The sequence below is a fragment of the Pseudochaenichthys georgianus genome, unplaced genomic scaffold (genome assembly GCF_902827115.2).
Source record: "Pseudochaenichthys georgianus unplaced genomic scaffold, fPseGeo1.2 scaffold_440_arrow_ctg1, whole genome shotgun sequence".
Taxonomy (NCBI): domain Eukaryota; kingdom Metazoa; phylum Chordata; class Actinopteri; order Perciformes; family Channichthyidae; genus Pseudochaenichthys; species Pseudochaenichthys georgianus.
The window spans coordinates 1-118,458 of record NW_027263005.1 but is presented as its reverse complement, the minus strand read 5'-3'; the positions used below and the strand labels follow the sequence as shown (position 1 = coordinate 118,458).

Below are 118,458 nucleotides of genomic sequence, written 5' to 3'. Positions count from 1 at the left end.
GCTAGTTCAGAGAGCATCATCCACATGCTGCATAACAGATAGTACCATAACACCTCTATCAGCTGACGCCACAGGCAGGAGCAGGAGAGCACTGAGCCCAGCAGCCAGGGACACAGGTGCGTGCGCTCAGTCAGGACGGTCTGAACGCATAAACTGGGTCAAAGCTCTGGGTCCTGGAAAATATTCCCCAACATGATGACCAGACATAACAAGCTACCACTATACCTCCTGCTGCTGGCTAAGCATACACGCTAAAGAGAAGATGCATATCCCATAAGACAGACTACCAGACGTCCCAAAGGCCAGCAACACACTACACACTGATATACACCTGAGCATCAGCAGGAGAGGACTCTTTAAAGTAGAGACACTACATACTGATATACACCTGAACGTCAGCAGGAGAGGACTCTTTAAAGTAGAGACACTACATACTGATATACACCTGGACATCAGCAGGAGAGGACTCTTTAAAGTAGAGACACTACATACTGATATACACCTGAACATCAGCAGGAGAGGACTCTTTAAAGTAGAGACACTACACACTGATATACACCTGAACATCAGCAGGAGAGGACTCTTTAAAGTAGAGACACTACATACTGATATACACCTGAACATCAGCAGGAGAGGACTCTTTAAAGTAGAGACACTACATACTGATATACACCTGAACATCAGCAGGACGAGGACTCTTTAAAGTAGAGACACTACACACTGATATACACCCTTGAACATCAGCAGGAGAGGACTCTTTAAAGTAGAGACACTACATACTGATATACACCTGAACATCAGCAGGAGAGGACTCTTAAAGTAGAGACACTACATACTGATATACACCAGAACATCAGCAGGAGAGGACTCTTAAAGTAGAGACACTACATACTGATATACACCTGAGCATCAGCAGGAGAGGACTCTTTAAAGTAGAGACACTACATACTGATATACACCTGAACATCAGCAGGAGAGGACTCTTTAAAGTAGAGACACTACATACTGATATACACCAGAACATCAGCAGGAGAGGACTCTTTAAAGTAGAGACACTACATACTGATATACACCTGAACATCAGCAGGAGAGGACTCTTTAAAGTAGAGACACTACATACTGATATACACCAGAACATCAGCAGGAGAGGACTCTTTAAAGTAGAGACACTACATACTGATATACACCTTGAACATCAGCAGGAGAGGACTCTTTAAAGTAGAGACACTACATACTGATATACACCTGAACATCAGCAGGAGAGGACTCTTTAAAGTAGAGACACTGCATACTGATATACACCTGAACATCAGCAGGAGAGGACTCCTTTAAAGTAGAGACACTACATACTGATATACACCTGAACATCAGCAGGAGAGGACTCTTAAAGTAGAGACACTACATACTGATATACACCTGAACATCAGCTGGAGAGGACTCTTTAAAGTAGAGACACTACATACTGATATACACCTGAACATCAGCAGGAGAGGACTCTTTAAAGTAGAGACACTACATACTGATATACACCTGAACATCAGCAAGGAGAGGACTCTTTAAAGTAGAGACACTACATACTGATATACACCTGAACATCAGCAGGAGAGGACTCTTTAAAGTAGAGACACTACATACTGATATACACCTGAACACCAGCAGGTGAGGACCTCTTTAAAGTAGAGACACTACATACTGATATACACCTGAACATCAGCAGGAGAGGACTCTTTAAAGTAGAGACACTACATACTGATATACACCTGAACATCAGCAGGAGAGGACTCTTTAAAGTAGAGACACTACATACTGATATACACCTGAACATCAGCTGGAGAGGACTCTTTAAAGTAGAGACACTACATACTGATATACACCTGAACATCAGCAGGAGAGGACTCTTTAAAGTAGAGACACTACATACTGATATACACCTGAACATCAGCAGGAGAGGACTCTTTAAAGTAGAGACACTACATACTGATATACACCTGAACATCAGCTGGAGAGGACTCTTTAAAGTAGAGACACTACATACTGATATACACCTGAACATCAGCAGGAGAGGACTCTTTAAAGTAGAGACACTACATACTGATATACACCTGAACACCAGCAGGAGAGGACTCTTTAAAGTAGAGACACTACATACTGATATACACCTGAACACCAGCAGGTGAGGACTCTTTAAAGCTTACCCCTTGCTCAGGCAGACCTCCCCTCCATGTTGGCACAGCTCCGCGGTGGTGAATCCTGACGGTTCCTCCACAATGAGCACCGGGGTCAGTGTGGGGGGTGCAGGAGCCTCCGCAGAGCCCTCGGACAGGCTGTTGGCCTCCAGGGCGAAGCCTGGGTTTTCGTTCCCGAGTCCTCAGTTGTCCCGGAAGGACGTGTTTCCGTTTTGCCTTTTGTTAGCACAGCGATGCGGGAATCTCCACGAACGAATCACCTTCTGGAGAGGAATGATCAACGACAGAAGTCAAACCAAAGTTGTGTTTTAATGGAGAGCGACTCAAGATTCAAAGGCTGTCATATGCACAAAGCAGCTGGCTACAGGGTAGACATTCTTCTGACCTGAGCTCCTCCAACAATGCAACATATATACTAACATACACAAATACAAAATACAATAAAAAGTAATGCAAAAAGTCTATATTGAGATAACCTGCATTAACATGTAGAACAACGAATCTGACCGACGTCAAGTATTGTGAGAAGCAGGAAGGGGAGGCACACGGGCACACCCCAGTCTCTTGGACGTTAGAATAATCCAAACCGGCCCAGATGACAGAGACTGAAGCGAGCTACGGAGACAAGTATACAACTAAATGAGACTTAAAACACATGTCCACAGCACCTGTTCCACTCGTCCAGGTCCGCGCCGAGTCCGTCTGCTTTAGCCCGACATGCACTCCCAACTTCCTCCCTCACGTCTCTCTCAATATCCCTCCCTATCTCACCCTCTGCCAGGCTTGGGATTAACGTCTCTTTCGATTACAGAGTAGGGGGGGTGACGTCAGCGGGATAAACAGACCCTCTGATGAGCTGCTCCGCTGAGCACTGTTGGAGGACCCTGTGACCTCAAATGTGCATCGACATATCTCCACTCTCGCTACAGTGCGAACACATGGTGATACCTGCAGGGAAGGGAAGTGGCACGCAGATGTTCACGCAGCTCCCACAGTGAACAAGGAGATAAAATGATTTATAGATATCTTTTTTTTAATATTTTCATTTAAGGAAGCCTTCAGTTAGAGCTGGAATATTATGGTATTCTTTTTATTTAATTGCTATGGTAATCCATTTGAATGTTTATGTATTTTTATTGTCTTTTTTTGTATTTTATTTCATCTCGTCTTCTCATTTTGTACTCTGTTGATTTGTTTGCGTTGCAGCAGCATAAAAAGACAAGGCGTTGTACATTAGACGAATTAAAAGACTAGAAATAAACAATCCGAAATGTAAACATCTCAAATAGAAATTAAAAAAAAGTGTTACTATTTATGTATTTCCACATGTATAATGTGGAAATACATAAATAGTAACACAAACGTTTGTGTGTGTGTGTGTGTGTGTGTGTGTGTGTGTGTGTGTGTGTGTGTGTGTGTGTGTGTGTGTGTGTGTGTGTGTGTGTGTGTGTGTGTGTGTGTGTGTGTGTGTGTGTGTGTGTGTGTGTCCATCAGTGGATTTAGATTTGGACGATTCAGGGAATTAGCCCATGGGATCAAGGGCTCAGGGGTGAGGGTGTGGGGGGGGGTGGGGGTGGGGGAGGGGGAGGGGCATATATAACAGGCTCCAACTCCTGCTAAACAGACAGAGCGCTGCAGCAGGGTAATCCCCTCTGTGGCTAAATCAGGGAGCTATATGGAACGAGGTGGAGACCAGGAAGTGCAGAGATACGAGGGTGGTCCATTCAAATTCAAAGGGTCCTCTCCTGCTGATGTGCAGGTGTATATCAGTATGTAGTGTCTCTACTTTAAAGAGTCTAAGAAGAGTCCTACACAACAGACATGGAGGAAAAGGAGTAATGTGTGGAAATATTTTGACCAGGTTAGTGAGTGCGGTGTAGAGGTCAAACTGCCAAATTAAACTTATATATACCGGTACATGCTATACCTTGCTATACCCGCAACCTCCGTTCCAGCTGAGAGGGTCTTCTCTACAGCTGGCCTGATTGTGAATTACCTCCACACATGAAAGCTGTAGGCCTATAGCTGTCAAACTGTGATGTATGTATTTCTAAAAAAGTATTGAAAAAAAATTGGGTAAAAAAAATATGGAATTTTTTTTCTCCGAATATTCGAATATAAAATTGCTTTCAAATTCCCATCCCTAATATCAGTATGTAGTGTCTCTACTTTAAAGAGTCCTCTCCTGCTGGTGTTCAGGTGTATATCAGTATGTAGTGTCTCTACTTTAAAGAGTCCTCTCCTGCTGATGTTCAGGTGTATTTCAGCATGTAGTGTCTCTACTTTAAAGAGTCCTCTCCTGCTGATGTTCAGGTGTATATCAGTATGTAGTGTCTCTACTTTAAAGAGTGCTCTCCTGCTGATGTTCAGGTGTATATCAGTATGTAGTGTCTCTACTTTAAAGAGTCCTCTCCTGCTGATGTTCAGGTGTATATCAGTATGTAGTGTCTCTACTTTAAAGAGTCCTCTCCTGCTGATGTTCAGGTGTATATCAGTATGTAGTGTCTTTACTTTAAAGAGTCCTCTCCTGCTGATGTTCAGGTGTATTTCAGCATGTAGTGTCTCTACTTTAAAGAGTCCTCTCCTGCTGATGTTCAGGTGTATATCAGTATGTAGTGTCTCTACTTTAAAGAGTGCTCTCCTGCTGATGTTCAGGTGTATATCAGTATGTAGTGTCTCTACTTTAAAGAGTCCTCTCCTGCTGATGTTCAGGTGTATATCAGTATGTAGTGTCTCTACTTTAAAGAGTCCTCTCCTGCTGATGTTCAGGTGTATATCAGTATGTAGTGTCTTTACTTTAAAGAGTCCTCTCCTGCTGATGTTCAGGTGTATATCAGTATGTAGTGTCTCTACTTTAAAGAGTCCTCTCCTGCTGATGTTCAGGTGTATATCAGTATGTAGTGTCTCTACTTTAAAGAGTCCTCTCCTGCTGATGTTCAAGTGTATATCAGTATGTAGTGTCTCTACTTTAAAGAGTCCTCTCCTGCTGATGTTCAGGTGTATATCAGTATGTAGAGTCTCTACTTTAAAGAGTCCTCTCCTGCTGATGTTCAGGTGTATATCAGTATGTAGTTTCTCTACTTTAAAGAGTCCTCTCCTGCTGATGCTCAGGTGTATATCAGTATGTAGTGTCTCTACTTTAAAGAGTCCTCTCCTGCTGATGCTCAGGTGTACATCAGTATGTAGTGTCTCTACTTTAAAGAGTCCTCTCCTGCTGATGTTCAGGTGTATTTCAGCATGTAGTGTCTCTACTTTAAAGAGTCCTCTCCTGCTGATGTTCAGGTGTATATCAGTATGTAGTGTCTCTACTTTAAAGAGTCCTCTCCTGCTGATGTTCAGGTGTATATCAGTATGTAGTGTCTCTACTTTAAAGAGTCCTCTCCTGCTGATGTTCAGGTGTATATCAGTATGTATTGTCTCTACTTTAAAGAGTCCTCTCCTGCTGATGTTCAGGTGTATATCAGTATGTAGTGTATCTACTTTAAAGAGTCCTCTCCTGCTGATGTTCAGGTGTATATCAGTATGTATTGTCTCTACTTTAAAGAGTCCTCTCCTGCTGATGTTCAGGTGTATATCAGTATGTAGTGTCGGTTCGTCTTGGTCGCGCTTCATATCGGTCAGGCCGGGAGGGAAGAGACACGCAGGGTTAACCCCACGCAGCACACCCTCCCGGCCATCAGAGTCGCCAGAGCACCAGCACGAGGCCGGGCCGGCGGAGGCCCTCCGATGGCGGGTCGCGTTTGCCATTCGATCAGTGAGAAATCAGAAAAAAGTCTGAGTTAACTTTTTTGAGATCCATAGAAAAGGGGTGAAAATGAAAAAAAGTATCCGAAAATAGTGCCTCATAATGCGGATAGAGTCCCCTGTCGACTCCCCTCACATTCCTCCAGAGTCAGAAAAAAGTCTGAGTTGACTTTTTCGAGATCCATAGGAAAGGGGTGAAAATGAAAAAAAGTATCCGAAAATAGTGCCTCTTAATGCGGATAGAGCCCCCTCAAACTCCCCTTGCATTCCTCCAGAGACCAGTTCAAAAACTTTTTTTTGGTTTGGTAAGAACCATGCTGGGGGTCACCGGGCAACAAATTCATCCGAGCCAGAGTGCACATGGACCGGATACATTCCTCCATGAAGTGACAAAGCCGTTTTTTTCTGAGTGCCTTCAAAAACTGGGTTTCCGATTTCATGCAGACAGTAGTCTGAAAATGATGAATGCATTTTTTTGACGGAGAAGGGGAGGCTTGGTTTCCCCTCTCCGTTGTAAGTAAGCAACGGGGGAGTGGAAAAGTGTCCGGGGCTTCGGCCCGAAGCGCCGAAGGGTTGAACTTGTTTGAGCCCTTCTCCGTTGGCACTCAGTCGTTTTTTCGAGAATTTTTAAAAACTTCATTTTTGATTATTTTGACCATTTTCTTAACTTTTTTCTTCTTTCCACGGGTGGGGGTGCATGACAGGCCGCCTATGAGCTCCCAAATTCGGCCTGGAACCTCCAGTATTTGTGGGCTAAGCTCCATAAACTGACAAAGTCACCCAAAAATGTCACTTTTATAGCCCAAAAATATATAATACAAATACATTTAAATAGTAAAATGTACAATTGTGCTCCGAATTACCCGCAATTTGATTTATATAGCCCCATGATAGTGAATAAAAATCATTTTCATGGAAAAAAGTGTTAAAACGCCTGATTAAAGCATATGCAGGACCCCAGTGAGCTCCAGACTATGTGCATTGTGTTTGGGAACCATGTTAATGATAAAATAAATCATTTAAATGCAAAAATAATGATTAAAAATCATTTTTAGGGGGACAACTGTGGAGAGGAGCCTGAAAATGACTCTCCGGCACCCCGGAGAAGCAGGCTGTGAGACCCAGAGAGCTCCTTGCCGCACATAGCTCTCCCACCCAGAGGACAGGCTGCTTCACAGCACTTTGTAACCCAGGAAAGCAGCTTGAATCGTGGGCACATGAGTGTTAAAAGTGCATTAAACTGTTTTAATTCAAATGGACATTTGACTGCATAAACAGCCGGTGTTATGGACATATTCATGTCAGTATGGACAGGAACTGTCCATTTCGTACACATTTAAGTCATTACATGTACAAGAAGATTAAAAACAGCAGAGTCACTGCTGTTAGCAGGGTCTCAGACTAAAATAGTGTTGCAAACACGGGTAGATTAATGTTAAAATTCGGGGAAACTGTTTTAATTCAGGACAGACACATATATACAATGTTTACCCGCAAATAGTGTTGGAAACATTGGTAGATTAATGTAAAAAGTAATGTAAAAAGTCGGGGGAAATGTTTAATTTAAATATTTACAGACATCACAGGTCCATCAAACTTGGTATATTTGCAATATGTACCCATTGGAACACATCCAAAAAGTTTGGGGGTTGTGTGCCCTTGTTTACCATATTAACCTATTCATCAGCCATAATATCATTGTTTTCAGACTTAAAAACTGTTTTATAAATTTTCAAAAATGGTGTTGGAGCTCCATCTATTGGAATTTGAACGTATTACACTTGTGTCCAAATGAACACTTTTCTTGTCAATTTTGGTACACTAAACTGAACGGCAATTGGAGTATCATTTCCATTGAGACGCATTAAGCCATTTCGTCATCAGTTTCAATGTTAATTTTTCTACATTTGACGCCATGTTCCCTTACATTCTCCAGAGGCACATTTGTCAGTCAACTTTTGTGATAACCAGGCAAAAGGGGTGAAAATGAAAAAAAGTATCCGAAAATAGTGCCTTATAATGCGGAGAGCAGTTGAGCACGCAAAGCATTAATTCAAGCTGCTGCTTTTACAACAAACATAACTCTTCCTGTATACGTGTTAAGATCCCCCACAGAGATTTGAACTCATCACCTGCTGCATTAAAAAAAATAAGACTGAAAGTAACGTCTTTGAGCACCAGGAAAAGGGCTTTATAAATACCATGTATTTAATTATTAGTCTGAATCAGGGGTGTCCAAACTTTTCCACAAGGGCCACATACAGAAAAACATACGAAGGGCTGGGCCACTCACTAGAGGTGTATTGCCTCATAAGTTCAATTATAAGTTAGCAAAATCAATCAAAGGTAGGTACATTATGCTTGTGAGTGTTGGCAGCTCATCCCTTCAAACAGAAGCCTCAGATGATTACAATAAGGAGACATAGGAAGGGTGTATTTCAAGCGTGTTATGGAAATAAGTCATTGGGCTTTTCTTATCAACTAAGATGTGTTAGAAAATGTTTCCAACTTTAAATGACTGCATTTATTTGAAAAGCAGTGGCGAGCCGTCAGGGCCCTCTAGGCCCTCTCTGAGTGCCTAGGATATTCTACAAAATAATATTTAAAAAAAAAAAATGTAATATTGTTTAAAAAAAAAAGCGTTATATTTTAATTAGTTTTACCAAGATAAATGTAAAATAACATTTCCAAAGAAATAAATCCTTTGAATCTGCCTATTCAGTTTGAATGAAAGAAGCTCGTCTCTGTGAGTTACTGTGAAGATAGGAGCTGATTGGTGGTCCTGCTGTACATTCACAGAGGGCCAGCTACGAGAGAGTAATGTCAAATGACAGTACAATTGACCAATCATATCTTCCCTCTAAATGGGTGAGTTTTATTATCGTGGACTTTATGACAAGTTCCGCCCGCTGTGAAGCTTTTTTTGTTTCCATAACAACAACAACTACCTGTCAACAGCGTAAACTCGCCTTCAAAATAAAACCATGCCAAATTACACTTAAGACATACAACTGCAACACAAGTAACAAACACAATGCAACATCCTTTTCAATTTCCAAGAACACAAATTGTCATGTCTAAGAAACTTATTGTGAAAGTTTATTCTTTATGTTAGGTTTGTCATGTCCCTTTGTCCTGTGCTTTATGTTTATTTCGTTAAGTAATTCTCCCTCTCATTTCAGGCCTCCACGCCCCCGCCCCTATCTCTCTCCTGCGTCCCTGATTGTTTCCCCTGTTCCCCTTACCCTGTGTATTGTGCTAGCTCCCTCCTGTCCATTGCCAGTTCGTTTCCTCATTCAGGACTAACGTACCAGCCAACTCCACGGACATCTCACGTACCTTTAAGCGCCTGATCTTAGTTATTGTTTTTCCTTGAAAGAGTGTTATTTTTTCCCCTGTTTTGTTACTGTGTCAATTCCAGTAAAGTCTTTATTTTTGAACACTATCTGAGTCTGAGTTTGAGTCGTGCATTTGAGTTCATGCCTCAGAGTTCACTCCTTGACACAAATTGGGTTATTTACACGTGTTGTTTTGTGTGGTAGAGCAGTGCTTCTCAAAGTGTGGTCCGTGGACCACTGGTGGTCCATGACCGCCCCCTAGTGGTCCGTGAGTATATTGGTAAAATGTCACATTTGAAAGAAATACATTTATTTAAGTTGTTCGCACTCTCGCGGGAATATCTCCGCAATGGAGCGAGCTTAAGTTTCACTTTTGATTGCATGATATAGCCCAGATAAACACCTTCATCACACATGTGGCCACTTGTTTGTACCATTTCCAGGCGATTTGTAAAAAACGATGTATTTTTGGAAATGTGTGGAGTTAGGTGGTCCTCGAGTGTTTTTTTATTGGTTAGGTGGTCCTTGGTATGAAAAAGTTTGAGAAACACTGTGGTAGAGGGTCTCTTTGTTGTTTTGATATTTTGCTAAAAGTATACAGGTTGTTAGACCTCATGCTCAGTGAATATGAGACGTCAGTCTGAAGGGTTTCCTGTCAGTCCGTAGAGTAGTTAATAAATGAACGGATGATAACCTGCAGCTGTCCTCTCCCTCAGACGCCTGTGAACTGGAGCTGGACTCAAACACAGCTCACAGAGGACTCCACCTGTCTGAAGACAACAGGACGGTGACACGTGTGAGAGGGAAGCAGACATATCCTGATCATCCAGAGAGGTTCGAGTACTGGTTTCAGCTGATGTGCAGAGAAGCTCTGACTGGTCGCTCTTACTGGGAGGTGGAGTGGAGCGGACAGGTTTCCGTATCAGTGACTCACAGAGGAATCAGCCGGAGAGGAATCAGAGGGGACTGTGGGTTTGGAGGGAATACTCAGTCCTGGAGTCTGCACTGCTCTAGTGGTCATTACCCCCCCCCCCCCCTACCTCACTGACCTCCTCACCCTCTACCAACCACCCCGGTCCCTCAGATCCTCCTCAGCCGGTTTGCTTTCAATCCCCAAGGCCAGACTCCGGAGCTTGGGGGACAGAGCCTTCTCTGTGGCAGCCCCGAAGCTCTGGAACTCCCTCCCCCAAGACCTCCGTGAGTCTGAGTCCCTCCCCCTGTTCCAGTCCCGCCTCAAACCCCACCTCTTCAACTCTCTATCCATAAGCCCCGGTCACAATAAGAGACAAACACACACTTCTTCCCCCTCTCTCCTCTCTGGTAGAGTATAGTGTATATGGATAATCCCGCTGGCTCTCTGTCCTTCTACAGCAGGGGGGTCAAACTCGGGCCACATCAGCAGTATGCACTCAAAGGGCCGGTTGTAACTTTAAGACTATATAAAAATACATGTCTAAATATATAAAATAATGTATTATATTACCTTATTGCCTCTGCATTGGATTATTATCTGATAGGGTGATAACTTCATAATTACCTACGTCTGGAAGCAGAAGTCTAGGGCAAATAATTTACATTTAAATAAAAAAGAAGTGACATTTTGAAAAAAAGAAGTGACATTTAAAAAAAAGAGTGAAATTCTGAGAAGAATGCGCAGTCAAAGAAAAAAGGCATATTTGAAGAAAAAAAGTGAAGTGTGCAACGTGCTTCTGTAAATCCTCATGTAACCGTATAATAAATATATAATATTCTTTGCAAGCTCTTGTGGGGCCACAGAAAATGAAGTCACGGCCGTATTTGGCCCCAGGGCCTTGAGTTTGACACCCCTGTTCTACAGAGTCTCCTCTGACACACTGATCCACCTCCTCACCTTCAGAACCACATTCACTGAACCTCTCTACGCTGGGTTTGGGTCAGGGTTCTCGTTTTGTGTTGATTCCTCTTCGGTGTCTCTGTGTGCCCTGCAGGTTTGAGAGTCAACATGTTCCCACTTATATATACACTGATATACTATGTCACATTTCTACATGAAATTGTGTGAAACGAGATGCTTTATGTAATGATCCACAGAATGAGAAAATCACATTCTGTGCGTCAAATGATAAGCAACATTTGAAGAAAATGTGTTTGGTAATTTCTATGACATTTTAATTATTCTGTAATGTACTGAGAGTTGTACTGTCCTATATTTGTTATGTTTCTAAAAACTTCTAATAAAATATTTTCTTTTATGTTTATTGCATTCTTTTGTTTATTCGTTTACTTTTGTCTTTCCTACGTTATATCTTACACAGGCACCGCCCTCTACTGGACTCTATGGGTACTACCTCTCAACCATACGATGCGAGCATTCACCTACTGAGATATATATAAACGTAGCCGCCCCCCCGGGCGGGCCTACCTGAATGCCCACGCAGGCCCACAGTCAGGGGTGGACTGGCCATCTGGCATACCGGGCATTTTCCCGGTGGGCCGACGTGCCTTTTGGGCCGACACGTCATTTTTTTTTTTTCTGAAGTCCCGGCCCATGAGACGGGTAGATTGGCCCTCTGTTTAAATGTTTTTAGTAATTGACACTGGGCCGGCCCAATCACATCTGTAATCACCTCCCCCTTTGGGCCGCTCGGTGTGGATCATTAAATCACGCCCCAGGAGGTGAGCCGGCCGTTGAAGCCAAACTGCCTTTTTTTTCGAGAAAAAAAAAAAGTTCGAGTTAGAAATGGCGAAGGCCAAGCGAAAAGGGAGAGCAGAACAATTGCGGACAAGAAAAAAGCAGGCCCTTCGTGCTGATGCTGCCGCTTGTGTCAAAATAACCGACATGTTTAGTACAGGTGCAGCAGGTCCATCTTCTTCTAACCCGTGGCCGATATTGGTGGTGAGGAAGATGATGAGAGGGAGAGAGATCAGCGCGAGTGGGGAGAGCGAGGAGAACTGGCGGGAAGCAGAAGCTACGAAAATTAGGAAAATATTATTATTAAGATTATGATACTCTGTAGTTCTGGAACCCGTTAATATCCCTTTGATGAAGCACTAATAAGACACATATTAGAGAGAAACATTCGTTAGCCTACAAGCTAGTAAGCTGGCTTTTTTAGGTCTTCCCTGGCAAGTTAAAATATAGCTTAATGGGACTCTGATAGTTGTCTCATTGAAAGTTAATCAACATTCATGAACAATTACTGTCAGCTGGCAGCTTGTTTCGTTTAGTGTATTTACTTATCTGGTTATAAGGGCAACAGTGGTCTTTTGGGACCTGAAGAAAATGTTTATAGTCAGCTTGTTGTGGTAGTTTTGATTGACAATATATAGAATGAATAATATAGAAATAGATAAAAAATGGAGGCACACATGTAGTTTGACCATTAACTGTGTGGTATTGTTGTGTCAATGCCTATTTGTATGGACCTCTATCAGGGAATCCATCATTCTGTATCATCGTGTTGAGCCAGGCAGCACCCCAGAGGAGGAGAGTGAGGAGAGCAAAGAGCAGGAGGACATAGATTACTTTCCCCGCCCCGAGCCATCTATGTTACAGATGTTTTTAGAACAGCACCCACAACAACATACCAGAAGTCCAGTTGTGCAGACGGTATTCACCTGTGAAGATGGCACCAGCAGGAAGTGGCGTCATATTGCAAGGGACGTCATATGTTGTTTTGTTTTGTATGTCTGGCATTTGGGAAGAGGACTGACACTGGCACGTTTAGAACTGGAATGTCAGATTGGAGGCACGCACACCAGCGTACAGAGGAGCACGGAAAGAGCATCACACATTCAACCTGTGCTGAAGCTTTTTTCTTACGGTGCTCTAAAGCAGACATGGAAAGCATGTCTGCTGGCAGTCAGATGTCTGCTCATCGGGAACAAGTCCGAAAGAGACGTCAGGTTCTGGAGCGTGTGGTGGAAGTGCAGGCAGGTGGCGAATGAGGGAGCATGCTAGCTGACAACACCGTGGACCGCGGTAACTTTTTGGAGCTCATCCTTTTATTAGGAAAGTATGATGTCTGGTTAAAAGAGCATCTGGATGATTGCGTAGAGAAGAGCAAGAAATTGCACCAATCCAGTGGAACAAAAGGTAGAGGGTCTCTCATCCCCCTACTCTCCAAAGCTACTGTTAACTCCATCATAGAAACTGTTGGTCGTCTCATCAAAGAAAGTCTCTCCAGTGATGTCCAGAAGGCCGGATGTCTTCTGTTCAGCTGGACACAACACAAGACAGAACTCCTCAGGATCAGTGTTCAGTCATCTTAAGATATGTCAATGAGACGGTGCAAGAGAGGCTTGTGGTTTAGTGAAGTGCCATGCATCCACCGGACAATACTTCATGCATCTGAAACTGGACCAGGGCATGTGTGTGTAGGTAATGCAACAGATGGAGCCAAGCATTTCAAGTGCTACTCAACTGGCTTTAGAGGAGCCAGTCCTTTGTTAGTATATAAGTGCTCTGTTAGTAGTTCTATCCTCGAGGTGGAGTCCAAAGAGATGAGTTTCAGTCTGGAAGGTGTGTGAGCTTTCTGCTGTCCTGATGTCAGTGGGAGCTCGTTCCACCATCTTGGAGCCAGGACAGCAAACCCACGTGTTCCTGCTGATGGAACTTGGGACGGCCGACCTGCCTGTCAGCCTTCCATCGGGGCACAAGCTTATCTCGTGCCCTCATTGGTCATGTGCGCGTTCGTGTGTGTTGGGGGAGGGGCTCTGTGAGGAAGTCTGAAGTTGGTGCATCATGGCATGTGGCTCATTAAAGATAAGTGCCGCTATTGTCTCCCTCTGGTAGAGCTGGTCGGCCCGCCTGCAGCCGGTACACCAGGGCTGCCAACTCTCACGCATCTAGTGTGTGACACACGCGTTCACTCTCAGTCTCGCGCTCTCACGCTGCCCAAACTATTCTCACGCCAAAAACAAGATGAACCGGTGATCGTCTTTTGTTGGTTATTTACAAAGTTGAGTTGACAGCTGCTCGAGCTGTCGATCCGCTCCCCCCCCGCCCCCACCACCATCAGACCCCCCTACTAGTGCTCGGTCACTGCTCGCTTTGTGAGAGGGTTTGAAGGTCTGATTTCTAATGATTGATAGTTACACATACTTGTGGTATGTATTAGTTTAGTTTGCCCCTGGTACGTAAAAAGGATAATAATAGCGGTTTTTTTCAATTATACTGAGTTATTCTTCTTGTCAATAACCGCTATTATTCGTTTGTTTTATGGATTTGGGCCGGTCTGGGTCTGAATGCCAGGGCCGATTTGCTGTCCCAGTCCAGCCCTGCACCTGGCCTCCTATTGGTTGAGGGATTTTGACAGGATTGTTGCACAAAAGTTTAGAGCGTGCACAGAATAATTCTGAGCAGCAATATATCTGAGTGCAAGCGTACAGTTTGAGCACAAGCAGAGCCAATCTAAGTGCAAGCAGCACTATTTGAGTGCGAGGGCAGAGTTTGAGGGAAATAAATACATGAAGTATGCTCTCACATTTAAATACCACGCTCTTGAATAAAGATAGGGAATAACCCCCATAGTTACACAGGTCTCAGTCGGCACTCAAGCCTGCATTACAATAGGCGTGGCCCCACAGCTGTGAGAACTCAGCAATCAGGCGTCCATTTTAGGTAGCTCTTTCCTGCTGTGTGCACCATTTGGAAAACACCTTTTATTAAGGTCTACGTGTGAGCCTTAATCTAGTCGAGTATCAGCACGTCCATAAAGCATATTATTATTTATCCATCATTAGAAAGCACTCATTTAGGGCTCCCCAATGACCTCATACATACTGCCTTTTGATAATGAATAAGAAGTTATTCTGCATTAATTAGGAGCCTTGCCATGTCTGACACGTGTAAGGTGGCACGAGAAAAGGGTGTCATTCTCCTTTCAGTCATAGTTTATTAACAACATGCTGAATAAACAGAGTCCTCTTTCCCCCTCATTCCAACAGCTTACAAGAACACATGATAATCATGCTTTCAGTAACCAAACAACGTCACACAAGCTACAAGTGTGTGTGTGTGTGTGTGTGTGTGTGTGTGTGTGTGTGTGTGTGTGTGTGTGTGTGTGTGTGCGTGCGTGCGTGTGTGTGTGTGTGTGTGTGGGTGGGTGTGTGTGTGTGTGTGTGTGTGTGTGTGTGTGCGTGTGTGCGTGTGTGTGTGTGTGTGTGTGTGTGTGTGTGTGTGTGTGTGTGTGTGTGTGTGTGTGGTTGATGCAGGGGGCGGGGCTTGTGTGTTTGCAGAGTCAGAAACAGGAAAACAACCACACATCATCTACAGCTTCCTCGAGATCTGCACCAAAGCCTTGAATCAAACGCACCCTGAAGACCTGACTCAGTGGGTCAACACGTGGTCTGAGGACCTGTGAGGGGACGCCTGAAGGTAAATGCTCATTCAGGCTTTATTTCAGTGTAAGCTTGTTGAATATCAGACCGGATGCTGGTTCCTCCGTCACACTCACGACTAAGATAAGAAGAAGTGTTACTCACTGAATTCATCCTAAGCGTCTTCAAACTTTACATTTTAAAATCTGCTTTCTCAACATTGATATTTTAACTTCAGGTCACTCTGGCACACATCATCATATCTCAAGATGATTGGAGGTTTCTGGCTCAAATGCACTTTGGGAATTACCTTTCCCTTTAAATGTAAACATCTCAAACTGAAACCTTATGAGATTCTTTACAAATATTAAAAGCAAACAAATATTTCGTCCCGCAGATTAAACCTGGCGACTTTAGTGCTGATTGAAGCTGCTTTACATTTTTAAGGGGGACTCTGAAACATCTCCAGGAACTACACAGTAAAAATAGCTCTTGAATTGCATTTACTGCAACTTGTATTAATGTTCAATGTTGTAAAAAGGCTTGAAGATACAATGAAGTGGATACACTTATATATACATATAAATATATATTTCACAGTCAAATCTACCGGCCTCTAAGAAAGCAGATGTGGCGCTATTATGGTGGTTTATGTTCTGGTTGAATGAGTCAACGTTTCCTGATTCACTACTTCCTGTCGCAGCAGATTTGCATTTGTGTCTGTCTCCTCCCGCCTGCTGTCTGCATGTCAGCTCCCACGCTAAACTAATCCAACGCACATCAGTTCCTTTTGTGTTCCATACAATGACTTTATCTTTATCTAATTATAATTTATTCTATGATTACATTTTGTATTAACCTGGCATAAATGTGTTTTAATCCTGTACCAAAGGAATTGGTCACAGTGTCAGGCTGGAGCTGGACAATATCATGAAAGAATCATCTTTTAAAGGAAGAACATGTGTCACCATCTGTCTCCTTCTGCTCACAGCTTTCTTAATATTCTTCCAGGTGAGAACTGTGATCTGGGATCACTAATAGGGTTGACTTATTGTGAAATGTTTAACATTAGTCCGATTGTTTTAGGAGACAGGTCCTATACAGGGACACAGACAAACATGAGGGCCAGGCCCGGCTCCAGGACGAAATGACTGAGGGGGCTGATAAAAAATACGAGGGGGCGATTTTTTTTTCACAACAACGAAAAATCCCAGCAATGTAATGAATTGACACACCAAGCATTTTTCCTTCTCACTGCTCTACAATGTCTTTGCTTCTTTATTTGTATTCTGGATTGACCCCTCTCATTCTGTTCTTTTCCTCTGATCTTTAACGATAGATAGCACAGTATCAGATGGCTGCACTGTGGTTAACAGACTAACATTGATTTCCTCAATGTATAAATTGACAGGCTCTGTAATGATACCATAACCGTTTCTCCTCTATCCCTTAACTCGTCTTCCTATCAGATTTACTATCTACTCTATATCAGGATTAAAAAACAAATAATCTGGGGATTTTTTATTTCCAGGATTGAATGTTCAAATCAAGGCCTAAAACCTGGCATTTCATAACAAAGTGACTAATATATAAACCAAATGTAATATTAGATCAAATACTACACCAAATGGACAGTCCCCTGGTTTGTCTCTAACTGCCATGAGAAAAATCAGATCAATGTTCCAAAATCCGTCACTAGATGTCGCTCATTGTACCGATACGGTCAGAGCCGGCCCGACCCATTAAGCAACATAAGCGGCCGCTTAGGGCCCCGCAGCCACTAAGGCCCCACTAGCAAAAATAAATAAATAAATAATAATCTCAGTACACCGTCGCCGTGATAAGTGTGTTTAATTAATTGTGTTAATATGCCTAGATTGCCTACTCTCAAAGTCATGTATTATATCAATCATATAATACATTAACCGTGCTTTACCTGAACCTCATCATGACACTAGAGAGGACGGCAGGACTGACGGCAGGATTGTAATTTCCCGTGTTCAGTGAATTCCAAGGCAAGACACCACCGGACCAACCAGAGAGTTGAATGGAAATGTAATTGCTATAGCAACTCCAACAATTGGCCTAGCAACGGCTTAGCAACCCCATTGTTTTGTTATGAAAATGCATCTATATATATTTATACTAGGGCCGGGACTTTAACGCGTTAATTAAGATTAATTAATTACACAAAAATGAACGCGTTAAAATAACGCATTTTAATCGCACTTTAATCGCACTTATTTTTGCACAGCGGAACGTTTCTCACTGGATGAGTTTCAGGCGTACCGATTATACTGGAGCACCAACTAACGCATGGGACTTCAAACAACAACAAACCACGGTGAACAATAGTCAAACATGAACGAACAAGCTGATGCGACCGCTTTGGTCGGCCCCGTGGAGGGGACATTTTGTTTTAAAAAACGGACGGATGGAAGCGTCGATAAGAGCACGGTTGTGTGGAAATTATGCAAAAAAGAATTTGCATATCACCGCAGCACATCAAGCCTGAAGCATCACCTAAATGCAAAGCATGTAGCAGCTAGCGTGGACGTTAGCCCGACTCCGAGTGCAAGGAACCACACCCTGACTCAACCCACACTCAACCAGACGACTGGTTTCAGGGCCAGGGTAAGTAAGTCCACGTCTGATGCGGCTTTCACACCAGCGCTTTTCAGTTTCTAGCTCCGAGCGGGAGCTTTTCTGGTTCAGCTCCGGTTTCCCTTTTCAGCTCCCGCTCTGTGCACACCGCCCACTGGCGCCCCAGAGCTGCCCTTGCTGCGTCATGACGTCACCGTTTACATCGCTGATTTGCCCCCCAACGGCAGCCATTACGGCGCTCACAACAACAACTGCGTCGGGTCGATGATCGTGTTGCTTTTAATCACACGAAGCCAGAATAAATTGAATAACGACTTCTCCAACCTTATACTTTTCTCCAGAGTGCCGTGGTTCATTGTTTATTAATGTGTTTCTGCAGCATTTACCGACCGCTGCAGTGCTGGCTGCTCTTCCACGGAGTTTATTCTCCCGTTAGCTCCCGGTTAGCTCACACTGCAGCGGCCGCTCTAAAGTATTCACTGTCCGACTCACACAAGCAGCTGATGCATATCCCCAGTTCCCTTAGCCTAAGTGAATGTGTGTCTGAATTGACGCTGTTTGGTATCACAACGCTGTTATGAAAGTTTCTCTGGTATAAAACGGGTGATGTTACCATAGCAACCGAAGCTAAACTGACTACTTGCACCCGATAGCTGCAATAATACAAAACAACACGTCTGCCTCTCTCCACAATGATCGATAACAGTGAACGGATGGTCAAAGTAAGGCACAAATAAACAGAATCACACGAAGCCTGGTTAGTGTTGCCTGACTTTATAAAGTGTGTTTATAGGCACTACTGCTTGTAGGCAGGCATAACAGTCGACCCATGGGAGGTGGGTTTAGTTTCCTGCACGCCTCGACGTAAGAGAGACGTAAGCGACGTCGCCTCTTAGCTCCAAAGCTCTTGCCTCTGGACCGACAATTTTTTGGAGCTGGAAATGAAGCGGATTCCGGAGCTAAGAGCCGGCGCAGCTCCGGTGTGAACTGGAAAACCCGGCGCTTTTCAGGCTCTAGCTCCGAGCCGGAGCTGAAAAGGCGCTGGTGTGAAAGGGGCATGAGAGGATAACCAGCTCCCTGCTCACTGGACTGCACTCGACTGCAGACCACTTGGAGTAAAATCCATGTGAAAATTGCTTCTCACTGTTCTCAGGTCAAATATGTATATTTGATTAAAAATGCGATTAATTTCGATTAATTAATTACAAAGCCTCTAATTAATTAGATTAATTTTTTTAATCGAGTCCCGGCTCTAATTTATACACATTCTCGCGAGATCTATCAGGGGTCGTTGTAAGTTAAAGCGTGAACTGTTACTTGGCTAATGTTGTTATAATTCTCAGTATGTGAACACAGATCGAAAATGGAAAGATTTTTCTCAAGTCAGTCAGCGTAAACGGACATCCGTGTGTGTGTGTGTCTGTCTGTTTGCGGTGTGGTTAAATGCCACAGCATGCCAGTTGAAACAGTGAACGATCGCTATTGTGTACTTGTATGCTTAGGGTGTAATGATATTACATTACATGTCACTTGTTAAACACTTTTATCCAAAGCAACTTACATACTCAATACTGTGGGAAATCCCCACAGGAGCAATTTGGGGTGAAGTGTTTTACCGAGGGACACAGCGACATGCTGACTGCAGTGGGGTTTGAACCTTGATCAGAACACCAACACTCAACCCACTGCACCACACGCCTATAATACAAAAATATTGTAGGAGCACAGAAACAGTGTTCAAATTCTGCTTTTATCAACTTATGTTGGTTGTGCTTACCTTGCAAAGTAATGTTATAAGTGTCAAAGGAATGTTTTAATGTAAATATTAATGATATTATTGTAGCGTGTCCAAGTTAATAGTTATGTCAGTTATCAGATGTGCACAGTTTAGTACATTTGTAAAGTTATTTAGGCAATGTTGTTTGTGGGAGTTAGTGAGAGACCGCCCCTTCCAGGTGTGTGTGTGCGTTTCCCGGTGTGTGTGGAGGGAGTACGAGATGGTAGGAGTTGTGTTCGAGTGTGGGGAAAAGTCATAATGAGTGTGATTGGTTCTGTACGGCGTGGCTGTGGCCGTCAATAGGCCCACCAGAAAATAAAGAGAACGTTTTCGACATTGAAGGCTCGTGATCTGTGATTTTGAATAGTGGTGAACGCTACAATATGAACAGGCTTGTGCTTGGCCCACTGGTATTGTTTGTTTATTTATTTTGAAAATTAACTAGCAACGCCGTGCTGTCATATAGCAACTGCTAAGCTACTGCAGCAAAAAAATCCTGGTGCCGCCCATGCTGCCTGCCCACATATCTGATCTAAACATAGTGACGTGTTTTGAGGGAAATAATTATTTTAAGTTATTTAATAATTGTGACATTTATTTAACTTTTCGATGGATGAATGATGCTCAAAGTGAGGGGGCAAAGAATACAACTGAGGGGGCAATGCCCCCTTTTGCCCCCTTGTGGCGCCGGGCCCGATGAGGGCCCTGACCAATTTGCTGCCCTAGGCAAGATTTTATCTGTCAAATGCATGCATGTGCACGGTTGTGGCATGACCACCAAAACAGAAAGATATGGACACAAGATGTGTGCAAATGTATTTAGTATCCTATCCATTTGAACATGATTTAAGTGTGGGGGGGGGTCCTCACCTCCTCTAGGGGGGTCCGCGGGCATGCTCCCCCAGGAAGATATATTTTTTTCTTGATATGGAAGTTAAAAGCATTCTGGTACACTTTGAGAGCAACATTAGGAAATCTATGGAAACATCTCTCAACACCCAGATGAAATAGAACTGTAAGCAGATTTTCTTTTTCTTTATGGACATTTTATATTATTCTTGTTTATTAATAACAAAAAAAATGTTACTGTCATATAGTATGTTTTTCATCTATTCTCTTATTTTTGTATAACTATAATGATCATATAGAGGTGTACCTTTACCTCACTGAGCTGAGGTTATCCGAGCCTCTCAGTCTTTCAGGAGAGAGCTCTCTAAAGCTCTCCCCTCGCGGCCGCTTACACAGTAAATTCCAATGTTAATAAAAGCACACAGAAGCTGTATAGTTTGATTAAATTTAAATTAACACTAATACAAAATTAAAACCTATAATTGCACACTAAAACCATTATTTCAAAAAAAGAACTATTTCACATAAACCTCTGGTTTGTACTGGGGCTGGGGCGGTTCAACTTGATTTGGGGGGGGGGGTGTGTGCGCCGTATGGGCGCCGTACGTAATATAGGCGTAGTTCTGTTTAGTATAAGATAATAAGATGTACTTTGTTGATCCAAAATCAGGGAATCATGTTGTTATGAAATTTAAAAAAAATGCACCCTTAGCATTCGCCTATATGCTAAGTGAATGCTAAGGGTGCATTTTTTTTTACATGTAATGTAATATAGTTTAATGAATAGATCATATAAAATCCATAAAATTTCAATTTCTGAACTGCAGGAATGAATTGAATTCCAGAAAAGTTTTATATTTGGCTAAAACTAATCTTTCCTTTTTCAGCTAAACATATGGGACACATTGGTGAGTTATTTGTGGATGTGTGTTGTGCTTGAGCCATCCACAGTGTATGTTATATGTTTGAGTGTAATGTGTTAGCACAGGTGTTGTTGATTATATTTTCTGCTCAAACCAACATTAAAGTGCACACATACGGAGAACATCAGATCATTTATCTATAACCACAGTCGAGTTGATGGCAATTGGACGAGGCATTACAGGGGACAGAAGAGATGCAAATCCAAAGGATTATTCTTTGTTCGAATTTAAGTTCAGCAATAATGCCACTTCATTACATCTCATCGTAGGCAGGATATTGTGAATGACATTCATGAAACACCATAAAGATTAAGAAATAGAAATATCGAGATAACATTTATGTGGATAACATCATACAGAGGAATGAAGGGAAATGAACATGTGACACATTAGCCGCATTCACACTGCGGTACTTTTCCCACAAAGGTTCATGCGAACTTAGTTCATGATCGCGTTCACACCAAAAAGAGCCGGTACTAAAAGTAGTTCATGCGAACCTTTTTACCCGCTCGAAAGTAGCAGGGACTTTCGAGCGGCTCTTTTTTGAGAAAAGAGCTATATTCCTGATTGGCTGGGCGAATTGCAAACCACGCCCCGTAACACTCCCAAAAAGTTTTGTGAAGCCGCCATTTTATTATCCTCGCATTAGCATTATTAGCATTAGCATTATTAGCATTAGCATTAGCCCAGCGCAGAAACGCAGAGAGACTAACTTATGGCAACACAAAATAAAACATGGGAGCGGTGGAGATGAGGAGGTGTCGGCGTTCTGGTGATTTACTCGGAAGGCTTCAGTAGAAGCTGCTGGGAGTCCCAGCAGCTTCTACTGAAGCCTTCCCCAACTCCGGGGACTTCCGGCCGGGGACTTTGGGCGGCAGTATACGCCGTGAAGTGGGTTGCGGCCTGCCAGTAAACCCAAAGCAGAAGAAGAAGAAGTGACGTCAGCGGCTTCATTTGCCTAATCCTCCCCCAGGGACTTATTCTGGTGTGAACGCGATCTGTACTTAGTTCATGAGCACTAAAGAGTTCTCATGAACTAAGTTCGCTTGAACCTTTGTGGGAAAAGTACCGCAGTGTGAACGCGGCTATTGGCCAAGCAGTCTCTTAAACATGAGTAAATAATCAACATTGCAATCAGTAAATCTAAGGCAAATAACATAGTGAAAAATAGAACATCATTAAGGAGTGGCAACACAATTGGGACAAAAGAAACACAAGAAGACACCTATATGCACTGCAGCCAAAAATCAGTAAGGACAGTTAAAAGAACCATCAATTTGGATAATGTGTTATCAAGGCTTGGATTAGGACATACTAGACTGAACAAAACATGACACTATTCATAAGGAAAACATCTATCTGGATTATATGAACACTGCCAGGTTGAGGAATCCGTAGAACATGTAATTCTGCAGTGTGCCAAATACAGTCAAGAAAGAGAAACAACTTTTCTTATCAACCCCCTTAACAAATATTCATAGATTTGCTGCATTTGTTTGATGTATCTACGTAAACTTCTCTCTGTCTCTCAACCCCTTCAAGTTTCAGCCTAAAATGAGCTCCACCATCATCTACCCGAAAGATACTACTGAACCTCTCAAAGTCCGCAGCATCTGCAACCTCCCACCATTGTCCCCTAAGGATGCTCTGGAGGAACGCCTGCTACTAGAATCTGTTGCTTGGCCTGAAACTCCTGCATTGCCATCTCCTATTTCCCTGGAGCTGACCAGTGATCCAGCTCACAGCTCTTTCACCATTCTCCCAGCGAGAGGAGGAGGACAGTGGCACGTAGGGGATCAGCTGGAAGTTAGCATCATCATCTCTGACTTCAAGGGACAACCCAAGAAGTCTGGGGGGGACTTTTTATTGGCCCGGCTGCACAACCTAACGCTTGGTGCAGGTGTAGCTGGGAAAGTGGTGGACCATCTCAATGGGAGCTACTCTGCTCTCTTCCCTTTACTCTGGGAAGGAGCAGCTCAGGTTGAGGTGATGCTTTAAACTATCTTTTTCCATGTGATTTTGCTTTAGGTGTGTCATTTGTCTTCCAACTGATTACTCACAAAGCCCCACCCCCTTTTAACTAATGTTGATACGACTTTTTATTTCAGACAAAAAGCAGTCTAGCCACCAATTGTACATTTTCAACAACATCTCCTGTTTTCTACCCAATCAGGTGAGGCTAGTTCATCCCAGTGAAGGTATCACAGTGCTGAACAGGTTGACGAGTGAACAACCTGACAGGGTATTTTTCAAAAGCCTCTTTAGCTCAGGCTCACGCTCTGAAAGCACCATCTGTAACATCTGCCTGCGTCAAACCAAGCAGCCAGTCTGTGACTTCACCGACCCTCGAACCGGCGGTCCTTGGTTCTGCTACAAGCCAAAGAACATGAGCTGTGATGCAAGGATCGCCCACAGCAGTCCAGGATACAATGAAAGGCTCAAGGCCAAGGAGGATGAGCTCTTTCAAGGGTAAGGAAGCAAAGAGACTGGTCATTTGTGTGACTTCTTATAAATACATACATCGTGTGTTACCTATTTATCTCCTTGGCTTGAAGGTTCAGAAGTTTGTCAGTACAGGCAGTTTAGATTCAAAGTAGGGGTGTAACGGTTCACAAACATTTCGGTTCGGTACGTACCTCGGTTTTTAGGTCACGGTTCGGTACGTTTTCGGTACAGCAGAAAAAATGATCACAACACATACAACTTTTTTTTTTTTTTTATTATTATTAAACTGTGAATAATGTATTCACTCAAATAAATACAAAATATAATAAAATAAACATTAAGGTGCAGCATTTCGATGAACTTAAATCATCTGTATTTGAACTTTACTGTACTAGTACTCACAAAACATACAATATTTGTTTTGGGTTTTTAATTATTATTAACCTCTTCTACACCGCACCCCGATACCTGGGAGAAAAACGCGTCATCTGCAGGAAACAGTGTCTGAGGGCATCTTAATATTCAATAAACTATGAATGTTTTATATCCATGTAACGGGAAGAAACTCAGCTAACTGATCTTTTTTTTTTTTAAACCACAAAGCTAGTGCTGATCCTATGAATTAGCCATGAGCAAAAAATGCTAACGGAGTGTTGCACAGAAACTCTCTCATAACACCCTTATTACTTATCGTAGCTGCACGTCCAACCCATCGATCTGATCGTGAGATGACACATAATCGATGGGTATATACATCATCACTCCATGATAAGAACTCGCGAAGCTACTAACAAGAACAGGCATAAAAACATGTGGCGCTATGTAGCTAAACACGGCAAAATGGCTCACCTCGGTTGTTGTCTGATCAAAAGTTTGTCTTCAATGGCATTAAAACGATAAAAACGCTGCTGAAGTTAATCCATAGGTTAATCCAATGTGTCTGTGTCCCTTTGAAAAGATTTCTGATAATCCATAAGCAATAAACCTGCTTTTCCGTTTCCAGATGTCAGAGCGAGAGATAGGTTCACTCTGATGCAAACCTGCAAGCGCGAGGCCCCCACGTTTTTTTTTTTACCATGTGTGTGAGCGGGGAGATTCCCCTTCGATTCTATTGGCTCTAACGGTCAAAAAGTGATGTCAATCACCAAAATCGACCAATGGGTTCCAGAGAAACGGTAAAACCCCCATTTCCACCCAAATCACCTCAGAGGTGGAGTTTCTTTTGCTAAACCTCTAAAAAGGTCAAATGTCACTTGTTTTGCATCAATCTTGATACAGGGTACTTAAATGTTGTACGTTGGATTCCTAAAGCTTTTAGTCTTCCAAAAAGACTAACTTTACTTCCAAAAAGTTGTTCACGTTCTCAATTTTTTACGTTTAACGTTATATTCGTTCGGTACACGTGTATCGAACCGAAGGGCCCATACCGAATATTTTCGGTCCGAATACGTATACCGTTACACCCCTAATTAAAAGATAATATAAATGTAACCGCTCAATTATAGTTGACCTTCATGTTTGATAGGATATAAATCTGGATTTTCTGTTTCAATTTGATAATGTTGTTTATCTGTAAACATCTACCCATGTCTGTACCTCCTCGGAGAAGTAACCTTTCTCTCATTCTCCCAGAGGTTCTTCTATTTGTTTCCTTTAATCCCTCAATTGTGCGTTTTGTTAGGGAATTTTTCCTTGTGCGCTGCGAGTGTGTGAGGGCGTTGTGTGACCAGAATACACTCTGTAAAGCAAATGAGACAAATATGTGATATTTGGATTATTTGATCAATTCATAGTATTTATAGAAAGCTTTGGTCAAATACAAATTATGCCGTAAGGCTTAGTTCTAAGGTGTGAACCTTCCAAGTTCACACGAGGACAAGGTAGGGTGGCAAAAGATGCAGCAAAAGACCCCTTATGTCAATATAATGAAGATAAGATACAGCATGAAAAGTAAAGTAAACGGTTTACTCCAGGGAAACCTCCATGCCATTCCACAACCACATGTAGAAAAGCTGCATTTGGGATATTAATGTTTATTGTATTGCTTGTGCTTTTCTTCAGTCGTGTCAACTTGAAAGTCTGCATTCCGACTTCAGGACCTGCCGGTGTCACTGTTTTACCAAAAAAGGAAGGTAAGGAATGCATTTATCACTGAATTCACGATCTAATGTGCTCCATGTCCAGATGATGAAAGTGTAGGGGTAGAAAAAAACAAGTCTTTCTTTTGGGATCATTCTTCTGTTGAGAGATGTATTTAACAGGAGCAAAGGGAGCATGGAGCTCTCAGCTCAAACTTTGAATAACACGGCACAGCTGTTGCAGTGTCTAGTGTCTCAGGAGTAAGGCCATGACATGTTCATGCATTCAGTCTATATCTTGATTTGGTTAAGGTCAGTAACAAACGTAAAACAAGTCCCTTATTATCCTTCAACTTTCTCTCAGGTCAACCAGAGGTGGAGAGCAGCATTGTGAACTTTCAAGCCTCTGGCTATTACTACCAGGGTTTATGGCGAGCACTAGATGGCACCAAGGTTCGCCAATTCCCCAGCGCATCTGCCATCACTCAGTGTCTAAAAGGCAAAGTGGTCCACCTGTATGGAGACTCTACCATCAGGCAGTGGTTTGAGTTCCTCATCGCAGCACTACCAGGTAACTAATCCACAGGGATTTCTGGCAACAGTTTCCTTATGTTCACACAGCATCTTATTCTGTTTCCTCTGTAATGCCTTTAGATCTTAAGGAGTTTATCCTGGGCAGCTCGAGGCGAAATGGACCTTTCCTGGCCTTGGACTATGAAAACAAAATCATGGTGACTTTCTGCCTCCATGGTCCTCCTCTCCGTTTTGAAGGCTCAAATGAAGACATTCGTTACATTGCCAATGAACTAGATGACTTAATCGGGGCTCCCAACACTGTTGTCGTTTTTGGCATCTGGGCTCACTTTGGTTCTTTCCCCATCGAGGTGTACATCCGGCGGCTACAAAGGATCCGCAGGGCGGTGGTGCGGCTGTTGGACAGGGCTCCAAAAACGGTGATCATCATCAGGACTGCAAACCCCAAAGAGTTGCGGCTTAGTGTGGTGATAAACAACAGCGACTGGTTCTCGGTGCAGTGTGATATAGTGATAAGAGCCATATTTAAAGGACTGAATGTTCATCTGATTTATGCCTGGGAGATGGTCCTTGCTCACCACCTGCCAAACGACCTGCACCCACAGCCTCCTATTATTAAGAACATGATGGATGTTCTCTTCTCCTACACATGTCCTCAAAAGGACGGCTAGATAATAATAATAATAATAATAATAATACATTTCATTTATCAAGCACTTATTCAACAATTACACCAATTGTAGTGTATATTATATTCTTTGCAAGCTCTTGCGGGCCACATAAAATGAGGTCGCGGACCAATTTTGGCCCACGGGCCTTGAGTTTGACACCCCTGGTCTAAACAATCGATTGATGTTTTCAAATGTTTTTTTAATAAATGAAGCTCAGCTCAAGTTATTTCAGGAAGGCTGGGTATATATATATATACATTCACTCCGCAGCTGCATATAATCAGCTCATCACGGCGTTCATTACATTTCACCTCATTCTCCAGCAGCCAATCACTATGCTGCAGCCAAACTTTAAAATAGTTATCCTCTCTCCTGCAGTCAGCTGTGATTTCAGGTTTTCAGGTTCAGAACCTTTTTCCTCTCAAGGGCCATTTCAATTTTGTCAACATCCTCCGAGGGCCGTACAGATTATTGACCTCTGCTTAAAAAACCTAAAATCACAGCCCATTCATTTGGCCTTTCTTTCATGCTGTGCAAAGAAAAAGCAACCTCTCAATCCAGATATCTTACCATGACTCACGTATGCATGCACGGTGTGGCGTGACCACCAAAATAGAAAGATATGGAAACAAGATGTGTGCAAATGTATTTAGTTTCCTATCCATGTGAACATGATTTAAGTGGGGTGGGGGAACCTCACCTCCTCTAGGGGGGTCCGGGGGGGCATGGTCCCCCGGGAAGATTTTCTTTTAAATGTTGAAGTTAAAAGCATCAATCTGGTGCACTGAGAGCAACATTAAGAGATCTATGGATACATCTCTCAACATCCAGATGAAACAGAACTGTAAGCAGATTTATTTTTCTTTATGAATATTTTACAAATCACTCCCCTTTCAAACTGTATTCTTTTTTATTAATAATTTTTTTTTTTACTGTCATATAGTATTTTGTACCCATCTGTCTCAAACTCAGACACAATAAATATTTCTGATTCCATCCATATGGCTAACATCATACTTACAAATGTATAAAATGTCTACATTTTCATTTGCTTGTTCTATATTAAACTGTCTTGTGTGGGTTCAGAGGAACGTGTGATGGTCTTCGGGGTAACGATGTGTTTCCTCTGGTCTCCTGTGGTGCCTTGTATCCTCTTTGAGCAGCGTCAGTGTTTGCTGCCATGAACTGATTCTGAATCCAGTTTGAAGCCACATGTTTCCCACATGCAGTGTGGTATGCAACAATCAGACATGTTCTCTTTGTTTTGATTCAAAAGATGACGTATTGTTTTTATAATGGTAGGAAACATCTGAAAACCAATTGCCTTCCTTAGCTTCCTCTTCAATAATACTGTAATGTTATAAATGTAAAACTGTGATCTTTTTCTTCTAATGTTTCTGAATATTTTGAATAAAATCTTTTCTTTTTATTCTGAGGCTGAGCTTTTGTTTTGTCATAGAGTAAAACTAGCAGCAGAATCACTTCACACATCTTCTAACTCATCTTATTTCCACATTTATTTATTATGTTAATGTATTTATTCATACATATATTTATACATTTGTGTTTCTATCAGTTTATACTTATGCCATGTTCTGTCCTCCATACTAACCCCTCCACCGCTGCTCAATCCACCTTTAGTTCCACATCAGTTATTAGATTGGGTTCATCACAGATTATTAACCCTTAAATGTATAAACCCTCCCTTTGAATCAGTGATGAAGATAAGGGAGGCCTCAGGTTGAGCAGCAGGTGAAGTCAGGTGATGCAGACTCTCTGATGGAGGGCTTGATAAAACACTCCCCCTCCACACTTGTTGGTTTGGAAGTGCACTTAACGGGTTCCTATTGTACTATTTATAGGAATATATTATAGGTCTCAGATATAAAAAAACATGTCTCTGAAGGGTTTTGCTAACCCTCTGGTCCCCCCCCCCCCCCTCCCCTCCCCTCCCCTCCCTCTCTGGTAGAGTAGCAGATTAATAACCTGCAACACAAACAGCTTCCTGTGCACGGATGGCTCTGCATTCGTGTGTGGGTCTTTTGAGACTCCCCTGACGGTCAGCCGATTCGTACTTATAATTTTTTATATCTATAGCTAATCAGATGTCTCCTCAATTCTAAGCCAATCACATGAGCGCGCCCCCACGAGGGTAGATTTCTTGCGTTCATGACGTAGCGCTTCATGTACGCATTTTTGCCATATCCGGAGCTGACAGCTCCATGGAGCCTGCCTGCAGGCGCTGATCTCAGGACACCTCCACTCTCAGTACAGCGCCACTTTCCGAACAGGAAATGCACGCAAATACAAGCCTTTATATTATTAAGGTACAGCGCCACTTCCCAAACCATTGATGAATGCTTGTGTTCACAAAAACGGCAGGCAAAACCGTTTTAAATGTGTGTTTCATGTGTGGCGAATACAGCTGCTTTATTTATGTCTGTATGAAGTTGTTGTGAGTGTGGAGGGAGCAGCTACAGGTTAGCTTCGCCTAATTGATCAGTGCACTACGAAGCCAGTGCTAGACTGGCTTGTAATGTTTAATTGAACTATTCATATTTTAGAATGCACTGTAACTTTTATCCATGTATTTTTCCTTAATGTTTATTTTATTAGCGTTTCTTTTTTAATGTAAACCACTTTGAATTGCCTTGCGTTGAAAAGTGCTATATAAATAAACTTGCCTTGCCTAGACTGTCAATGGGGGAAGCCCCGTCGGTCATATCGGCCGATATTCACTCTTGATAGTTTGATCGGTGCTCTCTATAAAGGCCGATCAGGAGAGCTGGATCTGATCGATATGGACATAAACGCGAGTGAAGTGTAACCGGACGCGAGAGAGGGATCAGATCAGCTGCTGAGTCTGACCGAGACACGCAGCTCTGCATATTCACCTGAAGCTCCGCCCTCTGTTTAGCGAGCTGACCGGACAGCGCAAATTGCGTATATGAAGCGCTACGTCATGAACGCAAGAAATCATACCCTCGTGGGGGCGCGCTCATGTGATTGGCTTAGAATGAAGGAGACATCTGATTGGCTATAAATAGAAACAATTACAAGTACGAATCGGCTGACCGTCAGGGGAGTCTCAAAAACCCACACACGAATGCACAGCGATCCGTGCACAGGAAGCGGTTTGTGTTGCAGGTGCAGGGGATTTAAATGGAAAACAAATATGTGAGGATCAAAAATACACATGTAAGACTTTTTTCTGTATTTGGATTTTATTTACATGAATATGAAACGGAACACATTTGTGTGTGCATTGAAAAACACAAGTGTGGATCCTTCTGTGTGCATGAGTGTATTATGAGACTATTCTGAGCCCATACTTATCAGCACCGGAGCTCGGTATCGGAGACGGCCTAGATATTAACGTTGTTTGTATCAAAGTTAGATTCCTTTTCACAGTGGTTATTCCGTAGAAGCCTGTTGTCATTTTTATCAGATCTAATGAAGGTAAACAGAGCCAGACTATGCGTAACCGACACTGCTCTGTGCGCCCTCCTGCACAAATCTAGTCGTGTATCATTCTTTCTTTGTAGAGGCTCTACATGCTGCAGGGATTTCATTAAGTGAAGGAGCTTATTATACCTTAAAGCAGCTTAAGGCAGCAAAGACAGTAAGAATCACGCACGTAATGTCATAAACCAATTAGGGATGCATATTTTACGATACCGATACCGATACTCAACAGATATGTATCGGTTGAAAATGTATCATTACATTACATTTAGCTGACGCTTTTATCCAAAGCGACTTACAATAAGTGCGTTCGACCAACAAAATACAAACTTGAAGAAAACAGAATCATAAAGTACATCAGGCTTCATAGCGCTAAAACAAGTGCTACTCAACTGGCTTTAGGTAAGCCAGTCCTTTGTTAGTTTATAAGTGCTTTGTTAATAGTTCTATCGCTCGAGGTGGAGTCGAAAGAGATGAGTTTTCAGTCCGGAAAGTGTGTAAGCTTTCTGCTGTCCTGATGTCAATGGGAGCTCATTCCACCATCTTGGAGCCAGGATAGCAAACTCACGTGTTTCTGCTGATGGGAACTTGGGTCCCCCTCGCAGCGAGGGTGCAGCGAGCCGTTTGGCTGATGCAGAGCGTAGAGCACGCGCTGGGGTGTACGGTGTAACCATGTCCTGGATGTAGGAAGGGCCAGATCCATTCGCAGCATGGTACGCAAGTACCATTGTCTTGAAGTGGATTCTAGCAGTTATCAGAAGCCAGTGGAGGGAGCGGAGGAGCGGCGTGGTGTGGGAGAATTTAGGAAGGTTGAAGACCAGACGAGCCGCTGCATTCTGGATAAACTGCAGAGGTCGGATGGCACATGCAAGTAGACCAGCCAGGAGGGAGTTGCAGTAGTCTAGGCGTGAGGTGACGAGAGCCTGGACCAGAACCTGCGTGGCTCTCTGGGTCAGCTGGGGACGCGTCCTCCTGATGCTGTAGAGCGTGTATCTGCAGCAGCGGGTTGTAGCAGCGATGTTTGCAGTGAAGGACAGGTTGTTATCTAGGGTCACACCCAGATTCCTTGCAGTCTGAGTCGGGGAAACAACAGAGGGGCCGATGTTGATAGTCAGGTCAAGAGTGGGACAATCTTTTCCCGGAAGGAAAAGCAGTTCAGTTTTGTCAAGGTTGAGCTTGAGATGATGAGCAGACATCCACTGAGAGATGTCAGCTAGACAAGCAGAGATGCGTGCGACGACCTGGGTCTCTGAGCGGGGGAAGGACAGGATCAATTGGGTGTCGTCAGCGTAGCAGTGGTATGAAAAACCATGCGGGCTAATGACTGATCCGAACGAGTTTGTGTACAAGGAGAAGAGGAGGGGACCAAGAACAGAGCCCTGAGGGACCCCTGTAGTTAATTGACAAGGGTCGGACTAGGACCCTCTCCAAGTAACCCTGTAGGTGCGGTCTTTGAGGTATGAGGTGAGGAGGGAAAGTGCAGAGCCTGAAACTCCAAGTTCTTGGAGAGTGCGAAGGAGGATCTGATGGTTCACCGTGTGGAATGCAGCAGACAGGTCCAACAGGATGATGACAGAGGAGAGGGAGGCTGTTTTAGCAGTGTGCAGTTCCTCAGTGACAGCAAGGAGGGCAGTTTCTGTGGAGTGACCTGCCTTGAAACCAGACTGGAGCGGATCCAGAAGGTTGTTCTGATGGAGATAACAGGAGAGTTGTCTAAAGACAGCGCGTTCAAGTGTTTTAGACAGGAACGGGAGGAGAGAGACAGGCCTGTATCATCCCACAACTACGCCCATGAAGCGCTTTACGATATAGTTAACATGTCAAATGAATATTAAATTCAATTGTGGGACTTCTTGGACCTTTTAGTACTGAACAAACAATGAAAAATACATAACAAATATGAAGAAAACCGATTATGGAATATCTTTTATAACACCCGCCATCAGGTGTGCCGCGTGAATAGCACATCTTGTCAATGCAAACAGACCGTTATAGCACCGTTATAATTAATGTTAAACCTGAGATTTGACTAGAGAACAAATAAATAATAGAATAAAGGTCATGAGATCTCGGCATTGCACAAACAAACAAATCTCATCTTTGAAAACAAATCACACCACAGTTCATTTGTGGGACTTTTACCTTTCTAGTATAGTACAAACAATGAAAAACAATGAAAAATACATACACCGAAGCCGGTGCAAGGCGCGCGACCTGATTGGCTGGCGGATGTCAACAATATGGTGCAGCCCACACTCCACAGTGACTCGTGGAGTTTCACGTCGAAATTGACATCCTAATTTGACGGTTTGGGCCAGAGTTTAAGGATATTACGGCTCACTTTTAAAATTAATTTTTAAAAAAAGTCCTCCTGGACTAGGGGTACAAAGGGAAGTGACAGAAATATAAAATAATCGGGAGAGAGAAAAAAGAGAGGAAATTGATTGCTGAAACCACAAAGTGATGTTTTAATTAATAAAAAAGTAATAGAGGCTCACCAGCCAATTTGCAAAACAAACTTAAGGTAAACTAGAACACTAAGACTTTCTTACCTTAATCTCCCAAACTATTCTAAGGTAAGGCCATACTCTCTAATACAGTAGGCCTATTTGGGGTTTCATTGTATTGGTAACATAACACAAAAGGTTGCCTTTAACCTAATATCAATGTGTATTCTTTTTAGGTACTTGCATATACTCTGACTATTTCAATTGTTATTCTACTTTAAACTTCTCGAGAAGATTGACAAAAAATCCGTTTTTTAAATCATGCATTCAAAACTGCTCATAAGTGCAATAAAATATACATTAAGTACCAAAAGTAAAAAGTAATTATGATGTAGAAATTTGAGTTTATATTCAACTATATAATTATTATTGTAAAAATAGAAGACATGTTTTTAATGCTGCAGGTAAGAGTGGCTCTAATAAAATGACTTTATCTTTTTCTAATGATAATGTATTATATGATTACATTTTGAATTAACGTGGCATACATGTGTTATCATTTAATCCTGTACCAAAGGAAGTGGTCACAGTGTCAGGAATCATCTTTTAAAGGAAGAACATGTGTCACCATCTGTCTCCTTCTGCTCACGGCTTTCTTAATATTCTTCCAGGTGAGAACTGTGATCTGGGATCACTAATAGGGTTGACTTATTGTGAAATGTTTAACATTAGTGTGATTGTTTTAGGAGACAGGCCCTATACAGCTGAACAGCCACTCAATGCTTGGTGATGGAGGCCAACAACAAAAGCTGACCTTATTTTTTTATGTAAATAGTTCATACCTTTTTTGTATACACGTTCTTTTTTTGTATACACATTATTATTATTATAGCATATTCGCCACACTTTTTGGTGAATTATTGTCCATACATGTCTTTGATTTGTACAATAAACAAAATTCAAAAAGTGATATGTCTGATCCATTGATTTTATTGAAAAAAAGGATAGGCATGTGTATTTGAGTTAAGAATATAGTCTAAACCATTTGGGTATGCACTTTCTTTATAAGAATATAGTCTAAACCACAGAAAGTACTCTGGAAAAGCTGCAGATAGAGCCATAAGAAAGGAATGCAACTGATTTAATGTGTAATGTTTTTATTAGGGCTGTCAAACGATTAACATTTTTAATCAGATTAATCACAGCTTGAAAATTAATTAATCATGATTAATAACCATTCGAACTATGTCCAAAATATGCCATTTATTTACGTATATTGTTGTGGAAATGGAAAGATAAATGAAAGAAGGCGGATATATCCATTTAACATACATTACATTTATTATAACATTGTTCTGTGTGTCAAAATGAAAGACAGCCCACACACCTATCAATCATCAAACCGTGGGGTCTTATTTCATTAGGTGTTGATTGCTATCAACACGTAATGTTGTATCGATGTATATAGAGATGTACTACAGCAAAATGATTTTCCGTCGGGACTTCCTGCAACAACACCACACCATTATCTTGATTCTGATTGGCCAGAAGACATTATCAAAGATGTTCTATTGCGAAGACGATCACTACGTGACAAAAGTTTTCAAAACTGTTTCTAGTCTTCGGTATTTCCAGACAAGTGGCTACTGAAATCAATCTTACTAACTGCTGTCTGTGCAATTTACTCAGTGCGAGTTGGCGGACTTTATTTTGCTTACTTTAACATAATTTTTCATGGTGGGGCTAAGCCATTTATTGGTATGGCTGTAGCCTACCCCAGCCATACCCTGGCGCTGCCACTGGTGGGATCTATGTATCCAAACGCCATCTCAACAACTGACCGTGCACTGCTCAGCCTGTAATTGTAGGTGTGCTGTTCATTGGTCAGTCTCCCAGTGTCCGAAAATGGTTTCATTAGCCATATTTGCATTGGATAGGCTGGGTCACCAATCAGGTAATGTCCCACATCACATCCAGAGATGGTCATTTTGTTTTGGCCTAGCAACACTCCATCACTGATAGCCACCCAAAGATTGGATTGTTTTAGCACTCCAGCATCATGTACACTACCTGGGTCGCCAACACACACATCCCAGAACATCCCCCTGCCATCAACAACAGCCTGTAGAACAACAGCATGCCATCCTTTTATGTTATAATAGTCCTTGGGATAACCTCGGGTGCTAAAATAGGGATGTAGCTTCCATCTATTGCACCAACACACTGTGGTGCTCTCCAACGTCAGTTGAAAAAAGTGGCCATTTCCACCAACTTCTCCACATCAGGAAATGTGATATGTAGTGGAAGCAGCACTTCCATGGTTGCCCTGCAGTAATCCTGAACACAGAGGCAAACGGTCCTTAGGCCTACCCCGAAAAGATGGCTGATTGTCCTGTATTCACCTCCGGTGGCCAGCTTCCAGAGGACAATTGCAACCCGTTTTTTTATTGGGTATACACAGACTTACTTGTCGTAATAAAAACGACATAATTCTAATAAAGGTTAAACGATTAAAATATATAGAAACCAACGTAAAAATAAATGTTGCTATTGAAACTGTTAAATAACAAATACAAGATAAAACCCTTCCGATATCATAAATGAAACAATATAAAAAGTAGGTAAATAATAAAGACTAAAAGACCATTTAAAGTGGGGGGTTGCTAATAACAAGCTAATCTAAAGAGATGTGTCTTTAGAAGGCGTTTAAAAATGTCCACTGAGCCTCTGATATTTCCTGGTGTTCCACAGTTGGGGAGCGTAGTGGATAAAAGCCTCACCCATTTTATTTTGGGGGACTTTAAGAATATTTACAAAGCTGAAGAGGACCTCAGGGCTTGTCCAGGGACATCAAACGAGACTGACTCTGACTCTATTGTTATATTTGAAGAGTCAATTCAGAAAGACTCTTCAAATATAACAATACTCAGGACATCAGGAGGAGGAAACAGCTAGCTTGGCTCTCATAGTTATTCAAAACTATGCGGTGTGGATTCGCTCATGGAGCTTAAGGTGAGAACTTTGAGAATAAGTTTTCACACCACTACGGTTTTTCTCCCGAGTGAATACGTTGATGTTTTTGGAGAGCACCTGATTCCCTGAATGTTTTCCCACACTCTTCACAACTGTACGGGTTTTCTCCTGTGTGAATACGTTGATGTTTTTTTAGATTACCTGATTCCCTGAATGTTTTCCCACACTCTTCACAGCTGTACGGTTTTTGTCCTGTATGAATACGTTGATGTTTTCGGAGATCACCTGATCCCCTGAATGTTTTCCCACACTCTTCACAACTGTACGGTTTTTCTCCTGTGTGAATACGTTGATGTTTTTTTAGATTACCTGATTCCCTGAATGTTTTCCCACACTCTTCACACCAGTACAGTTTTTCTCCTGTGTGAATACGTTGATGTGATTTGAGTTCATTTGATGTCTTGAACTTTGTCCCACACTCTTCGCAGCTGTAAGGTTTTTCTCCAGTGTGAATACGTTGATGTCTTTGGAGATGACTTAATGTAGTGAACGTTTTCCCACACTCCTCACAGCAGTACGGTCTTTCTCCAGTATGAATACGTTGATGTTTTTGGAGATCACTTGATGTAGTGAACGTTTTCCCACACTCATCACACCAGTAGGGTTTTTCTCCAGTGTGAATACGTTGATGTTTTTGGAGAGCACTTGATGTAGTGAATGTTTTCACACACTCTTCACACCAGTATGGTTTTTCTCCAGTATGAATACGTTGATGTTTTTGGAGATCACTTGATGTAGTGAACATTTTCCCACACTCTTCACACCAGTAGGGTTTTTCTCCAGTGTGAATACGTCGATGTGATTCGAGAGAACCTGATGTAGTGAACCTTTTCCCACACTCTTTACAGCAGTACGGTTTTTCTCCAGTATGAATACGTTGATGTTTTTGGAGATCACTTGATGTAGTGAATGTTTTCCCACACTCTTCACAACTGTACGGTTTTTCTCCAGTGTGAATACGTTGATGTGATTTGAGTTCATTTGATGTCTTGAACGTTGTCCCACAGTCTTCACAGCTGTACGGTCTTTCTCCAGTGTGAATACGTTGATGTGCTTTGAGATGACTAGATCTAGTGAACGTTGTCCCACAGTCTTCACAGCTGTACGGTTTTTCTCCAGTGTGAATACGTTGATGTTTTTTTAGATTACCTGATTCCCTGAATGTTTTCCGACACTCTTCACAGCTGTACGGTTTTTCTCCTGTATGAATACGCAGGTGGCACTTTAAATGTGCAGATGTTGTAAAGGATTTTTCACATTGCTGACAGCTGTGACGTCTCTCTCTTCCTTTCAGTTTCTAGAACAGACGGACAAAGAAAGAGAGAAAGTGAATCTAAAAAGCATAAATACATACAGTTAACACAATAAAAATGCACTTAATATAAACCTTGAGTTAACAAAATACTAGTTTTACTAACTGTTTGTGTTTATTATATTTGTATTATATTAGATACAGTAACAGCAAAATTCTAACCACAGTAAATACCAGAGGTGGGGGATTCGAGTCACATGACTTGAGTCGCATATTTTTGTGCTTTGGGACTTGCTTGACTAACATTGATAAAATCCTCAACTTGACTTGACTTAGGCTTGAGACAGATGACTCGAAAGGACTTTACTTTCTAAAATAAAATATTTTGCATTTGTATTGTAGGAAGCCCCTAAAGGGCAATGAAAAAAAAAGAGGGAGAGAAAGTAACTTGTTTGCAGGAGAAAGTTACCAGTGCGTCAAGTAGGAAGTGGAGTGCATCGGAGACAGACGTTTCATTGCAGAATGTTATGTTAATGTTATTATTGCAGCTTAACGAGGCTAGCAGGTTAACCCTGGATATATAATATGTTATAGATGGAATAACAAGTCTATAAGAACCATGGTTGAAACACGGCATAGTAAAACATTTCTTCATAGTTCAATAAACGACAAGAAAGTCCCCTCAGATGTTAAGACCTTTACAGATACATGCAGCTAAATATAAAATGTTAACAGGTTAAGATACACAAGGAGGTAAAAGGTATGATAATAACAAATTAAATACAGTGTTACGTTCCCTCCTAAACTATGGGTACAAAGGGAAGTAACAAAATATTAAAATAACCGAGAGAGAGGAAACTGATTTGGCAAAATTAGTAGATAGTTTAATTTTTTGAAAAGGAAGAAGGCTCACCAGCCAATTTACAAAACAAACTTAAGATGTACTGAGAACAAATTTCTCCTAAAAGAAAATGACAGAAGTACTCCATCTCCTAACAATGAACAAGTGAAACAAACAGGTCTCACACAGAGACTGCACACGTCACACAAGCAGCCCAGAGGAGAAGGATTATGAAAACTAAATGATGATTTCTCTCGGAAAGATAGGACACAAGACAAGTGAATAGATGCAACAATAAAACCCTATAAAATAAATTGAACATATAGGTACAACAGAAATACAAATGAATAGTAATAAAAACGACATAATTCTAATAAAGGTTAAACGATTAAAATATAAAGAAACCAACGTAAAAATAAATGTCGCTATTGAAACAGTTAAATAACTAATATAAGATAAAAACCCTTCATATATCATAAATGAAACAATATAAAAGTAGGTAAATAATAAAGACTAAAAGACCATTTAAAGTGGGGGGTTGCTAATAAAAAGCTAACCTAAAGAGATGTGTCTTTAGAAGGCGTATACAAATGTCCACTGAGCCTCTCTGATATTTCCTGGTGTTCCACAGTTTGGGAGCGTAGTGGATAAAAGCCTCACCCATTTTATTTTGGGGGATTTTAGGGATATTTAAAAAGCTGAAGAGGACCTCAGGGCTTGTCCAGGGACATCAAACGAGACTGACTCTGTGAATTGAAGTCTGTTCGTCAGACTTCAATTCAGAAATACTCTTCAAATATAACAATACAGCACTCAGGACATCAGGAGGAGGAAACAGCTAGCTTGGCTCTCATAGTTGTTCAAAACTATGCAGTGTGGATTCGCTCGTGGACTTTAGGTGAGAACTTTGAGAAAACGTTGTCCCACACTCTTCACATCAGTAAGGTTTTTCTCCAGTATGAATACGTTGATGTCTTTGGAGACTACTTGATGTAGTGTACGTTTTCCCACACTCTTCACAGCAGTACGGTTTTTCTCCAGTATGAATACGTTGATGTTTTTTTAGATCACTTGGTGTAGTGAACGTTTTCCCACACTCTTCACACCAGTACGGTTTTTCTCCAGTGTGAATATGTTGATGTTTTTGGAGATCACTTGATGTAGTGAACATTTTCCCACACTTTTCACACCAGTACGGTTTTTCTCCTGTGTGAATACGTTGATGTGTTTGGAGATTACCTGATGTAGTGAACGTTTTCCCACACTCTTCACAGCAGGACGGTTTTTCTCCAGTATGAATACGTTGATGTTTTTTGAGATCACTTGATGTAGTGAACGTTTTCCCACACTCTTCACAACTGTACGGTTTTTCTCCAGTGTGAATACGTTGATGTTTTTTTAGATTACCCGATTCCCTGAATCTTTTCCCACACAACTCACAGCTGTACGGTTTTTCTCCTGTATGAATACGTTTATGTTTTTGGAGAGCACCTGATGTAGTGAACGTTTTCCCACACTCTTCACACCAGTAAGTTTTTTTTCCTGTGTGAATACGTTGATGTTTTTGGAGATCACCTGATGTAGTGAACGTTTTCCCACACTCTTCACAGCAGTACGGGTTTTCTCCAGTGTGAATACGTTGATGTGATTTGAGTTCATTTGATGTCTTGAACGTTGTCCCACAGTCTTCACAGCTATACGGTCTTTCTCCAGTGTGAATAAATTGATGTTTTTTTAGATTACCCGATTCCCTGAATGTTTTCCCACACTCTTCACAGCTGTACGGTTTTTCTCCTGTATGAATACGCAGGTGGCTCTTTAAATGTACAGATGTTGTAAAGGATTTTTTACATTGCTGACGGCTGTGACGTCTCTCTCTTCCTTTCAGTTTCTAGAACAGACGGACAAAGAAAGAGAGAAAGTAAATCTAAAAAGTATAAATACATACAGTTAACACAATAAAAACTCACTTAATATAAACCTTGAGTTAACAAAATACTAGTTTTACTAACGGTTTGTGTTTATTACATTTGTATTATATTAGATACAGTAACAACAACATTCTAACCACAGTAAATACCAGAGGTGGGGGATTTGAGTCACATGACTTGAGTCGCATAATTTTGTGCTTTGGGACTTGCTTGACTAACATTGATAAAATCCTTGACATGACTTTGACTTGGTATTCATGACTTGAGACTTGACTTCGGCATGAGACAGATGACTGGAAAGGATTTTACTTTCTAAAATAAAATATTTGCATTTGTATTGTAGGATGCCGCCCCTAAAGGGCAATGAAAAGAAAGAGTTAGAGAAAGTAACTTATTTGCAGGAGAAAGTTACCAGTGCGCCAAGTAGGAAGTGGAGTGCATAGGAGACAGACGTTTCATTGCAGACTGTTATGTGTATGTGGGAAAATGGCAGTGCATACATTATATGAGATATAAATGAAGTCGGACTTCATTTTAGGGACATTTCGGCCGGGAGAGCCATTTGTTTAAGTACCGGATCGGCAAAACATTAGAGTCTGTGAACCAGTCTGCCTTGATCTATGAATTCATGTCCGTGACTCTCACAGTATCTGCTGCCCACAGCTGTTTTATATAAAGGAAAACCTCCTTCACTTCATGAAATCTCTGCAGCACCAGGAGGCAGTAACGTGTAACACAGCAGAATCGGAGAAGAGCAGCACCAGCTGCAAAGAGCTGTGCCTTTTACTTCACTGTGTTTACCTTCACTAGAACAGAGAAATAGCGATTGCAGGCTGCTACGTTTGAACAACACACACCTCTACACACACATATCGTACTGCCTGATTATTCCCCATGTTACCCGTTTTATGATTTCAGAGCCCCACTCTCCATTGTTGCTAAGGTTGAAAATAAAACTCTACTTTTCATAACCACCGTCTTTTAATTGATTTAAATGCGGACACTGGGGTTATTCATCAGGATTTCGTATGACTTGACTTGCTTGACTCTAACCGCAGTAATTTGAGACTTGCACATGTATGACTTACTCCCACCTCTGGTATATACAGCAAACAGAGGGAGATGGCATCCTGTCGCTACACGTCTCAGTATGCTCCGTTAGTCTTGTGTTTTGTTTTTTTGGTCTAATTATTGTCTAAACTTTGTTGTGTCTGTATAAAACGTCATTTTGAGAGACCATGCTTTTGATACTGTGGATTATATTTTCCTTTTAGCAGACCATGTCTGGCCACACAACTTTCCAAGACACACCTGAGTGACAGCACGAGCAGGTATGGCGAGGAGTCCCGGCCCCTACACTGCTACAGCAGTGAGGCTATGCTGGAGCTACAATGCGATATTATATATATATGCGTGTATATTAACCTGTTAAGCCCCATTCCCCGCAGGCGGGGGAGAAACCACAACATCTGCAAGCAACAGTTGGCACGTTCACACCGGAGTACTTTTCCCACAATAGTTCATCAGAACTACGATATATTTGCGTTCACACCAAAAAGCCCCCGGAACTAAATTAGTTCATCAGAACCATTTTTACCCGCTTTTCAGTCCCTGCTAGAGAGCAGGGACTTTCGTGGGAGAAAAAGGTTAATATGTCTGATTGGCTGGGCGGAATGCAAACCACGCCCCGTAAAACTCCCAAAAGGTTTTGTGAAGCCGCCATTTTATTAAGCAGGACTACAAAAAATAAAAGACCACAACAACAAGAGTGGTAACGGTCGGAAGACCAGCAAGTGGTACGATCGCTTGGATGCTCTGCTCGGCCACAGACCCTCATTCTCCGGCACAGCTTCGATAGATCGAGCTAGCCATGCTAGGCTGAATTGGCTAACAGCTAGCTAGCTATTCTCGGCCCCGATGAAAACATTTTGACTAGCTTGCTTCACTAACTCATGGCACTAATCGAAGGTAAAATATACTTCATGCACTTGACTGTTTTAATCTGCACAATACTGGTCTCAGATTAAGGGTGTAACGGTAACCGTATTTGTCCCATACGGTCACGGTTCGGTGCATGCAATCACACGACGAATACGCCTTTTTTTTAACGAGTAGGAAAAAAGTATTTTATTCAGGGCAGTATCCACTACACTATATATAATCCAGGGGGTGGTATTGCGCGTAAAAGCTGTTTGCCAGCCTACCTTAAACAACAAATGAAGAAGAAGAAAACACAACAAAATGAACAAAATGTGTTAGTATGGCGAGTTCAGATAACACACAGGAGCTAGAAGAACCACCTGCTTCTTTTAAATCAGCTGTGTGTGAACATTTCGGGTGGTGGATCGGACGAGGACGGTGTGGCTGCGTTGTTCGACAGCGGTGCGGTGCGGTATGCTAATGGTAACACACGCCAAACATGCTAAATCATATCAGAAGGCATCACCCAGATTTAGCAATCACTGGAGCCCGGCAAAATACAGCAGCAGTTCAACAGCTTCTCCCCGCTGTTTTTAAGAAGCCAATACACATGAAAGCCGAGAGACCAAAATAAATAACGGTATGTTGTAAAACTACTTGGCGATTAAACTGATCTTGTATCTTGCTTATTTCTCCTCTTAGGAAAGCGGGCACGGGATGACAGCTTGCTTGACACCATCATGGTGATGGATGACCGGCGTGCCATGGTCAGCAAGGACAATGAGGACCGGCGTGGCATGGCCAACAAGGAGATGCACGACAAACTGCTGCTGCATTCACACAAGGCCCAGGAATCGCAGGACCAGCTGCTCACGGTGATGGCGCACCATGCTGACTCGGCGGCGCGCCAGGTGGAGGTGCGCCAGGTGGAGCAACAAAAAACGTTCAGGCTGGGCTTCTGGCTAAGTGAGCTGGTTAAATCCAACAGGCCTTCAATTTTTTGCTTTGTTTTTGTTTTGTTTGTCTACCCTCCCTCCCAAATGTAGAGCATCTTTGGGTTTAAGAAAAGCGCTATAGAAATAAAATATATTATTATTATTATTAATTAAAAAAATTAATAAAAACGTGTCGTCGTTGATAAACTATACAATGACTTGTTGAGAGGCGTGAGGCGCAGTGGGTGAGTGCGTTGGAGGTCGGATCAGGGGCGCACAGGTTCAAACCCCATTGCAGTCAGCATGTCGTTGTGTCCCTGGGCAAGACACTTCACCCCAAATTGCCTATATCTGGGACAGTCAATTTTGTATTATTATTATTATTATATATATATGCCACTGTTATTAATACTGACACATAACTTTGCACTAAGGTGTGTCTGCTGCTGAGCCTACCTATTATTGTTATTATATATAAGTCAAAAGTCAAAGTCAAAAACTAGGGATGGGAATTTGAAAGCAAATGTATATTCTAATATTCGACCCCCCAAAAAACGGTTAACCGAAATGTACATATCCTATAAAAAAAAAATTGGGTAAAAAATGTTTTTTTTTCCAATAATTTTTGGAAATAAATACATACATGTTCAAATAAGTGTAGAAACCAAGTCGAATTTGTAAAATGTATTGAACTGGTGATCACAGTTTGACAGCTATAGGCCTACAGCTTTCATATGCGGAGGCGATTCACAATCAGCCCAGCTGTAGAGAAGACCCTCAGCTGGAACGGAGGTTGCGGGTATAGCATGTATAAGTTTAATTTGGCAGTTTGACCTCTACACCGCACTCACTAACCTGGTCGAAATATTTCTACACATTACTCCTTTTCCTCCATGTCTGTTGTGTAGGACTTTTCTTAGAGTGTAAATAATTACCGGACTATGACTGGTAAAATATGTTGAATACCGGCAAAACTAAATCTCTCCAGTCAAAATGGCTCTGTACTTTGCCGCCACACACGGTTGCCAAGCAGCGCTTAGTTGTTTAGGCTGGCCACTCATGTGTCGCGAGTGTTGACAGGGGGCGGGGGAGCACGCTCATGAACTGTTAGCGCCGGAACCTCGCAACGGCTGCGGAGCGCATTTGTGCCACATTTGGGCGTAAGATGAGGTTTGAGTCTGCGTGATCTGCGTGTAGGGAGGGGCAGCAGCCATATCATTAGTTAGAATTAACTAGATCTGATGGATTTGGACATAAACGCGAGTGAAGTATAACCGGACGAGCGCGAGAGAGAGATAAGCACCTGCAGCTCTGCCCGCTGTGAGGGACTGGTGAGCAGAGCAAAACATACCTTTAGACGTCAACTAACACATTTAGCTATAGCACTGTCGTATATATATATATATATATATATATATATACACACACATTGAATTATTCAATTTGATAATATGTAATCAACTTAGGCATCACTCCCACAACAAATACAAAATAAATAAATTCATAACTCATATTCGAATACATGAATAATTTCGAATAATCGTTCCCATCCCTAGTCACAACAATAGACAAACACAGTCTGCTTAAACTAATACCCCACAAACAATTATATGTTTTCATGTTTTTATTGAACACACCACGTAAACATTCACAGTGCAGGGTGGAACAAGTATGTGAACCCCTAGGCTAAAGACTTCTTCAAGAGCTAATTGGAGTCAGGAGTCAGCCAACCTGGAGTCCAGTCAATGAGATGAGATTGGAGGTGTTGGTTAAAGCTGCCCTGCCCTATAGAAAATTCACACCAGTTTTGAATGTGCTATTCTTAAGAAGCATTGCCAGATGTGAGCCATGCCTCGCACAGAAGAGCTCTCAGAAGACCTACGATTAGGAACTGTTGACTTGCATAAAGCTGGAAAGGGTTCCAGAAGTATCTCTAAAGCCTTGATGTTCATCAGTCCACGGTGAGACAAATTGTCTATAAATGGAGAAAGTTCAGCACTGTTGCTGCTCTCCCTAGGAGTGGCCGTCCTGTAAAGATGACTGCAAGAGCACAACGCAGAATGCTCAATGAGGTGAAGAAGAGTCCTAGAGTGTCAGCTAGAGACTTAAAGAAATCTCTGGCACATGCTAACATCTCTGTTGACGAATCTACGATACGTAAAACACTGAACAAGAATGGAGTTCATGGGAGGACACCACGGAGGAAGCCACTGCTGTCCAGAAAAAACATTGCGGCACGTTTGAAGTTTGCAAAAGAGCACCTGGATGTTCCACAGCACTGCTGGCAACATGTTCTGTGGACAGATGAAACCAAAGTTGAGTTGTTTGGAAGGAACACACAACGCTATGTGTGGAGAATCCAAAGGGTTCACATACTTTTTCTTGCAACTGTATCTTGTTTATTTCTTCTCTGACATTTTATCTTTACAGTGACCTGTGTAGCATCCTATACATCTCATGTAAGTGAATATTCTGATACCATCATGTTTCATCGGTTATAAACTGGCGAAGCTTTATTTATTGTGTCCCACCCATAGACTGTATATATAAATGGACGTAGGGTCCGTGACGTCACCCATAGGATTCTGCAGAGTTGCCGTGAAGCCCTTAGTAGGCGGAGTCGGCCACTAACGGCTCAACAGTTACGTCAGAGTTCAACTCCCGCCTTCTCCAGCCTGCTCCAAATAAGGGCAAAGAGGCGGAGCCGAGGCGGGACCTGCTGCCACCGAGCTGGAAGTTCCAGAGCTAGCTGAAGCTACCAAGCTAAGCTAACATGCTCCCCATCTGCACGCTGCCGTCGCATTTTACGTTTCTAAGGTAAGCGGCCTTGAAACTATTCAGCAAAACTATAAATTATAATCCAAGTTATTGAGTTTTTAGCATAATACTTCAGAATCTTAAAACCCCTTAACGTTTGTATGCAATTGTGCTAAATTCAACACTGGAATCAAGCAAATATTATGTCATGCAAATGTTTGCATGACATTAGTTATTTATATTTTGATATCACTTAACTATACGTTTAATACATTTAAGTCAAGCTAAGGTACATGTGATGGTAGCTAGTTAGTGCTCTTACCTGTGAGGCCTCCTCCAAACAGCATAATAACCAGACTGTATTATTCAAACTAAGTACCAGTTCTAGATCCTTGACTTTAGACAAACAATTCAAAAGACAAAATGTATTTAAAGACCAATCTTTATTTGAATGTGCCTCCTAACCTGAGATATTAGTTATACAGTAATAGTATTGACAATCTAAAAAAACTGAGCAACTCAACAGTCAACTTTATGTTTCTTATTGTCTAAAGCATTTATTATTTTCATTTTCCCCCTCTCATATTCAGTGTGGACGGATTGAGACAGCATGGTGTCCAGAGAGCAGCAGAGACTTCAGGGAGAAACCTCTGTGTGATGGACGTCCTGTCTGTTGGTTTGGAGAGGACTGAGGGTCTTTCCTCTGCGAGGAGGACCAGGGCTGATGGAGGAGCCCATGCTGGGCAAAGCTGATACCAACTGCACAGACCTAGTCTGTCACTTTATTTGACTAAATGTGTTTACTTATACATTCAATAGGTTTACACCTTCTGTCCACATGTGCTTTTTATTCAAAACATTTGATTAACTTTTGGTTCACATTTCAATAAATTGTATTTGTATTTGCATTCCTTTTGTCCATTATTCTTACTGAAAATGTTAGATTACACATTCCCATCTGACTGAAGATTGGCCCCATTTATTTGTGACGTTGCAAACTCTGCGGTAAAAGGCACAAGTGATGTGAAGCTCATAAAGTGAGGCAAATAGAAATAATCAGCGGATGGAGCGTAGATGTGGAAACAGCTGCATTCGATCAGCTGACTGTTTTTACAATAAAAGTAGTTTCTTAGTGAATGTCCTGTACTGGTCTTAAAATCTCATAACATCAGCTTTTAATGTTCGTCTTGGATGTTCTTCTTGACCCTCAGAGAAGGAGAAAATGTGGTGTCTTTCAGGCATGTCCTTTCCTAACAAAAATGACAGGAAACATAAAACATATTATTGCAGAACAAGTGTGTTATTTATGAAAGCGGTGTGTTTGTGTGTTTAGGGGCTGTAGATATAAATATTTTGTAATTGTAATGTTTTTATTTTATTTTAACAGTGAGCAATCAGATTATGAATGAACAGTATGAAGTTCATCAACATTGAAATATATGTTATTATCAAAATAATATTTAACTGTTACAAAACGTAGTGCAACTGTAGAAGCTTGCTCTGTTGCAGTGTGAGAAAAAGTTTTTAGAGAGTACTTGTCCATGGACAAGTGAGTTTGGCAATGTACTTGTCCGAATAAATGTTTCACTTGTCCAGAATGGACAAAAATTGGGGCCACTGGAATCTTCTTCTTCGTCATCGTATTTTACATTTTCCCACGGTTTTTACGACACCGCTAACGTAAGTGAGCGGTAAGCTTTTAATGCATCACACATAGGGTTGGGTATCGTTTGGATTTTAACGATTACGGTTCTGCTTTTCGATTCCGGTTATTTTCGGTTCTCGATTCCGGTTCTTGGAGAGGGTAAATCAGTCCCATGACAAACTGGGAGAAAAATATATTTCTGAAAACATTAAGTCAAATCTGTATTCCTATTTACAAATCACTTCATACGGTTGAATTTCTTACGGTTATTGAATACAATTATATAAAAATACTCTCTGCATTGTTTAGTTAGTTCTAAGTGGTGCAGTTTGAGAATGTACAATTGGCCCAGTCTCCTCTGATGTTACACTGAAACCTGCTTGTGAGACAAAGTCCAACCACACATGTCCAACACATAGGACAAAACCTAATAATAATAATACATTATATTTATAGCCTATAGGCCTAGCGCTTTTCTACAACTCAAAGACACTTGCACGCTTACACACGTCCTGCAATACACATGCTGCAGCTGCTCACTGTTTGTAAAAGTAAATAAATAGTATTTTCATTTCAATAATGTACTTTCTATACCCTGCTTCATAAACAATACTGACATCCTGCTCCTCCGAGTCTGGGGGTCCGGGGATGTGAGGACAGCGCGAGGACACAGACAGGGAGGCTGCTTCACTTCATAAAGGAAATGGCGGACAATATTAACAACATTAACGCTTAATAACCTTCATTACGTGTTAGAGAAAGAACATAAGAAAGTTTGACAAAGATGAGGCTGTTAAACGTGTGTAGAAAGAGAGAGAGAGAGAGAGAGACGCTGAGCTGCACCGTGCAGCGATCAGCTGATACGGAGCATAGAGAGAGCTGCAGTCCGCGGGGCTCGGCCTCCTGTCCTCACAACTCTTATTAATCCCGCTACCGGACAATTGTTATTTGTTCCTACTCGGAACCGAGTTTTGCTTCCCAACCCTGCCACTGTGCTACACTTCCCGCCCCGCTCCGCCCCCGTCTAACTGTACAGAAAGCGGCGAGATGCATTTCCTTAGGAATCGATAAGCAGAACCGAAACTAACACTTCTAAACGAACAATGGCGGACACGGACAATTTGCGAATGAGTTCTGCCTTTTGTAAACTGAATGCATCAATAATTTGTCAATAAATCAGGCCGAAAAACGTCACTTGTCCGCCGGACAAGTCAATTGAAAGATCTACTTGTCCGATATTGTAAATAACACGTCCCGGACGGTGGGACGTGTACTTTTTCGCACACTGTGTTGTCTCACTGAAAGAATAACTTTTACCACGTTTTACAGACAATATTGAGAGATAAATAGTAGCAGTTCTCACTATGTGTTAAATATCTTTGCCTTCAATACATTAAATTAGAGAGCTGACAAAGTCATATTGCTAAATATCTAAATGTAACTTTTTGCATGGAATAAACCCTCAACTTAACTGATGTGTAGGTGATCTGGTATTGTTTATTGGAATGTATATCAGTGTATTCAAGTCAATACTTCATTCATTTAAACCAATATATTTCTTGATTCTTTGTACAGTATGAAAAAAGAGTCTTTGTACCTGAGCTGAATTCACTGCTGTGAGGAGTCCAGTTCTGTCTCTCACTCTCTGGTCCAGCCTGTCTGCATCACCTGGACACCTTAAACAAACAGAGATATATATATATGTAAAGTACCATGTGTACAAACAATATAACTGATTCTCTGCTGTTGAACATGTTGTGTATTGTCCGAGTCAGGGTCCTTTTTATTTTACTCTAACTTTGGAAGTTGTGTTACCAATGCTTACTGTTTATTTGATACCCATTTGGTAATGCAATTAATAAAAACAACAAGGTTTGGGTTCGTTCTTCAGATGACTGTGACGTTAAGGTGTAAGCTCAATAATGAATTCCAGCTCAATCAACCATATTGTAATATCTAAGTAATCATCTTGAAATATGACATTAATAATTGTAATATACACATATCTTATTGTGAGGTTGATTTCACATAACTACTTCGACATTAACTTGTCTACATACTTGAGCATAGCCAATTTAAATTAACCTTAGCGATGCATACAGTTCCTCCTACATAATAAAATATCTCTAAGTTACAAGGATGTAACCTTATTTTATTAACCTCAAACAGAAGCCGTTTGTTCAACAGTATTATCCCACTTAACATTTGTCTATTTCATTTTAACCTTTATATATACAGTCTATGGTTTTAACTTGGAGGGTACGATTACAATCGTTAGCACCGATGTAGCTACCACTAGCTTACATGCTAACCCAAGCCTTACCATTCATTACGTAGCTGATTAAAATCATTAACACATAAATAAAGCACTCGAATTGTACTTACCGCATTCATGCACCGTCTGTTTTAACGGCAGAGCGAGTCACAATAGTCCGATATATAAGCATGAAGAACAAACAACCACGGCCGGCTTCAAGTTGTGTTCCCTGGATGAGCTGAGCAGGCAGAGTCCCTGTAGCTTCACGGAGCAGCTAGCAGAGAGACAAGAAGCTAGCAGCGGCAGGCACTTGACAGAGCCGTCACTCAATGTGACCACGCCCTAATTTATGCACACGCTTTAAGACCTAATATAAATAAAAGGGTCGCGTTAGAAAACAATTCACTCTCAGATCCATAATCATGAAGGTGGAATCTAACTATATCGATAATAAAATGTATGGAGCCAGGGAGAGAAACATGTTTTTTTCTGCTGTAAAATTGGGCATTTTAACATGGGGGTCTGTGGAAATTGCTCCTTTCTGCAGCCATCGCCTATCGGCCAATATATGAACTGCAGTGTGTGGCACTTCCGTATTGGCTTCACGGCTCTACCCCACAGTTTGCCGCTTGGTCCCACCCCAAATATGTGGCTTTGAAAAAGATAATTTCATTGTATTTCAAAATGGCATCCATCAACACTATTTAGAGAAAGAGAAATGGTTAAGTTTGTAATTAACAGTGTTGTGATTTCAATATTTTAATTAATTATAGTAAGGGAACATCTTAGGAGTTAGTGTATTGAGTTCCTCTCAGGAGGATATATAATAAAAGGTGTGTTAAAGAGCCTGTGACGAAGATGCAGTCTGGGAAAGCTTATGTGTGGGCAGCCATAAAGGAATTAATAGTCAGTTATGGAAAGAGTTTGATTGGAAGCTGAAAATCAGATTTTTTAACACTCCTTTTTTAATTTCTAAATATGTACAAGGACCATCAGTCGCATTATGTTGGAGGAAATGCGGAAAAATAGGGGATCATACACATATCTTTTGGGATTGTCCAGTAATTGAAGGATTTTGGAAATCTGTTAAAGAGGAGATTAGAAACATCCTGGAAATGACTGTTCCTCTGGAGCCCATGTTGTTCTTGCTCGGAGCTATACCTACAGACACTTACGATTCAGACCAGAGGTACATATTACGGATACTGTTATTAATTGCCAAAAAGATTATAACTGTGAACTGGAAAAATGCAAAATCTCCGACAATCATTCAGTGGAAGCACAGACTTAAACAAGTCTACACGATGGAAAGAATGACGGCGAGCCTGCAGATAAAAATGGACTCTTTTACCCAAAGATGGAACTGTGTTAAAATATATCTGGATGTATCAATGGTTGAAGAGGGTTGTTGAAACTGAACTTAAGATGAATACTAGGGGGAAAAAATCCCTGTGTAACTGATCCTGCTGTGCCAAAGATGTCAGTCCCTATGTAAAATGCTTTCATTAATATGTATTTGATTTGATTTTATTTATTTTTATATTCCAGTTTGTATTTATTTATATTATTTACTTAATTATTTCAATTTATAATGGATTTGCTTTATTTCAATATTAACTATACTTTGCTTTGTCATGTAATCATCTGCCATTTGAATGAAAACATCCTATGTCAGGATATGTCTCGTCTTGTTTTGTTAAGAGGAAAATAAACAGTTAAAAAAAAAAAAAGAGCCTGTGACAGCATCCCAACAACTGTTATGCAATGAAATGTTGGGCTACTAGTCATCTTGAACCGTCAGTTTAAAAAAGAAGGTGAGATACCGTTCAGCTAAATATCAATAATTTCGAACATCGTGGGGAAATTCCTTGACTCATTTTGAAGTTTTGGGGGAAGCCGGAAGTGACGTCAATACGGGAACGCTTCACTGTGCGGCGAGAGAGCCAAACACGGACAAAGTGTGTTGTCATGCGTAGAAATGGTGAATTACTGAGATTAGGCACGTTAATAACGTTTTAATGAAGTTGACTACAGTATATTCATATTTGTCAGTGCTTTCATGTCAATTCGGCGAACATAAACATAAATGATCGTGGTGAAGATGATGATTAAATCAGGATTAAAAATCGATAGTGAGAGCTGCTGAATTTCCTCCCGTCGGATGTGATATAAAAACAAATCGATTATTTTTGTAGTTTGTACATTTATTAGTGCTTTCATGTCAATTCGGCGATACATTAAATGATCGTGAGGATGATGATTAAAAATCGTTTGTTTGAGCCGGTCTGCATTTCCTGATGAGAAAAAAAACCGATGCTTTTTGTAATTGTAGTGCACCAACATGGATTAAACGTGTGTTTTTTTTACCACAATGTTGGGGAAATTAATGGATAAAATGCACGGATTATTATTATATTCCCACTCCGATCGGGACACTAGGTCCACCGTTTCCCCGCAGCGAGGCTCCCCCCGTTGACAGTTTACGTGGGCTGGGTGCAGTGGCGGACTGGCCATCGGGACGAATCCCGATGGGCCGGTACCGAAGTGGGCCGGTCGGATAAGTCACGAGCACATCCCCATAGGCGGCGCGTGAGGCTCAGGTTTGGGAAGGCTAAATAACTTCTTTTACCTGACGCTGCCCGCCTCCGGCGTCTATAGAAAAGAGATCCACTCAGTGTGCGGAGTTTAAATCTCTCAAGTCATATTACAGGATAAAGGAAATACAGTTTAAACTGCCGTATGCAGAGAAGACGCCGACGTGTCGCACTTATCATTCATATCACATCATCAATCAGATCATCGATCATATAATATCATAATATATCATTTTTCCTTATCTGCGTCAGCTTCTCCTCATCTGGCCGTGCAACACTCAGTGTCACAGACTGTATGTAAAAGTATTATTTTAAGCAACACATTATGTTGACGAAACTCTCGAGTGAAATGTAATGAAAGTCAGATCCACTCGTGTCTTGGACGGGGCAGTGATATCATAAAACTATACGCTTTCAAACACTCGGCAGGCCTAGTTATTTTTTAACCAGTTGTTCTGTATTCTCCGTGCAGCAGCTCTGTGGCTCGTATCCTGGATCATATGTTTAAGTCATGGATGTTTAAAGCTCATATTTGTCTGATATTAGTTTACTTTTCATTTATGAAGTATGACGCTGCGCTGTCAGTACACTTGTCCCTGTTTGTGATTGGTCAAATGTAGCTAACCCCGCCCCTTTCACGTGAACGCACTCTCAGCTGGAGAGAAACCCTGGCTTGATTTACCGAGTTGATAACCAGCGTCATAGGACCGTTTAGCGAGATCTCGTTTGTTAGTTTGTTGTTAGTTTGTTACTCAAACATATCCAGGGTATGTTGAACTGAAAATTAAACTGTCATCGCTGTCTGAGCTTGCTGCTGTGTGCGCCATCGTGCGTTTACATGCAGATGCTGGGATCCTGAACGGTGCAGCTGGAGCGCTATGGTGACAATGACGTCACATAATTTGGCGGGACTTGAAGAATCCCCGAGAAGATCCAGACAATTGTCAACATTGAAGGGCAGATTAATGGTTATCAAAGTACAAATATCCAAAATCAGTTCAGTAACGGTTTCAAGGGGACAATATTTACTCAAATTGATGGGTTTGGGTGATGGGGGAAAACCGTGTCACAGGCTCTTTAACTGCTGAGCCTATTTACTGTGCATACACCACACCTGGCAGTTTGTTATTATATTGCCACACTGTTTTGATACTGACATTTTATCTTTGCACTAAGGTGTGTCCGCACTATTGTAATTTAGATAGATCTTTAATTTGTCATTGTACAGGTACAACGAAATTACAATGAACTCAAGGTGCCAACAAGCAGCAACAACAAGACAATATAAAAACAAGAAATGGGACTTAAATAGACATGATAGGGAATATGTACATAAATACATAATAAATTAAAGGGAACCCATCATGCAAAATGCACTTTTGTACGTATTTATACATGAATGTGTCCCCGGTGTTCCAGGGAACTCACCAAGTGCCAGAAAACACAACCCTCTCTCTTTTGCTCTATACCCAAGTACATACGCCAGGCCTGTAGATGGTGCTGTTCTCACAGAATCAGCCCATGCAAAGACAGTGTGAAATTGAGCTAAATGAGGAATGGCTAAAATGCATGATCTGTTTGGTATTTTGAAAAATAAAAAGTATAAATATGCCTTACATAGGTATGGTCCTACACTATATTATTCAAATATAGCATGATAGGTCCACTTTAAAAATTGCACGATTCCCCTCGTATTGCACGGAAGGCTTATATAATTTAAATATTAGCAGCGTTTAGTGCACATATGGCCCTGGGAAAAAAACTGAATTTGAGTCTGCTTGTCCGGGAAGACATGGTACGGAAGCGCCTGCCTGAGCGCAACCGTACAAAGTGCTTGTTACCCGGGTAGTGTGGATCCTTGAGGATTTTGACTGCCTTCTTAAGGCAACGAGAGCTGTACAGAACCTCCAGGGAGGGGAGGGGGCAACCGATGATCTTCTGGGCCGAGTTGATGACCCTTTGGAGCGCACCCCTCTCTGCGGCTGTGCAGCTGAGGAACCACACGCAGATGCAGTAGGTGAGGATGCTTTCCACGGCGCAGCGATAGAACAAGGTTCCTGCAGGTTTCGCCTACTCAAATTTAAGACTTTTTAAGACCACTTTCAATAGAATTTAAGACCTATTTCACGGCAAGAAAGTATGAAGGAAAATTGCTATGAAAGAAGAAATACGTCCCATAATTACTTATAAAGTAAATGTATTCGTGTTCAACATAAGAACAATTACTGAACATAACAGCATAACAGTAGAGAACTGTGTTAGCAAAAAAGTGTGTGAGTGTGTGTTAGGGCTGTACAATTAATCGTATTTTAAATCGCAATTACGATTTTAGCCTGCCACAATTACGAAAACAACATAATCGAAAAAAAACTGAATTTAGCTCTGCTAGGTTGCGACAGTGCACTACAACATATTTGATCTAATTAATTTTAGTCTAATTTATTTGTATTAATGATATTTATATATGTTTAATAGCTCCTGGAAGTGTGCTCCAAAATATGTGTTGATCTTGTTTATCGGTATTTATTATTTTGATATCATTTATTTAAATGTATAATTTATTTAATTTAGTATTGTTTTTTCAGTTGAATTATACGTTCAGGGTGATCAACAGTTAAAAAGATACTGTTCAAATGTATTCAATGAATATTCGTATTTAATAATCGTGATATCAATTATTGACCAAAATAAATCGTGATTATGATTTTTGCCATAATCGAGCAGCCCTAGTGTGTGTGTCTGTGTCTGTGTCTTTCATCATTGCTGTTGTATGATTGGTGTTTAGCTACGGTATTTAGCGTCTACAGCAACTCTGCTTTTAGGGTTGACATAGACCCAAACGGCACCCAGACTTTTTAAGACCCCGCGGGAACCCCGTAGAAGGACACAAGCAGGTCCTGTCTGAGGTGGTATTTCTCGAGAATTCTCAGGAAGTAGAGTCTCTGCTGTGCCTTTTTGACGGTTGCCGTGGTGTCGGTCCTCCAGGACAGGTCCTCCGCCAGGTGAACGCCCAGGAATTTGATCACTGAGACTCTCTCCACACAGCCTCCATCAATGTACAGGGGCTGCATGTCGGTCTTCTTCCTTCTAAAGTCAATGATCATTTCCTGGGTTTTCAGCTTGTTCAGCTGCAGGTTGTTTACTTTACACAACGCTAACAGTTGCTCCACCTCTTCCATGTATGCAGTCTCATCACCCCCCGAGTAGGGTTGCCAGAAACTGACCATGATAAAAATCGATTATTCGGCAGCCCTGGCAAATAATAATCTAATAATCGATTATTCGACCGACCCCCCCCCCCCCCCCTAACTTCCTTTGGACTTGTAAGTTCGAAGTACTTCCACGAGGAGGAACTCTTGTTACCTGCCGCTTTGTTCATCTTTAGTCGCACGTGTGAGGGTGAGGGAGAGGGTGGGGGGGGGTGTGTAGCAGCTGCAGCAGAAGTCTGCTCTGCACACAGGCTTCCTCCAAGTTTACAGTAAAACAAACTGGTGGTGTGACCAATGACCATTTACAATTATTAATACTATTACTATTATTAGCATATATATATATATATATATATATATATATATATTTTGGTTGAAACTAAGCAAATAAAAAAAAAAAAAAAACATTAATTTTTTTTTTGATATAGAAATAAAATCGATTTTTAAAAATAATATTCGATTATGGAGACTGTAGCGAATATTCGAATAATCGCTGGCATCCCTACCCCTGAGATGCAGCCCACCACGGTGGTATAATCAGTTAACTTTATGATGGAGTTGCTGGTGTGGGCGGGGACGAGATCATAGGTGTAGAGGGCGTATAGTAGGGGGCTCAGCACGCAGCCCTGTGGTGACCCGGTGCTGAGACTGAGGGACGTGGAGGTGTGGGTGCCTATCCTCACTCTCTGGTACGATCAGACATAAAGTTCTTAATCCAAAGACACAAGGAATGGGATACTCCCAGGACTGATAGCTTGGTCACCAGTCTGTCAGGGATGGTATTAAATGCCGAGCTGAAGTCCACGAAGAGCATCCGTGCGTAGCTCCCCCTATTCTCCTTTCCTATGAGGAAATGAACTGCGGTCTGGTTCTCCCTGCTTACACGCGGTTTGATTGGCTAGCGCTTCTACTGTCAGATTTGCATAAAAGGGATTTGATTGGCTGAAGCTTCCAGCTCCGCTTCAAAAGTAGAACATTGCTCAACTTTTCAATCCTGGAAATCCTGGATATCTTCGCTTCGCTCCCCCACAATGCAGTTCGGCGAAAAGCGATGCAAAGTGACGTCATCCCCATTCAAAGTCAATGTGCAGAGAAGCGTTGGAAGATTTGTTTAAAGCTGCTGTGTGGACGTACCGTAAGTGTGCGTCTCACCTCGTGCTCCGTGAAGATGAGGCTGCTGAGGCCAGGTGGGTGTAATGGTGTGGCTGCTTCTGATAGCCCCGTCTTGTAGCGGGCGTAGAAGGAGTTCAGCTCCCCCGCCAGCTGAGGGTCACCCCCGTCGGTCGAGGGGTGGCTGGGTTTGTAGTTGGTCATCTGCTGGACCCCCTGCCACACCCGCCTGGAGTCGTTGCCACGGAAGCAGTCCTCAATCTTCCCCTTGTAGTCCATCTTGGCCCGCTTGATCCCCCGCTTCAGGTGGGCTCTGGCAGTGCTGTACGGCTCCCACTCACCAGTCGTGAAGGCGATGTCCCTCTCCCTGACCAGGCGCTGCACCTCTCCAGTCATCCACGGCTTCTTGTTGGGATGGACCTGGATGCGCTTGTCCACAGCGACGGAGTCTGAACAGTGCTTGATGTATCCCAGGACCGCTGATGTGTACTGTTCCAGGTCCTCATGTCCGAAAAAACCCCAGTCGGTGTTCTCAAAACAGTCTTGCAGCTGTGGAGTGGCGTCTAGGGTTGCCAGAAACTGACCATGATCAAAATCGATTATTCGGCAGAGCGTGCATTTAACTTCCTTTGGACTTGTATGTTCGAAGTAGTTCCACAAGGAGGAACTCTTTTTACCTGCCGGCTGCCGCTTTGTTCATCTTTAGTCGCACGTCTGAGGGAGAGGGGGGGTGGGGTCGGTGTGTAGCAGCTGCAGCAGCAGTCCGCTCTGCACCAGGCTTCCTCCAAGTTTACAGTAAAACAAACTGGTGGTGTGACCAATGACCATTTACAATTATTAATACTATTACTATTATTAGCATATATATATATTTTGGTTGAAACTAAGCCAAAAAAAAAAAAAATACATAAATAAAATTGATTTTTAAAAATAATATTCGATTATGGAGACTGTAACGAATATTCGAATAATCGCTGGCATCCCTAGTGGCGTCTAAAGGCCAGGTTTTAATTGTCTTTATAGTGGTGGAAACACTTTTCCTGATGGGGGAGTAGGCCGGAATTAGGAGAAGGGACATGATCTGACTGGCCTAGGTGCGCTAGCGCTTTAGCTCTGTAGCCCCCCTTAATATTAGTGTAGACCTTGTCCAGTGTTTTATCCCCCCTCGTGGCACATTTAACATGCTGGTAGAGTCTGGGAAGCACTACCTTTAAGTTGGCATGGTTAAAGTCCCCCGCAATGATGTGGACAGCCTCAGGATACATGCTTTGTTGACTGCTAATAGTATCATGTAGCCGACTTGGCGCCGCGCTAGCATTGGCATTTGGTGGAATATATACTGCAGTTATCAATACAACATTGAACTCCCTCGGAAGGTATCTAGGTCGGCATTTAACTGTCATACATCCTAGGTTCGGGGAACAGAGGTTACTCACAGTGATTGTGCCCCAAGAATCCTTAGTGTATATAATGAGGCCACCACCTCACGTTTTCCCCGACAATTCTCGGGTCCTGTCTAGTCTATGGGAGGTGCGGTCAGCTAGCTCGATCCAATGGAGCTTTCCTAGATGGTTTGGTGAATCAAACCATCTGAGTCAGGTTAGTAATGCTCACATGTTTTACATCTATTACAGGGCGAATCTGAAACTGAAGCTTGACTTTAAAGCAACCCAACAGAAGTCTCATGTAAGTTTAGTTCTTTCTCTCGTAGCTTGGGCTGCGGGGGTGCTAGAGACGGGAGCATGTTGATACGATCTTCCTAGCCGGAGATATGGCCGCATTTTACAATAAACTTCCGCTGGGTTGCTTAAAAACAAATATTGCAAATCAAATCACAATATCTGTCAGAAAGATCGCAATTAGATTATTTCCCCAAATCATGCAGCCCTACTTTACATCTGTGATCGTGTCTGTTCTGCAGTACTGCAAAGCTACCTGGTACAAGTGTTTGTCAACAGCTTTAAAATCAAAACTGCTCCACCCGTTAAAAATCTGCTCAAATATTGTTGGTCCACCCGGTCAGAGACTTCCTGACTCAGCAGACCATAATAACCTGAGAGGCTGTCCAACAACATCACCTGGGACCCAAAGCATGCTCTGAACAGAGAATATGAACTGCTGCCATCTAATGGAGATTCGATAAGGTCAGACTGAAGCATCCTTCGTGCTCCAGTCTGTCCTCTCAGTGAACACAGAGCTGAATCCAGACCAAGAGCACGCTGAAGGCTCTTTGAGCAGGTTGTCTCTCGCTGATCCTGCTGTCATGTTACATGTTTGTTGTTCATGTTACATGTTTGTTGTTATTTGTTTATGTTGATGTTACACATGGAGCTGCTGTTACACTATGCAAGCCACATTTCAGGCTTGATCTGACCAATAAAGTTTTATCGTGTCGTATGTACAACAACGTTCTAACCTATATCTGTCCATATTGTGTATTCATATGGTATTCTCTAAACAGGTTGTGATCTTTCATTTGGGGATAACAGTGTTAGGAATATATTGTGATGAAGTGCACACTGACCTGAGCTCCAGGGGTCTTTGTGTTCTCCTCCATGCTGCTCTCAGTGCTCCTTCTCCGGCTGGGTCTCTGAAATAATCAACACAACTACAGCTGACACAAAACAAGACAACTCAATACAACCGACAGACACAACTAAACATATCTACAGAGCTTCGTAGGGCCATAGCCGAGGTGAGAAGTAACCAAGTACATTTACTCAAGAACTGTACTTAAGTACCATTTAGAGGTACTTTTACTTTACTTGAGTATTTCTATGTAATGCTACTTTGTACATTTAGAACAGTTCAGAGATAAATTGTACTTTTACTCCACTACATGCATTTAATACCTTTAGTTACTTCACAGATCTGGATGAATGATGTGAAATATAATCAAGTGTTAAATCAGACTAGTTCCACCTGGAGTAAATCCACCAGCTACCCTGCAGCTTTTAAAGACACACACACAAACACACACACACACACACACACACACACACACACACACACACACACGTTACCTCTCTCTCCTCTTCGTCCTGGTTCCTCAGTCTTTCTTCTCCTTGATAAAACGCTGCCGTTAAAAACACACTAATCTCCCTTTACTTGTGTTTACCGATCAGCCACGTGGTATACAAAGCTACGAACAAAGAACGGGAGGCAACAAAAACACGGTTTAACGGACAAAAGCACGGATAAATCACCCTCCAAGGATAAACGAACACTTTGTATGTATTTTAAAAGTCTCTTAAACACATTACACTCGGTATAACATCTGCATCAACGTCTATTAGCAACGTATAGCTTCTGAGGACCGGAAGCTAGAAACGAACTGCCGCAATGCATCATGGGATTCGAGTTTTTCTTTTAAACATCATTTCACTACCCCCTCTGGTGAAAACATTTAAAACACTATCGCTATTAAAATAAATAATAATTACAATATTAATAATAATAATAGATATATAAAGATGAAACGGTCATACGGGTTTTAAAAGTTGTGGAAAATGTTTTTGTTTGTAATAATACTTATTTATAATGATTGATCAAGTGTTCTCAAAGCTGGTAAAGATGCAGCCAGTTTGAATGACTTTGTATTCTTAGGGACAAAACAAGAATTGGACAACAAATAATAATAATAATAATAATAATAATAATAATAATAATAATAATAATAATAATAATAACATAACAAAATGTCATTAGGAATTACAAATAAAAATAGTTAAATAAAATAATAATTAAAGATTTAATAATCTTGGAAAAAATAATTAGTTTTTTGTGATTGAAAATAATATTATTAATATAATAGTGTTTTCAAATAACAAATATAATAAAATAAGAAGTAAAATAAGAAAATAAAAAAGTAAGAATAAAATAACGTCAAAATAATTGAAATAAGAAAATAATAATTAAATATATAAAATAAAAAAATATAATTTATAATGAAATCACAAAAACTAACTTGAAAAAAATATAAAGAAATGTTTATTTTTTACTAAAGCAAGAATGATACAATTAAGAATTAAATACATTATTTTTTTCAACTATTGTTATATTATATATATGTATTATAATATATTTATATTGAAAGCAATGCATCATGAGATTTTAGTATTTATTTTCAACAGCAATTCACGGTATTAAAATAAATAATAATAACAATAACAATAATAATAATAATAATAATAAAAAAATAAAAAAATAATAATAAATATAAATATGGGACTGGTATGACAGATTTTAAACATTGGGAAAAACGTTTTTGTTTCTGATAATACATTTTTTTTTATTATATATGTTTTATAATGATTGATCATAAAAGTGTTCTCAAAGCTGGTAAAGGTGCAGCTAGTTAGAAGTACTTTGTAGACTGCAGGGTAGCTGGTGGATTTACTCCAGGGGCCTATGCTACGAAGCTGGTTCAACCTAACCTGGATGTGTTTGAGTTAGCCGGTTGGCCTAATCCAAAACATACGCGCTCTCGCTAAACGGTCCTACGACGCTGGTTATCAAGTGGATCGCTCAGCCAGCCGTGTCCTATCTAGTTAGGTGCGCGTTCACATGAAAGGGGTGGTATCTGGAGCATTCGACCAATCACAAACATGGAGAAGCGTACTGACAGCGCAGCGTCATACTTCCTGAATGAAAAGTGAACTTTAATACTAGTCAAAAATGAAGAAGTTAAACTTTAAACATCCATGACTCAAACACTTGATCAGGATCAAAGCCACAGAGCTGCAGCTGCAAGGTGAATACAGCTGGAACAGAACACGTGTTTGAATGCGTACATTAACAGGTTTATGATATCACTGCCCCGTCTAAAACACGATCTGACTTCAATTACATTTGACTCGAGTGTTTCGTCAACTTAATGTGTTGCTTAAAATAATACTTCTGCATACAGTATGCGACACTGAGTGCTGCACGGCCAGATACGGCTCAGCTGACTCAGATCAGGAGATATATGATACATTATGAAGTGATATGCCGCGGACTGTACTTAATGTACTCTGATCCGGTTACTTATGTTGTGGCAGATATTTAAGTAAGCTTTCTTAACGCTAATGTTATAATAGTCAGATTGCTCTGAAGATGGAGGTGATATTCTATTCATGTTCACGTTCACACAGTCGGTGATTTTTGCCGGCCGTCTTTCCTGCAACGGCAGCTTTTCTGTATTTCCTTTCTCCTGTAATATGACTTGATCGCTTTAAACTCCGCACACTGAGCTCTGATTGGTCAGCAGGCGGTGCTTTCACTGAGTTGAGCTCTTAGCCTGCAGCCTAACCTGGTCCCGACCAGGTTAGCTGCTTAGCATATATTACCATGGAGATCTAGCCGCTAAAAAGAGAACCAGCTTCGGATGACCGGAAAGCCGGAGTTTGCCCTGAATTTAGCCGCTAAGCGAAAATCCTGCTTCGCAGTATATCCCCCAGGTGGAACTAAAGTCTGATTCAACACTTGGTTATACATCATTCATCCAGATCTGTGAAGTAACTAAAGGTATTAAATACATGGAGTGGAGGAAAAGTACACCATGTACCTCTGAACTGTAGTGGAGTAGAAGTACAGTACAAGGTAGCTAAAGTAAAGTCAAAGTTTCTCCAAATGGTACTTACAGTACGTAAAGTATGTGAGTAAATGTACTTAGTTACTTTACACCTCTTTTAAAGATACATTCTAAAATGATCATAAAATCACTCAAATAGGATGTAATTAAGTTTTTGGTTTAGATATATACGTATTTACTAATTTTTACGAAATGATGGCTTGTCAGAAAGCGTTTCCAATCACCAACAGAAATGTAACTTGCTTTTTTGCTGAATTTGAAACTCATTGGCCTACTTACATCCAAACAGTCTGTGTACTCTCTCTCTCATATTCCGTTTTTAAACTAGTGAATGGAAAAGGAACTGCAAAGGTTTTTTCAGTTTTTAGTCTTTACCTTAATGACCAAAATATCTTTGAGTGAGAGGAGGGAGGGACCTCTCGGAAGTCATTTACAAACAAAAGCCTTCGTCTGGTAAAAGACCCTCGATGACAGAGGAAGGTTTTGGCTATTGATAAGAAGAGCCTTAAAGAGGGCGGGATCAGGGATTAGTCAAAGATATTCAAGACAGATTTTGAAAACAGAAAATGAACGAACATAGCTGAAGGCAAAAGATGTGAACAGATGTATCAGGAAACAGATCCTATCTCCATATCTAATGAACTCTGGAAAAAGTGGTGTTTTAAACTATAAAAACCGTGACAGGGGAATGAACCGTGGGCTCCGCAAACAGAACCAATTCTTAGAGCTCTAGTCCACGATGAAGTGTTTTAGATATATGAAAACACAGGTGTTGTCTGACAATAAACGCACCAAAGAAAGCCGTTTTAACCTTGTGAACACCATGAAATAGTGACGTTGTGACTTTTGATTGAACTGTCAAATAGTAAAGCCTCAACACAGAGACAGATGTGCTGGGTGGTGAACCCCAGGCCCCTGCATGGAAAACCAATTCTTAGACCACTAGACCATTGTGAAGAACTCTGTATGACCAAAAAACAGATCTTGTTTTTACCTTGTCATGAAAAACACTGTGAAAAGCGACGTTTTCAACTATTAAACGCTTGGAAAATGCACATTAGACACACAATACATTTGAACTTGAAAACATGTTGAAATATAGTATTGTGGCACTGCTTTTTACATTACTGAACTTTGTTACGGTCTCTGCCTTCCATCTGCTCATTAATCTGTCTGTGAGTGTTTCCAGCTGTGTGTGTGATATGTAAATGAGCTGTGCAGTAGCCCTGACATCATTGGCTGCCCATCCTCTGGTCCGCCCCCGAAGACTGCGATAATGTGGCGAAGTCATGCCCATCTACTTCCGCCCCATGGGACCTAATTCCTGAAAAATTATGCATTGAAGTCAATGGAGAGGGAAAGATTATCTCTCGATCCCGTTTGAATTGTGCCATGAATTACACATATGATGTTTGTCAATCAAACATCATATGTGTAATTTGTGGCACAATTCAAACTCAATCTTTCTCTCTCCATTGACTTCAATACATACTTTTTTCGAAATCAGGTCCCATGGAGGTCCACCGGAAGGGGAGGTACTTTGCCTCTCTATAGGAGCTGATGGACCAGACGTCCTCCAATCCCTGCGCACATCCAGCGCACACCTTCGACCAGACGACTACAAAGCCGGTCGAGTGTGATCACTCTGGAGGCTCTGTTGTGTGAACAGACGTCTCTCGCTACTTGCTCTTCGTTCGTGTATAAATCGGTTAACTTGTGTGGTCTGTGTTTGGTAGTGTTGATATGATTAGATGTGACGTCAGATTTGGGTCAATATTCTAGCGCGTAAAACAAGCTACTCACGAGCGGAAAATGTGCTTTTACACGCGCATACAATTACCCTCGCGAGCGGCTCTGCGCTCGCTCGCGAGAGAGACAGCCCTCTTGCTTGCTCGCGGGAGTGTCAGCCTCGCGGAGTCTGTCTACGCGCGCGTGAAAAGTTTCTGGCACTTTGGGGCGAAGCCACTAGACTTTGATTGACAGCTGCAAGGAAACCCGGAGGTGCCAGGTTTGATAAATGCCTGAACTACCAAGAGCCGAGGAGTGACGGCAGCAAAATCAGTTGGACGAGATTGAATGCAGACACAAAACAAGAAAAAATGTGGCTGGGTTAATCGGAACAAGAGAATACACAGACACAGACAGACATACAGACGGAAGAACAAGCAATCCCTTAGAATAGGTTGAGGGCATAGCCGTGGGAACATGTTTCAAATGGGGGGTGCTGTGGGGATGACACCAGGGCCAGTTCTGACCAATTTGCTGCCCTTGGCAAGATTTTAGCTGGTAATGAAAAACCTCTACAAAAGACCAATACACTACAAAAAGAGAAACGTATTGACATGGTGGACAGCTTACATAAAAAGGCTTCAAATGTATTTAGTATTGTATGGACATGTTTTAATTGGGGGGTGGACATCACATCCTCTAGGGGAATTTTGTTTTTAACTTTTCAAAGTAAAATGCTTCAATCTATTAATCAAATAAGTATGTGAACATTTCCTATAACCTACCATAGCCAATAACAAATACATTTAGGCTAACTTATTTTATTTTTGTGGTTCATTTATATCTTATTTGACCAGTTAACATTTATTTAGGCATATTTTGTAATCTCTTCAGTTTTAAACGATAGTTGTGGTTTACTGTCCTATAGTATACATTGGAATGATTTCAAACCTGTTTTTATTTATCCTAATTATCATAAAGGTGTGCCTTGGAAATATTTGTTTACATAAGTTGTGACCAAACCGTTTAAGACCCACTGAGATAACTTAGACTAAAGTTAACGAAAATGAGTTTTGTGTGTATTATATTTGTATTTAACCTTGTGGAAGTGCAGATTGATGGTCCTCCACCAGGGGGTGCTACAGCACCCCTACTTCCCACGGCCCTGGTTGAGGGCAATGGGTAGCAAGTAAGAGAGTAAGAAACATAGGTGGAGAGGCACACTCAGGGAACAAGGTCCCCACTGGAGCCTTAGTTGGAAATTGATGAGAGATAGGGAGGTACGCTGTGTCTACGAATCGTAACACTCCCCGGCCTGTCTAAGCCTAAAAGTGTTTGAAGGCAGCTGGAACACATCCTGAGCTAAGATATGTGTTTACAAGCAATAAAACACTTGCTCCAACTGATTCAAAAACATTTCTAAGGAAGCAAGAGGGAATGCTGTCTGAGGTGCAGTTTGTTGGCCGCAGGTGCTTGACTACATCCGAGAGAGAAGAGAGGGATACAGGCTCAAAGTGGTCGAGGAAAAGGAGGAGCAGAATCTGGGGTAGCACTAGTGTGGGCTAGCCTAAGAGCAGATACTTTTTCAATACAACATTTAAAAAATGTATCAAAGAGAGTAGTCAATGGCACAATTGGAGAAGCATCACAAGGATTAATGATCGAGTTGAGGACATTAAAAAGAACCTGGGATTTATGGCTGTTTTTAGATATTAACAGAGAAATGTGCTCTGTTTTGGCTGCTCTGACGGGCCAGCCACACCACGGGCCGTAGGACCCAGAGCTTCCCTCCGATACCCAGAGGTCTAAAAAATACCTGCGGGTAAAATAAAGCCGCGAAAACCTACACGACCTGGTCCTCCAGAGTACACATATAGACAAAGTAACACAAGGGATCTACAGATCCTACACAGCAGAGAGTAATGTTCACGGACGAAGTCTTCCGGCATAGAGATAGAGAGAGCTACTTCTCCTTTTAAGTCCCCAGATGAATGGAATTAGGACACCTGGAGGAGGCGGAGCCAGGGGCGGTCCAGGTGTACCTGCACAGCAGAGAGACAGAGAGGACAACAGAAAAGGAAGCACGTAACATATGCATAAATAAAAAGAAATAATGCTAACTAAGTAACATAAGATAAGAATAAACCAGTTTAAATGATTTGTTCTTGGTTGTGATCATATTCTAAAGATGTTTGGATTATTGAAAAGTATACAGCTCTCTTATATGAGTGTTGAGAGCTGTATCCATAAATTCATTTTGTGCTCAAAGTGCACCAGATTGATGCATTTCACTTCAACATAAAAAAAAATATCTTCCCGGGGTTGTATGCCCCCGGACCCCCCTAGAGGAGGTTAGGTCCCCCCCTGGAGGAGGTGAGGACCCCCCTAGAGGAGGTGAGGACCCCCCTAGAGGAGGAGGTGAGGTCCACCCCCAAATAAAGCAGGTTAAAATAATTAAATTGCATACATTTTATTTTAGTAAACACTGCAAACGGGTCCCACAGACCCAAACAGCACACAGAGGTTAAAGGTAAGCATATAATGTTACAATTTGCTAAATATATACACTGCAAAACACAAAAAAAGTTGAGTAAAAGTAGCTCACGTCTTGGTTTATTTTTTGAAAGTAGCTCTCATCCTAAAAAAGGTTGGAGACCCCTGCATTTGAGCTTAAAAACTGTATACGTATCTGAAATAAATATGTGTAATGAAACAAATACCAAGAACTGTGTTGCATTGTTTTCTTATGCGCAATCACTTCATACTGACTTTGACTTTTTCGTCCTGCATTTATCAGTCAAGTTGGTCTGGAAGCGCCACTGCTCCGGAGCTGCGGAGGCCATGATGTCTGTTGTGGTGAACTGCCGTAAAGATAATAGCACTATTGCAAAATGTGAGGTGGCGGAGTACACTTAATGGCCGCCAGAGGCAACCAAATACCTTATCAATAATAACAATAGATTACATTTTTATAGTGCCTTTCAAGGGACCCAAGGCCGCCTTACATGCTGTGAACAAACGAACAAACAAGCAATGAAGTATTAACATGTTAAACGTTACTGATCCCACATTGGGAATTATTTGGTTACATCAGCAGCTCTCCAACATCCTCATTAATACTCTGAATAAACGGGCTGTGTGTTAAGGAGACATTTCTGTAAAAAGATATCCACTTTGAAAACATATATATAAAGCAAAGTAGTTATTGTGATTGAATGATATATTCTTATTTTATTTTATTTATTGTATTATTATTTTCTTATTAGAAAATGTATTTCATAATTTTCTTTAATTCATTTGATTATTTTATCATTTTTATTGTCTTGTTTTATTATTCTCAAAACAGAGGTTCAAACGAACATAAACAGGAAACGTTTGGACATTTATCAAAACAGCAGCTGGGTCACATGATCTGTCGCAGGTCAGCTGACTGGATCAGACCAATAGGAACAGATTAAAAGAGGATATTAAATTGTGTCATTTTTAATAAAAACATCCATCAACACGAAGCCTCTTTTGTAATTGTCCAATAATGAGACAATTGTTGTCTTTCTTTAACAAGTAAGCAGACTACAATGCAATATTAAATAACCTCCCCGTCATAAAGTCAGGTGCAACAAATACTTCAGACATCTCCTAACACTTCCCCTGGTGGTTTCACTACATTAATTACATCTGTTAAATGTAAAAAGGTTTTTGCATCAAGGGTTTTCTTTTATAATTTCATTTGCATAATTTGAATGAATATTCTTTAAGGAACTAGTTTTTTTATATAAAAACTAGGGCTGTCAAGTTAACGCGTTAATAACGCGAATAATGACGATGTGATGTGAGACTGGAATTGCACAGGGGAAAATAACGTATCTATGCCACAATTTTAGATGCGGATTTTGTTAAACTAATTTAACGTTTGCGCTGTGGACCAACACTATACATTGACAGGAAAGGGGGTAGCAATAAATATAACACCATTAAACAGTTACACAACTTAACAGAAATAATATTGATAGCAGCGTCCCTAGCAACCACCTTGGTAACAATGAAAACGTTGTATGGACACAATTTCCTGAAGTAATCTTCGTAATAACTAGCAAACTAAAGATCATGTACATCCACTGCACACATAATCTGAAATAACAACTCATATTTATCGCATCAAATGACATCAAAACGCATTTTAATGGCCAAACTAACTTTAAAATAGGCATTTTACACCCAGAATAAAACGAAGTTCGGCCATGTTTTTTTTTTCTGCAGGGAGAAATTTGAAGATCACGTGACAGACACCAGCCATTGGAATGAATTCAATGCAGTTGGAGGTCAACCAATCACAGAGCTTGAGAACTAATGACGGGGCTTGTCAAACAAAGCACATGGTGTAGTCCTAAACGATAGCTGGGGATTCTGGGTAGTGCAGTGTCTTCTGCCATCCTTTTCTCCGAAAAAGTATTTGTTTCTCCGAATCGAAGGGGAAAAATACAAAAGCATTGCACACAATTTAAACCAATCAATGTTGTGTAATTAACAAGGATAATCTGGTGTTTTTTAGTCGATGAGTAGTGCAGACTGTAAAATCAATACACAGTAAGGGGAATACTTCCTTCCGGGTGTACAATTCTCCGTTATCCAATGGGAATGGACGCTCACATTGCCTTTAAGGGCAGCACACAAAATGAATGCCATGCTTCGATGAGCGTCAAATCCCGCCGCAGAAGGGAATACATTGCAATCAGTTGAAAGCTATTTGCATCCCTTTATGAAGCTGAAGGAGCCTAGGAGCGTCACAACTGCACGCCACGGGACCCTGATCAAGCGTCGCTCCTGGACGATAATGGAGTGAGAGTGTGTTGTCCGAGCAAGGCCTCTTAAGGGTCCCCGAACCAGGCTAAAAACTAAGGGGGACCGTGCCTTTGAGGCGGTGGCCCCAATGGAATGAACTCCCCCAGAAACTGAGTGGAGGTTTTTAAGGGGCAGCTAAAGACTCAACTTTTCCGACAGGCTTTTGAGTTGTCGGAGGAGGTGAGTTTGTAGCTGTTTTTCATTGGTGTTTTATCCTATCTTTTACTTGCTGTGTTTTATGCCTTTTATTACAAACAAAAATATTTTTCCCAATGTTTAAAATCTGTAATACCAGTCCCATATTTATATATTATTATTATCAACAATATTGTAATTATTGCAGCTTAATGAGGCTAGCAGTTTAACCCTGGATATATAATATTTTATAACAAGGCTATAAGAAAACCATGGTTGAAACACGGCATGGTAAAACATTTCTTCATAGTTCAATAAACGACAAGAAAGTCCCCTCAGGTGTTAAGATCTTTACAGATACATGCAGCTAAATATAACATTTTAACAGGTTAAGATACACAAGGAGGTGAAAGGTATAATAATAACAAATTAAATAGTGTTACGTTCCCTCCTAAACTAGGGGTACAAAGGGAAGTAACAAAATATAAAAATAACCGTGAGAGAGGAAACTGATTTGGCAAAATTAGTAGATAGTTTATTTTTTTGAAAAGGAAGAGGGCTCACCAGCCAATTTACAAAACAAACTTAAGATGAACTGAGAACAACTTTCTCCTAAAAGAAAGTGACTGAAGTACTCAATGCACAAAGAAACTGAAGCACATCTCCTAACAATGAACAAGTGAAACTAACAGGTCTCACACAGAGACACCACACTGCACATGCTGCACACGTCACACAAGCAGCCCAGAGGAGAAGGATTATGAAAACTAAATTATGATTTCTCTCGGAAAGATAAGACACAAGACAAGTGAATAGATGCAACAATATAAAACCCTATTAAATAAAGTGAACATATAGGTACAACAGAAATACAAATGAATAGTAATAAAAACGACATAATTCTAATAAAGGTTAAACGATTAAAATATAAAGAAACCAAAGTAAAAATGAATGTTGCTATTGAAAATGTTAAATAACGAATATAAGATAAAACCCTTCCTATATAATAAATGAAACACTATAAAAGTAGGTAAATAATAAAGACTAAAAGACCATTTAAAGTGGGGGGTTGCTAATAAAAAGCTAATCTAAAGAGATGTGTCTTTAGAAGGCGTTTAAAAATGTCCACTGAGCCTCTCTGATATTTCCTGGTGTTCCACAGTTTGGGAGCGTAGTGGATAAAAGCCTCACCCATTTTATTTTGGGGGATTTTAGGGATATTTAAAAAGCTGAAGAGGACCTCAAGGCTTGTCCAGTGACATCAAATGAGACTGACTCTGTGAATTGAAGTCTGTTAGTCAGACGTCAATTTAGAAAGAATCTTCAAATATAAAAATACAGCTCTCAGGACATCAGGAGGAGGAAACCGCTAGCTTGGCTCTCATAGTGGTTCAAAACTATAAGGTGTGGATTCGCTCATGGAGCTTAAGGTGAGAACTTTGAGAATACGTTTTCCCACACTCTTCACACCAGTACGGTTTTTCTCCTTTGTGAATACGTTGATGTTTTTGGAGATCACTTGATGTAGTGAACGTTTTCCCACACTCTTCACACCAGTACGGTTTTTCTCCTGTGTGAATACGTTGATGTTTTTGGAGAGCACCTGATGAAGTGAACATTTTCCCACACTCTTCACACCAGTACGGTTTTTCTCCTGTGTGAATACGTTGATGTTTTTGGAGAGCACCTGATTCCCTGAATGTTTTCCCACACTCTACACAGCTGTACGGTTTTTCTCCTGTATGAATACGTTGATGTTTTCGGAGATCACCTGATTGAGTGAATGTTGTCCCACACACTTCACAGCTGTACGGTTTTTCTCCAGTGTGAATACGTTGATGTGTTTTTAGATTACCTGATTCCCTGAATGTTTTCCCACACTCTGCACAACTGTACGGTTTTTCTCCAGTGTGAATACGTTGATGTTTTTTTAGATTACCCGATTCCCTGAATGTCTTCCCACACAACTCACAGCTGTACGGTTTTTCTCCTGTATGCATACGTTGATGTTTTTTTAGATTACCTGAGTCCCTGAATGTTTTCCCACACTCTTGACACCAGTACGGTTTTTCTCCTGTGTGAATACGTTGATGTTTTTGGAGATCACCTGATGCAGTGAACGTTTTCCCACACTCTTCACACCAGTACGGTTTTTCTCCTGTGTGAATACGTTGATGTGATTTGAGTTCAGTTGATGTCTTGAACATTGTCCCACAGTCTTCACAGCTGTACGGTTTTTCTCCAGTGTGAATACGTTGATGTTTTTTTAGATTACCCGATTCCCTGAATGTCTTCCCACACAACTCACAGCTGTACGGTTTTTCTCCTGTATGAATACGTTTATGTTTTTGGAGAACACCTGATTGAGTGAACGTTTTCCCACACTCTTGACACCAGTACGGTTTTTCTCCTGTGTGAATACGTTGATGTTTTTGGAGATCACCAGATGCAGTGAACGTTTTCCCACACTCTTCACAGCTGTACGGTCTTTCTCCAGTGTGAATACGTTGATGTGCTTTGAGATTACCAGATCTAGTGAATGTTTTCCCACACTCTTCGCAGCTGTACGGCTTTTCTCCAGTGTGAATTGGTTGATGTTTTTTTAGATTACCCGATTCCCTGAATGTCTTCCAACACAACTCACAGCTGTACGGGTTTTCTCCTGTATGAATACACAGGTGGCACTTTAAATGTGCAGATGTTGTAAAGGATTTTTCACATTGCTGACAGCTGTGACGTCTCTCTCTTCCTTTCAGTTTCTAGAACAGACGGACAAAGAAAGAGAGAAAGTAAATCTAAAAAGCATAAATACATACAGTTAACACAATAAAAACTCACTTAATATAAACCTTGAGTTAAAAAAAAATAATTCTAGTTTTACTAACGGTTTGTGTTTATTACATTTGTATTATATTAGATACAGTAACGGCAACATTCTAACCACAGTAAATACCAGAGGTGGGGGATTCGAGTCACATGACTTGACTCGCATATTTTCGTGCTTTGGGACTTGCTTGACTAACATTGATAACATCCTCGACTTGACTTTGACTTGGTATTCATGACTTGAGACTTGACTTAGGCTTGAGACAGATGACTCGAAAGGACTTTACTTTCTAAAATAAAATATTTGCATTTGTATTGTAGGAAGCCCCTAAAGGGCAATGAAAACAAAGAGTGAGAGAAAGTAACTTGTTTGCAGGAGAAAGTTACCAGTGCGCCAAGTAGGAAGTGGAGTGCATAGGAGACAGATGTTTCATTGCAGATTGTTATGTTTATGTGGGGAAATGGCAGTGCATACTTTATTTGAGATATATTTCGATGTCGGACTTCATTTTAGGGACATTTCGGCCAGGAGAGCTATTTGTTTAAGCACCGGATCGGCAAAACAGGAGAGTCTGTGAACCAGTCTGCCTTAATCTATGAATTAATGTCCGTGACTCTCACAGTATCTGCTGCCCACAGCTGTTTTATATAAGGAAAACCTCCTTCACTTCATGAAATCTCTGCAGCACCAGGAGGCAGTAATGTGTAACTCCGCAGAATCTGAGAAGAGCAGCACCAGCTGCAAAGAGCTGTGCCTTTTACTTCACTGTGTTTACCTTCACTGGAACAGATCAATAGTGATTGCGGGCCGCTATGTTTTAACAACACACACCTCTACACACACATATCGTACTGCCTGATTATTCCCCATATTACCCGTTTTATGATTTCAGAGCCCCACTCTCCATTGTTGCTAATGTTGAAAATAAAACTCTACTTTTCATAACCACCGTCTTTTAACTGATTTAAATGCGGAAACTGGAGTTATTCATCAGGATTTCGTATGACTTGACTTGCTTGACTCTCACCCCAGTAACTTGAGACTTGCACATGTATGACTTACTCCCACCTCTGTTATATACAGGAGACAGAGAGAGATGGCATCCTGTCACTGCACGTCTCAGTATGCTCCGTTAGTCTTGTGTTTTTGGTCTAATTATTGTCTAAACTTTGTTGTGTCTGTATGAAACGTCATTTTGAGAGACCATGCTGTTGATCCTGTGGATTATATTTTCCTTTTAGCAGACCATCTCTGGCCATACAACTTTCCAAGACACACCTGAGTGACAGCACGAGCAGGTATGGCGAGGAGTCCCGGTCCCTACGCTGCTACAGCCGTGAGGCTATGCTGGAGCTACAATGCGATCGGCATCATACGAATACATCAAGCCATCTGTGCTCTTCAATATTGGATGACCTCCCTCGGGAGCCGCTTAGCAACACCAGGAAAAAGAGACGAGGAAGGTGTTCAGAATCGCCTGCGGCGAAGATTCAGCCGGCCACAACATTCCCCTGTTTCCCCCTCAACCCAGGCACGCAACCTCGGGGTTATATTCGATCCCACCCTCTCCCTTGACTCCCACATCCGCCAAGTTGTCAAAATCTCATTTTTCCATCTCCGCAACATTGCCAAAATCCGTCCCCATCTTACCCGCCCCGCAGCTGAGCGACTCATTCACGCCTTCATCTCCTCCCGCCTCGACTACTGTAACTCCCTCCTATACGGCATCAGCTCCACCTCCCTCAGTAGACTCCAGCGTGTTCAGAACGCAGCCGCCAGACTTCTCACCCACACTAAATCATGGCACCATATCACCCCGGTCCTCAAAGAACTACACTGGCTTCCCGTTACTCACCGCATCAACTACAAACTCCTGGTCCTTACCTATAAAGCCCTCCACCATCTGGCCCCCCCGTACCTCACTGACCTTCTCATCCCCTACCATCCTCCCCGGACCCTCAGATCCACCTCGGCCGGCCTGCTTTCCACCCCCATTGGCAATCTCCGGAGCTTTGGAGACAGAGCCTTCTCTGTGGCCGCCCCAAAGCTCTGGAACTCCCTCCCCCAAGACCTCCGTGAGTCCGAGTCCCTCACTCTGTTCCAGTCCCGCCTCAAAACCCATCTTTTCACCTCTCTCTATCCGTAAAACACCCCCCCACTCATTTTCGACCTCCTCCTGACTGCCACTGTGTTTCGTTTTGTTGTTTTTGTTGTTTTTCTTAGTCTGCTGTCTACCTGCCCCAGTCTATCTACCCCCCCCCCCCCTCATATTGTAAAGCATCTTTGGGTACTATAAAAGCGCTATATAAATCCAATATATTATTATTATTATTAACATTCATCCATCATTCTCACAAACCTGCGCTCATTGATTAACAAAGTGGACATACTAAGGACATACACAAGGAACTGTCATGAATTTCGTGAGGCCTCTTTATTATGTTTCACGGAAAGTTGGCTACAATCTACAATGCCTGAATCTCTCTTTGAGGTACCCCGATTCAACCTTGTTCGAGCAGACAGCGATGCGAACTCGGGGAAAACCAGAGGAGGCAGTATTTGTGTGTATATTAACCTGTTAAGGCCCATTCCCCGCAGGCGGGGGAGAAACCACAACATCTGCAAGCAACAGTTGGCACGTTCACACCGCAGTACTTTTCTCGCAATAGTTCATCAGAACTACGATATATTTGCGTTCACACCAAAAAGCCCCCGGAACTAAATTAGTTCATCAGAACCATTTGTACCCGCTTTTCAGTCCCTGCTAGAGAGCAGGGACTTTCGTGGGAGAAAAAGGTTCATATGTCTGATTGGCTGGGCGGAATGCAAACCACGCCCCGTAAAACTCCCAAAAGGTTTTGTAAAGCCGCCATTTCATTTGCTCACATTAAAAGCTCAGCGCAGCGCACCAACGAAGAGATTACTTTTGTGAAAGCAGCTATGGAGCGGTGGAGTGATGATGATGTGTCATCGCATCTGGAGATTTACTCGGAGGACGCAATCCAGAAGCTTCTACTGAAGGCAGTTTCCAACGCGAAAATGTACGACTGTATTTCGGTAAAGTTATCGGCCATGGGAATTGTCCACAGCGCTAAATCGTGTGGGGACAAAATAAAGAAACTGAAGCAGGACTACAAAAAAATAAAAGACCACAACAACAAGAGTGGTAACGGTCGGAAGACCAGCAAGTGGTACGATCGCTTGGATGCTCTGCTCGGCCACAGACCCTCAATCTCCGGCACAGCTTCGACGATCGATTCTGGCGCGATGAGGTGGGAGGCCGAATGACGGTTGAATTGCCCAACGACGACGACGAATTAGGTAAAATATACTACATGCACTGCACTGTTTTAATCTGCACAATACTGGTCACATATGTAATTTTATTTGCTCGGTAGATCGAGCTAGCCATGCTAGGCTGAATTGGCTAACAGCTAGCTAGCTATTCTCGGCCACTATGAAAATGTTTTGACTTGTGAATACGAGTGCATTGTTCTGTAATTTGCTTCACTAACTCATGGCACTAATCGAAGGTAAAATATACTTCATGCACTTTACTGTTTTAATCTGCACAATACTGGTCTCAGATTAGGGGTGTAACGATAACCGTATTCGACGGTTCGGATGTCACGGTTCGGTGCATGCAATCACATGACGAATACGCCTTTTTTTTTACGAGTGGGAAAAAAGTCTGTCATTCAGGGCAGTATCCACTACACTATATATAATGCAGGGGGCTGTTTGCCAGCTGCCCTTAAACAACAAATGAAGAAAAAGAAAACACAACAAAACGAACAAAATGTGTTAGTATGGCGAGTTCAGATAACACACAGGAGCTAGAAGAACCACCTGCTTCTTTTAAAATCAGCTGTGTGGGAACATTTCGGGTGGTGGATCGGACGAGGACGGTGTGACTGTTGTTCGACAGCGATGCGGTATGCTAATCAAATAAAACAAAGTTCAAGCATACATCAAGCAAAAAACATTAAATAAGGGCACTTTGAGCGTCAGCTGTTTGATCCTATCTTATACTTTACACCTGCATTGTGTACACTGTCCCTGCCTATGTCCAATGTTGTCTCTGTTGACAACCTACTGGTAAACACATTCCTAGTATGTTGTAAAACTACTTGGCGATTAAACTGATCTTGTATCTTGCTTATATCTCTTCTTAGGAAAGCGGGCACGGGATGACAGCTTCCTTGACACTATCATGGTGATGGATGACTGGCGTGCCATGGTCAGCAAGGACAATGAGGAACGGCATGCCATGGCCAACAAGGAGATGCACGACGAACTGCTGCTGCATTCACACAAGACCCAGGAATCGCAGGACCAGCTGCCCATGGTGATGGCCGCCGGCACTTTTGTACGTCTTTTATACATGAATATGTGTGCCCGGTGTTCCAGGGAACTCACCAAGTGCCAGAAAACACAACCCTCTCTCTTTTCCTCCATACCCAAATCTCTTAAAAAGGGGCTGCAACGGATCTGATACAGACTGATCCAGATTTGAACACTTCTATGATGTCACAGAAGTGGAGCTACGGCGATTGGGCCAACTCCACCAATCAGGAGGAGACAGCCACGGACATTGCCGTTCGAAAGCGCTGGAGACGCTGTAGTACATATGCCAGGCCTGTAGATGGTGCTGTTCTCACAGAATCAGCCCATGCAAAAACCGTGTTAAATTGAGCGAAATGAGGAATGGCTAAAATGTATGATCTGTTTGGTATTTTGAAAAATAAAAAGTATAAATATGCCTTACATAGGTATGGTCCTACACTATATTATTCAAATATAGCATGATAGGTCCACTTTAAAAATTGCACGATTCCCCTCGTATTGCACGGAAGGCTTATATAATTTAAATATTAGCAGCATTTAGTGCACATATGGCCCTGGGAAAAAACTTTATTTGAGTCTGCTTGTCCGGGAAGACATGGTACGGAAGCGCCTGCCTGAGCGCAACCGAACAAAGTGCTTGTTACCCGGGTAGTGTGGATCCTTGAGGATTTTGACTGCCTTCTTAAGGCAACGAGAGCTGTACAGAACCTCCAGGGAGGGGAGGGGGCAACTGATGATCTTCGGGGCCGAGTTGATGACCCTTTGGAGCCTCTCTGCGGCTGTGCAGCTGAGGAACCACACGCAGATGCAGTAGGTGAGGATGCTTTCCACGGCGCAGCGATAGAACAAGGTTTCGGCAGGTTTCGCCTACTCAAATTTAAGACTTTTTAAGACCTTTTTAAGACCACTTTGAATAGAATTTAAGACCTATTTCATGGCAAGAAAGTATGAAGGAAAATTGCTATGAAAGAAGAAATACTTATAAAGTAAATGTATTCGTGTTCAACATAAGAACAATTACTGAACATAACAGCATAACAGTAGAGAACTGTGTTAGCGTGTTAGAAAAAAAGTGTGTGTGTGTGTTAGGGCTGTGCAATTAATCGTATTTTAAATCGCAATTACGATTTTAGCCTGCCACAATTACGAAAACAACATAATCGAAAAAAACAGAATTTAGCTCTGCTAGGTTGTGACAGTGCACTACAACATATTTGATCTAATTAATTTTAGTCTAATTTATTTGTATTCATGATATTTATACATGTTTAATAGCTCGTGGAAGTGCGCTCCAAAATATGTGTTGATCTTGTTTATCGGTATTTATTATTTTGATATCATTTATTTAAATGTATAATTTATTTAATTTAGTATTGTTTTTCAGTTGAATTATACGTTCAGGGTGATCAACAGTTAAAAAGATACTGTTCAAATTATTATTTGTTTTAAAGTTCAATAAATGGATGTTTTCAAAGTCAATGAATAATCGTATTTAATAATCGTGATATCAATTATTGATCAAAATAAATCGTGATTATGATTTTTGCCATAATCGAGCAGCCCTAGTGTGTGTGTGTGTGTGTGTGTGTGTGTGTGTGTGTGTGTGTGTGTGTGTGTGTGTGTGTGTGTGTGTGTGTGTGTGTGTGTGTGTGTGTGTGTGTGTGTGTGTCTTTCATCATTGCTGTTGTATGATTGGTGTTTAGCTACGGTATTTAGCGTCTACAGCACCTCCGCTTTTAGGGTTGACATAGACCCAAACGTCACCCGGACATTTTAAGACCCCGCGGGAACCCCGTAGAAGTACACAAGCAGGTCCTGTCTGAGGTGGTATCTCTCGAGTATTCTCAGGAAGTAGAGTCTCTGATGTGTCTTGACGGTTGCCGGGGTGTTGGTCCTCCAGGACAGGTCCTCCGCCAGGTGAACGCCCAGGAATTTGATCACTGAGACTCTCTCCACACAGCCTCCATCAATGTACAGGGGCTGCATGTCGGTCTTCTTCCTCCTAGAGTCAATGATCATTTCCTGGGTTTTCAGCTTGTTCAGCTGCAGGTTGTTTACTTTACACACCGCTAGCAGTTGCTCCACCTCTTCCATGTATGCAGTCTCATCACCCCTGAGATGCAGCCCACCACGGTGGTATCATCAGCTAACTTTATGATGGAGTTGCTGGTGTGGGCGGGGACGAGATCATAGGTGTAGAGGGCGTATAGTAGGGGGCTCAGCACGCAGCCCTGTGGTGACCCGGTGCTGAGACTGAGGGACATGGAGGTGTGGGTGCCTATCCTCACTCTCTGGGGCGCTCAGACAGAAAGTTCTTAATCCATAGACACAAGGAATGGAATACTCCCAGGACTGATAGCTTGGTCACCAGTCTGTCAGGGATGGTATTAAATGCAGAGCTGAAGTCCACGAAGAGCATCCGTGCGTAGCTCCCCCCATTCTCCAGGTGAGACAGGGTAGAGTGGAGAGCTGTGGCGATTGCGTCCTCAGTGGACCTGAAGGCGAACTGGTGGGGGTCCAGACCGGGAAGGAAGGATGACACGATGTGGGGACGGACCATCTTCTCAAAAACGTTAGCGGGGGTGGAGGTGAGTGCCACTGGACGGTAGTCATTTAGGCAGCCGATGTTGTTCTTTTTCGGCACTGGGATGATTGTGGATGTTTTCAGGCAGGGTGGGACGATGGCCTGGGACAGGGACTGGTTGAAGATCTTGGTGAAGATCCCTGCCAGCTGGTCAGCGCAGTCTTTCAGCACCCGTCCCAAGACTCCGTCCGGCCCGCTGCTTTCCTCGGGTTCACTGCCTTCACGGTACGTCCACACAGCAGCTTTTCAAAAATCTTGAAAATCTTGGAGCTGGGCGTGTCTGAAAGCTTGGGGAGTTTTTGCGAGCAACGCGACCAACAACCAATCACATGAATCTCCCGCCCCGACATACAAAGCAAAAAACCCCGGGGATTTTATGCGAGTAATATATATATATATATATATATATATATATATAAACTCCCCAAACAGGCGAAAACCTACCAGTTTCACCCACTGTCTCTGCCACCGCCCTCCATGCCTGGTTCCTCCGGTTTGTATCCCGTTAATAGTTCTGGTCGTAAAGAACCGGGTGATTTGCTACCGTAACTTCTCGTTTGGAATATGAGGAAATGAACTGCGGTCTGGTTCTCCCTGCTTACACGCGGTTTGATTGGCTAGCGCTTCTACTGTCAGATTTGCATAAACGTGTTTGATTGGCTGGCGCTTCCAGCTCAGCTTCAAAAGTTGAACATTGCTCAACTTTTGAATCCTGGACATCCTGGTAATCTTCGCTTTGCTCCCCCACAATGCAGTTCGGCGAAAAGCGAGGCAAAGTGACGTCATCCCCATTCAAAGTCAATGGGCAGAGAAGCGTTGGAAGATTTGTTTAAAGCTGCTGTGTGGACGTACCGTAAGTGTGCGTCTCACCTCGTGCTCCGTGAGGATGAGGCTGCTGAGGCCAGGTGGGTGTAATGGTGTGGCTGCTTCCGATAGCCCCGTCTTGTAGCGGGCGTAGAAGGAGTTCAGCTCCCCCGCCAGCTGAGGGTCACCCCCGTCGGTCGAGGGGTGGCTGGGTTTGTAGTTGGTCATCTGCTGGACCCCCTGCCACACCCGCCTGGAGTCGTTTCCCCGGAAGCAGTCCTCAATCTTCCCCTTGTAGTCCATCTTGGCCCGCTTGATCCCCCGCTTCAGGTGGGCTCTGGCAGTGCTGTACAGCTCCCTCTCACCAGTCCTGAAGGCAATGTCCCTCTCCCTGACCAGGCGCTGCACCTCTCCAGTCATCCACGGCTTCTTGTTGGGATGGACCTGGATGCGCTTGTGCACAGTGACAGAGTCTGAACAGTGCTTGATGTATCCCAGGACCGCTGATGTGTACTGTTCCAGGTCCTCATGTCCGAAAAAACCCCAGTCGGTGTTCTCAAAACAGTCTTGCAGCTTTGGAGTGGCGTCTAAAGGCCAGGTTTTAATTGTCTTTATAGTGGTGGAAATACTTTTCCTGATGGGGGAGTAGGCCGGAATTAGGAGAAGGGACACATGATCTGACTGGCCTAGGTGCGCTAGCGCTTTAGCTCTGTAGCCCCCCTTAATATTAGTGTAGACCTTGTCCAGTGTTTTATCCCCCCTCGTGGCACATTTAACATGCTGGTAGAGTCTGGGAAGCACTACCTTTAAGTTGGCATGGTTAAAGTCCCCCGCAATGATGTGGACAGCCTCAGGATACATGCTTTGTTGACTGCTAATAGTATCATGTAGCTGACTTAGCGCCGCGCTAGCATTGGCATTTGGTGGAATATATACTGCAGTTATCAATACAACATTGAACTCCCTCGGAAGGTATCTAGGTCGGCATTTAACTGTCATACATCCTAGGTTCGGGGAACAGAGGTTACTCACAGTGATTGTGCCGCAAGAATCCTTAGTGTATATAATGAGGCCACCACCTCACGTTTTCCCCGACAATTCTCGGGTCCTGTCTAGTCTATGGGAGGTGCGGTCAGCTAGCTCGATCCAATGGAGCTTTCCTAGATGGTTTGGTGAATCAAACCATCTGAGTCAGGTTAGTAATGCTCACATGTTTTACATCTATTACAGGGCGAATCTGAAACTGAAGCTTGACTTTAAAGCAACCCAACAGAAGTCTCATGTAAGTTTAGTTCTTTCTCTCGTAGCTCGGGCTGCGGGGGGTGCTAGAAACGGGAGCATGTTGATACGACCTTCCTAGCCGGAGATATGGCCGCATTTTACAATAAACTTCCGCTGGGTTGCTTAAAAACAAATATTGCAAATCAAATTGCAATATCTGTCAGAAAAATCTCAATTAGATTATTAACCCAAATCATGCAGCCCTACTTTACATCTGTGATCGTGTCTGTTCTGCAGTACTGCAAAGCTACCTGGTACAAGTGTTTGTCAACAGCTTTAAAATCAAAACTGCTCCACCTGTTAAAAATCTGCTCAAATATTGTTGGTCCACCCGGTCAGAGACTTCCTGACTCAGCAGACCATAATAACCTGAGAGGCTGTCCAACAACATCACCTGGGACCCAAAGCATGCTCTGAACAGAGAATATGAACTGCTGCCATCTAATGGAGATTCAATAAGGTCAGACTGAAGAGCATCCTTCGTGCTCCAGTCAGTCCTCTCAGTGAACACAGAGCTGAATCCAGACCAAGAGCCCGCTGAAGGCTCTTTGAGCAGGTTGTCTCTCGCTGATCCTGCTGTCATGGTACATGTTTGTTGTTATTTGTTTATGTTGATGTTACACATGGAGCTGCTGTTACACTATGCAAGCCACATTTCAGGCTTGATCTGACCAATAAAGTTTTATCGTGTCGTATGTACAACAACGTTCTAACCTATATCTGTCCATATTGTGTATTCATATGGTATTCTCTAAACAGGTTGTGATCTTTCATTTGGGGATAACAGTGTTAGGAATATATTGTGATGAAGTGCACACTGACCTGAGCTCCAGGGGTCTTTTTGTTCTCCTCCATGCTGCTCTCAGTGCTCCTTCTCCGGCTGGGTCTCTGAAATAATCAACACAACTACAGCTGACACAAAACAAGACAACTCAATACAACCGACAGACACAACTAAACATATCTACAGAGCTTCGTAGGGCCATAGCCGAGGTGAGAAGTAACCAAGTACATTTACTCAAGAACTGTACTTAAGTACCATTTAGGGGTACTTTTACTCCACTACATGCATTTAATACCTTTAGTTACTTTACAGATCTGGATGAATGATGTGAAATATAATCAAGTGTTAAATCAGACTAGTTCCACCTGGAGTAAATCCACAAGCTACCCTGCAGCTTTTAAAGTCATTAAAACACACACACACACACGCGCGCGCACACGCACGCACACACGCACACACACACACACACACACACACACACACACACACACACACACACACACACACACGTTACCTCTCTCTCCTCTTCCTCAGTCTTTCTTCTCCTTGATAAAACGCTGCCGTTAAAACACACTAATCTCCCTTTACTGCCTTTACTTGTGTTTACCGATCAGCCACGTGGTATACAAAGCTACGAACAAAGAACGGGAGGCAACAAAAACACGGTTTAACGGACAAAAGCACGGATAAATCACCCTCCAAGGATAAACGAACACTTTGTATGTGTTTTAAAAGTCTCTTAAACACATTACACTCGGTATAACATCTGCATCAACGTCTATTAGCAACGTATAGCTTCTGAGGACCGGAAGCTAGAAACGAACTGCCGCAATGCATCATGGGATTAGAGTTTTTCTTTTAAACATAATTTCACTACCCCCTCTGGTGAAAAAATTTAAAACACTATCGCTATTAAAATAAATAATAATTACAATATTAATAATAATAATAGATATATAAAGATGAAACGGTCATACGGGTTTTAAAAGTTGTGGAAAATGTTTTTGTTTGTAATAATACTTATTTATAATGATTGATCAAGTGTTCTCAAAGCTGGTAAAGATGCAGCCAGTTTGAATGACTTTGTATTCTTAGGGACAAAACAAGAATTGGACAAAAAATAATAATAATAATAATAATAACATAACAAAATTTCATTAGGAATTACAAATAAAAATAGTTAAATAAAATAATAATGAAAGATTTAATAATCTTGGAAAAAATAATTAGTTTTTTGTGATTGAAAATACTATTATTAATATAATAGTGTTTTCAAATAACAAATATAATAAAATAAGAAGTAAAATAAGAAAATAAAAAAGTAAGAATAAAATAACGTAAAAATAATAATTAAATATATCAAATAAAAAAATATAATTTATAATGAAATCACAAAAACTAACTTGAAATAAATATAAAGAAATGTTTATTTTTAACTAAAGCAAGAATGGTACAATTAAGAATTAAATACATTATTATTTTCAACTATTCTTATATAATATGTATTATGATATATTTATATTGAAAGCAATGCATCATGAGATTTTAGTATTTATTTTCAACAGCAATTCACGGTATTAAAATAAATAATAATAACAATAACAATAATAATAATAATAATAATAATAATAAAAAAATAAAAAAATAATAATAAATATAAATATGGGACTGGTATGACAGATTTTAAACATTGGGAAAAACGTTTTTGTTTCTGATAAGACATTTTTTTTTATTATATATGTTTTATAATGATTGATCATGAAAGTGTTCTCAAAGCTGGTGAAGGTGCAGCTAGTCTGAAGTACTTTGTAGACTGCAGGGTAGCTGGTGGATTTACTCCAGGTGGAACTAAAGTCTGATTCAACACTTGGTTATATTTCACATCATTCATCCAGATCTGTGAAGTAACTAAAGGTATTAAATACATGTAGTGGAGTAAAAGTACACCATGTACCTCTGAACTGTAGTGGAGTAGAAGTACAGTACAAGGTAGCTAAAGTAAAGTCAAAGTTTCTCCAAATTGTACTTACAGTACTGTACAGTATGTGAGTAAATGTACTTAGTTACTTTACACCTCTTTTAAAGATACATTCTAAAATGATCATAAAATCACTCAAATAGGATGTAATTGCGTTTTTGGTTTAGATATATACGTATTTACTCATTTCTACGAAATGATGGCTTGTCAGAAAGCGTTTCCAATCACCAACAGAAATGTAACTTGCTTTTTTGCTGAATTTGAAACTCATTGGCCTACTTACATCCAAACAGTCTGTGTACTCTCTCTCTCTCATATTCCGTTTTTAAACTAGTGAATGGAAAAGGAACTGCAAAGGTTTTTTCAGTTTTTAGTCTTTACCTTAATGACCAACATATCTTTGAGTGAGAGGAGGGAGGGACCTCTCGGAAGTCATTTACAAACAAAAGCCTTCGTCTGGTAAAAGACCCTCGATGACAGAGGAAGGTTTTGGTTATTGATAAGAAGAGCCTTAAAGAGGGCGGGATCAGGGATTAGTCAAAGATATTCAAGACAGATTTTGAAAACAGAAAATGAACGAACATAGCTGAAGGCAAAAGATGTGAACAGATGTATCAGGAAACAGATCCTATCTCCATATCTAATGAACTCTGGAAAAAGTGGTGTTTTAAACTATAAAAACCATGACAGGGGAATGAACCGTGGGCTCCGCAAACAGAACCAATTCTTAGAGCTCTAGTCCACGATGAAGTGTTTAAGATATATGAAAACACAGGTGTTGTCTGACAATAAACGCACCAAAGAAAGCCGTTTAACCTTGTGAACACCATGAAATAGTGACGTTGCGTGGCACTACTTTTGATTGAACTGTCAAATAGTAAAGCCTCAACACAGAGACAGATGTGCTGGGTGGTGAACCCCAGGCCCCTGCATGGAAAACCAATTCTTAGACCACTAGACCATTGTGAAGAACTCTGTATGACCAAAAAACAGATCTTGTTTTTACCTTGTCATGAAAAACACTGTGAAAAGCGACGTTTTCAACTATTAAATGCTTGGAAAATGCACATTAGACACACAATACATTTTAACTTGAAAACATGTTGAAATATAGTATTGTGGCACTGCTTTTTACATTACTGAACTGTGTTACAACAATCTTTCTCTCTCCATTGAATTCAATACATACTTTTTTCGAAATAAGGTCCCGTGGAGGTCCACCGGATGGGGAGGGACTTCGCCTCTCTATAGGAGCTGATGGACCCGACGTCCTCCAATCCCTGCGCACATCCAGCGCACACCTTCGACCAGACGACTACAAAGCCGGTCGACTGTGATCACTCTGGAGGCTCTGTTGTGTGAACAGACGTCTCTCGCTACTTGCTCTTCGTTCGTGTATAAATCGGTTAACAGGGGTTAACTTGTGTGGTCTGTGTTTGGTAGTGTTTGTGAGAGAAACTTCTGCTCAGCAATGTTGATGGAAGAAATGGAAGCTGGAGTCCGCTTTAAATCAAACACCTGAGTTTATTTGAGAGTCACGGCCGGGAGCATTGGCAGGGTTTTCACACGACTTCATCATGTAATTCCCCAGCCAACACTGAAGATTACACAGAAACACAGCGCAAATCTACACAGATAATCAAGGAGGAGCCTCTGTTCGCGCCCTTTTCTAATCATAATTACGAACACATGGTTTCAGAGACAAAGAAAGTCTGTTAAAGTCTTCTGCGCAGTTGGTCACACTCCCCCCAACAGGAAAGCGGGACCTTTAACCTATGCCCTGCTCTAAATTATAGCAGACCCATGTAAAAGACTAAAAATGCTCTCTTGCACAGCCACTAATCAGAATATTCTCTGACAGATCCACGCTTTTATCAATTTATTGATAACCAATTAACATTAGTCTAAGAATATTTCAGTCACTACTTGAATAAAATAAAACGTCCTCAGAGTTGGGTGGATTCCTCATTACATTAATTACATCAAAAAACAGAATAAGATTGGAACAGCCAATCACAATGGTATGCAATACAAAATATAATAGTAAAATATATGTTTCAAAAAACAAGATCTTTTATCATTTATCCCTCAGTTAATCTCATTCATCAAACACAAATTCAAATTCAGCTTACATCTTTAAAGATTTACTTCAAGGCAATTACTTATTAAATCACAATTAGAATGTAGGATTATAAGAAATCCAATTGAGGTATAAATCAGAATCAATAGGGATTCAGTTAAAATTCACAGTTAAGGTATAAATTCACAGTGATGAATCGATCAATCTGTAATCTGTAAAGGTACAGTGTCCTCAATCTTTAGCATTACTTTTCGTTTACTTCAATACACTTATTCAAGAGTAAGGCACTTTACTACATACATTTTATTCAAATACATTTGTTTAACATCTGAAAAGGAAAAGTTAGGCATTTTATTTCAACAACCTGAGGAAGGAAAAGTCAAAACATCTATTCGTTTTGAAACCGTCAGGCAGGTAATTTTATTTACTGTATCAACAATGAGAGAGACTAGGCCCTCGTACTGTTAAGATTGCTCAGAGTCTGTGGGGAAAAGTTGTACCAATCCTCAGCCTCCTCGCTAATTCTGGATGCTATGTCCAGCTCACTAAACCAGCTTTCGTGAAAGGAATTGGGCTAAACATAGGAGAATGCATAGATTCTGGCATATTTTGGCACAGCCAACAGTCGCTAATATTGCGTTCATGTGCGTAGTCTAACATTAAACTTGCTGCAGAATTAGTTTTAGTTCGTTTAAAAGGAGTGATTAAGGCCTTTTTTTAAAAACCTACATCACCTGCTGAGTATTTAAGTGGAGTGGATAGAACATTTGTTTTTCTATCTAAATGTAGCATGCAGTAGCACCTGGATTGGGAACCTGGTAATCTGGTTTCCTCGTTGTACATTTTACCTGGTAATGATTAAGGATAGTAACATTGTCTGTTATAATATTAGAAATATCTTATTGTTCAATACCTTATCAATCTGAAAATATCAATTAATTTATTTTGTTTAGTGTGAAAGTGTAATCTGATCCGACAAAATATATTTGTCACCACTATGTAACACATATCTGTTCATCGGAAATATAAAAACAATCATTAATTGTACATCTGTAAACATCTGGTCATTCAATTCAAATGTTATCTTTGTACAAGAGCTAGAAGAACATGTCCTCCTGACTCGTTCTCCTCCTCTCTTTATGACACAGAATGTCTGGTGTGTGAAGGCATCCCGATACTGTAGATTAGCACTGAGTGCTGATTGGCTCAAAACTCTTCTTCACCCCCCCCCCCCCAATTGCTCTGCTTTTGTGGCTCATTCAGTGAGCACTTTATGATCTCCCAGTGAAACAGCGGCTCATCTGCCTGCATTCCTTCTGCTATCTGCTTGAGAGCAGAGCCTATTCCAAATGGCACATTCCAGATGCCACCCCCCCGTGATGGGAGATGTTTAGGAAGAAATCTGCCCTTCCAAGAACCATGGAGCATCTGAAGCCATCGCTCGTCCTGCAGAGTTGTCTGTTTGGTGCCCCCCCCCCCCGAGCAGAAAGATGAAGAAGCATCCCATCCCATCAGAAAGTTGGAAGATTAGAATCCTCTCATCTCGAACGACCTCGTGCCCTCCTTGCCCGTGGTTGTTTTCCTGAGTGCAGACAACTCAAGGTAAGGGATTAGCACATTATCATTCAATTACAAAAATAGGATAGGCCCCTCAGAATTATTTGGAGAGCCTTCCTGACACAATGCACATGCATACATGTAAGGTTTGTGTTAGTCATTTAACATGCAAGAATCATATACTCATCAGTCCAAAGCAAGAAATTGTATTTTAAGTTAAATGTGAGCTAGTCCCTGTGGATATCACCCGTTCTCAATTATTCTAAATGTTATAATTAATTCACCATTTACCGTTTGATAAAAGATTAGTCTATCAGGCGTACATTTCCTCTTCCATAAAACATAGGTTTGAGAAATGAATGTTTCAATATGAGATCAATTACTCAATATAATTGACTCTCCCCTCCCTTTTCTTACATATGTCACATAATATAATAACAACGTAGGAGTCTATTTAAACATGGTATCGTCTATAAGATATTAAGCGAGAAACCTCAGTATCAGCACGCAACTTGCAAATAACTCTTCTCTCTTTCCTATCCCTCTCTTATCCTCATCTCTCTATTCTCCTCTTCCACATCCCTCTCACATCCTCATATCTCTCATCTCTCTCACAGCTCTCTTCTATTTCTCTCTTACTTCAGTTAGATATGAAATAAAACATACGAGTCCATGTAAGCATGGTAGAGGTCATAACCCATCACTCGAGAAAACTCAGTATCAGCTGTGCGCAACTAACAAAAACAATTGTGAGAAACCATATAGTATGGCAGGAAATGCACACCTTTGTTGAAAGAAAAAAACAAACAAAACAAAGCATCTCTGATTTGGGAGGAAAAGCTTCAATTCCCCTTAACATCTGAGTTACTACTGAAGGCATAGCATGAATGACAGTGGGCGTCTGAGGGTGTCTTTACTGAGAAATGTCAAACAAATTCAAACCTTACAATTGAAAACAGGTTTGCATTCCTCCACTTAAGGTGACGTTATCATTGGAAACAATAAGAACAAACTATTTTGATATAGAATCTATAAATTGAATCTTTAGAGCAGAAACAGAATGGTTGTATTTTTAGCCTAAGCTCCGTGCAGCCTCATGGTCTATATAATGTGAATATATGTAGTAGACAGTAACAGGCCCCTGACAACAGGCCTATACTAAAAATGGTAGGGGCTTTCACAGCTTGCCAATATTACAAGGCATCCTCTGCATAGCAGTATGGATAGCCTTAAAAAAACAAACAAACCCACTCTGTGGTAACGAGTCATATTCCTGACCCTTGTGCCCAAGGTGAAGCCGTTTGACTCATCTGACTGACCCAAGGGTTTGGAGCTGGTGTGACAGTTCACACAGACCAGTGTTCAGAGCAGACGTCAAGCTTTCAGTTCATGGCTCGGTGGGGGGGGGACGCAGACCCATGTGAGAACAGTATCAACGGCTGTAAAGTTCAGTTGAGGAATGTCATTCTCTCTGGGAGCAGGAAATGGTGTCCATTCTCGGACCAGACCATTAATGTCATGTAGCGCAGCCATAGCATCTCTGTGACTGCACACAGCCGGTCTGTAGTAGGGCAGAGCTGGGTGACTTTTAGTGAAGGCCGTCCGAAGCCATAGACAAACAAACGGAACACAGGGTCATCAATGTCTCTCTTTACCAGTGGCTCAATCATAAAAAGAAATTAGTGGGAAAAATGTGGAACACTAATCCATCAGTGAAATGTTGAGTTAATTTAAATAATTATTTATGGGATGAAATCAAATTATCATTAATATTAGAAACTAAAGTCAGTTAAAATAGGACTTGCACGGATCAGAATCCAATCAATACAACACCATTTTTCCAGCTCTGTAATAAATGGATAACAAGCAGGGGATGCAAACTTGTCACCTTTTGAATCCAAAATAGGTCGTTTGTGTGATTCATTGTAGATCTGCAAATACAAATATTATTTGGGGTATGGGCAAGGTTGCCAACTCTGGGTACCTGGCTGGATTGAGATTTCGATATCATGGGTTTAATTACACACATGCGCACGAAATGACTGCTATCGTGTCAGTAGCGGGACCTTAGCATATATGTAGGATATGTATATAATATATATAATTGCACAATATTGGACTATAAAATGGCAACACAGTTTCATTCACTAATGAAAGTCAAACACATGTTGTTTCCACTGTTTTATTGTGTGCCTGTCATGATAAGCAATTAATTGACTTATCAGCTCCTGAGTATTTTTTGTTGGGTAATCTATGGTAGGGCTAACTCATACAGTGGTGGGGCTCAGTCAGTAATTTGAAAATGTAATTACATATTGAGTTGATTGATTGAAAGTTTATTAAACAGCTTGTATATTGGGTACAGTACAGCTCAAAAAATACAATTGTCAAGGGGATGCAGACCAGAGAAAGACTTTCGTACTTGTTTACATCAGGTCCCCCCATTTCCAATTCATCATTTCATTTAAGACATATAAGACATATTTGACATACAGATGGCTATAATCGCCCCCGTGACGGTGAAACGCCACGCATGAGGTTTGGATTATTCCCTGTCTCAATCCAAATGGAACTGTATGAAATAAAAAAGGCACATTTGTGTGACAAAATTGACATGCTGAAAACCCAAACCCCGCAGCGGCGCTGTCTGGGGGAATTTTTTTGAAATACTAACATAAAATACACATTCTCTCTTGAGATGAAAAATAAATCCATCGACAGTATTACTACACGACATATTTAAATGAAGCTGAACCTGCTGCTCCTCACAGAGGGAAAAAGGCTGTGTGAATACTTTACATTTGTGGATAGGGTGGATATCCCCCACTGTCCTGTGTGTGAAAAATGGAAGACAGCCCACACCTATCAATCATCAAACCGTGGGGTCCTATTTCATTTTCAGCGTGAAGCGAACTGAAAAACCTTTCTGGCTAACGTTAGCTTAGTACTCTTGTTCTTGAGTAGAAGTACCAGAGTGTAGGAATACTACGTTACAGCAAGAGTACTGCATTAAAATGTTACTCAAGTAAAAGTATAAAGGTATTCTCATCAAAAATATAGTGGACATAGCGACAGTAAAGGTAGTCGTTGTGCAGATTGGTCCATTTCAGAATAATATATGATGTGTTTTATAATGATTGATCTGGTAGACCTGCAGCTAGTCTGAAGTACTTTGATACTGCAGGGTAGCTTGTGGATTTACTCCAGGTGGAACTAAAGTCTGATTTAACACTTAATTAAATTTCACATCATTCATCCAGATCCGTAAAATAACTAAAGGTATGAAATACATGTAGCGGAGTAGAAATACACCATGTAACCTCTGAACTGTAGAAGTAGAAGAATAAAGTGGGCAAAACATTTAAATACTCAAATAAAGTACAAGTATCTCAAAATAGTGCTCAAGTATAGTCCCTGTTGAGTTTTATGAACTTAGTTTACACCAGTGGCTATACAGATAGAAAGACTAAGCCTTGCACAGAGGCATGAAAACACATCTATGAAAATTGCTCAACAATGCTGCCAGAACCACCAAACTGACTGCTACAATTAAAATAAATGCCTCTATCCATCTCCATCAGATGTATATAGCACCTTTCAAAGCAAGGCAATTGAAAGTGCTTTACAAAAAATGAAAGACATTAAGCATTAAAAGAAAAGCTAATAAAATAAGCATTAAAGGACAAATACATGGATAAAAGTTACAGTGCAGTTTAAAATATGACTAGTTCAATTAAAAGCAAGCGGACAAAAAGAAAAGTCTTCTTGCTGGATTTAAAAGTAGTCAGAGTTGCAAGCGGACCTGCAGTTTCTGGGAGTTTGTTCCAGATGTTTGGAGCATAATAACTGAACGCTGCTCCTCCATGTTTAGTTCTGACTCTGGGGACAGAAAGCTGACCAGTCCCTGAAGACCTGAGAGATATGGATGGTTCATAGTTTAGCAGGAGGTCAAGAATGTATTTTGGGCCTAACCATTCAGTGCTTATAAAACCAGCAGCAGTATTTTGAAATCTATTCGTTGACACACAGGAAGCCAGTGTAAAGACTTCAAAGCAGGAGTGATGTGATCCACTTTCTTAGTGTTAGTGAGGACTCGAGCAGCGGCGTTCTGAATCAGCTGCAGCTTTCTAATATATATTTTTTAGTGGAGACCTGTGAAGACACCATTGCAGTAGTCCAGTCTACTGAAGATAAAGGCATGGACAAGTTTTTTTCTTCAAATCCTGCTGTGACATTAGTCTTTTAATCCTAGATATATTCTTTAGGTGATAGTAGGCTGATTTAGTAACTGTAAATCACTTACACGTGTGGTGTGTGTGTGTGTGTGTGTGTGTGTGTGTGTGTGTGTGTGTGTGTGTGTGGTGTGTGTGTGTGTGGTGTGTGTGGTGTGTGGTGTGTGTGTGTGTGTGTGTGTGTGTGTTTGGGTTGTGGGGGGTAGGCAAATGTTCCTCTTTGTGCCTTTAGGCCATACAAAAAAACCCCAATGGTCGCTCTGTGGTCTTGCTCAGATTCTCTGCCCCTCCAAGGTCACGCCTGTGATTGACCTCGGGTGCAGGATTTTAGGAGGCAGAGGAAGGGGGAGATTCCGTCCAAAATGCAAACCTCTCCATGACTTGTCTTTAAAACGTTCTTAAGTCCTGTATTAAGTCGTCTGTTATGTAGCGGAAAATCCCATTTAAAAATGAAGAGCAAAATAGTTTAGTTTACTTCTCTGTCTGTTCGGATTTGGAAATGTTTATGATTTATTTTGTGTGCTCGTGAACGAGAGAAGGAGAAAACAACATCTATCTTTGAACTGCAATTACTTATCTTAAAAATTGCAACATTATACTCCTTTAAAAATTGCTCAATTCATTTAAACACATTTATTATGTGCACAATAAAACCTCAAGTATATTGATCCTGGCTTAAACCAGCGACCTTTACTCTATTGTTCATAAGCTCAGTATTTGACAACTATTAGGATTGTAGTAATGTCTGTATAGACCAATTGTACTAGAAATAATTTGAAACAGTTTAATAAAGAATGTTAAACTATATTTAAACTGTAATTGAACTTCAACGTATATCAATTATCTGATTCCAGTGGCCAGTTGGAAACAGACAATCAACAAGGTTTTCATTTTGCAGCAACAGCGCAAAAGTTTCAATTACTGTCTGACTATATTGCATTACATTGTATTTAGCGGACGCTTTTATCAAAGCGACTTACAATAAGTACATTCGACCAGGAAGACACAACCTTGAAGAAAACAGAACCATATAAGTACATCAGGTTTCATAGAGCCAAGTATTTCATGCATGAGTCTGGTTCTGTCTTATCCTCTTTGTTTCGGAATGTGTTCAATACATTAAGTTTTGTTATTCATTATTACCATACAATACATAGATTTAAGAATAAATTAAACAAATAATACAACATTGAGCTGTTTGAGCTTTTCATACGTTATCATTATTGTTTCATTCTTTCTGAAGTCATTTAATTTTGGTGAGATAACTAAAGTTTAGTTCATTTTATCCCTGGCTGTGGACTGATTCATTATGAGTTGTTACAACGCATGCACAAGACGGCGGGTAGACAAACAAACACGAAACAATTATACAACACTGCAATTAGACAAACAAACATAAAAACTCTCAACAACTGACAAAAACTCTTCCAGCCTATTTTATAATCCGAATTAGGGGAGACTTTCAGAGGGGGTTTTAATAATTCTCGTGTATCAGCAAACACAGCCAAATTCAGCAATTCATACAACATTCTCATACCACACATTGACCACTTTCTTTAGTTCAAAATGGTTAATAGTCGCGGAAATAATGCTCCATGCTCTTTTTTCTGTGTGCTGCTCTCCACAGGGGGCGGAGAATCGGCACCTCCAGCAGAAATGCTGTTGATTTAGGCAATTTATACCTCTGAAAACTCTGACATTGCTTCTAATTCAGAAAATCCACTTTACTGGTGCATCTCTCAAAAGTTTCTTCTCCGAATATTTGTTGTGTGTGATTGCCTGGTGATTTAATTCCAAGAATCACACACAGAGGAGAAATCGATGAAATTCGATATTCCTAGGTTATTTATTAGCCCCAAATATTCTCATAGTTTTCACATAGGCCGTGCTTGCTCGTAGACAACCTGTCCCAGCAACAAACACGGGGAAATTGGCCAGGACAAAGTCCCCCCTAGACACCGAATTCCCGAGGTTTATAATTAGCCTCCAGATGTAAATGAGTAGAGAAACCCAAAAAAAATGCAGCAGCTCAGTTCTCTCAGGTAATTTTGATACACCGTTGATCTCAAATGCTGGTAAGACAATCTTAAAATATAATTGAACTTACCAGCTCCCGAAGATCTGATGGTGTCCTGTTCGTGTGACGCCAATCTGTGAGAGAAACTTCTGCTCAGCAATGTTGATGGAAGAAATGGAAGCTGGAGTCCGCTTTATATCAAAACACCTGAGTTTATTTGAGAGTCACGGCCGGGGAGCAGTGGCAGGGTTTTCACACGACTTCATCATGTAATTCCCCAGCCAACACTGAAGATTACACAGAAACACAGCGCAAATCTACACAGATAATCAAGGAGGAGCCTCTGTTCGCGCCCCTTTTCTAATCATAATTACGAACACATGGTTTCAGAGACAAAGAAAGTCTGTTAAAGTCTTCCTGCGCAGTTGGTCACACTCCCCCCAACAGGAAAGCGGGACCTTTAACCTATGCCCTGCTCTAAGTTATAGCACACCCATGTGAAAGACTACAAATGCTCTCTTGCACGGCCACTAATCAGAATATTCTCTGACAGTGTTGATGTGATTAGATGTGACTAGAGTATCTTAGCCTTTACGTTGGCTGTAGTATTTAGTTTAGCTGTGGTTTTCTCTCCTTTACATTAGTTTGTACCACTGTGATAGTGAGGGTTATTTTGTTTATTATGTATCTTCCTTTGTAGTTAAGTAGGCTCATTTAATAGAGTCCTCCCTTTGTTAGAGTCCTCCTTTTTGTTGGCTCATTAGATATATCTGTGCCTTTTGGCCGCTTGGTTTGCTCCTGCTGCTCGTCTCCCCCTTTGTTAACTTGTGGTAAATAAATGCTTGTAATGTTACCAATTCCATATTGGTGTATGTACTGTAGGAGCAAACACAGTAGTGGTGGCTTAAAGCCCAGCTCTGCTCCGCGCCATCCGTTAGATGAGCCTGGTCAGATTAATAAAAAGAAGGAGTTCAAAACACCCGGCATAAAAGTTATAACAATAATCTGATTTTAATGGTAAAAAACACAATACGAAATACAGAGTGCCCTGTAACAGAACACTTCACACATCTCCGGGGGCGGAGATGTGTGTCCGTCCCATTTTACCTCCGAAGCGAATCAGAGAAGTCCGTGGGGGAGGAGTTTGGGTCGGTTGCTCACTTCCCTAGTTGTTTCTTACTGGTTGGATTCACTTGTGGGTCGGGCGCCAATACAGGCGAATCGGAGTTCTGGGAAAAAGTATTTTTTCTTATGAACAGAGCGTGAGAGCTTCGGAAGTAAACAAGGTCAGAATCACTTTTTATCTTACACCTGGGTTAACTTCCTTTACTTTCCCAAGGAAGATCTCACACAAACTATTCTTTCCTAAACAATAAAACATTATATTGGCCCCAGAAAGAACCTTGAAAATAACCTGTGTGTGTGCTCGTCAGTCCCCTCCCTGCTCTCCCTGGCTAAATGATGCACTGCGTGCTAATAGAACCGAAACTAGTCCATGCATTTGTTACTTCTAGGCTGGATTATTGTAACTCTTTATTATCAGGGAGTACCAAGAAGTCAATCAAGTCGCTTCAGCTGATTCAAAATGCTGCGGCTCGTGTACTAACCAGAGTTAGGAAAAGGGACCACATTACTCCTGTTCTGGCTGCCTTACACTGGCTCCCTATAGAACACAGGATAGAATTTAAAATTCTTCTCTCGCCTACAAAGCCCTTAATGGGCAGGCGCCATCTTACCTTAAAGAACTCATTATACCCTACTGTCCTACTAGGGCATTGCGTTCCAAGAATGCAGGGTTGTTGGTTGTTCCTAGAATCTTTAAAAGTACAATGGGAGCCAGAGCCTTTTCTTATCAAGCTCCACATTTGTGGAATCAGCTTCCAGTTTGTGTTCGGGCGGCAGACACCCTATCCGTTTTTAAGAGTGCGCTTAAGACCTCTTCCTTTTGATAAAGCTTATAGTTAGGGCTGATTAGATTCAGCCCCTAGTTTTGCTGATATAGGCTTAGTTTGTCGGGGGACATCTTACTTCTTTCCTTCTCTCTGTCTATACCCGTGTACACTCATGTTCCGATTAACCCAGCTTCCCCAAATGTCTTTCTTTTTGGTGTCTATATACGCTGGGATCCGGAGTCATGGATGATCCTGTGCGGTCCTGTGTCCTGGATCGCGAGCGCTGGATCTTGGAGTCGTGGCTGTGGTCCTGGATCATAGGTCCTGGATGGATATCCTCGTGGATTCATCTTCCTATTATACACACATGCATTTCCAAACATTTGGACTACCTATGTTGCAAATGTATTATCTTTTCAATTTACACACGGCATCTATTGCACGTCTGTCCGTCTGGGAGAGGGGATCCCTCCTCTGTTGCTCTCCCTGAGGTTTCTTCTCCCATTTTTTTCCCTTTAAACTGGGTTTCTTTGGAAGTTTTTCCTTGTACGATGTGAGGGTCTAAGGACAGAGGGGTGTCGTATTGTCATACTGATATTCTGTACACACTGTGAAGACCACTGAGACAAATGTAACATTTGTGATATTGGGGCTATATAAATAAACATTGATTGATTGATTGATTGAACCGTCCTTCGGGCAGCAGAGCGGAAATGGTGGAAATCCAAACACCGTGACGACCTCCAAACCTATCAAGCTCTCCTATCCTATTTCTCTGCTTCGATCTCTCAGGCAAAAAGGCACTTTCTTTCAAGATAAGATCCAATCTTCCTATTCCAATCCCAAAAAACTATTTTCCATCTTCTCCTCCCTCCTGGACCCTCCCCAAAGCCCTTCCCCCTCCTCTCTCTTGGACCCCCCCAAAGCCCCTTCCCTTCTGTCAAGCGACTTGTTAATCACAAAAGGTTGATGATATTCGCTCTTCTTTTTCTGACTCACCTCTACTCACCGCTGGGTCACCAGACCCTCCTTTCACCCACACACTGACCTCCTTCTCCCCTCTCTCTCCAAGTGAGGTTCTTACCCTCATTACCTCTGCCCGCCCTACCACCTGTCCTCTGGACCCTATCCCTTCAAACCTCCTTCAGACTATCGCTCCTGATATTCTACCGTTTCTCACCCATTTCATCAACACTTCTCTAACTTCTGGTCACTTTCCAAACAGTCTCAAGGAGGCGAGAGTAAACCCTCTCCTAAAGAAACCCACTCTCAACCCGTCTGATGTTATAAACTACAGGCCTGTCTCTCTCCTCCCGTTCCCGTCTAAAACACTTGAACGCGCTGTCTTTAAACAACTCTCCTGCTATCTCCATCAGAACAACCTTCTGGATCCGCACCAGTCTGGTTCAAGGCAGGTCACTCCACAGAAACTGCCCTCCTTGCTGTCACTGAGGAACTGCACACTGCTAAAGCAGCCTCCCTCTCCTCTGTCATCATCCTGTTGGACCTGTCTGCTGCATTCGACACGGTGAACCATCAGATCCTCCTTCGCACTCTTCAAGAACTTGGAGTTTCAGGCTCTGCACTTTCCCTCCTCACCTCATACCTCAAAGACCGCACCTACAGGGTTACTTGGAGAGGGTCAGAGTCCGACCATTGTCAATTAACTACAGGGGCAGTGGCGGAGCTGGGGGGTGGCTGGGAGTGGCCACGGCCACCCCCAGCTGAATCCTGGCCACGGCCACCCCCAGCTGAATCCTGGCCACCCTCACCACGGGGGCCCAAACAATTTTAGAACATTAAGAAAAAAAAGTTTAAGTAACCTTTCATCATTCATCAAGAATAAACATTAATAGGACGTTATATCGATAATGTACTCCCTAAACTTACAATTCATTTAACCTTTTTTTTTTCAAAAGTTAATTATCCAAAGCCTCTGTACACCCCCTTCTATTTACATGTAATGGTTTGGTCCTGCCTCCAAACGCGGTGCAGCACCGCCGGCACTTTCTAGCAGAGAGTGAGAGCATGTTAGGAGCAGGGATGCTAGTACTTACGTGTGTACCATGTCTCAACGACTAACAAAGTCAGGCTTTCAAAAGAGAAAAGAAAGGAGAGAAAGATAAGAGAGGGACTAAAGAGGGACAGTATGTCACCCAGTTTTTCAAAGAAAAGGTGGGTGTGGTCTATGAGTGGTGGAAATGTGTCTGTTAGCTAAGCGTAGTCCATTGTAAATAATAATTAGGTTTTTTTTTTACTAAGCTGACATTAAGTACTGTTAATATAAGTTTTTTATTTCACTGCTCTTTTAGGTGACATTTAGTAAATGCAGATACATTTTTAGCAGCTATTCATACTAAATCAGTTGTCCTCCCCCTGGTGCCAGGACCAACAGATTCCATCTCTAGGCTCAGCAGCCCTGTCACCACATAAGTGTTATATTTCACAGCTCAGTGTCAGTAAATATTGTGCGGTTAGTATTGGACTACAAGATAGATGCAAGACTGTACAGGTAGAGTTATTTAAAGCATAAATGAGTCAGGTTGGGTTCTGGAGGTGTTACAGCAATTGTGCTTGGTTGGCGTGGCCAGGGCCTGGTGGTGGGGCCCAATGTGATATCTTTTCATGGGGCCCCAAAAATCCCTGGCGTGTATGGCCAGAGGGGCAGGACCTATACACACATGTACTACCCATAGTATTGTGAGGCTGAACAAATGGACCTTTGACTATGTAAATGTATTCTTTAAAAAAAACAAAAACATTTACTGACTTTTTTAGGATAGCTTAAAGTAATGTTGTAAAATTACAAACCGGGGGCCTAACAGGGTTAAGGGCTATTATTTATTGTTATTTACTTTTAAGATTTTATATTCTTAACCTATCATTTAATTAAATGATGTGTGTGTGTCTCTGTATTCCTGATGATACACTGAAGAGAATGAGCTCATAGGGCTGCTGATCATCATAAGCTAAACAGTCTGTATATTGCATTACATTTGTATAATGTCAGCTTCGTTGATACTTTGCCTGCGGGAATACGAAAAAAATAGTTAGATATACTGAATATTATTTGATCTATTCCACCACTAGCTTAATCCCAAATAATGTAGAGGTGTGTTGTAGGTGCCTTAAATAACCCCTTGTTTTCTAGTGAAATGTATTTTTATGTTCATATAATAGTGATTTCAATGCCACGGGTTTGATCACTGGTTCCCTCCGCCACTGTACAGGGGTCCCTCAGGGCTCTGTTCTTGGTCCCCTCCTCTTCTCCCTGTACACAAACTCGCTCGGATCTGTCATTAGCACGCATGGTTTTTCATACCACTGCTACGCTGACGTACACCCAATTAATTCTGTTCCTTTCCCCCGCTCAGAGACCCAGGTCAGTCGCACGCATCTCTGCTTGTCTAGCTGACATCTCTCAGTGGATGTCCGCTCATCACCTCAAGCTCAACCTTGACAGACTGAACTGCTTTTCCTTCCGGGAAAGATTGTCCCACTCTTGACCTGACTATCAACATCGGCACCTTTGTTGTTTCCCCGAACTCAGACTGCAAGGAATCTGGGTGTGATCCTAGATAACAACCTGTCCTTCACTGCAAACATCGCTGCTACAACCCGTTGCTGCAGATACACGCTTTACAACATCAGGAGGATAGCGTCCCCAGCTGACCCAGAAAGCGACGCAGCTTCTGGTCCAGACTCTCGTCATCTCACGCCTAGACTACTGCAACTCCCTCCTGGCTGGTCTACTTGCATGTGCCATCCGACTCTGCAGCTCATCCAGAGCAGCTGCTCGTCTGGTCTTCAACCTTCCTAAATTTTCCCACACCACGCCGCTCCTCCGCTCCCTTCACTGACTTCCGGTAACTGCTAGAATCCACTTCAAGACAATGGTACTTGCGTACCATGCTGCGAATGGATCTGGCCCTTCCTACATCCAGGACATGGTTAAACCGTACACCCCAGTGCGTGCACTACACTCTCCATCAGCCAAACGACTCGCTGCACCCTCGCTGCTGAGGGGGACCCAAGTTCCCATCAGCAAAACACGTGGGTTTGCTATCCTGGCTCCAAAATGTTGGTATGAGCTCCCCATTGACATCAGGACAGCAGAAAGCCTGCACATCTTCCGGCGCAGACTGAAAACTCATCTCTTTCGACTCCACCTCGAGCGATAGAATTACTAACAAGAACTGCTAACAGAGCACTTATATACTAATAAAGGACTGGCTTATCTAAAGCCAGTTGAGTAGCACTTGAAATGTTTGGCTCTATGAAACCTGATGTAGTTATATGATTCTGTTTTCTTCAAGGTTGTGTCTTCCTGTCGAATGTACTTATTGTAAGTCGCTTTGGATAAAAGCGTCAGCTAAATGCAATGTAATGTTAAATAAGTAATTATCCTGTAAGCCCCGAGCCTGTTTTCCAGGTCTCAGGCTCGAAAATGACATTCCCAGAACAAATGACCATATCTTCCCTTCTAAAAAGGCTACATTAATAATCATTTTTTTCTCAAAGCAAGGTTACACCTTTGAGTTGGATGTAAAAGTTTCAGAATCAATATAGATGTTTTTATTTTAATGTAGATTCAGATTGAACACAGTAATACAAATAAAATGATTGTGTCCGTCCAAATAAAACACATTACTTATAGTGAAAACCACCCTTGAATGATGGGATGGTAGACTAAAAGCTTTAGGAATCCAAACTACAACATATAATAAGTACCCTGTATCAAGATTGATGCAAAACAAGTATCATTTGACATTTTTAGAGAGATTTAGCCAACGAAACCCACTTATGGGGTCATTTGGGTGCATTTTCCATATCTCTGGCCCCCCTCGGTCGATTTTGATGATTGACATCTCTTTCTAACCATCAGAGCCAATGGAATCGAGAACTCCCACACACACACACACACATTACCAAAAAAGGATAGAGAGTGACACATAGCCAAAACCGGAAGCTGCGATAACTCTGGTGGCTACCATTAGCAGCTAACTTTTACTCTCCGATTTTTACATACAAATGGAATTATGGATTATAAACAATTGCTTCAAAACCACAGATACATTATTAATCTATGGATCAACCGATTCAGCCGCGTTTTTTCTCGTTTTAATGCCATTGAACACGTCTTTTGATCAGATTGACAGCTACGGTGAGACGATCTCCCGTAAAAGCTCCGTAAAGGTACGTGTTGTGATGTCTGTGTTTGCTTCCCCTGTCGCGAGTTCGGATCGCTCAGTGGTGATACTATATACCTAAATAATCTGTGAAACCTCAGCTTTATTCGGATATCTTGTATGTGCAGCTATGATAAGTAATAAGGGTATCTTTATCTTGAGTTCTGTGCCAAAGTACGTTAGCATTTTTCGCTCAGGGGTCATTTAGATGCTTCTTATGAGACTTGTGTTTTGTTTTGGTAAAAATGGTTTGTATCGTCAGTTAGCTGAGATTCTTCCCGTTAATCCACATTAATAGGTTTTTAAATATTAAGATGCCCTGAGACAGTGTCGTGAAGAAGAAAAAAAAAACCTGCCGAAGGGGTCTTTGGGGCATAACAGGTTACAAGTACTCCTAATATCAACTTGTTACCTGTATAAAAGACACCTGTCCACAGAATCAATCAATCAGATTCCATCCTCTCCACAATCGGCGAAACAAAAGAGCTGTCTAAGGACCTCAGGGTGAGATCGTAGACCTGCTCACGGCTGGGATCGGCAGAAAGCAGCTTGGTGAGAAGGAGACCACTGTTGGTGCGATTATTCAGAAGAATAATGTGTGTGTTTCTTAATGGAAGTGACACAAAATGAGCATCAATGGCCCTAAGTCTGGTGTCTCCTGAGGCCGCTAAACTCTCCCGGTTCTCCGATAAATCCTCCGGAGCAGGGACGGTTCTGGCTGACTTTGGACCACCCTGTGGCCCCCCTGAAAAAAAGAAACAAAAGTTTGTGATTCAACGATTTCTTGGCTGACGGAATAGGCCGAACTAACGATATTTGTCATTCTAGTCGGACCCATTAGAGCAAGGTTCTCCGCATAATTCCACATGGGACAGGGGGGACAGGTCGAAATTCTGTTTCCCCCACTTTACAAATATGTTTCAAATCAAGTTTTATTTATATAGCACATTTATAAACGATTTTTGGTCGAGCCAAAGTGCTGTACATATAATAAAAATAGCCTACAGTAGAGACACTTTACAGCAAATACAACAACACTGATTGTTCAGAATATCAGTATGAGAAAAATGACACCCTCTATCCTTAGACCCTCACATCGTACAAGGAAAAACTTCCAGAGAAAACCCACAGTTTAAAGGGAAAAAAATGGGAGAAACCTCAGGGAGAGCAACAGAGGAGGGATCCCTCTCTCAGGACGGACAGACGTGCAATAGATGCCGTGTGTAAATTGAAGAGATAATACATTTTACAGCATAGTAATCCAAATGTTAAGAAATGCATGTGTCTGTAATAGGAAGATGAATCTACGAAGATGTCAACTACAATCCTGTGGGAGCCATCAGGGAAGCAGCATGACGAGACCAAGGCAGGACCGCAGAGACAGGTTTAGCCACGACCCGAAGTCCACGACTTAATCCAGAACTCAGGATAGAGGATCCAGGACACAGCCTCGACTCCGGATCCCGGCGTAGATATGCGTTCACACCTGCCTTGTATAGTCCGGTTGAATCGAACCCTGGTGCGTTAAGCCGCTTGATGCGGTTCATTTGGGTCGGTGTGAACACAATCCGAGACCTCTGAAGTGAACTAAACAACCGGACTCTGGTCCGCTAAAATAGGTGGTCTCGGAGCGCTTGCTTGCGAACTCTGGAGCGGTTCATTGCTGGTGTGAACGCAGTCAGCACCAAAACATGAAGCGTAGTATTTACGTGTCACAAGAACGCGGATGTCTTCAAAATCTTTTGCGAAAGAGTCTTTCAAGACATCCGCGGTTGTTAATGTAAAGAGTGAAGCAGAATTAAGTGTTGAACAGTGTTGTGTAAAGTAAAAATGCTCCGTCAACTACATAAAAGTAAGAACACCTGTCGTCTGTGAAACGCCCCTCCTTACTGCAGAACGTCTCATTATATGTCTTATAATGTTTTTTAACGGACGTTGTCTGATTAAAATCATATGCGCGGGCCGCTAGTGTCTCTTGATCTCCAGATTAACAGCCGCATGAGAATAACCTGCCAAAAGTGCCGATGCTCCATGGCGGAGGCTCCGGTAGAAATTGCCAGGATTCGCATTGTTACCCTCTTCATGTCTGACCAATGGTTGAACAGCATTTCCGTGCACAATCCACATGACTTGTGTTTACAGTATATAGTCCGTTTGAGTTTTGCCCGTGTGAACGCAAAGCGAACCTTCTGAAAAATGAAACAATGTAACAAACTGTTGTCTTGTGCGCACCAGAAAACTGACTATTAGGTGTGAATGCAGACACAAAACAAGAAAAATGTGGCTGGGTTAATCGGAACAAGAGAATACACAGACACAGACAGACGGAAGAACAAGCACTCTCTTAGAATAGGTTGAGGGCATAGCCGTGGGAACATGTTTCAAATGAGGGGTGCTGTGGGGATGACACCAGGGCCAGTTCTGACCAATTTGCTGCCCTTGGTAAGATTTTAGCTGGTAATGAAAAACCTCTACAAAAGACCAATACACTCCAAAAAGAGAAACGTATTGACATGGTGGACAGCTTACATAAAAAGGCTTCAAATGTATTTAGTATTGTATGAACATGTTTTAATTAGGGGGTGGACGTAACATCCTCTAGGGGGGTCCGGGGATTTTTTTTAACTTTTCAAAGTAAAATGCTTCAATCTATTAATCAAATAAGTATGTGAACATTTCCTATAACCTACCATAGCCAATAACAAATAAATGTAGGCTAACTTATTTTATTTTTGTGGTTCATTTACATCTTATTTTACCAGTTAACTTTTATTTATGCATATTTTGCAATCTCTCTAGTTTTAAACGATAGTTGTGGTTTACTGTCCTATAGTATACATTGGGATGATTTCAAACCTGTTTTTATTTATCCTAATTATCATAAAGGTGTGCCTTGGAAATATTTGTTTACATAAGTTTAAGGTTAAGATACACAAGGAGGTGAAAGGTATGATAATAACAAATGAAATACAGTGTTACGTTCCCTCCTAAACTAGGGGTACAAAGGGAAGTAACAAAATATAAAAATAACCGTGAGAGAGGAAACTGATTTGGCAAAATTAGTAGATAGTTTATTTTTTTGAAAAGGAAGAGGGCTCACCAGCCAATTTACAAAACAAACTTAAGATGAACTGAGAACAACTTTCTCCTAAAAGAAAATGACTGAAGTACTCAATGCACAAAGAAACTGAAGCACATCTCCTAACAATGAACAAGTGAGACACCACACTGCACACAAGCAGCCCAGAGGAGAAGGATTATGAAAACTAAATTATGATTTCTCTCGGAAAGATAAGACACAAGACAAGTGAATAGATGCAACAATATAAAACCCTATAAAATAAAGTGAACATATAGGTACAACAGAAATACAAATGAATAGTAATAAAAATGACATAATTCTAATAAAGGTTAAACGATTAAAATATAAAGAAACCAACGTAAAAATGAATGTTGCTATTGAAACTGTTAAATAACGAATATAAGATAAAACCCTTCCTATATCATAAATGAAACAAAATAAAAGTAGGTAAATAATAAAGACTAAAAGACCATTTAAAGTGGGGGGTTGCTAATAAAAAGCTAATCTAAAGAGATGTGTCTTTAGAAGGCGTTTAAAAATGTCCACTGAGCCTCTCTGATATTTCCTGGTGTTCCACAGTTTGGGAGCGTAGTGGATAAAAGCCTCACCCATTTTATTTTGGGGGATTTTAGGGATATTTAAAAAGCTGAAGAGGACCTCAGGGCTTGTCCAGGGACATCAAACGAGACTGACTCTGTGAATTGAAGTCTGTTAGTCAGACTTCAATTTAGAAAGAATCTTCAAATATAAAAATACAGCTCTCAGGACATCAGGAGGAGGAAACAGCTAGCTTGGCTCTCATAGTTGTTCAAAACTATAAGGTGTGGATTCGCTCATGGAGCTTAAGGTGAGAACTTTGAGAATACGTTTTTCCACACTCTTCACAGCAGTACGGTTTTTCTCCAGTGTGAATACGTTGATGTTTTTTTAAATTACCCGATTCCCTGAATTTCTTCCCACACAACTCACAGCTGTACGGTTTTTCTCCTGTATGAATACGTTGATGTCTTTGGAGATCACCTGATGCAGTGAACGTTTTCCCACACTCTTCACAGCAGTACGGTTTTTCTCCTGAGTGAATACGTTGATGTTTTTGGAGATCACTTGATGTAGTGAACGTTTTCCCACACTCTTCACAGCAGTACGGTTTTTCTCCAGTATGAATACGTTGATGTTTTTGGAGATTACTTGACGTAGTGAACGTTTTCCCACACTCTTCACACCAGTACGGTTTTTCTCCTGTGTGAATACGTTGATGTTTTTGGAGATCACCTGATGAAGTGAACATTTTCCCACACTCTTCACACCAGTACGGTTTTTCTCCTGAGTGAATACGTTGATGATTTTGGAGAGCACCTGATGTAGTGAATGTTTTCCCACACTCTTCACACCAGTACGGTTTTTCTCCAGTGTGAATAAGTTGATGTGTTTTTAGATTACCTGAATCCCTGAATGTTTTCCCACACTCTTCACAACTGTACGGTTTTTCTCCAGTGTGAATACGTTGATGTTTTTTTAGATGACCCGATTCCCTGAATGTTTTCCCACACTCTTTACACCAGTACGGTTTTTCTCCTGTGTGAATACGTTGATGTTTTTGGAGATCACCTGATGCAGTGAACCTTTTCCCACACTTTTCACACCAGTACGGTTTTTCTCCAGTATGAATACGTTGATGTTTTTGGAGATTACTTGACGTAGTGAACGTTTTCCCACACTCTTCACACCAGTACGGTTTTTCTCCAGTGTGAATATGTTGATGTGATTTGAGTTCAGTTGATGTCTTGAACGTTGTCCCACAGTGTTCACAACTGTACGGTTTTTCTCCAGTGTGAATACGTTGATGTTTTTTTAAATTACCCGATTCCCTGAATTTCTTCCCACACAACTCACAGCTGTACGGTTTTTCTCCTGTATGAATACGTTGATGTCTTTGGAGATCACCTGATGCAGTGAACGTTTTCCCACACTCTTCACAGCTGTACGGTCTTTCTCCTGTGTGAATGCGTTGATGTCTTTGGAGATCACCTGATGCAGTGAACGTTTTCCCACACTCTTCGCAGCTGTACGGCTTTTCTCCAGTGTGAATACGTTGATGTGATTTGAGTTCAGTTGATCTCTTGAACGTTGTCCCACAGTATTCACAACTGTACGGTCTTTCTCCAGTGTGAATACGTTGATGTGCTTTGAGATTATCAGATCTAGTGAATGTTGTCCCACACTCTTCGCAGCTGTACGGCTTTTCTCCAGTGTGAATACGTTGATGTTTTTTTAGATTACCTGATTCCCTGAATGTTTTCCCACACAACTCACAGCTGTACGGTTGTTCTCCTGTATGAATACGCAGGTGGCACTTTAAATTTGCAGATGTTGTAAAGGATTTTTCACATTGCTGACAGCTGTGACGTCTCTCTCTTCCTTTCAGTTTCTAGAACAGATGGACAAAGAAAGAGAGAAAGTGAATCTAAAAAGCATAAATACATACAGTTAACACAATAAAAACTCACTTAATATAAACCTTGAGTTAACAAAATACTAGTTTTACTAAGGGTTTGTGTTTATTACATTTGTATTATATTAGATACAGTAACATTCTAACCACAGTAAATACTAGAGGTGGGGGATTCGAGTCACATGAATTGAGTCGCATATTTTCGTGCTTTGGGACTTGCTTGACTAACATTGATAACATCCTCCGACTTGACTTTAACTTGGTATTCATGACTTAAGACTTGACTTAGGCTTGAGACAGATGACTCGAAAGGACTTTACTTTCTAAAATAAAATATTTGCATTTGTATTGTAGGAAGCCCCTAAAGGGCAATGAAAACAAAGAGTGAGAGAAAGTAACTTGTTTGCAGAAGAAAGTTACCAGTGCGCCAAGTAGGAAGTGGAGTGCATAGGAGACAGACGTTTCATTGCAGATTGTTATGTTTATGTGGGGAAATGGCAGTGCATACTTTATTTGAGATATATTTCGATGTCGGACTTCATTTTAGGGACATTTCGGCCAGGAGAGCCATTTGTTTAAGCACCCGGATCGTCAAAACAGGAGAGTCTGTGAACCAGTCTGCCTTGATCTATGAATTCATGTCCGTGACTCTCACAGTATCTGCTGCCCACAGCTGTTTCATATAAAGGAAAACCTCCTTCACTTCATGAAATCTCTGCAGCACCAGGAGGCAGTAACGTGTAACTCAGCAGAATCTGAGAAGAGCAGCACCAGCTGCAAAGAGCTGTGCCTTTTACTTCACTGTGTTTACCTTCACTAGAACAGATCAATAGTGATTGCAGGCTTCTACGTTTTAACAACACACACCTCTACACACACATATCGTACTGCCTGATTATTCCCCATATTACCTGTTTTATGATTTCAGAGCCCCACTCTCCATTGTTGCTAATGTTGAAAATAAAACTCTACTTTTCATAACCACCGTCTTTTAACTGATTTAAATGCGGAAACTGGGGTTATTCATCAGGATTTCGTAAGACTTGACTTGCTTGACTCTCACCCCAGTAACTTGAGACTTGCACTTGTATGACTTACTCCCACCTCTGGTATACACTATATATAATGCAGGGGGCTGTTTGCCAGCCGCCCTTAAACAACAAATGAAGAAGAAGAAAACACAACAAAACGAACAAAATGTGTTAGTATGGCGAGTTCAGATAACACACAGGAGCTAGAAGAACCACCTGCTTCTTTTAAATCAGCTGTGTGGGAAACATTTTGGGTGGTGGATCGGACGAGGACGGTGTGGCTGTGTTGTTCGACAGGGATGCGGTATTTGCTAATGGCAACACACGCCAAACATGCTAAATCATATCAGAAGGGATCACCCAGATTTGGCAATCACCGGAGCCCGGCAAAATACAGCAGCAGTTCAACAGCTACTGAACCCGTACCGAACCGTGACGCCCAAACCGAGGTACATACCGAACCGTGAATGCTGTGAACCGTTACACCCCTTATCTCAGATGTACTTTTATTTGCTCGGTAGATCGAGTTAGCAATGCTAGTCTGAATTGGGTAACACTGTTAGCAGGCCGGAACCGAGCTAGCTAATAACATCTAGCTAGCTCGCTAGCTATTCTCGACCGCTATGAAAACGTTTTGACTTGTGAATAAGTGTGCCGTGTTCTGTAATTTGCTTCACTAACTCATGGCACTAATCGTGTGTTTCAGGCGACGAGGTGTTTCCCATTGGATTGGAAACTAGTGAGCTTTCCCCTCCGGAAAACATCTCCCTTTCCAACCAAACGCAAAGGTACATATAAACACACTGTACTACTCTAACGCATCAAACTGATGTCCACTAATCACGTTTATTTATTTATTGGTACAATTATGAAACACTGATCATACATCGTTTACACTTTTTGGCGCCCTTTTCACTCTCTCACAAAACGAAAACATCCGGGGCTAGAGGTCACATGACTTCTGGTAAGAAAACTCTTAATCATTTTTTGACCAAATAAAACAAAGTTCAAGCATACATCAAGCAAAAAACATTAAATAAGGGCACTTTGAGCGTCAGCTGTTTGATCCTATCTTATACTTTACACCTGCATTGTGTACACTGTCCCTGCCTATGTCCAATGTTGTCTCTGTTGACAACCTACTGGTAAACACATTCCTAGTATGTTGTAAAACTACTTGGCGATTAAACTGATCTTGTATCTTGCTTATATCTCCTCTTAGGAAAGCGGGCACGGGATGACAGCTTCCTTGACACTATCATGGTGATGGATGACTAGCGTGCCATGGTCAGCAAGGACAATGAGGAACGGCATGCCATGGCCAACAAGGAGATGCACGACGAACTGCTGCTGCATTCACACAAGGCCCAGGAATCGCAGGACCAGCTGCTCATTGTGATGGCCGCCGGCACTTTTGTACGTCTTTTATACATTAATATGTGTCCCCGGTGTTCCAGGGAACTCACCAAGTGCCAGAAAACACAACCCTCTCTCTTTTCCTCCATACCCAAATCTCTTAAAAAGGGGCTGCAACGGATCTGATACAGACTGATCCAGATTTGAACACTTCTATGATGTCACAGAAGTGGCGCTACGGCTATTGGGCCAACTCCACCATCAGGAGGAGACAGCCACGGACATTGCCGTTCGAAAGCGCTGGAGACGCTGCAGTACATATGCCAGGCCTGTAGATGGTGCTGTTCTCACAGAATCAGCCCATGCAAAGACAGTGTGAAATTGAGCGAAATGAGGAATGGCTAAAATGTATGATCTGTTTGGTATTTTGAAAAATAAAAAGTATAAATATGCCTTATATAGGTATGGTCCTACACTATATTATTCAAATATAGCATGATAGGTCCACTTTAAAAATTGCACGATTCCCCTCGGAAGGCTTATATAATTTAAATATTAGCAGCGTTTAGTGCACATATGGCCCTGGGAAAAAACTGAATTTGAGTCTGCTTGTCCGGGAAGACATGGTACGGAAGCGCCTGCCTGAGCGCAACCGTACAAAGTGCTTGTTACCCGGGTAGTGTGGATCCTTGAGGATTTTGACTGCCTTCTTAAGACAACGAGAGCTGTACAGAACCTCCAGGGAGGGGAGGGGGCAACCGATGATCTTCGGGGCCGAGTTGATGACCCTTTGGAGCACACCCCTCTCTGCGGCCGTGCAGCTGAGGAACCACACGCAGATGCAGTAGGTGAGGATGCTTTCCACGGCGCAGCGATAGAACAGGGTTTCTGCAGGTTTCGCCTACTCAAATTTAAGACTTTTTAAGACCACTTTGAATAGAATTTAAGACCTATTTCACGGCAAGAAAGTATGAAGGAAAATTGCTATGAAAGAAGAAATACGTCCCATAATTACTTATAAAGTAAATGTATTCGTGTTCAACATAAGAACAATTACTGAACATAACAGCATAACAGTAGAGAACTGTGTTAGCGTGTTAGAAAAAAAGTGTGTGTGTGTGTGTGTTAGGGCTGTGCAATTAATCGTATTTTAAATCGCAATTACGATTTTAGCCTGCCACAATTACGAAAACAACATAATCGAAAAAAACAGAATTTAGCTCTGCTAGGTTGTGACAGTGCACTACAACATATTTGATCTAATTAATTGTAGTCTCATTTATTTGTATTAATGATATTTATATATGTTTAATAGCTCCTGGAAGTGCGCTCCAAAATATGTGTTGATCTTGTTTATTGGTATTTATTATTTTGATATCATTTATTTAAATGTATAATTTATTCTATTAGGGCCCGAGCACGAGAGTGCTAGGACCCAACGGCGTCCTAGCACGAAGTGCAAGGATACCTATTGTTATTCGTGGTATTATTATTATATAATTACGGAATCCTTGTTTTCAGGCCTTTAGGATGCTGAAAAAGTTGTATAATTTTGCACGGACGCCATAACTGGTGAAAAATACCTTATTCTGGAGTCAATTGTACAACTTGCTCGCTAGCGCCACCTATACAAATCCCAATTCGAAATACATTTACAAAGTCGCACCGTAACTCCAAATGACCTGAAATTGTGCACACATATCCGGGTGGACCTGCTCTACATATAATCTCCTTGAACTCCTAAGCTCCGCCTACTTTATTTATTTTTAATTAGCATAATTTACAAAACAGTTAAATATTCACATATATTTCAAATTTTTGTTTTACAACACCAAACTCAGTATACCTTATCGCTGGAGGGTCAGACACATTATCGTAGGGAATGAGCATGTTCAGTCGATAAATGTGGCCGTCAGTACTCTAAACGTGTTCGCAAAAAGGCGGGGCTTAGATAGAAATGCTCATAATTCATCAACAATGTACCAAAAAAAACACATATTTTGGTGGTAAGGTTCAGTCTGTATTGGGGAATAAGCACACAAATAATATCCATTTTGGACTATAGGGGGCGCCAAAAACATGGCAAATGTATAACTCATGAAATGGACGAAATCTTTTTTTTTTTGTAAGACATACTCTGGGGATGAGTATGGACTTATATTGAAAGTGTCACAACGAATGATAATTGTGGGCGTGGCCTGTACTTTTTTTTTATGATGATGTGCTTAAATGTGTTTCGGTACGCAAAACTTGGGACACGCATCACAGCCCACGACCTTTTCAAGAATGTATAAAAAAAAAGGAATTTTTCAAAAATACTGCTCACTAGCACCCCCTATTGTGTGGTAGTCACATATAAGTCTCAGAACTTCACGAATTTTGGAACAGACATTCCTCATGGAATTGTGGACATATTTGTACATACATTCCATTAGCCCCGCCCGCCAGAAAGTCGGCCATTTTGAAATATGTGCGTTTTTCAGCCATTTTACGCACGTTCTTGCGAACTTCTCCTAGGGGAATGATCGGAAAAATTCCAATGCATGACAGGTTCAGCCCCTATCCCATATGATACTTAATTGCGGAGCACATTTTTGAAAAATTACTCGTGGAGGTCGTAAGCTAACAGCGAATACACCATTTTTGACGATTTACATGTCGCAAATTACTTTAAACTACTCGGATATAGTTATTCCGATATTCACGAAACGCTGTATACATATTGCTATTATGATTGCACACATTTCAAATTGCCTTCCATTAGCCCCGCCCCCCAGAAAGTCGGCAATCTTGAAAAATGTGCGTTTTTTCAGCCATTTTACGCACGTTCTTGCGAACTCCTCCTTGGGGAATGATCAGAAAAATTCCAATGCAGGACAGGTTTAGCCCCTATCCCATATGATACTTAATTGAGGAGCACATTTTTGAAAAATTACTCGTGGAGGTCGTAAGCTGACAGCGAATACACCATTTTTGACGATTTACATGTCGCAATTCATCCAAACTACTACATTTCCATTTTTGGAAACCTTTACAAAGTGGCACCGTAACTCCGAATGACCTGACATTTTGCCCACTTATTCGGGTGGACCTACTCTACATATTATGTCCAGGAACCCCAAAGCTCCAACTCCTTCATTTTTTTTTTAATTACCATAATGTTAAAAACAGTGAAATATTACCTTAAATTTCCATGTTTTCTTTTCAACGCCAAACTTAGTATACAGCATCAGTGGAGGGTCAGACACATTACTGTAGAAAATGAGCATGTTCAGTCGATAAATATGCCCGTCATTAATCTAAATGTGGGGCTTAGAAAGAAATGCTCATAACTCCTAAACCCCACACACACCACACACACACACACACACACACACACACACACACACACACACACACACACACACACACACACACACACACACACACACACACACACACACACACACACACACACACACACACACACACACACACACACACACACACACACACACACACACCACACACACACACACACACACACACACACACACACCACACACACACACACACACACACACACACACACACACACACACACACACACACACACACACACACACACACACACACACACACAGGCTCTGCTGGCGGCAAAATCAATTACAACAAACACCCATACACAACAGACACCTACTGAATGTAAAACACACACATACAGCTCCTAAAGCATATAATGTATAGCAGGCTACAGCCCTTGTATATTTTATTATGTGAAGCACTATATGGTTTAATGAAAAATATCTACTGTTTACTTGTAGATATCTACTAAAGAATACAAATAAACACACACACCACCCCCCCCCCCCCACACACAAACACTTTCTCTGTCTATAAGGCTTACAGTTACATTGTTCAATCATGCTTTAGCAACCATGTCTTTATTATGATCTCTTGTTTTCTCTGTGATTACCAGAATTCTGGAGAAATGGATCTGCTGGGGTACGCTACTTTGAAAAGGGTTCAGAGTATTTTCTTTTTTTCCTGTGTCATATGTGGCAGCACTGTTCAATGTTTCTTGAAAACATTACCCACTGTAGTGTGACGTGTGAATAAACTCCAACTCTGTATCAACAACACTGTTGTGTAACTTCAGTTAAATACTTGTATGTGTGTAGATTAGAAAGAGGTAAGATAAAGGATTTGCAGTATTTTATGGAGTATTAAAGGTCAGTTTTATACAAGTAGAAGTGTGTATTTACCTGGTAGTAGGCTGTCAGTAATGGCTACTCCTCTCTATTTGGACTGGTAGATCTCGGCGGACTGGCAACTTTAAAAGTAGCTCTCGGTTCAAAAAAGGTTGGCCACCCCTGCTCTATGGTGTAGACGTGTATAGCTCATCAATGCTGTCACTTCATATACTGTATATACTTATTACATTGTCTTTATTTGAAATACTGTCTACACTTAATCTACAACTTCTCTCATATTATTGAATCTACATTGTGGTTGTTATATATTTATCTGTTATCTTGCACTTCTTTGCGTCTTAGGTTTACATTTTAATTGTTGGTGTAACTGACTGCGGAGCTGAGCAAAACACACTAACAGTTAGACCAAACACACTTAGCTATTCCATCTACCTCTGGAACTAGCTAAACTAGTTATAAATATGTTTATTCTTCACTGTCGGCATATCGCTACCTGGTTGATGCAGGAAAAATGGTAACAACACAGTTGGCGCACATGCCTAAGATTTCCTGGTCAGAAACAAAGGAACGCAAAGTCAGGTAAACAATTTAGAGGGATGACAAATGGCTCATTTCGGAGGACTGAGGGGGGGGACCAGCAACCCTCCCCGACAGGCGCACGGATGCGAGGGCCCGCTCATCACTGCGCGCACAAGTGCGACCGCAGTTTTAATTTAGTATTGTTTTTTCAGTTGAATTATACGTTCAGGGTGAACAGTTAAAAATATACTGTAAATAAATAAATCGTGATTATGATGTTTGCCATAATCGAGCAGCCCTAGTGTGTGTGTGTGTGTGTGTGTGTGTGTGTGTGTGTGTCTTTCATCATTGCTGTTGTATGATTGGTGTTTAGCTACGGTATTTAGCGTCTACAGCAACTCCGCTTTTAGGGTTGACATAGACCCAAACGTCACCCGGACTTTTAAGACCCCGCGGGAACCCCGTAGAAGGACACAAGCAGGTCCTGTCTGAGGTGGTATCTCTCGAGTATTCTCAGGAAGTAGAGTCTCTGCTGTACCTTCTTGACGGTTGCCGTGGTGTCGGTCCTCCAGGACAGGTCCTCCGCCAGGTGAACGCCCAGGAATTTGATCACTGAGACTCTCTCCACACAGCCTCCATCAATGTACAGGGGCTGCATGTCGGTCTTCTTCCTTCTAAAGTCAATGATCATTTCCTGGGTTTTCAGCTTGTTCAGCTGCAGGTTGTTTACTTTAGACAACGTTAACAGTTGCTCCACCTCTTCCATGTATGCAGTCTCATCACCCCCTGAGTAGGGTTGTTTAACAGTACAAACAACAAACAAGCATGTCATCACAACGACGTAGCCTTGAAGTGAAGTTGGTAATGGCCGGCTGTGCCTTTCTCTGCAACCTCTTTGGCGTGTTTCGCACTCAAATGCGAACGCATTGTTGAGGTTGAGCTGTGATAGACCAACGTCTTTTCGCAGAGCTTGCATTTAACTTCCTTTGGACTTGTAAGTTCGAAGTAGTTCCACGAGGAGGAACTCTTTTTACCTTCCGCTTTGTTCATCTTTCGTCGCACGTGTGAGGGAGAGGGGGGGGGGGGGGGGGGGTCGTTGTGTAGCGTGCTACAGCAGCAGTCTGCTCTCCAAGGCTTCCGCCAAGTTTACAGTAAAACAAACTGGTGGTGTGACCAATGACCATTTACAATTATTAATACCATTACTATTATTAGCATATATATATTTATATATATTTTTGGTTGAAACTAAGCCAGAAAAAAAAAAAAAACATTAAAAAAAAAATATATAAATAAAATCGATTTTTAAAAATAATATTCGATTATGGAGACTGTAGCGAATAATCGAATAATCGCTGGCATCCCTACCCCTGAGATGCAGTCCACCACGGTGGTATAATCAGTTAACTTTATGATGGAGTTGCTGGTGTGGGCGGGGGACGAGATCATAGGTGTAGAGGGTGTATAGTAGGGGGCTCAGCACGCAGCCCTGTGGTGACCCGGTGCTGAGACTGAGGGACGTGGAGGTGTGGGTGCCTATCCTCACTCTCTGGTGCGATCAGACAGAAAGTTCTTAATCCATAGACACAATGAATGGGATACTCCCAGGACTGATAGCTTGGTCACCAGTCTGTCAGGGATGGTATTAAATGCAGAGCTGAAGTCCACGAAGAGCAATCCGTGCGTAGCTCCCCCCCTATTCTCCAGGTGAGACAGGGTAGAGTGGAGAGCTGTGGCGATTGCGTCCTCAGTGGACCTGAAGGCGAACTGGTGGGGGTCCAGACCGGGAAGGAAGGATGAGACGATGTGGGGACGGATCACCTTCTCAAAAACTTTAGCGGGGGTGGAGGTGAGTGCCACTGGACGGTAGTCATTTAGGCAGCCGATGTTGTTCTTTTTTGGCACTGGGATGATTGTGGATGTTTTCAGGCAGGATGGGACGATGGCCTGGGACAGGGACTGGTTGAAGATCTTGGTGAAGATCCCCGCCAGCTGGTCAGCGCAGTCTTTCAGCACCCGTCCCAAGACTCCATCCGGCCGGCTGCTTTCCTCGGGTTCACTGCCTTCACGGTACGTCCACACAGCAGCTTTTCAAAAATCTTAAAAATCTTCGAGCTGGGCGTGTCTGAAAGCTTGGGGATTTTTTGCGAGCAACGCGACCAACAACCAATCACATGAATCTCCCGACATACAAAGCAAAAAACCCCGGGGATTTTATGCGAGCAATAAATAAATATATATATATATATATATATATATAAACTCCCCAAACAGGCGAAAACCTACTGTCTCTGCCACCTCCCTCCATGCCTGGTTCCTCCGGTTTGTATCCCGTTAATAGTTCTGGTCGTAAAGAACCGGGTGATTTGCTACCGTAATTTCTCATTTGGAATATGAGGAAATGAACTGCGGTCTGGTTCTCCCTGCTTACACGCGGTTTGATTGGCTAGCGCTTCTACTGTCAGATTTGCATAAAAGGGATTTGATTGGCTGAAGCTTCCAGCTCCGCTTCAAAAGTAGAACATTGCTCAACTTTTGAATCCTGGAAATCCTGGAAATCTTCGCTTCGCTCCCCCACAATGCAGTTCGGCGTAAAGCGAGGCAAAGTGACGTCATCCCCATTCAAAGTCAATGGGCAGAGAAGCGTTGGAAGATTTGTTTAAAGCTGCTGTGTGGACGTACCGTAAGTGTGGCGTCTCACCTCGTGCTCCGTGAGGATGAGGCTGCTGAGGCCAGGTGGGTGTAATGGTGTGGCTGCTTCCGATAGCCCCGTCTTGTAGCGGGCGTAGAAGGAGTTCAGCTCCCCCGCCAGCTGAGGGTCACCCCCGTCGGTCGAGGGGTGGCTGGGTTTGTAGTTGGTCATCTGCTGGACCCCCTGCCACACCCGCCTGGAGTCGTTTCCCCGGAAGCAGTCCTCAATCTTCCCCTTGTAGTCCATCTTGGCCCGCTTGATCCCCCGCTTCAGGTGGGCTCTGGCAGTGCTGTACAGCTCCCTCTCACCAGTCCTGAAGGCGATGTCCCTCTCCCTGACCAGGCGCTGCACCTCTCCAGTCATCCACGGCTTCTTGTTGGGATGGACCCGGATGCGCTTGTGCACAGTGACGGAGTCCTGAACAGTGCTTGATGTATCCCAGGACCGCTGATGTGTACTGTTCCAGGTCCTCATGTCCGAAAAAAACCCCAGTCGGTGTTCTCAAAACAGTCTTGCAGCTTTGGAGTGGCGTCTAAAGGCCAGGTTTTAATTGTCTTTATGGTGGTGGAAACACTTTTCCTGATGGGGAGTAGGCCGGAATTAGGAGAAGGAACACATGATCTGACTGGCCTAGGTGCGCTAGCGCTTTAGCTCTGTAGCCCCCCTTAATATTAGTGTAGACCTTGTCCAGTGTTTTATCCCCCCTCGTGGCACATTTAACATGCTGGTAGAGTCTGGGAAGCACTACCTTTAAGTTGGCATGGTTAAAGTCCCCCGCAATGATGTGGACAGCCTCAGGATACATGCTTTGTTGACTGCTAATAGTATCATGTAGCCGACTTGGCGCCGCGCTAGCATTGGCATTTGGTGGAATATATACTGCAGTTATCAATAAAACATTGAACTCCCTCGGAAGGTATCTAGGTCGGCATTTAACTGTCATACATTCTAGGTTCGGGGAACAGAGGTTACTCACAGTGATTGTGCCGCAAGAATCCTTAGTGTATATGATGTCACGTTTTCCCCGACAATTCTCGGGTCCTGTCTAGTCTATGGGAGGTGCGGTCAGCTAGCTCGATCCAATGGAGCTTTCCTAGATGGTTTGGTGAATCAACCATCTGAGTCAGGTTAGTAATGCTCACATGTTTTACATCTATTACAGGGCGAATCTGAAACTGAAGCTTGACTTTAAAGCAACCCAACAGAAGTTTCATGTAAGTTTAGTTCTTTCTCTCGTAGCTCGGGCTGCGGGGGGTGCTAGAAACGGGAGCATGTTGATACGACCTTCCTAGCCGGAGATATGGCCGCATTTTACAATAAACTTCCGCTGGGTTGCTTAAAAACAAATATTGCAAATCACATCGCAATATCTGTCAGAAAGATCGCAATTAGATTATTTCCCCAAATCATGCAGCCCTACTTTACATCTGTGATCGTGTCTGTTCTGCAGTACTGCAAAGCTACCTGGTACAAGTGTTTGTCAACAGCTTTAAAATCAAAACTGCTCCACCCGTTAAAAATCTGCTCAAATATTGTTGGTCCACCCGGTCAGAGACTTCCTGACTCAGCAGACCATAATAACCTGAGAGGCTGTCCAACAACATCACCTGGGACCCAAAGCATGCTCTGAACAGAGAATATGAACTGCTGCCATCTCATGGAGATTCAATAAGGTCAGACTGAAGCATCCTTCGTGCTCCAGTCAGTCCTCTCAGTGAACACAGAGCTGAATCCAGACCAAGAGCCCGCTGAAGGCTCTTTGAGCAGGTTGTCTCTCGCTGATCCTGCTGTCATGTTACATGTTTGTTGTTCATGTCCTTGTGTGTTGATATTTGTTTATGTTGATGTTACACATGGAGCTGCTGTTACACTATGCAAGCCACATTTCAGGCTTGATCTGACCAATAAAGTTTAATCGTGTCGGATGTACAACAACGTTCTAACCTATATCTGAGCATATTGTGTATTCATATGGTATTCTCTAAACAGGTTGTGAATCTTTCATTTGGGGATAACAGTGTTAGGAATATATTGTGATGAAGTGCACACTGACCTGAGCTCCAGGGGGTCTTTGTGTTCTCCTCCATGCTGCTCTCAGTGCTCCTTCTCCGGCTGGGTCTCTGAAATAATCAACACAAACTACAGCTGACACAAAACAAGACAACTCAATACAACCGACAGACACAACTAAACATATCTACAGCTACTTCGTAGGGCCATAGCAGAGGTGAGAAGTAACCAACAGTGTTGGGTGTAACGGAGTTACAGTAAATATTACTTTTTGCTGTAACGCAGTAATGTAACGCATTACTAATGAAATGTGGGTAAATATTACCCGTTACAATGCTCAGTAACGCAGTTACAACACATTTTAACCCGAAATTAAATGGCGTTTTGTTTTTTAACAATGTACTAACATAGCGAGACATTCCGACACGA

The 118,458-nt window shown here is 41.7% G+C and overlaps 4 protein-coding genes across 5 annotated transcripts; 1 reads left to right on the top strand and 3 right to left on the bottom strand.

Moving 5' to 3' along the window:
- Positions 1-15,496: 15,496 nt before the first annotated feature.
- Positions 15,497-28,878, top strand: LOC117442558 (NXPE family member 3-like). Of its 2 annotated transcripts, XM_034078511.2 has the most exons (7): positions 15,497-15,626; positions 21,686-21,706; positions 23,264-23,707; positions 23,895-24,190; positions 26,228-26,298; positions 26,609-26,815; positions 26,899-28,878. In XM_034078511.2, the coding sequence occupies exons 3-7, from the start codon at positions 23,276-23,278 to the stop codon at positions 27,447-27,449; spliced, it is 1,557 nt and encodes a 518-aa protein (XP_033934402.1). In that variant the 5' UTR covers positions 15,497-15,626; positions 21,686-21,706; positions 23,264-23,275; the 3' UTR covers positions 27,450-28,878. The 2 variants fall into 2 exon arrangements, with proteins under 2 accessions (XP_033934402.1, XP_033934403.1); XM_034078512.2 differs by lacking the exons at positions 15,497-15,626; positions 21,686-21,706 and having other exon boundaries at positions 22,825-23,707.
- A 7,430-nt stretch (positions 28,879-36,308) lies between these two features.
- Positions 36,309-60,153, bottom strand: LOC117442560 (zinc finger protein 850-like). The gene is made up of 5 exons (XM_071202436.1): positions 59,869-60,153; positions 59,370-59,435; positions 39,475-40,378; positions 37,062-37,543; positions 36,309-36,980 (listed from the first exon to the last, which is right to left on the bottom strand). The coding sequence occupies exons 2-5, from the start codon at positions 59,400-59,402 to the stop codon at positions 36,405-36,407; spliced, it is 1,995 nt and encodes a 664-aa protein (XP_071058537.1). The 5' UTR covers positions 59,403-59,435; positions 59,869-60,153; the 3' UTR covers positions 36,309-36,404.
- Positions 60,154-69,644: 9,491 nt separating this feature from the next.
- On the bottom strand, positions 69,645-82,546 carry LOC139432880 (zinc finger protein 420-like). The gene is made up of 3 exons (XM_071202437.1): positions 82,264-82,546; positions 81,788-81,853; positions 69,645-71,881 (listed from the first exon to the last, which is right to left on the bottom strand). Exons 2-3 carry the CDS (start codon positions 81,818-81,820, stop codon positions 70,520-70,522), a joined length of 1,395 nt encoding a protein of 464 aa, XP_071058538.1. The 5' UTR covers positions 81,821-81,853; positions 82,264-82,546; the 3' UTR covers positions 69,645-70,519.
- A 21,203-nt stretch (positions 82,547-103,749) lies between these two features.
- Positions 103,750-114,093, bottom strand: LOC117442559 (zinc finger protein 665-like). The gene is made up of 3 exons (XM_034078513.2): positions 113,866-114,093; positions 109,274-109,516; positions 103,750-106,204 (listed from the first exon to the last, which is right to left on the bottom strand). The coding sequence occupies exons 1-3, from the start codon at positions 114,091-114,093 to the stop codon at positions 104,591-104,593; spliced, it is 2,085 nt and encodes a 694-aa protein (XP_033934404.2). The 3' UTR covers positions 103,750-104,590.
- Positions 114,094-118,458: the final 4,365 nt, after the last annotated feature.

What these genes read in the sequence shown, in the direction of transcription:
- LOC117442560 (XM_071202436.1), bottom strand. Translation starts at nt 59,402, where the DNA reads ATGGAGGAGAACACAAAGACCCCTGGAGCTCAG. An exon ending in CAAAGACCCCTGGAGCTCAG is followed by an intron (nt 40,379 to 59,369) that starts GTCAGTGTGCAC and finishes CGTCTGTTCTAG; the next exon opens with AAACTGAAAGGAAGAGAGAG. An exon ending in CATACTGGTGTGAAGAGTGT is followed by an intron (nt 36,981 to 37,061) that starts GTGAAAACATTC and finishes TGGTGTGATGAG; the next exon opens with TGTGGGAAAACGTTCACTAC.
- LOC117442558 (XM_034078511.2), top strand. Translation starts at nt 23,276, where the DNA reads ATGAGCTCCACCATCATCTACCCGAAAGATACTACTGAACCTCTCAAA. An exon ending in TGTTTTACCAAAAAAGGAAG is followed by an intron (nt 26,299 to 26,608) that starts GTAAGGAATGCA and finishes ACTTTCTCTCAG; the next exon opens with GTCAACCAGAGGTGGAGAGC. An exon ending in CCTCATCGCAGCACTACCAG is followed by an intron (nt 26,816 to 26,898) that starts GTAACTAATCCA and finishes TAATGCCTTTAG; the next exon opens with ATCTTAAGGAGTTTATCCTG.
- LOC117442559 (XM_034078513.2), bottom strand. Translation starts at nt 114,093, where the DNA reads ATGGAAGAGGTGGAGCAACTGTTAACGTTGTCTAAAGTAAACAACCTG. An exon ending in CCACGGCAACCGTCAAGAAG is followed by an intron (nt 109,517 to 113,865) that starts GTACAGCAGAGA and finishes AAATTTGAGTAG; the next exon opens with GCGAAACCTGCAGAAACCCT. An exon ending in ACCCGGGTAACAAGCACTTT is followed by an intron (nt 106,205 to 109,273) that starts GTACGGTTGCGC and finishes CATCTGTTCTAG; the next exon opens with AAACTGAAAGGAAGAGAGAG.
- LOC139432880 (XM_071202437.1), bottom strand. Translation starts at nt 81,820, where the DNA reads ATGGAGGAGAACAAAAAGACCCCTGGAGCTCAG. An exon ending in AAAAGACCCCTGGAGCTCAG is followed by an intron (nt 71,882 to 81,787) that starts GTCAGTGTGCAC and finishes CGTCTGTTCTAG; the next exon opens with AAACTGAAAGGAAGAGAGAG.